General features: G+C 41.7%; 2 protein-coding genes and 2 long non-coding RNA genes across 8 annotated transcripts; 1 reads left to right on the top strand and 3 right to left on the bottom strand.

The window, feature by feature from the left end:
• Nucleotides 1-2,510: 2,510 nt before the first annotated feature.
• On the bottom strand, nucleotides 2,511-34,690 carry LOC100711546 (toll-like receptor 5). Of its 4 annotated transcripts, XM_025898783.1 has the most exons (7): nucleotides 23,424-23,632; nucleotides 23,138-23,266; nucleotides 22,413-22,523; nucleotides 21,712-21,771; nucleotides 7,372-9,646; nucleotides 4,149-4,237; nucleotides 2,511-3,458 (listed from the first exon to the last, which is right to left on the bottom strand). In XM_025898783.1, exons 4-7 carry the CDS (start codon nucleotides 21,757-21,759, stop codon nucleotides 3,213-3,215), a joined length of 2,658 nt encoding a protein of 885 aa, XP_025754568.1. In that variant the 5' UTR covers nucleotides 21,760-21,771; nucleotides 22,413-22,523; nucleotides 23,138-23,266; nucleotides 23,424-23,632; the 3' UTR covers nucleotides 2,511-3,212. The 4 variants fall into 4 exon arrangements, with proteins under 4 accessions (XP_025754568.1, XP_005449948.1, XP_025754569.1 ...); XM_005449891.4 differs by lacking the exon at nucleotides 22,413-22,523 and having other exon boundaries at nucleotides 23,424-23,630; XM_025898784.1 differs by lacking the exons at nucleotides 22,413-22,523; nucleotides 23,138-23,266; nucleotides 23,424-23,632 and adding an exon at nucleotides 34,586-34,690.
• A 1,479-nt stretch (nucleotides 34,691-36,169) lies between these two features.
• Nucleotides 36,170-43,792, bottom strand: thbd (thrombomodulin). Its single transcript, XM_025899039.1, has 2 exons — nucleotides 41,693-43,792; nucleotides 36,170-38,099 (listed from the first exon to the last, which is right to left on the bottom strand). Exons 1-2 carry the CDS (start codon nucleotides 43,243-43,245, stop codon nucleotides 36,419-36,421), a joined length of 3,234 nt encoding a protein of 1,077 aa, XP_025754824.1. The 5' UTR covers nucleotides 43,246-43,792; the 3' UTR covers nucleotides 36,170-36,418.
• Nucleotides 43,793-50,484: 6,692 nt separating this feature from the next.
• On the bottom strand, nucleotides 50,485-53,899 carry LOC102082002 (uncharacterized). Of its 2 annotated transcripts, none has more exons than XR_002058845.2 (3): nucleotides 53,837-53,899; nucleotides 50,749-50,896; nucleotides 50,485-50,665 (listed from the first exon to the last, which is right to left on the bottom strand). It is a non-coding gene; the product is annotated as an uncharacterized LOC102082002 (long non-coding RNA). The 2 variants fall into 2 exon arrangements; XR_265917.4 differs by lacking the exon at nucleotides 53,837-53,899 and adding an exon at nucleotides 51,001-51,262.
• Nucleotides 53,900-72,910: 19,011 nt separating this feature from the next.
• LOC112842368 (uncharacterized) lies at nucleotides 72,911-75,540 on the top strand. Its single transcript, XR_003214109.1, has 3 exons — nucleotides 72,911-75,111; nucleotides 75,187-75,338; nucleotides 75,418-75,540. It is a non-coding gene; the product is annotated as an uncharacterized LOC112842368 (long non-coding RNA).
• The last annotated feature ends 28,694 nt before the right edge of the window (nucleotides 75,541-104,234 follow it).

Below are 104,234 nucleotides of genomic sequence, written 5' to 3'. Positions count from 1 at the left end.
AGGAGGGACAACGAGAGAGGAAGAAAAATGGACTGAATGCAGCTTATGGGCATATGTGGGTATGTTGATTCTTACTGCCGTGCATCCAGTAGAGTCGCTACGGCCAGTTTATGACATCCTGAGTCTGGTAGAGAAGTTTTAAAGGTGACACAAGATTAATCATAGAAGCACAAAAAGGCTATAATTTCTTGATAAAGACACAATAGATGATCATCGTTCATGACACAAACGTGCTCCCATGAGGTGTATGGAACAAGTGGGTGTTTCTCCTGCTGTTGATGTAAGATCCTGGTACTGATGTGACTGTATGAGCACCTAGTCCCCTTCAGAGGACTCTGTCCATTCCAACAGAACATCCCAAGTAAACCGGGGAACTATGAGATAAAAACATGGGCAGTATGTGATGCCAGGTCCAGCTGTACATGGAACATGCTAGTGTACGATGGCAAATCGTCTGGCCTGCAGTCAGGACACGCGAGTTGTCCCTAAAATTGCAGAAGGTTTCCAAAAGACAACAATCACCTGTAACAACTTGTTTACTGATGACCCTTGGCCTGCAACTGCAGAAAAGAAAGCTGTCCATGATGGGACCAGTACAGAGGAATAAACCTGACCTTCCTCCTGCACTTGTGTCAAATATGGACACGCCTTTGTCCTCATGAAAGTTTGCCTTCACTCAGACCCATGCCCTGGTGTTCCTACCATGCCAAAATATATAAACTGTCAGGTAATGAGCTGGAATAAAGTTGAATAAAACCTTGAAACACAGAGATGGATGATATTTTATACTTATGGCTTTATAAACAGTCAAAGCAAACGGGGTCATTTTTGAGCCCAAAGGACAACAGATGTGATTATTCGCTGCCAGTAAAAAACTTGAAGTAGTTTAAAAACAGCTTTCTAAATTAGCTTTGATATATACCCGTCTGTGATAATCTGTTAAAGCAACCGACTCTGGTTGTGAAACGATAATCACAATAACTGATGATTTAATTTATTTTTTACCCAAAAACAAAGAAAAAAGATCATTTTTATGAGGTTTTTATCAGACTTAAATTTGAAATGGAATAAAAAAATTGTGTCAAAATGTTTGAATTAATTTTTAATTAAAAGTGGGGGAAAAATCCACTTCATAGTATCAATCAAACCAGATGGGGACATTTTTGACCCCTGAGGACCACAGATGTGATTATGTGCTGCCATTTAAAAATTATAAACGCTTCAAAAAAAACTTTCTCACTAAAGTTCAACATACAGCATTCTGTAGTTAGTCAGATAGTCAAAATAATCTGAACATTTAAATATTTTATTTTCTCATTTTGTTTTTGCTCAAAAACAAAGTATACTTTATGTAAACAAGGTCTGGTGGCCCTAAAATGTAAAATGTTGGGTAAATTTTGTGTTAATGTGTTGGTCTTAAGTAAAACTAAGATGTGTCGCTAGCGATCAACTAGCCCATCATTATATCCCAGCTAGTCCAACTTCAGTAACCCGACAAAAGTCACTGCTGTTTAGTTTTAGTTTTCTGTCTTCATTTATGTTGGAATGTAGGTGGAAACCAGCGAGCTAACTTCTAACTCAGCCACACTGATCATTTTATTAAAGATGAAAGAATTTAGACAGTTTGTAACTCTCAGTGATGCTGCAGAGTTCCTTTGACTTTGGGATCTGCAGAGTTTGGACCTGGAAACGGCTAATGACATCAGACTTAAAAGCCGGATAGCATTTCTATTGCTTAATACATAATTGTGTTGTGAATATTCATCCTTAATCTGTAAAAAAGCATAAGGTTCAGAAAAATTATAGTAATTACAAAATGGTACATTTCAGGTTAGAACAGCAAAGGGGAACCTGTCAGTAGGGGAACGAAAGAGAAGGAACAGGGAGGATCAAAAAAGGAGAGAAAAATTAACAGCCAGCCTGAGTTGAAGAAAGAGTTTCTCATAAAGGAAAGGGAAATATGGAGAAATAGAGTGAAAAAGAGAAAAATAAAGAACATCAGTGATCTGAAAGAAAGAGAAAAAAGGCAGAAGAGAAGGTTTTGGAAGAAAGCACAGAGAGACAAAAGGAGAGAAAGTACAGCAGGATCTAAACACACAATCACAGAGTACTTTAGGAATCAAGGAGGAGTAGGCAGCTACTTGCTGGTGAACTATTAAGATGTAGAACTTGACATGTGCAAAAACAGAATTGTTATGATGTGTCTTGTGATATTACAAAGGTTGTTAAGGTTTAATGGTCATTTTGAAAGAAATAATATCTTGTTTTCTATTAGAGTGTCACCACCGTCAGCACCTTGTCAACTCTATAATATGGAGTTTTTGTTTATTTTTCTCTTTTGGAGAACCATATATTTTCTTCCCTCATGATCTTCCAATAAAAATACGTAATTTTCTCAATAAATGTGTAATTTGCATTTTGCTTAATATGATTGTTTCTTATAGAGATTAAATACAAGCTTCTGAAAATATGTATGACTGTAACTCTAATAATAAAAAGCCAAAACAATCTTACTTTTAAACGTGGTATAATTAGTTTGAAAACATATGTGCATAAATAGTAGAACAGATAAGCTGCTAATAGTCAAAATAGCTGAAACAACTTAATTTAAAATATATATTTTTGCATTTCTTTGTGTCTGACAGTGTTGACAAAAACCTTGCACTTCTCCAGCAAAAACATAAATTATTAAAAAATATGTTACATCTGGGAGATTGTACCAAAACATGGTGAGACAGCCAAAACTTTGTGTAACAATTATATGTAAATATGTTTTTGAAAAATCAAAAAATATATTTTAGAAAATTAAAACCCGTTTTGTCCCTAATCTCAGGGATCACTGAAATACAAATTTATTTGTACAATCTGTAAAAGTTTTTCCATTACTTCAAGTCTTTTAGGCCTTTTATTAGCAGGAAAAGTTGTAAAACTTAGAGAAAAAGTTAAAGGTCTAAAGTCTATGCCTTCCTTAATATATTGCAAAGCAATCAAGTGGGTCAGCTTGGAGTCATTGCCGGGCTGATTCCAGCCCTGGCCTTTATGTTTGGTACAGATGCTCCTGCTCTAAACCCAAGAACTGTAGCATTGTTTAGGCATTCTTGGACTTCTCTTTGCATCACAGGGTCTGCTGAATCTGTTGCTGTGTTTTACGAAGCCACCAGTTTTCATTTTCACAGGACAGTAGGCTTCTTAAACAGCAGCAGAAACAAAGTTCACATGGAAGTCTCTTTTATGTTCTCGGCATTAATCCCGTTGTGGCTCTCCGGCTGAACTTCAGGCCCCCCGGGCTCAGGCTTGTTCTCTTTGAGCTTTTTCACCTTGCTGTCTTTGAGTATATCTGAGATGAGCCGTTCATAAAACCACTCCATATCCTGAGGGTCCTCTGGCCAAGTGAGGTACTCTTTCCTCTGGACAAAGGCTCTGACTGCATTGCACTTCATCAGCTGGTAGTGAGCCACCTTTGGATGCAATGTAGGAGTTTTAAGTCAAAAACTGAAACATGTTTGGGATGAATTCAGTAAGAATCAACATCACCAGTTTTCTGCTTTGTGGAAAGCAAAAAAAAAAAAAAAAAGGTAAATGGCCTGTATTTGTATAGCGCTTTACTTGGTCCCTAAGGACCCCAAAGCGCTTTACACGTTCAGTCATCCACACATTCACACACTGGTGATGGCAAGCTACATTGTAGCCACAGCCGCACTGGGGCGCACTGACAGAGGCGAGGTTAATTGAAATCTGCATGCAGTCTGACACCTACCAGGTTTGTACAGGACTTTTAGTTATCTGCTAACCTGTTGTCACACACAGTTCTCAGACCTAAAGCATGACTTTGGTTACCATTTAAATCTGCTGTAATTTATATTTTTACATTGAAAACTGGTCACATAACTTTTATATGTGAGAGTGGCAGCTCGCACTGATTTACTCATGCACTCAGTGATATCAATCATCATTTAGTTGCAAAAAATATATTGTATTTCACTCAGGAGTTGGAAATTAGAGCTACAGCTTAGTGAACACTGAATAGATTTTACAGGTGACCAAACTAACTCAGCTATTACAATAACGCTTTTTTACACGATAAAAACATACAAACACTTAGTGGATAATATATTATTGCTGCTGTTGTGTTAACAGCTCATACTCACCTTCCCTACCACCAACATAATTAAGACATTCGTCAGCTCCTCCAGCATCCGGCCTTGGGCTAAAGTAAACGCTTCCAAGCACCAGCCATCTGCAAAGAGAAACAACTGTGGTAATTTTGCTCATGTTTAAATGATCTAATGAACTTACCTTTTTTTACAAATAAGGAAGTATTTAACCCACATGCAGTCATTTTACTGTAATGAAGAAAGTGAAAATAAAAGCCTTATTAGGTCTGGCACTACTTAGCATGCTAGCAGTTTAAATTAAGAAATGCAACATGTCTGTTGTTTTATATACAGGAAGAAGAGCCAGCAGTGCTCCTTCCATTTCTATTTGTTTACAACATGAGTTACAATGACTAGGTGGTTAGCTTGCCATCAGTACAACGTCAGCCATGTATACATTAATTCAATTCAATTCAATTCAATTTTATTTATATAGCGCCAAATCACAACAAAAGTCGCCTCAAGGCGCTTTATATTGTACAGTAGATCGCACAATAATAAATACAGAGAAAAACCCAACAATCATATGACCCCCTATGAGCAAGCACTTTGGCGACAGTGGGAAGGAAAAACTCCCTTTTAACAGGAAGAAACCTCCGGCAGAACCAGGCTCAGGGAGGGGCGGGGCCATCTGCTGCGACCGGTTGGGGTGAAAGAAGGAAAACAGGATGAAAGACATGCTGTGGAAGAGAGACAGAGATTAATAACAGATATGATTTGATGCAGAGAGGTCTATTAACACATAGTGAGTGAGAAAGGTGACTGGAAGGGAAAAACTCAATGCATCATGGGAATCCCCGGCAGCCTACGTCTATTGCAGCATAACTAAGGGAGGATTCAGGGTCACCTGGTCCAGCCCTAACTATATGCTTTAGCAAAAAGGAAAGTTTTAAGCCTAATCTTGAAAGTAGAGATAGTGTCTGTCTCCCGAATCCAAACTGAAAACTGAAGGCTCTCCCTCCCATTCTACTTTTAAATACTCTAGGAACAGCAAGTAGGCCTGCAGAGCGAGAGCGAAGTGCTCTAATAGGGTGATATGGTACTACAAGGTCATTAAGATAAGATGGGGCCTGATTATTTAAGACCTTGTATGTGAGGAGCAGGATTTTGAATTCAATTCTGGATTTAACAGGAAGCCAATGAAGGGAAGCCAAAACAGGAGAAATCTGCTCTCTCTTTCTAGTCCCTGTCAGGACTCTTGCTGCAGCATTTTGGATCAGCTGAAGACTTTTCAGGGAGTTTTTAGGACATCCTGATAATAAAGAATTACAGTAGTCCAGCCTGGAAGTAATAAATGCATGAACTAGTTTTTCAGCATCACTCTGAGACAGGGTATTTCTAATTTTAGAGATGTTGCACAAATGGAAGAAAGCAGTCTTACATATTTGTTTAATATGTGCGTTGAAGGACATGTCCTGGTCAAAAATGACTCCAAGGTTCCTCACAGCATTACTGGAGGCCAAGGTAATGCCATCCAGAGTAAGAATCTGCTTAGATACCATATTTCTAAGATTTTCAGGGCCGAGTACAATAACCTCAGTTTGATCTGAATTAAGAAGCAGAAAGTTAGCGGCCATCCAGGTCTTTATGTCTTTAAGACATTCCTGCAGTTTAACTAATTGGTGTGTGTTACCTGGCTTCATGGATAGAGCTGCGTGTCATCTGCATAGCAGTGAAAATTTATGCTATGTCTTCTAATGATGCTGCCTAAGGGAATCATGTATAATGTAAATAGAATTGGTCCTTGCACTGAACCCTGTGGAACACCATAATTGACCTTAGCGTGTGAAGAGGACTCTCCATTTACTTGAACAAATTGGAGTCTATTAGATAGATATGATACAAACCACTGCAGCACAGTACCTGTAATACCTACAGCATGTTCTAATCGCTCTAATAGGATATTATGATCAACAGTATCAAACGCAGCACTGAGGTCTAGCAGGACAAGAGCATTACAATAGATGGTTAGCTTAGCATTAATAATCATTCTTTCTGCTGCTCCTTTCAGGGCTCGCTGTAGCAGATTGCCTACCTCCATCTTTCCCGAGCATCCTTCATGTTAAACCAGTATGGCTGGGCATCGTCACTGATTTCTATAACTGATTCGATTCAATCCCAGATTCTGTTTCATTCATTATTTCACTCATTTTTTGACTCAGACAGTCAAAAATACTATAATTATGATCATTTATCAATACACTGGAAGAAAAACGCAAAATAAGAGGGACTTCATGACAATGTTCTTCAAACGTAGCGTAGTTTTGATCTTCTTTTGCTGCTGGATCAGTGAATTTTGGACAGAGAGTGACAAAACCTGCAGCTTCAGAATCTGTGAGATGTGTCCACATATGGGTGGGTGGATGGCGGGTGAACGGGGGGGAATCTGCGCTTTGTGCTTTACACCTTTTCCCATTTACCTGCTCTTTAATCATCTGCTGTTTTAACTGTTTGGCAGATGCTTAAATTGTTTTGAGAAGCTTTAACTTGAGATTCTGGCGTTTCTGGCAAAATGCATTTATATTTAAAAATTGATTCAGGATTTAATGAATCGATATCGCTTTAGTCAAACTAAATTTGATTTGAATCGGGAAGTCCATTTAATTATTACACTTATGTTTTAGGTGACACATATTTTTATATAAGAGAAAGGTTAACTGAGCAAATACAGAAATGCAGTTTTTAAATAATTTCATTTATTAAAGGTAAAATCTTTTAAAAACCTATCCAAACCTGCCTGGCTCTATGCAGAAAAAGTGTCTGCCCCTAAATCTAATAATTGGTTGTACCACCTTTGGCTGCAGTCAAGCATTTGTGATAATTAGCAATGAGACTTTTTTTTTTTTTTTTTTACACGGCTGTGGAGGAATTTTGACCCACTCTTTTTTATAGAACTGTTTTAATTCAGCTACATTGTTGGGGGGTAGGGGTAGAGAACTCCAGGCCTCGAGAGCCGGTCTCCTGCAGGTTTTAGATGTGTCCTTGATCCAACACAGCTGATTTAAATGTTAAACTACCTCCTCAACATGTCTTGAAGTTCTCCAGAGGCCTGGTAATGAACTAATCATTTGATTCAGGTGTGGAGACCCAGGGTGAGATCTAAATCCTGCAGGACACCGGCCCTTGAGGACCAACGTTCCCTACCCCGTTGCAGGGTTTTCCTGCTGTAACGGCCTATTTAAGGGCATAGCAAAGCATCTTAATCAGAGTCCAGTACCTTTAAGGAACTCCTTAGAGACAATGCACAAAGTCTTCCTGCTGCTCCAGATGGCATCTCTGATGTTTGAAAGGTGATCCTCACCTGGCAGGAAGTCTCGGGCCTCGAAACAACAGTGAAAAAGATTCTCTTCTAAAAACTGGTTATCCAGCTTCTTTAGTAAAGCAGCCTCCACCCACCGGTAGTCCCTGTTGCTAAAACAGATAAACGCATCATACCTCATCTCATCCACAAGAGGCATCAGTTTGGGGCCCTTGAGAACCCTGCTGATGATCTTTTTGTAGATGATGAATATTTGTCCTCGGAGACGAGCGTAAATGATTCCAGTAAGAAGGACAGTAATGATGAGTGAGGCAGAGAAAAGGAAGACAGCAAACTTTAGACCTCGGACTGCCTGTTCCGGATCCATCTCACATGGTTCGATGATTGTGGAGTAATTCAGCAGAGGAAGGCCCTGGAAAGCAGCTGGAAACTCGCATCTTAAGTCTTCAATTGGGCTCAAAAACGTGACATTAGTCGTGTTCAGCCACTCCAGGAAGTTCCCCAGATTGCAGTCACAGTGAAAGTGAGTTGCTGACAGACTGAGAATGCTGAGAGACTGAAATGTCATAGGGTCTGGGGAGGCTAGGAAGTTGTTTGAAATATGGAGCCATTTCAGGCTGATGGGAAAAACATCTGGCTGCAAAAAGGTCAAGGCATTGTACGAAAGGTCCATCTCTGTGATTGAGCTGAGACCCCTGAAAATCCCATTTGGGAGGGTCGTGAGTGAATTAAGGCTTATATTTAAACCGATCAGATTTTCAAGATGGTCAAACAAGTCGAGGCACTGCCCCTGTGTCCAAATTATCTGCAGGGAACTATCATGAAGATCTAGCACTTTCAAACTGTTATTAAGAGGTTCAAACACATAGTTTAGTTTGCACCACTTGATGATGTTGTCACCATAGAATAAAACCTGAAGTCTCGGGAAATAAGTTAAAATGCGATATACATCCTCCAAATTTGTTAATCTATTTTCTGAAATATCGACATGGATACTGTTCATGGTCAAGTCATAAATTCCATTGAGAGATTTCAACTTATTATCTCTCAAAAACAGATATTCTAAATTTGGTAGTGATGTAGGAAAACCCAGTTCTCGCAGTGAGTTTGATGTCAGATCTAAATACTCTAAGTTAGGGAGACCGCTGAATGCTTTGTATCCCAAAACACCAATGTGGTTTTGGGACAAGTCCAATAGCTTAAGTTCTCTCAGATTGGTGAATGTGTGAGAATGTATCTCTCCTAAAAGGTTGGACGACAAGTTGAGTATTAGTAAATGATCCTGAAGACCATCAAAAGCATTTCTGTTAATCTGATTGATTCTGTTTAGGGAAATATCAATCATCTTTGCACCTCTTAGATGACTGAACACGGCACTCTGCAAAGCAAATATGCGGTTGTTAGAGACATCCAAAATTTCCACTGCACTGTTTTTCAGGCCTTCAAATGTGTTTCTATCTGGATCTGGGAGGTTCTCATGTGAAAACCCTTTGCCCAAGATTCCAGAGTATTTAAGATGAGAAATCGGAGTCCCTTCTATTGCTTTGAAAAACTGCCTTGTTTTGTGCACATGTAGTCCACTGGAGGTTAAATCGAGAACATTGAAGGCTAGCTCTTTGAAAGGGTTCCCGCAGTTTCCCCATTCATCATTGTGGTATAACTTGTTGGAGTCCAAGCTCAGGAGCTCAAACCTTTTACCCCTGAAACTTACAAGATCTTCTTCACATATGTTTTCGATCTTATTTAGTTTGAGTTTCAGCTGCGTGAACTTTTTGAATCTTGAAAAGAACAGACCTGGCCGCAGTCTCATTATGTTGTTGAACGAGAGATCAAGGACTTCCAAGGACAAAAGTGGTTCCAGATAGCTTTCTGATAGTATGGAGTCCGTCAGACTACAATAATACAAAGACAGGTTTTGTAAATTGGACAGTCCTGCAAATGCCCTCGGCTGCAGTTTGAGGCCCAGATTAGAGCCGAGCATCAATTCTGTTAACTTTGTCTGCCCGAGGAAAGCGCTGTTCCGTATGACGAGTGTTTGATCCTGACTTTCAAGATTTAATACTTGCAACTCCTTAAAGTCTCTGAGCGAGGTGCTGTTAATCTCAGTGATGTGGTTACTCTGCAGATAGAGGTGAGTGATGTTATGGGGCAGAGAAGGAACCCAGTAGTGGTTCTGAAAGCCACACCAGGCTCTTTGTCCCCTCAAACGGCATGTTTGGTAGGATACTGTTACCTGCAGATGGGAGGGTTACATAACAAAAATCAAGAGATGAAGTCAGCAAAATTACATGTGAAATTATTTAGTAAGAAAAAAAAAAATCCAAGTCAAAGCTTCATTTTCATGATTAGTAGCCCCCCCCACCCCAAATGTCTTTATGTTTAACTTCCATGTAGGGCTGCCACAAACGATTATTCTGATAGTCGACTAGTCACCGATTATTTTTGCGATTAGTCGACTAATCAGATCATGCATCCACTTGACGTAAAACGTACAGCTTATTGCACCAGCATGCATCTGCTCTTATATAACTATCATTAGCTTACAGCTTTAAGTGTTTAAGGTATGTGCTAACTAAAAATAAAGACAAGATGATAGTTTATTAAATTTTAATGAAATCTGCAGATTGTTTAGGTGAAGTTTAATAAACTCCTTGCTATCTAAAATATAACGGGACACCGGAGTATATTCTCGAGCATCACACACTTCTGATAATCAGTTGTCTGCTTGACGTTTATTCAGCTGTGTAAAAACTATAACTTTAATCTCAGCCAAACCGATTTACTCAGGAACAAATAAAATACTGAAAAAAGCCAAACAATAACATTTTAAGTTATCTAAGTGACTTATATATCATGTTTAACCTGAGTAGCGAAAGTCCGCGGTGATCTGAAAATGATGTGCCAGGAGTTGTGCCGTTCTCGGCGGCTTCAGTGACCCTCGAGCTCTCGGTTAGCTATCAAGCTGGTGGGTAACAGACGTCTCCGAAAACGTCGAAGCACTTTTGCAAATATGCGATACCTTGATAAACCGAGCAGATATTTGAAGTTTACACAGCTACATTCTCGCCTGAAAATATGTTAAAAGTTTATTTTGTGACCCAGACACATTAATAAGAGTAATTTTAAAACTTAGTAGCGGCCGCCATTGTTGGAAACTGGAGTTTGGCTGGGCCGCGCTATGAATTCTGGGATATGGTAGGCCACGAAGGACACACCTGACCCATCCTTCAAATTTGGGGAAAAGGAGGATGCATTTGTCGGCTGCATTCGGAGGAGTCTACGAATTTGGACAGCCTTCGGCGCGTCGCTGTGACGGAATTGGTCTACAAATGCGTCCTCAGGAGGATCCAGCCCATGAATTTGGACACGACCAATGGCTGTGTCCCAATTCAGCGTCTGCACGCTTGAAGTACGCGCACTACGCGTACTACGTACGGTGCGTACTATAAGTACGAGAAGTGCGGAAGTGCGAGGCTTGTGAAATGGGACGGTCTAGCCTTCGTCGTGCTGCTCAGGTTGTCTAGCAACCATGATACTAACCGCGAGAAACGTTTCATACAGCTTTGTGTGACATAAATGAAGGAGAAAAAAATGTTTTGTTGGTCATTCATTTTTGTCATGACATCACTTTGATTAGTTGAGTATCTGAGGCTGAGACCACAGGACTGTAAAACATGATAGTTGGGCTTCATTTCTGTACTGAACAGTCATTTCAAGATTAGTTAGTAAATAACAATTAGCTAATGTTGTTCATGAGACTAAAATCATCTCACTGTGGTAATGTAAATATAATATGGCCAATATTATAGTATTGTCAGATTATTATGATATATATACATATATATGTATAAGTATACACACACACGTATATACACATATATACACACACACACGTATATACACATATATACACACACACACGTATATACACATATATACACACACACACACACACACACACATATACACACACACACACATATATATACACACACACACACACACATATATATACACACACACATATATATACACACACACACACACATATATATACACACACACACACACACACATATATATACACACACACACACACACACATATATATACACACACACACACACACATATATATATATATATAGAGAGAGAGAGAGAGAACAGCACCACCAAGGCTGGAGACGGAGCAATACTGGAAGAGCATATGGGAGAAGGACGCAACCCATAACGGCAATGCTCAGTGGCTAGTGGATCTGAGGGCAGACCATAGCGACCTCCCTGAACAGGGTCCAGTAACCATCACAGTGGCAGATATCCAAGAAAGGGTCTCCAGTATGAAGAGTTGGACAGCACCAGGGCCCGACATGGTTCACCCCTACTGGCTGAAGAAGTTGACTGCACTCCACGAGCGTCTGGCAGCACAAATGAACCAGCTGCTAGTTAACGAGAGACACCCGGAATGGCTAACCGAAGGTCGGACGGTCCATATCCCCAAGGACCCCAAGAAGGGACCGGTCCCATCCAACTACCGACCAATTACCTGCCTCAGTACTACATGGAAGCTCCTGTCAGGCATCATATCGGCTAAGATGAACAGGCACATGGGTCAATACATGAGCAGGGCATATGTAACGTCTTGCCGTGGGAGTTTTTATCTTTGTAAAATGTAAAACATAACGTGAATAATTTGTGCATGGTGTTTATATTGTGTGTATTTGTAATTGTAAATTTTGATATTTAAATAAAGTATTAAAAAAAAAAAGAAGAAAGGGATTGGCAAGAATACCAGAGGCGCAAAACACCAGCTACTGGTAGACAGAGCAGTCAGCCGAGACTGCAAGACCAGACTGACCAACCTGTGCACTGCCTGGATTGATTACAAGAAGGCCTATGACTCAATGCCCCACAGCTGGATACTGGAATGCCTAGAATTGTACAAGATCAACAGGACCCTAAGAGCCTTCATCAGGAACTCAATGGGGATGTGGCGTACAACACTACAGGCCAACTCCAAGCCCATAGCACAAGTCACCATCAAGTGCGGGATCTACCAAGGAGATGCTCTGTCTCCACTGCTGTTCTGCATAGGCCTGAACCCCCTCAGTGAGATCATTAACAAGACTGGCTACGGATACCGACTACGAAACGGAGCAGTTGTCAGCCACCTCCTGTACATGGATGACATCAAGCTGTATGCCAAGAGTGAACGAGACATCGATTCACTGATCCACACTACCAGGATATACAGCAATGACATTGGAATGTCGTTCAGACTGGAGAAGTGTAGTCGGATGGTAACAAAGAGAGGGAAGGTAGTCAGAACTGAGGGGATTGAACTACCAGAAGGCAACAGTGCAGACATAGAGGACAGTTACAAGTACCTGGGGATCCCGCAGGCGAATGGGAACCATGAAGAGGCCGCTAGGAAAGCTGCAACCACCAAATACCTGCAGAGGGTCAGGCAAGTCCTGAGGAGTCAGCTGAACGGTAAGAACAAGATCCGGGCCATCAACACCTACGCCCTGCCCATGATCAGGTACCCTGCTGGGGTAATAGGCTGGCCAAAGGAGGAGCTAGAAGCCACTGACATCAAGACAAGAAAGCTCCTTACCATGCATGGAGGGTTTCACCCCAAGTCCAGCACCCTGAGGCTGTACGCTAAGCAGAAGGAAGGAGGCCGGGGACTGGTGAGTGTCAGCACCACAGTCCAGGATGAGACAACGAACATCCAAGAATACATTGGGATGATGGCCCCAACTGACCGAGTGCTCAGTGAATACCTCAGGCAGCAGAAACCCAAGAAAGAGGAGGGAGACGAGGAACCATCATGGAAGGACAGGCCCCTGCACGGTATGTACCACCGGCAGATAGAGGAGGTGGCTGATATCCAGAAATCCTACCAGTGGCTGGACAAAGCTGGACTGAAAAACAGCACAGAGGCACTAATCATGGCAGCACAAGAACAAGCTCTGAGTACAAGATCCATAGAGGCTGGGGTCTATCACACCAGGCAAGACCCCAGGTGCAGGCTGTGTAAAGATGCCCCAGAGACAATCCAGCACATAACAGCAGGGTGCAAGATGCTAGCAGGCAAGGCATACATGGAACGCCATAACCAAGTGGCCGGCGTAGTGTACAGGAACATCTGTGCCGAGTACAACCTGGAAGTCCCAAGGTCAAAATGGGAGATGCCCCCAAGGGTGGTGGAGAATGACCGAGCTAAGATCCTGTGGGACTTCCAGATGCAGACGGACAAAATGGTGGTGGCTAACCAACCGGACATAGTGGTGGTAGACAAACAGGAGAAGACGGCTGTAGTGATCGATGTAGCGGTTCCGAATGACAGCAATATCAGGAAGAAGGAACACGAGAAGCTGGAGAAATACCAAGGGCTCAGAGAAGAGCTCGAGAGGATGTGGAGGGTGAAGGTAACGGTGGTCCCCGTGGTAATCGGAGCACTAGGTGCGGTGACTCTCAAGCTAGGCGAGTGGCTCCAGCAGATCTCGGGAACAACATCGGAGATCTCTGTCCAGAAGAGGGCAGTCCTGGGAACAGCTAAGATACTGCGCAGGACCCTCAAGCTCCCAGGCCTCTGGTAGAGGACCCGAGCTTGAAGGATAGACCGCCCGCAGGGGCGTGCTGGGTGTTTTTTTTGTATATTACAGCAGTGAGCTTGAACTCTGGGTCAAAGATTCAAGTTGCAGTTATTTATATTTCCTATCACCTTAAATCTTCACTCAAAGACAAGTATCTTTGACAGTGTATATATAGGTGTATTATATATAAGAGACAAATATTGTTCGTTTAATATGTTGGCATTATTACATTTGGCTCAATGCTTACATATATGTGTAAAAAGCAAATGTACGAGCTGTGATAACTGTTTCCGATAGAATGAAGAGTAGACTGATATATGAAATATTCCTTTATTGGGTGAGAAAATCAGACCATGTCATAACTGCTTTAAGTCACACAGAATAGATATCAGAGCCTTAAACAGGCTGACTTCTGCTAAATGGGTCAAACTGGGCAGAAAGTCTACAAACACATAACATCCTTATAGAATATGATGTAACACTATAGATCAACTTAGCTCAGAATATATAAAGCATATAAACAATTACAGCAATAGGATGCAACAAACACAGCAGTGCTACTAATCCAAAATACTCAAAGCTTCATAGAACTGAAACAAACATTTATTTTTAGCTCCATTCTGCTGCTGATACATACTTTAGGTTTCTGAATATTAAACTTGTTGCTGCCTTTCATAGTGTGTAACTTGAAGGCCCTGAGTACTTTCTCCCACACTGAAAACACTGGAATGATCACATTATTTGAACATTACCTAATAAGACTGATTCAGGACAGACAATTAGTTATGTTAAACTTTCCTAGCAGTCCTTCACAAACAGGGAACAGTCTGTCTATTCTCTCCATCTGTCAGCTGCTGCTGGCTCTTCCTCCTCCTCTTCCTCACACACTGCTGAGTTTGTCCTGGTGGATCATCAGGGGTGCAAAGCCTCACAGATGATGTGCAGCAGTGGGTCCCTCAGTCTGTCCTCACTCTGGACGCTTGCAGTTGTCACACATGAAAATCAAATGTGTGATAAGCTGCAGGATTCAAACACAAGTGTAACTTATAAATACATGTTCATACTTTTATTCCACAATCAGAGAGAAAGAAATAGAGAGAGAGTGCAGGACAGACAGACAGGTGACAGTCTCAGGTGTACACACTGTTGTATTGTTTATAATGTTTGCACTCCGTGCTTATTGTCCTTTATGATTTGCCGTAGTGGCAACGGGGAGTGTTTCGTTTACGGAAGTGGGTGTGTGTTATGCTGGACTGCACGAGCGGCAATAAAGAAAATGGTGGCTCACGAAGCAGATTAAGAATACTTATTCATAAGTTTAGAACGGAACATTACATGGTGTCAGAGTTAATCGAACTAAACGCCCACTGACAGCGCGAAATGGATTCGTCGGGAGTTCCTGCACCACGAATGGACTGGGATTCAGCTAATCTTCCCGATGCCTGGCGGAGGTTCGTACAACATGTGCAGCTAATGTTTAGCGGCCCGCTAAGCGGCAAGCCCGAGGAGACCCAGTGCAGCTATCTTCTTCTGTGGGTAGGAGAAAGAGGCAGAGACATTTATAACACATGGCAGCTATCTGATGAAGAAGCTAAAAAGCTGACCACCTATCTCGACAGGTTTGAACAGTACCTCATGCCGAAAACGAACACCATTTTTGCCAGATACAAGTTTAATGAAAGACTCCAAGGTGAAGGGGAGTCATTTGAACACTTTGTGACAGAGTTAAAGTTACTCGTCAAGCAATGTGGCTATGTTAACAGTGATGAAATGGTCCGAGACAGGATTGTCTTTGCAACCAGTTTCCCACAAGTCAGAGAAAAGCTGCTGAGCCAGGGGTCAGATTTAACTCTAGAAAAAGCCATAGACATTGCACGCTCCTATGAGATCGCACAAAACCAATTGAAAGCCATGGTCGACCCACACACAAGCCTGCAGGGAGCAGCGCCTGCTCATGCAGTATCCGCTAAGCGCCAGAGTACGCAGCAAAAACATAGGAGGCCACCTCATCACAATAAGATGGGCAAATTGTGTGGAAGATGTGCACGAGCACACAGCCAGAAGGAGGAGTGCCCTGCAAAAGGGAAGAGGTGCAAAAAGTGCAATAAAATGAACCACTTTGCCAAAGCATGCCGTTCAGATGCACCACACCAACCCAACCCAGTGTACTCTATAAACCCTGACACTCCAAGCGACAAAGCGGAGCTATTCATAGATTCTATAACAAAGTGCAATGAAGGGGAGGCTGATGAACAGGCTTACGCAGATGTAGAAGTAGGCTCACTTCACCACATCGTGAGTTTCAAGCTTGACACAGGAGCCACTGCTAATGTCATCCCTGTCCGATTGTTTAAGAAGTGTTTCAAACAGGTCAGCTTGGCACCGCCCACACGCACACCATCTGGCTATGGAGGAGAAAAACTCAACATCAAAGGCACATGCCAGTTGAAGTGCAGGTGGAAAGATATTCACAAGATGCTGACCTTTGACATAGTAGAAACTGCAGCACCCCCCATTCTAGGGCTGAGAGCATGCCTGGATCTAAAACTAGTCAAGCTGGTCATGTCAGTACAGATCACAAACGTCATGGAGGAGTTCGCTGACGTGTTTAAAGGCATAGGGAAATTCCCTGGAGAATGCGACTTACACATTGACCCAGACGCCATGCCCGTCGTGTGCCCCCCACGGAGGATCCCTTTCACACTGCGGGAATGACTGAAACAGGAGTTGGATGACATGGAGAAAAACGGCATAATCGTCAAAGTAAAAGAACCCACAGAATGGGTAAACGGACTGGTGGTCGCAGAGAAACGTAATGGGAAGCTCAGAGTGTGCCTTGATCCTCGCGATCTAAACAAAGCCATCAAAAGACCCCATTACCCGCTTCCAACACTGGATGACATCACACCAAAGCTGGCAGGAGCACAGTACTTTAGTGTCATGGATGCTCGCTCAGGCTATTGGGCCATCCAATTAACCACCAAGTCATCGCTCCTCACCACCTTCAACACGACCTTTGGCAGATACCGCTTTCTGCGCCTTCCTTTTGGGATAATATCAGCACAGGACATTTTCCAAAGGGCTCAAGGGAGTGGCAGCCATTGTGGATGACATCCTCATGTTTGGCAGGACAAAGGAGGAACATGACGAGAACCTCCGTGCCATGCTGGAGCGCACAAGGGAGCGAGGAGTGCATCTCAATCCAGAGAAATGTGTCATCGGCGCCACAGAAGTGAGTTACTTTGGACACAAACTCACCCGCGAGGGCATCCAGCCAGACCCAAAGAAACTGCAGGCCATAAAGGACATGCCACCTCCTGAGAATAAGAACGAGCTCGAGACAATTCTTGGAATGGCGAACTACCTGTCCAGATTCGCACCACGACTATCAGAAGTAAATGCACCGCTGCGTCAGCTGCTCAAGCAGGACTCGGAGTTCATCTGGGATCAGAATCACGACAGAGTCTTCCAGCAAATGAAAGATCTCATAACCAGAGAACCAGGCCCCATACTGGGATACTACGACACGACCAAGGAGCTACGGCTACAAGTAGATGCATCGAAGTATGGTTTGGGAGCTGTGTTGATGCAGGACGGACACCCAATAGCATATGCTTCAAAGACACTGACCCCAACAGAGGTTAACTATGCACAGATCGAAAAAGAGCTCTTTGCAGTGCTGTTTGGATGCAAGCGTTTCCACACCTACATATACGGCAGAAGAGTCATCGTCGAGTCAGACCACAAGCCGTTGGAGCACATACTGAAGAAGCCGATCTCTGTAGCCCCCGCTCGTCTGCAGCGCATGCTGTTACAGCTGCAGAGATACGACATAGAGATCTTGCACCGGCCCGGAAAAGACATACCTGTGGCCGACACACTGTCCAGGAAGCCATTGCTCGACCAAGACAGCGCGCTGAGTGAAGGCATGGAGGACCAGATCCACTCAGTGATAAACAGCCTCCCAGTAAGTGACAAAAAGCTCTCAGAGATACAGGCTGCAACAAGATGCGACCCGCAGCTCACCCTGCTGAGGCAAACCGTGCATGATGGCTGGCCCGAGGACAGGAAAAAATGCCCCAAAACCCTTTTGGACTTCTGGAATTTCAGAGATGAAATTTCACACTTCCAGGGCATCATCTTCAAAGGTGACAAAATCATAGTGCCAACAGCCCTAAGACACAATATGCTGGAGAGAATCCATACAGGGCACATGGGGATTGAGAGGAGTAAGCAGAGAGCGAGGGACGCCCTCTTCTGGCCAGGCATGGGCAAGGACATAACGGCCACAGTAGAAAACTGTTCCATATGTCAGGAGAGGCGTGCAGCGAATCCCAAAGAACCTCTCATTCCACACCAGATTCCTGAGAGACCATGGCAGGCCGTGGCCTCAGATCTCTTCACATGGCGTGGACAGGACTACTTAGTAGTTGTGGACTATTACAGCCGCTATTTTGAGGTTGAAAGGCTGTTCTCTACCACTGCAGGGTCCGTCATCAAAAAGCTAAAGGCCATATTCGCCAGACATGGTATACCGGAGAAGCTTATCTCAGATAACGGCCCACAGTACAGCTCTCGAGAGTTCAAGGATTTTGCAGTCATATGGGACTTTGTCCACACGACCTCAAGCCCTTTGTACCCACAAAGCAACGGCCTTGCTGAACGAACAGTCAATACGGCCAAATCAGTTCTGGATAAAGCTCATGCTCAGGGAGTAGATCCCTACCTGTCTCTATTGGAGCAAAGGAACACGCCAGTCGACGGCTTCAGGTCACCCGCGCAGCTCCTCATGAGTCGGCGTCTGCGCTCAGTGATTCCCATCACTGGATACCAGCTGTCACCTCGCATCATAAGCCAGACAGCCGTGCAAAAAACACGGATGGAAAGACAAGAGCATCAGAGGCAATACTACAATCGCAGCGCCACACCACTACCGAGGCTGCAGCAGGGGGACCACATTCGCTTTCAGCACGAGTCCGGCAGCTGGAAACCGGCTGTCATCGTCCGACCTGCAGAGACTGCCCGCTCTTTCCTGATCTGCACTGGCGAGGGACAGACTATACGGCGCAACCGACGGCACCTGAGAGGCGCCAAGGCGTCACCGGCACCTTCAGCACCAACATCCGATCTGGTGACCCAGCCAGACAGCGCAGCTCGACAACAAGCAGAGCCCCTGTCGCCATCTAGAGACACTACAACGCCAACCATGGACACTAGCCCTGCACTGACCACCAGATCAGGACGAGTGGTCAAACCAAGGGTCATTCTTGACCTGTGATTGTAAAGGGTGTAGGCGGATCGCTGCCCTAAAGAAGAAAAAATAAATACACATGTCAAATATTGATGTACTAATGAGTGCATATCCCATGTTGTTTTGTTGTTGTTAGTCTTATGCCACAGTAATTTCGCACATGACAGTGTTGAACAAACTGTTCCTTACCCTCATGTTCAGGATGTCCTATTTTGAAATGCATACCAGCTGTGTCACTGGCGGACATTTAAAAAAAAAAGGGAGATGTTGTATTGTTTATAATGTTTGCACTCCGTGCTTATTGTCCTTTATGATTTGCCGTAGTGGCAACGGGGAGTGTTTCATTTACGGAAGTGGGTGTGTGTTATGCTGGACTGCACGAGCGGCAATAAAGAAAATGGTGGCTCACGAAGCAGATTAAGAATACTTATTCATAAGTTTAGAACGGAACATTACACACACTGCTACAAAACAGCACAAGAGAAGGAGGATTTAGTGTTTGTGTTATTACGAGTGCTAAACAAGAAGAGTTCCCAGATGGTCCAGTGGACACATGTGTGACTCCTGTGATTAAAGCATCTTTCTTTCAGCTTAACGAGTGAACCGTCAGCTCGTTCAAACACACGTTAAAGTCCGTTTGGCTCGACACCACCGAACAGAGGCAGCAATATAACATAGCTAACATTAACAGTGCAGTGAATCCTGCTTGTGCCGTGATATTCAGGACTGCAAACCGAGCAGCATCACTGACTTTCATCTTGTTGTGTTTGTGGATATATGACTGACTTTAATTACGCATAAAATCATCACATTCTCTGTAAGATTAAGGTCGACTATATATATATTTAGAAGGCTTTAAAACCAAGTAAACGCTGAAAGTACAAACATCAGTAATGTCACACAACTTTGCCGACATGTGGCCAACAGTAATGTTTTAATGTTCTTCGTTATTAAACATTCGCACATAAATAAGTGACATAATATTCAGTACTTACTTTTGACAGTTCACTCTTCGGCCGCTCCCTTCTGCCGTATTTTGCGGCAAAATTATCCACACCCACCGCCGCGCTATGGATTGCGGGATATATGGGACCATGAAGCGTGCACCGGACCACGCTTGATATTTGGGGAAATCGACGGCGCATTTGGAGTATGCATTTGAAGTACACTTCGAATTGGGACAGCCGTCGTCGCGTGGCGGTGACGTAATCGTACTTAAAATGCGTACTTCAAGCGTGCAGACCCTCCTGAATTGGGACACAGCCAATGGCCTATGAATTCTGGGACACAGCTTCTTCTTCTTCGGGGTATAATGGCAGCTGGCATCCTTGTACATGCAGTGCTGCCATCTTCTGTTTTAGTCCGTTATTACACTCTTAAATCCTACTACTTATTCCTGCGTCGTTTGGGATCTTACAAAGCTTCAAACGACGCGTCGATTATTAAATTCATCGTCAACGATTTTGATAGTCGACGTAATCGTGACTAGTCGACTAATCGTGGCAGCCCTACTTCCATGGAAGCAGACTTACCTGGTCTTCAGCAACAGTTATCCAGGCCCTCTGAAAGTCTGATAGTGTGTTTCGCTGGCTACTGTTTCACTCATTTTCAGTATGGTACTTACACCTTTACATGTTTATTTTTGTCATTTGTAACGCCACTTAACACTGGCCTAAAGACAAAAAGGTGCCTAACCCAAGGGCTGAACATGTGTCGTCTCTATTTAGCAAAGAACCCATTTGAAATTGTATTTTAGGCACTTTTATACCAGCAACCTGTAGCAAACACATTTGTTCCAATTTCTGAAGTTAAATGCATCAAAAATGCCAAAGTAACAGGTTTGACTGGCAAAAAAATATTTTCCCATCATGGTTGACAGGGTGTCCTGCACAAACTTGAAAAATGAAGGGGAAAAGAAGAAATCCCACTTCAAAAATCCCACAATAACCTGACAGAACCTGAGACATGCATCTGAGCCTTCAGTTGATCCATCTACTGTTCACTGAAGCCTCATCAGAAATGGTCTCAGTGGAAAGGTCAGATTTTAGACCCACCATGAATTTGGACAGTGAACGGTGTCCGTTTTCTGCATGACAGTTATCCCAAACACACTGCTAGTGCCAATGCAGTAAAAACATACATGGATAGAAAAACACAGCAGGACACCATCAGTCATGGTTGACCTCCCCAGAGCTCAGATCTCAACATTGTTGAATCAATGTGGGATGATCTTGTCAGAGAAGAGCACAAAAGAAGAAACATCCAAAGAAAAGTTTTGAATGTTGTTCAAGAAGCCTGGAGAACTGTTCCTGAAGACTGCTTAAAAAAAATCCAAAACGACTCTAACTTAATAGATGAATGGATTTGAGATTAGTCATTATATTCTGTGGTCCTCTGTTATGTTTGAACCCAATCAGCTGAAGTCACTGATGAAGTATTATAAACATACCTTTAGGCACAAACCAGTGCACATCAACTGAAGGACCAGCATCCACATTCTGTCCTCAATCTAAATACAAACAGCAAAGCTTTGATTAGGTAATTGTGTTTCATTGTTGTAGCTGAACAAATATGTGCAACATTCAATAAAGTGAGAACATAAACACGCAGGTTCATGGTTCACTCGCACAAGTGTTTAACACAGCAATTCATATCTGATGTCAACTCGGACTACAAAGCTCCTTTGACTAGCTGGTGTGTTTGCCTTGAGCTAATATGGACCGGACAGCAGAATGTGTCATATTGCAGTGACTGATCCTGGTGCTATGCCTGCCACTCCTGATATAAGTTTATTATATTAATGTTTGTGCCTGTCAAATGTTTAAACCTTTAGTTTTACAAAAAGCGTCGGATTACATTTCTGTCTCAATTCAGTCCAAAAGTTGCCTTTATCTATATATGGGAGTAGATTTTTGTTCAAGTCAAGTACAACAGAGCCTGTGAAACCTGGCTGAAACATTTGAGCCCTAAACAAAAAATGGGCCTGGTAGTTTCTGTACAGCCATTCCTGTAACTCTGAAAGTTCCCAGAAGCAAAGCACACAAAATGTCCCAGTGCAGTGTCCCACCAGAAGAGGAACCGAAGAAGGAAGAAGGTGCCAAAAGGCAGAGACAGCACAAAAACTGCTGTGGATCCAGTTTAGTTACTTAACTTAGTTGTGGTGAAACCCAGCTAACAGTTACTTCCTGCACCCGGTGCTAGTGCAGACTCAGCAACGTGTTTATTCCTATCTCCTCAGTCCTGCATTAGAATCTGCAAACCCTTCAGACACACAGGGGTTTACGACTTAACGAAAGCACAATAAATAATAAGAATCAACAACTCTTAATTTGTTCTGTCCATACGTTTGAAGTTCATTATACACTAAATAATTTCTGTACATGTAAGATAACCTTGCAGTTTGAACATCAGCGTAATCCTGTGCACAAATACCAAGTCTGGAAATATTTAACCACCTGGTGACGCCCCTGGGCTTAGCGAGGTAGCAAGCATGAACGAGATTTGACATTTTTTTTCTTGATAACAAAGCTGTAGTCTGTAGAATTTCAGTATCTTTATTTCAGCACAGCCTACTAAAGGTTTGAACCTTTTACGTTTCATTACTTGTTAGCCGTTTCCTGCCGTTTGCCTGCAGGCTTAGATCCGACCTGTCGGTTTGTTTTGTGTTTACAGTCAGAGCTCTCCTTTACACTGACGGGCTTATTGAACAGTACGACTATTTTTAACAACGCTGTCTGATTGATTCCGAGTCGGAAACGATAAACAACTTTCGGAAACACAAACACACTTTTTAACCTTTTCCTTAGACGGTCGGGGAGACAGGCCAGGCGGTACCGAGCTCACAAATTAGCGCGATAATAAAGTGAAAATCGTACCTGTACCAGACGAAGCGACAAACCCGTTCACAGTGTTGGTGTCGGTAGGGTGGGCAGAGCCGGTGAAGCCTCCTGCAGACCTGCACCACCTCGCTCTGTCTGGACAGAGTTGCACTGATCTTCTCCAGTCTGACAAAACGACAATTTCTCAATTTCCCAAGTGAACAAATCTCTACTTCCTTTGTGAACTTTGCCTTCTTTTATCCAACACTGTTATGCTCTGTTCTGGTTATATTAGTATGTAAGATGTATTTAAATATAAAAGGCTACTGATCCGCACACTTACTGTGAAAAATCTCAGCCACTTTATGTTAAAATTTATGTCATTTTGAATGCAGAAAAGTACTACTACAGTACCACCCCGAGCCCCATCAAAGGACCTGCTACCAAGCAGGCTAGTGTCTGCCATACTGTAATATTGTCTTTCCTTCTCCTTGTCTGCCCACTCATGATACAGCATGTATATGTAGTCAGTTATGGCCACAAACTCGCCTTTGATTACCAAATTGCATTTACTACATCAGTAACACTGTAGGGTCTTTACCTTACAGTATAAAGTGATGTGAGACAGGATTTCCTGACTGTAAAGCGGTGCTGTATGAATAAAACTACACAGATCCAGAGACGGTGTTCCTGAAATCTGGGTTTATTAGAACAAAACAGATGGATGACCAGAGCCCTCTCAGCACAAGGCTGACACGACTTTCCTCATATAAGAAATAAAACATAAAATAAAAACAGATTAAGACAGGTTACTATACCAAACAGATAAAAGTGCATTTACTGAATGTTTTTTCTGCTCTTGTTTTTCAAAGACAATGAGGAGCAAAGTACAACCTGTCCACACTTGTCCTTGCATTCATTTTCTATATACTGTTAATCCTCAGAACGTTGTTAGTCTGACAACACTCAAAATTCAAAATCATCCTCAGTGCACACCTTTTTCTCCTCTGTGCTCAAGGTGCTCTCAGTTGTTTAACTTTAAGTAGAGGAGAAAAGTTGGACATATTTCACAACCATTAAATGTTCGAGAAGCCTCTGAAAATGAGGTCACAGTTACATCCCGAGCAAAAACTTCTGCTTTTGCTCACAGACCCTAAATTTCAACAAATAACACAATAATATGACAAAACTGCAAAGTGACACAAGAAGCTAGGGAAAGAGCAAGCATGAAGTGCGATGCTGTGTGTGTAGGTGTGAGTGCCACATGTTCCATCTGAGCTTTGAGGAAAATAAACTCAGCTTTTCCTTGGATGTTTGTAGTTTTTCCAGTTGATACAGAACTTCAGCAGTCGGGTTTAACGTGCCGCCGTGTTGTTTCTCCATCTCATTGAGCCTGCTCAGGATTTATTCAGAGGAAATGAGGAACAAAAAGACATTTTAAAAGGTCAGGGGTTTGTGTTCCTCTTGTTGACTTTTAAGCTAAAAAAAAAAAAAATCAAATGAATAATATTTAAAAAAAAAAAAAAAAAAAAATGCATGTAACAGCCCTACACACCAGCACTGTGCTTATATTATATGTTAATCATAATATATTTATAATGGAATAACATGAGCTCAACAGTGTCAGAAAAGTACAGACATTTGGTACTTAAGTAGAAGTACAAATACTACTGTTAAAAGTTGAGGTACTGATTCAAATTCTTTACTCGGGTAAAAGTAAAAAAAAAAATACAGGCTCTGAAATGTACTCAAGAAAGTATAAAGTAGCTCTTTGGAGAACATGTCTATTTTTCTGCAAAGCTAACTGAACCTTGTGCTATATTAACATGATGATAAAATAATAACAGTAGATGGGAATACAAACTTTAGTCTAACTTTTTATTCTAATTATGCGCAGCTTGAATCAGAAGAAAAAGAAGGCAAAATAAAACTATAGCCCACATGGTAGAGAGTGACTTTATCTTAAACAGGAAAATGTGTACAGTCAGAGGTTAAAGTGGATTCAGCAGGTGTGGGGAACATTAAAATTGGCTGTAATGTCTCATTGTGGGGAAAAGACTCATAACTCAGAATAATTTCTATTGCTTATTGTTTATTGTGTACAGGCTGTGATCAGCTGACCTGCTGCTCTTGTGGATGTACAGAACTTCAACCAGATGTCCCACGAGTTGTCCAGCCGCTACACTGATACTACACTGTTTATGCTGTCTTTTTCCTAGATGGTATAAAGTTGGAATTTAGTCAGATGATCTCAGTATCATCACTGTGACAAAGTGGGTGAGAACAACATTTGTCCATATTCTTAGTTAACATTCTTGCTTTGATTTAGCCGTATTTAGTCTGCAATAGGCAAACATTTACTATCCCAGGTTTATGTTTTGCACTTTTACAGATTATATAACATAACATCTTGGTTTAAATCATATTCTGACAAGTTTAAGTTAACATGTTATTCATTTCAACTGTTAATTGGTTTAGTTTGAACTCACCTTACCTGTCTTCCAGGAACAAAAGTAGGAAATATAGGCTGTATCCCAATTCAGGGTCTGCAGCCTTAAAGGCCGCATTTTAAGGCCGATTACGTCACAGCGAAGCAACAAAGGCTGTCCAAAACCCAGAATTCATAGCGCGGCCCAGCCAATTTCAGTTTCCATCAATGGCGGCCGCTACTAAGTTTTAAAATTAGTCTTATTAATCTTTCTGGGTCACAAAATAAACTTAACATATTTTCAGGTGAGAAAATAACTGTAAATTTCAAATATCTGCTTGGTTTATCAAGACATCGCATATTTGCAACAGAAACAACCTGCTGCTTAACACTGAGAAGACCAAGGAGCTCATCGTGGACTACAGGAGGAATGCTGACGCACATCCACCCATCCACATTAAGGGGACGGCTGTGGAGCGTGTGAGCAGCTTCAAGTTCCTGGGAGTCCACATCTCCGAGGATCTCACCTGGACGACCAACTGCTCCAAGCTGGTCAAGAAGGCTCACCAGCGCCTCTTCTTCTTGAGGACTCTGAGGAAGAACCACCTGTCCTCAGACATCCTGGTGGACTTCTACCGCTGCACCATCGAGAGCATCCTGTTATCATCTTCAATGCCCTGTACCAACATAGAGCAGAGCAGCTATCTGAACGCTACTCCAACAGAGGTCGATTATCTTGTTAATAATTTTACCTCCTCACTACGTACGACTCTGGATACTGTAGCTCCTGTGAAAACTAAGGCCTCAAATCCAAAGTCCCTGACTCCGTGGTATAATTCTCAAACACGTAGCCTAAAGCAGATAACTCGTAAGCTGGAGAGGAAATGGCGTGTCACAAATTTAGAGGATCATCATTTAGCCTGGAGAAATAGTTTGCTGCTTTATAAGAAAGCCCTCCGCAAAGCCAGAACATCTTACTATTCGTCACTGATTGAAGAAAATAAGAACAACCCCAGGTTTCTCTTCAGCACTGTAGCCAGGCTGACAAAAAGTCAGAGCTCTACTGAGCCAACCATCCCTTTAACGTTAACTAGTAATGACTTCATGAACTTCTTCACAAATAAAATTTTTATCATTAGAGAAAAAATTACCAATAATCATCCCACAGATGTAATATTATCTACAGCTACTCTTAGTACCATCGATGTTAAGTTAGACTCTTTTTCTCCAATTGATCTTTCTGAGTTAACTTCAATAATTAATTCCTCCAAACCATCAACGTGTCTTTTAGACCCCATTCCTACAAAACTGCTCAAAGAAGTCCTGCCATTAATTAATTCTTCGATCTTAAATATGATCAACCTATCTCTAATAATCGGCTATGTACCACAGGCCTTCAAGCTGGCTGTAGTTAAACCTTTACTTAAAAAGCCATCTCTAGACCCAGCTGTCTTAGCTAATTATAGGCCAATCTCCAACCTTCCTTTCATATCAAAAATCCTTGAAAGAGTAGTTGTCAAACAGCTAACAGATCATCTGCAGAGGAATGGCTTATTTGAAGAGTTTCAGTCAGGTTTCAGAGCTCATCACAGCACAGAAACAGCTTTAGTGAAGGTTACAAATGATCTTCTTATGGCCTCTGACAGTGGACTCATCTCTGTGCTTGTCCTGCTAGACCTCAGTGCTGCGTTCGATACTGTTGACCATAATATCCTATTAGAGCGATTAGAACATGCTGTAGGTATTACAGGTACTGCACTGCAGTGGTTTGTATCATATCTATCTAATAGACTCCAGTTTGTACATGTAAATGGAGAGTCCTCTTCAGACACTAAGGTCAATTATGGTGTTCCACAGGGTTCAGTGCTAGGACCAATTCTATTTACATTATACATGCTTCCCCTAGGCAACATCATTAGAAGACATAGCATAAATTTTCACTGCTATGCAGATGACACGCAGCTCTATCTATCCATGAAGCCAGGTAACACACACCAATTAGTTAAACTGCAGGAATGTCTTAAAGACATAAAGACCTGGATGGCCGCTAACTTTCTGCTTCTTAATTCAGATAAAACTGAGGTTATTGTACTCGGCCCTGAAAATCTTAGAAATATGGTATCTAAGCAGATTCTTACTCTGGATGGCATTACCTTGGCCTCCAGTAACACTGTGAGAAACCTTGGAGTCATTTTTGACCAGGACATGTCCTTCAATGCACATATTAAACAAATATGTAAGACTGCTTTCTTCCATTTGCGCAACATCTCTAAAATTAGAAATATCCTGTCTCAGAGTGATGCTGAAAAACTAGTTCATGCATTTATTACTTCCAAGCTGGACTACTGTAATTCACTATTATCAGGAAGTCCTAAAAACTCGCTGAGAAGCCTTCAGCTAATCCAAAATGCTGCAGCAAGAGTACTGACAGGGACTAGAAAGAGAGAGCATATTTCTCCTGTTTTGGCTTCCCTTCATTGGCTTCCTGTTAAATCCAGAATTGATTTCAAAATCCTGCTCCTCACATACAAGGTCTTAAATAATCAGGCCCCATCTTATCTTAATGACCTTGTAGTACCATATCACCCTATTAGAGCACTTCGCTCTTGCACTGCAGGCCTACTTGTTGTTCCTAGAGTATTTAAAAGTAGAATGGGAGGCAGAGCCTTCAGTTTTCAGGCCCCTCTTCTGTGGAACCAACTTCCAGTTTGGATTCGGGAGACAGACACTATCTCTACTTTCAAGATTAGGCTTAAAACTTTCCTTTTTGCTAAAGCATATAGTTAGGGCTGGACCAGGTGACCCTGAATCCTCCCTTAGTTATGCTGCAATAGACGTAGGCTGCCGGGGATTCCCATGATGCATTGAGTTTTTCCCTTCCAGTCACCTTTCTCACTCACTATGTGTTAATAGACCTCTCTGCATCGAATCATATCTGTTATTAATCTCTGTCTCTCTTCCACAGCATGTCTTTCATCCTGTTTTCCTTCTTTCACCCCAACCGGTCGCAGCAGATGGCCGCCCCTCCCTGAGCCTGGTTCTGCCGGAGGTTTCTTCCTGTTAAAAGGGAGTTTTTCCTTCCCACTGTCGCCAAAGTGCTTGCTCATAGGGGGTCATATGATTGTTGGGTTTTTCTCTGTATTTATTATTGTGCTATCTACTGTACAATATAAAGCGCCTTGAGGCGACTTTTGTTGTGATTTGGCGCTATATAAATAAAATTGAATTGAATTGAATTGAATTGAATTCAACTGTATAACAGTCTGGTACGGGAACTGCTCTGCCTCGGACCGGAAGGCGTTGCAGAGGGTTGTGAAAACTGCCCAGCGCATCGCCGGAGCACCACTTCCTGGCATAAAGGACATCTACAGGAAGCGGTGTCTGAAAAGGGCTGGGAAAATCATCAAAGACCCCAGTCACCCATCACATGGACTCTTCACCCTCCTGCCCTCTGGGAGGCGCTACAGGAGCCTCCGGACTAAGACCACCAGGTACCGGAACAGCTTCTTCCCCACAGCTGTCAGACTCCTGAACTCTGCCTCCTGACATCTGACCCACGTTAAACTCGTTGGGCGTTTATCAATATGCGTACTTGTGCGTACTTGCGTTCTCGTGTACTCGTGATACGTCATCAGTCGGAGACCAAGTACTGTTCCAATTCGAAGTACGCATCACGCCGAGAACGCGAAAAAGTCCCGGATGTGTTCTCGATCCGCCCATTTTATCGAGCATGCATCGGTGTAGACTTGGGACAGCTATATATCCCAGAATGCATTTCGTCCAAAACTCAACAGCGGACTCCCGGCACATCGTCCCCCCCCCCCTCCCCTCCCCGCCCGCTCGCTCGCGGTCTTCTCACTACTCAGGTTAAAGAAACCCCAGCAGCTGTCTATAGTATTGAGTGTCCACTACAATAGAAATAAAAGCGTTCTAACATCTCACCTGCTTGTTTTTATTAAGGTATGTACACGTATGTACATGTACACTATTTTTATTAATAGAGGTTTCACTACTGAGGTTAAAAATGATATATAAGTCACTTAGATCACTTCTAAATGTTAATGTTTGGTTTATTTCAGTGTTTTATTTGTTCCTGAGTAAACCGGTTTGGCTGTGATTAAAGTTAAGCTTCATAACATGTTACTCACAGTTAACTTAAGAGGGGACGGCAGTAAAAACTCCGGACCTGTGACATCATCACGTACGCTGGTACAAATCACGAGTCCGTGCTCGCGTACTTGAGAATTGAGAGACGGCCCACGAGTCCGTGCTCGCGTTCTCGGCGGGTACGTACTCCCGTGCGTTCTCAGCGAGTACGTACTCACCGAGAACGCGAGTACGTACTCGCGTACTTGGGCATTGATAAACGGCCCTGGACTGAACATACACACACACACACACACACACAGGACAACCGTACCCTCAAACACACAATAATAACATGGACTGAACCACCACTCACAACCACTAGCACTTTATATAGCCTCTGTAGAAATTATCCACATATCTCACTTATCTTAACTGCACTACTGTATAGTTCTGTGTAAATAATCATTCTGTACATACGATAATTTTTAATCCTACAACCGTTTATAACTTGCATAGTTCCCATTTCTGTATAACTTGTATCTCATATTTCTGTATAGTTTTTTATTTCATATTTATATCCTGTTCATAGCTTGTACTCACTACAGCCTGTACATACTTATAGTTATAGAATATTCATAACATACTTCATACCGTGTACATTATAACATACCGTAATAGACCCATTTCTGTAATATACTTACATATCTATATTATTGCTAATATATATTGTAATACAGCTATATCACGGCTAAAGCACTTCTGGATGGATGCAAACTGCATTTCGTTGCCCTTTACCTGTGACATGTGCAATGACAATAAAGTTGAATTCTATTCTATTTGCAAAAGTGCGCCGACGTTTTCGGAGACGTCTGTTACCCACCCGCTCGATAGCAAGCCGGGGGGTTCAATTGGTCGCTCGAGCCGGCGAGAGCAGCGGACTACCGGCTTCATCGTTTTCAGACCCCCGCTCTTTCGCTACTCAGGTTAAACATGATATACAAGTCACTCGGATAACTTAAAAATGTAATTGTTTGCCTTTTTTCGGTGTTTTATTTGTTCCGGAGTAAATCGGGTTGGCTGAGATAAAAGTTATTAGATTAAATAAAACTTTATTAATCCATCGGGTGGGTTCCTCCGGGATTTAACGTCAAACAGAAAAACTGATTAAACAGAAGTGTGAGACGGTCGAAAATTTACGCCGGTGTCCTGTTATATTTTAGATAGCAAGGAGCAGACGGCCGACTTTATTGAACTCCACCGACACAGCGGTGACGCAAATCTGAAGGCTAGACCGTCCCATTTCACAGCCTCGCACTTCCGGCCTTCTCGGTCTTCGAAGGACCCGGCCCACGTCGGCTGCATCCTCCTGAGGACCCGGCCTTCGCGGTCGTCTCCGAAAGCGTCGGAGCACTTTTGCAAATATGCGATGTCTTGATAAACCAAGCAGATATTTGAACTTTACACGGCTATTTTCTCGCCTGAAAATATGTTAAAAGTTTATTTTGTGACCCAGAAAGCGTAATATTAAAACTTAGTAGCGACCACCATTGTTGGAAACTGAAATTGGCTGGGCCGCGCTCTGAATTTTGGGATATGGTGGGCCACGAAGGACACACCCGACCCATCCTTCAAATTCGGGGAAATTAAGGACACATTTGTCGGCCGCATTTGAAGGAGTCGACGATTTGGGACAGCCTTCGTCGCCTGGCTGTGACGTAATCGGCCTTCAAATGCGGCCTCAGGAGGATGCAGCCCATGAATTTGGACGACACGACCGTTTTGGAACACAGCTACAGTTTTACTTCCTGTATTTATTGCTTCCTGGTTAATCTGAGGTCACAGGAAGAGACCAGGTGAAGAAGGGGGAGAATCTTTGTAATTTAATAAAGTTGATTTTAGAGTGTTTATAGAGAAATGGATTTGTTGTAAAATGTATTGATTATACCTTAGAATTTTATTGCTAGGAAAGAATAGCAGTACAGGTTTGAGTATAGAAGTGTTTGCCTTACGTACTTAATGGAGTAGTCCAGGGGTGAATGGACTATTTAAGCAGATGAACACAGGTGTTCAAAGAGCAAGGACCAGGTCAGTGTAGCTGAGTGCATTTTGACCTTAATTTCTGTTGATTTAAGTTCAGTTATGTTTATTTGTACTGAGTTAACTATGGAGTTGAGTTTCTTATTTTTGTAAATATTGTTTGGTCACAAAATGGGGAATAAATCACTCGGTACACTGAACAGCATCTGTCTCCTGCCATTCTTTAGCTGCTTAGGTCAAGTTCTACCACGATCAGCTAAAGCCATATGAATCTCTGCTACATTTGATGTAAGCCAACTGCGAGCATGAAACCACGGCCACTGTGCACCACTCACACTGTTCTTTACTTTAGATCCATCACAGCACATTAATCCAACCCGTTTATCCTGCACTAACCTGCAGAGGATTTTCTTGCACTCTTTAAATGCCTCAGTTTGATTTGCAGCAGGTTTCACAATATGAAAAACATAATGTCACATATACAGACCCAATATCTGATTTAAAAACATGAGGACAGGCAAGCTTTAAATTTCCAGTTTATTAAATCCATTGAGCAGTCCTTACATTTAAATCTAACCTCTTCCTCCTCTCCCGTCCTCTTGCTTACATCTTTCTTCATCTCTGATTGAAGTTAACTCTTTTCTCTCGCTGGGAAAAACAGCAGCTGGAACTTTAGCAACACACTGACAAAAAAACAAAACAAAAAACAAACAAACAAACAAACAAACCAAACAAAAAACTGTCCAACCTTTAACCACTGACTTTGGCATCTGTTTTCATGTGACATTAAGCAATGAGCCTGTTTTGAAATGCAAGTACAGATATTAGTTTAAAAACGTGGTGGCGGGAAGGAGTATAACCAGTAAAGGTGACTAAAGGACGTTGACAACGCCACCTGGGGAGAGAGTTGCACCCCAGGAGAGATTTCTATAGCCAGTGGAAATGTTGTACTAGTTACGAAAGCAAGCAGAGGTGAGGAGGGTCAAGTTTACAAATCAAAATTTATTAGGAAAAAAACAAACAAACAAACAAACACACACACACACTACTAAAAACAGAGCTGTAGAACCAGAGAACTTAGGTAGCAGGGCTGACAATGCAAGACCGTTAAAACACTATTAACAAACAATGGTTAAAAAGACAAGGCTCCCTGCCCCGATGCTACCCTAATAAAACAGCAGCTTGATAAAATAAGTAAACAAAATGGTGGAGACTGGCCACTTGAGGAGGCAACCTAAAGGGAGGAGTGCCCAAGGGTTCCACCAATTACTCACCCATGCAGTTTCACTGCAAACCTCAATGCAATCTGAGTGGTGCAATCTACCCATTTCGCAGTGTGTACTTTCTCATGCATCAGGGAGGATTCCACCTCACGTGCCTAGCCCCACAACAAGCGGCCGTAGCTCCATTAAAGCAAAATGCAACAAAACATATAAAATGTCAAACAACTTAGTAAAAGGTCTTGATGCATGTTCAATCATCCAGGTAAGTAAATCTCCAAAAGTTGATTCTGTTCATCTGGACGTAGCGTTTTGTGGGAGAAACGTTTCGTCACTCATCCAAGTGACTTCTTCAGTCTCAGCTGACTCCAATCTTATAAACAGTACATTTGCATAATGACTGAAACCAGCCCACTGAAGGAACAATGTGCTGGGAGCTCAGTTCCTTAATCATAATTATGCAAATTATCATGACTATTGATCAACAATCACTGACCAAAACCCACTTACTTTTGTCAAAGCTGGGAAGGCGCCTAAAGAAAGCTCCAGTCGATCCAGGAGAGAAGGACAACCGCTGCCCAGGCGAAAACCTGTAGTGATCCCATATGTGTCAGGAGTATCGGAACAGTTGAGACGCATTTTTTTTTTTAAACACTGGGTCTCTGTGGCTTTTAAACCCCAAAATACGCTGCGCCAAAAACTGGTCCACCCCAAGGATCGGGTCCCCCGACACAAACAGAGTAACATAGTGTACGCTGTTAAGTGCCAGGATTTATACATCGGGGAAACCAAACAACCTCTAGTGAAGTGGATGGCACAACACAGAAGAGCCACCTCATCAGGCCAGGACTCTGCAGTCTATTTACACCTACAGGCCAGTGGACACTCTTTCAATGATGAGGATGTACACATCCTGGACAGGGAGGAACGCTGGTATGAGCGCGGAGTCAAGGAGGCCATTTACGTGAAAAGGGAAAGACCATCTCTGAATCGAGGAGGGGGCCTAAGGGTACATCTTTTGCCATCTTACAATGCTGTGATTGCAGCCATTCCCCAACTCTCTGTGAATGGTACTCATAATAATAATGGATTGGATTTCATATAGCGCTTTTCAAGGCACCCAAAGCGCTTTACAATGCCACTATTCATTCACTCTCACATTCACACACTGGTGGAGGCAAGCTACTGTTGTAGCCACAGCTGCCCTCATGGCCATTGATCAGTGGGCTTTGGTCAGTGATTGTTGATCAATGGTCATGAGAATTTGCATAATTATGATTAAGGAACTGAGCTCCCAGCCCATTGTTCCTTCAGTGGGCTGGTTTCAGTCATTATGTAAATGTACTGTTTATAAGGTTGGGGAAACCTGCAGTCAGCTGAGACTGAAAAAGTCACTTGGATGAGTGACGAAACGTTTCTCCCACAAAACGCTAGGTCCAGATGAACAGAATCAACTTTTGGAAACTTAGTAAAAGCGATATAAACGAGACAAGAACAAATACGCTCTCTTGCATGCAATTCTTTGTAAAAGCATGATTAAAATATAACAAACAAGAGTAAAAAGACCATAAAACAAGGAGCCAGTTAAGGCCAGTACATGAATAATTGTAAAATAACAAGGCTACAACAACACAGCAGCAGTGTGTAGGCCTGTAACAAATGAGGGTCAGTCATCCAGGGTCCACCCTACTAAATGCCAAATGGTAGATAACCCATAAAGATCCTACTTACCACCCTTTAACAGTTATACAGAGTAACAAATTGCCAGGAGAAATGAATACAGGCTGGGATCTTTGCCACCTTGAACAGGAATGAGTACAAGTTGCCAGAGATACAGAGTAGACCCCAGCTGTTCCTTATAACAACCTCTGATTAACAGCTAAGGGAGGGGTGAATGTTCATGATGCATTCACAGACACAATGTATGGGCCAACCTCCACCAAATATTACCCCTCTACAGACACCCCCCCCCACACACACACATTCAAGTAAAGTACAGATACCTGAAAATTGTACTTAAGTACAGTAATGAAGTATTCGTACTTCATTACCCCCAACTCTAAAAGCAACACGCTCAGCATGTCCCTGTCAGTCAGTCCTTAGAATCGTCATCTCTCCATCCTCCTATGCAGCCTCACTGTGTGTGAGTCATCACGGGAAACACTATGCTGGGTCCTTCCTGAGGCTGTAAGTCACCATTTTCTCCACATGATGGCGCAGTCAGCTGTGCGTGAAAACAAGGAAAGCCATTGCCCTTCTTTTCACCACTGCCAAGACAAAAGTCTTAAATCAACCAATCAATAAGGTATTCCGGTAATTTTTGTCCTTTCATTTTTGTATTTTTGGTAAAACCCAACAGTAAATGTTTATGTATTATATCATTTACTTATAAGGTGGCGAGTTTCAAACTTTTCTCCCTCCACATCATGTAGATGTTGTTCATATAAATAATCACACTTCTCTGTATGATTAAAGGACCGTGTCAATCATTCATTCTCTAAGAAATAAGCGCACAGACACCACACATCAGCACTGAGTTTATTACATTATGAAGAACTGCTTTGGGAGATTTCGCTAAATAAAATATTCACCGCTTGCTTTTCATCATGGTGGCATAATTACAAATGTGATATACTGCTTATTCAGTTATTTATCTGACGTTAAACTCTTAATGTAGTCTCTCAAAACACTAAGCTTGATTTCACAAGTTAATCCTTCAGATGTTATAATACTGATACTGGAAACATGAATATGTTGAGTGGTTGCTAGATCTAGAGTTCTTGTTGTGAAACTAACTGATTAATGCTTTTGTAAAGTTAATTGGGAAAATATGACAATGAGCGCTTTCATCAGTGAGTTCATTTAAATAAGCCAAACACGTATTTCAGGAAAGAATGGTGAAATTCTTTTCATTTGTACACTTCCTTAAAAAATTTAATGTGGGGTTGCATTCAATTGCAGCAAAAAATTTTCTGGCACAACTTCACTTGCTTGCAAGGTGCATAGAGAGGATGAAAGAATTCACAAAGCAGGAACTCCAGCGACACTTGAGGGAAGATGAACAACTTTAATAATTGACCAACGCCTTTCGGCTTGTGGCCTTCATCAGGGTCATGATCAGGGTATGACCCTGATGAAGGCCACAAAAAATGCAAACTATGTCCAACAAGGCAAAAAGTGTTTAAGGTTTTGCCAACAGAGTGAGCGATTTAGTGGTGGGTTTAGGGTGCTGTGCATTCGGTTCAAAGGATGTCATGCTGTTTTCTATCGATTCAGGGGAAAAAAAGGTGGAAAGGGAAAAAGCAGCCCTAGACATTTGCATTTTCAAAAATATTTATTAACATCTTATAATTTGAAGTCCTTTGTCATCACATGGCATCTGTCGCTGAATGGTAAATAAAACGGAGGGCACGCCCTTCCTCAGAGAAAACTTTGTAACATGTAATATTTCTGCAGTGCTGTGGACACTTTCCCTTTTCCTTCTACCGTTAGTGCAAGCTGTAAAGTTCCGGTAAAACTCTCACTGTACATTCACGTGTGATGCTTAAACCGTCTCTGCTTGGCTCAGCTTTCACCTTTCACTTGATGGAAGCCGTGATCCTCACTCTCCTCAGCTTTGAGGGCAATGCTGTTCGTGGTCTCTGCCCTGCGTCTGATGGCGCGATCCGCCAGAAAGACCACGAGAACGATAAAAACCGCAGTGAAAATTATTATTCCCACCAGACACCCCGGTGGCACCCCCGAGGGCTGCCTGGTTGGATCTGGGTATGGTACCGATACGGTAGTGGGAGTGTCTGGTGCTGATGTCCCTTCAAAGCTGTCGTCATCGCTTTCTACGCACTTGTATCCGTCGACTAGCACATATCCCAAAGAGCAGAAGCACACGTAGCTCCCGAACGTGTTCTTACATCTCTGCTCGCAGTAACCGTCACTGCACTCGTCCATGTCTATGCACACCATACTGCCCCCTCTCTCCTCGGCTACGTAGCCGTCGGGACAGTAACACTGGAACTTATTGTTCGGGTCACACTCTGCGGGGCATTCCTCCTTCCCGCAGAACAGTTTGCACTTATTCGCTGACTCCGGGTCCACTCGGTATCCATCATAACACGAGCATTTGTAGCTACCGTGGGTGTTGTGACACTCATGCTCACACGGACCAGACGTGCACTCGTTCACGTCGACGCACTGGCCATTGCGCGTAGAGTATCCCGCCTTGCAGACGCATTCGAACCCGCCGGGTTTGTTGACGCACACGGAGTTCTCCCCGGGACACTGCCGCGGGTCGTTGCAGTCATTGAAGTCCACGCACGACCTGCCGTCTTCCGCCAGCTGAAAGCCGCGATCACACGTGCACGAGTAGGAGTCTCCTTTCATGTAGCAGATCTGCTCGCAGCTCAGCGCCAGGCACGGGTCTCCCACGAGCTGCTGCTCGCAAGTCACTTTATTCGCAGGATTAAGGGTTTTTCCCGGTGGGCAGTAGCACGAAGGCGTCTTGTTAGGACTCTCCGTGCATTTATACTCACACCCGCCTTCCTCTATCTCGCAGTTCCAGGGCGCCGGCTGCCACATCTCTGCGTAGCACAGATATTTGGTCTCAGATGGCATCCGGAGAGCGGTGCTTCCAGGAGGCGCAGACAGCAAGTCTCTGACCACGAACCCATACGGAGTGGTGTACATGACAGTCTCTCCCGGTGACTCTTCTTGACTTTGGCACATGCCAACGCTGGTGTACTCACAGAGAAACCCAGCGGCCTGATCTTGGCACGGTTTCTGGCTCCATCTGAAGTCCAATTCTGGGGAAACTGAGACGCAGCGCAGAGAAGAGCAGTTCATGTTAAAGTCTGGCAGCCAGTTGGAGAAGTCACTCTCGTCGTCTTTAGTCACCCATTCGTAGCCCCTCAGCCTGGCAGCGGAGTCTGGGCAGCGGAGTGGTCGATGTAAACCGATCCAGAAGCTCCCCTTAAAATTCCCCAGCAGAACAGAAAGAACATCGTGTGCTACAGATGAGCGCACTGTCATTAGGTGCCCCTCTTGATCTCTACATTCATTTCGCGCTCTGCTGAAATCGCTCGGGTCTCTGAACACAGCGAAACACTGGTTATTGATGCAGTACCCCCCACTCGGGGCTATACCGCCGACTCTGTTCACCAGCGAGAGCAGCAGCAGGACCGCCAACTGCAGGACAGGATTCATGTTTGACCCTCGGCTGTCTTCCTTTATGTTTATGTGCGTCCCGGCAGTTTATGGGCCTGTTTGTGTGAAGAACCGTTTAGCTGGCATTTATAGCCCATCAATTCCATGTCAGTGTCCCGACAGAGGAAGGAAGTCGCTCTTAATCAGCCGGCTGCTCCTCACTTTGTCCCTCAGCTCTCTGTGCGGGGTAGACCACATCCCCACAATTACGCACGGCTTTTACGCACGTACGCAGCGAAGCCGAGTGCACGTAAGGGGGGCGGAGGTCATCAAACGGACCCCTCCCCTCTGTTTGCAATAAGCCCCTCCCATCCCTCTCTGTGTAGCATGTCTGTTATGGAGCAGCAGTTCTGGGGTCAGATGTTGTAACCACGCTTCCCTCAGATTTTACAGTTTTTACTTGTTTTTTGGGCATTAAAGTATTAATATCTCACAACAAGGTAGAATAAGAACGAAATTAACTGCTGTAAACTGTTAACTTTCATGTAAGACAAGAGATAAAGCTTTTAAAAGCAGAATTCCATACATTTTTTCTTGCCTCTGTTGTTGTGTGCTCTATGATGCCCTCAGAGCAGGCCCAAGTTGTTATGGGGCCCTGCGCATAGTTTGATTTGAAGCTTTTCTGTCAGCTTGACCAAAGAGGATACTTCAAATGCAATTTAACATAAGCCTAAAAATCTTTTTTTTTTTAATAAAAAGGATAGAAAAGACAAACTGAAAGACAAACCGTTTGTAGGGAAAGGAGCTCTTCACTTTTCAGAGATGGAATAAAAACAACAAATAGGTCATATTAAAAGCAAATGCATTTGTTAGTGATAAAAATATCTCACAGGCTAGTCCATATTAATCTGTAGGAAACACTCACCTGTTGTTCTGTCATCATGGGGAAGCATCACGGGCTGCTTTGTTGTTGTTTGCTGCTTCCAAATATTCTGGCAGTGCTCCTGGGGACACGTGATGGAATGAGCTGAGTTTATTTTAATAACTTACAGCAAACTGTAACTTTTGCAAGGGAACAAGACCCAAAGCAGGTCTTACTAAATGAAACGGCTAACTGAAGTGTAATAATTTTGGCCTATAACTGCAAAGACGTCAGAAGTTCTGTTTCATAAAGACACGATGCAGATCACATAGCACATCAGTGGGATATGCTGAAGATCAGAGGACATCCCTTTGAGTATGTGACTAGCACAGTCCCTCGGGTCAGGAGTCTATGGTTACGTTTCATTCCAGAAAAAGCAGCCAAATCAGTAACAACTTATCCTTACAGTGTAACTTTAGCTAATACAGCATTTTACATTACAGTATGAAAGCATCAGGGCTATGTAGGAACATGATTCAAACACGAACATCACATATGTTCTCTGGTCTGCTTGTTTGAGTCTTCTGTTTAATGATGTCATAAAATAATAATTGCTGATGGAAACATACCTTTATCTCCCTGCATTTGTTCCCTTTGTGTTATCTTTTGCTTTTCACACCCAGAGGCGTACATCTTTTTTTTCTCTTTGACTTTTGTTTCACTGCTAACACTGACAACGTGTTTGAACGTGACCCCAGCTCTGACACAGACAGCAGAAATGGTAAAACCAGAGAAATGATAACACATTTATCAAAATACTTCACTTTGGTTAGCATGATCACTGCTGATTTATCACATGCAAAACAAGTACACATTTATCAGCCTCTCTTGTGTGACTTTAAAGGACTCTTGAGTTCCCTAAACAGCTGTTTAGTCTCCTCATGCCTGTCACTACGAAGGACATATGAGAATGAATATTGCTTTGCCACTTTGCAATTTCTGTTCTAGATCTCACATCCCAAAGTGGAATCACTGGAGCAGAGTTAGCTGAATGCCTTAATACAAAGAATCATGTAAATACTGTTGAAATAACCAAAGTTAACAATTTAATAGCAATTTAAACAGTGTTACACCAGGTTTTTCTAAAAAAATAAAATATAAGGAAAGAAAAAAGGGTAATATTGACTCCAACAATAGCAAAGACAGCAACAAGTGAAAGCTAACAGTTCCACAGAGTGGTACTTTTACATACAAAACCATAGCAGCACAGATTTACATTCATGATCAGTCCAGATCGCTCTGTTACACAGCAAAGACCATAACATTCAACCTCGTATGATGCAAGCGTTAGGAGTACACAGACATGACAAAATGTTTGCTCTGATATACAGAGTCTTCATTAGGATGCTATTTCTTCCCTCTTTTATTCAAGGGAATAATTTCTTTTTGCCACCCATCATGTTTGCTGATCTCAGTCCACAAGTCCAGAATCATCAGATAAAGACATTCAGCTGATAGTTTGATGCACCCTTAACATTCCTCATCTCCATAAAAAAATAAACATAAAAATCAAAGTTTTACATCCAGTGAAATCATACATAAAGAGAATTTGGCGATTCACTCCAAAATGTCCACCCAGAGAAATCAGTATCTACAGCATTAAACCACGAGCTGTCAGTCGGTTATTATGGATACACATTGTTTAAATAAGTTTTAAGAAAATGCCGTTGGTAAGTTCTGCCGTGACTTCTTTTTTTTTTGGAGCCAGAGTACAGATGTTGCTGGGGGTTAAAGGTTGTCCACTTCAAAGCGTCATGACTCATATGTTTGGGGCTGATTTTGTGAGCAAACGTCAGTCACAGTAAGTTGTTAACAGAATATAAAGAGCAACTGTAGCTCCTTCAAAACTGGAGAGTGACCGCAAGGTTTAACTTCACAAATACAAAAGCATTTTCTTGAGGACCAATAAGATGGATCGCCTTGTAACAGCATGCCTGTTATGAGCTTGTTTGGAATGGGACACTAGCTATAGATAAACTTTTCAGTACCATTACTGTTAGATTTCTTCCATCGTAGTATCATTTATACATTACTGCAAACTGTCGGTAATTTATGGAGTTCCACCTGTGCCAAAATGATATCTTAATGCATGCAATGAAGCATTTTTTCTGCTTTTCAATTTTGAATCGAATCCCGAATGAATCTGTGGCCAAACTATTTTAACAAACAGACTGTGCATGATGATTTTTCACGTGACATCTTCTGCCATTTTTTGCAGTTCCATCTGTCTGGCTGTGCTGCACTAACCATCACTTGAATATTTAATTAAAAACATTTTTTTTGTATATTTTTCTGGATTATGTTTGAGCAGTTTTTGAAAAATTAATTCTTATTCTGGATATTATTACATACAATTCAAAAATATGTTTTCTTTACAAATAACTAGAAGAAAGACAATACTCAAGCAGCACATCGGGCCCACATGCTGGACAATGCAGGAGAGCAGAAGTAAAGGTGCTGTAAGGGTTAACACAAACAGCCTGCATGTGAAAACAATGTTGCTCAAAGTAGACAAGAAATAAATGACTCCATGCGCTGGTCAGCACAATTTGGCACAAATGACACCCCACAAACTGAGCAGAACGTGTTCTAGTGGAATACAAACCATAGGCCAGTAACTGTGCTCCCATGTAGAAAACATTTAGATGAATATCTTAATGTACAGCGTCTATACTCTAAATTTACAGTGTGCCATTTATTGCAGTGCTGGGCTATGAAGGCTCTCCGAGGAGAAACCAGTGCGTTTGACTTGAAATGAAGGTTCAGCTGTGCGACTTCACAGGTTCAGTTCAAGTTTCTGGGTGTCATTTTTAAACTGCTTGTCGAAGGACAGCCTCTTGTAGGTCTCCGTTGTCACCTGCTGCAGGTAGAAGATATCTATATCTGGTCGTTTGAGGGGTGGGAGTTCAAGACTGCCGCAACGTTTAAAGATGTTCCGGAGCAGGAAAACCAGCAGCCCGCCAACCAGCACGATGAACACGGCGATGCCCAGGACGCTGCCGGTTTTGATGTAGGGGGGCAGTGAAGCCGGGTGAGCGCTGGTCGGCTCGCCCGTTGATGTGACGCTCGGAGAGCGAGAGCCGGAGCCATCATCTTTTTCCTCCTGCTCCTCGGACAAGCTCACGCACTTACCATTGTCCTGCAGGTGGAAGCCTTCGCGGCAGCGACACCTGTAGCCACCGAAGAAGTTTTCACACACGTGGTCACACATACGCTGAGCTTCGCATTCGTCTATGTCTGTGCAAAAGTCTGTGCCGTTCACGTTGTCTTTAACGTAGCCATCGAGGCATTCGCAGCTGCCTCCGCCCGATGAGATGCATCTGCAGTCCCTCTCGGTGCAGTTGAGCTTACACCTGGTGGGGTCTGACGGTGACACCATGAAGTCGCGCCGGCACACACACCTGTACTCCCCGTTGACTTTCGCGCAGTCGTGCTCGCAGGATTTACAGATCGTTAGATTTAGGCACACTCCCGCGTCCAAAACGAAGCCTTGAAATCTGCATCTGCACTCATGGCCCTCGCGCGTGCTCACACACACCTGATCAGCTGTGCATACCTTACATTCATCCGCCTCCAAGGAGCTCTTCCCCCCCTTGCCCAGGTCGTGGCCTTTGTTGCACTTGCACTGGAAGCTGTCACCCTCCCGCTGGGATCCTTGCGCGCACTCTGTACACGGGCCCGTGGAACAGGAGACGTTATTGCGATGGAGGACAAGCCCGGTGGGGCAGACGCAGCCGGCTACTAAAGAATCGACGCATTCGTGCTCACAGCCTCCACGCATCACCTCACATGTCCACGGAGCTTTCAGCCACTTGGAGAAGCACAAGTGCTTCGAGTCTGGATATTTACCACCGACCTTTCGTTCTTCAGCCGTGGTTCCTGGTGGAAAAACCTCCGAATCGCCGAACTTAAAGGTCTCTAACGTGTAGGTCACAGCTGTGCCTGGCGACGCATTCAAGGGACTGCAATACTCGGTCACCTGGCAGAAAAATCCGTCCAGTTTTTGGTCTTGACACGGAACCCTCACCACTGTGGCGCCCTGTCCCTCCATCATGGAGACCACGGGGCAGTTCGGACCCGTCTCGTCGCTGCTCTGGAGCCAGTATTTACCGCTGAGTCTGGTTAGACTCGTTAAATTACTAAATTCGTCCTTGGAGTTAAAGTGATATAACCTTCCAGAATATTTCTCACAGGTTTCTTTGGCGCCTCGAAGATCCACGGGAACTTCGAAAATACAAAATGCATTCTTGAAACAACGTACGAGCGGAGAGGGGAGAGCTTCCTGCAGCCCGCAGAGGAGAAGCAGAGAGAAAAAAAGCATTCTTGGAATCATGGTGCCGAGCTTAAAAAGGCCTCCGATTGTGACCCCGGTGGCGTGAACGTCTGTGTTTGACGATCTGAAGCTGATACAGCGACTGAAAGCTGAGCATAGTCCCCATTTATAAAAGCGTCGACCTTTTTTTTTTTTTCTCTTCTCCTTCTTTTTTTCCCCTCTCAGGTCCAGGCGAGGAAGGAAGTTCAGTTGAGTCCGTCTGATTGCTCAGCCCCCACGCTCTCCAAAAAGCTTATCTTAAAAAAACCCAAAAAAACCCAAACCCAAACAAAACAAAACAAAACAAAAAAACACGCGCTCACGAACTTTGGATAAGATGAATTAAACCCCGCACTCCTCCCTCACCGGTGACTCTTCTCTCTCTCGATTTGTAATAAAGTAGTTTAAATCTCTGAGACGACTCGAAAATCTGCCCCTCAAAAACGGACATCACGTGTTGTATTTGCGATTACGCGCTGTTGGATCAGCATGTTGAATTTAACGTAAAATGTTTGTATTTTAAATGATTGTGTGATATTTAAATAAGAATTCTTTAGGTGGAGGCATTTAAAGTAAGTACCAAGGCAAAACAAGAGAAAAGCTCGAAATAGAGAGGTCCTGGGCTCAGTACCAGCCTTTACAAATCAATAAAATAAAATAAAATAATAAAATCAAATAAGATAAAATAAATAAGCGTCTTGGAAAAGCTGATTGCAAATTGTTCTTTAATATTTTAACACGATATATTTGAAGAACTCTAAACGAACCGATGGAATTAAGGATTATAATCAACATGAGTCATTCAAACGCTATTTACTCAGGATAAATAGAGATTTATTTACTTTACTTTTCTGCTTCTGCGTCATCGCAGACCCCATCAGCAGCTGTCCTTCCAACACAGAAGGATCATACAGTGTGGCACAGAAAAAACAGTGACTGGCTGGTTGTACATGTAGCTGTTAAAGAAGCGGATATTTCCTACAGGAACAGGGCCAGAGCTAAAGGTGGCCGTGACCACCTCAGACTGAAACGTAGCCACCCCCACATTATCTGATTTTTTTCAGTCACAGACGTTCAGCTGTTAGAATTTGGTTTGTTTGAGAAAAAGATCGATCAATCAATCAAATCTGTATTTCCAACATATACACATAAAAAACAAATGAATATGAATTCAAAGAAGGCCATCACATTCACATGAAAAAAATGTTGACAGTTGACAGTTTCCCAATGAAAAAGCAGTAGCCTTATCTACCTCCATCTGCTTTGAGTATACTGTCGATTTAATACATATTTATAAATATGTGAAAAAAAAGCCCACATACACATAATTAATATTTCTTTATAAACTGATCTTTAATTATTTAATGGTAAATATCCAAACTTACAGCTTTTTATAAGATGTTATTATATACAATAACCCAATAACCCAATTTAATGTACAGCAAGACCCTACCTCATCATGATAGTTTTTATTTATATAATTTTTATAAACTGATTTACATTTGTACATCACGACCATGTTTTTGGTTCAGATACACCCTTTCGCTAACACTAACTGCATCAGTGTGCCTTTTAAACTGGTTCTGGGCTCTGAAAGCTCCTTTCCACTGCTCCCTTATTTGCAGGCGGTTGCCACAGCAGATGTACCCACATGCTGGCGCAGATTTTTAAACCGGATGGCCTTCCTGACACAACTCTTCCAGGGATTTGTGTCTCATGCAATATTCGAACCAGGGATCTTTTGTGTGATAGGCACATGTTTTAACCACTGCATTAAAAAACAGTCTTTTTCTAGCCTGATTCTGTGAAGTCTCTGTTTTGGAAAGGGGAAGGACTTTAAAAAAATACTTGACAGGTGATTGGATGGATGAAAAAAGTGGTTATCATCATCTACCACAGGCTAACCAGTCAGATCAATGACCCATGAGGAGAGAAGAAGAAAAAACAGTTAAGATGTGAGGAGCTTTAAAGGGCGAGGTGTCAGTGTAGCTGGCTGTGCAGTCAAACATGTCATTACAAAGTTCTTGCTCCCTGTAAGGAAAGAGTGCACACAAGTAAGATACTGATTGGTCCAAACCCGATGTCCCAGGCTGAAGTTTGGAGAAATCGATTCTCTCATAACTGAGATCTCAGGAAGCTTGTGATAAGCTCCTCCAGTAAATTGTCTCATAGTGGAATTTGCAAAGTACCTTAGAAATGTTAGATACTCTTAAAAAAGAAAACCTTCCAGGAGAGACACTGACTCATGCACCTTGAAGCCAGGAGAACACCCTTAGGTTCAAGAATAGCCACACAGGCTGAGACGCAATTGTCTTATTTATGGTCCGAATAAATCAGTCATCAGTCGTAAGCTGGTATTCCCTCAGATCAACAGGCTTTTCCTTAGAGTGGATGGTGCCTGCAGAGGAAATAGGAACAAGAGGGTTGAATACAATACAATACAATACAATACAGTTTTATTTATATAGCACATTTAAAACCCGAAGGCACACCAAAGTGCTTCACAGTAATATGGAGAGTCAACATAAGTCAATAACAGGGTACAAATCGGGCACTAGCACAGACAGGATAGAGGCACTAACAGACCAGAAGAGTTAGATAAATACAAAATCCGCTAAGAAGACAAAAACAGCAGTAAAATTAATAATAAGATAATAGATTTAATAAAATTTAATAAAAGATTTAAAAGTTTAAAATTTAAAAAGCTTAAAAGGGTATTAACTGGTCAGGAAAGCCAAGTCAAATAGATATGCTTTCAATCTTGATTTAAAGGATTGGATAGAGTCCGAGGCTCGAATAGAAGCAGGGAGGCTGTTCCAAAGGTTGGGTGCAGTTGAAGCAAAGGCACGATCGCCTCTGGTCTTCAGTCTAAACTTAGGTTGGGCCAGAAGTAATTGACCTGATGATCTTAATGCACGACAAGGAGTGTACAGATTGAGGAGGTCAGTGAGGTAGCTGGGCGCAATGTTATTCAGGATTTTAAAAGTGAGTAGCAAGATTTTAAACTCAATGCGATATTTGATTGGTAACCAGTGTAGATCAACAAGAGCCGGAGTAATAGGGTCAAATTTTCTAGCTCCAGTAAGAAGGCGAGCCGCAGCATTCTGAACGAGCTGCAGCCTTCGAAGAGAGAAGGCTCGGAGACCACAGTAGAGAGAATTACAATAATCTAACCTGGAGGTCACAAAAGCGTGGATAAGTTTTTCCAGGTCCCTGTGTGGTATACAATGCTTAGCTTTAGAAATCAGGCGCAGTTGAAAAAAAACAGATTTAACTACAGATGACACTTGCTTATTGAGCTTAAAGGAGCTGTCCAAATAGACACCCAGGTTATGTATAGAATCAGAGAGAGAGTTAGCTAGGGGCCCCAGCAGGGCAACAAGCTGGTCTCGAGGAATATGGCTGTCAAACACCATAACTTCAGTTTTTTTCTGATTTAAAATGAGAGAATTATCTGACAGCCAATCTTTAACCTCTCTCAGGCAATCGTACAGGGAGTTCAATGATGCTGACAAATCATCAGTCAGTTGACAATAGATTTGAATGAATAAACTTCCCATGCTGCGACAGGATGCAGAAACAAAACGTGACTGCATTACATAAACGCGCTATGTTGTTGGTTGAGCTGCTTGGTTTCTAGGTGGATTATCAGTCACAGGGATTAGAAGCACATCTGAATGATGCCTCCACTGAAGCGATGCAGAGTGATTCAGCTGATGCAAATATGGATGATATATATATTTCAGTGCAGGACAGTTTAGAATTATGAGGAAATCGATGCGGAAACATGAGATCTGACTTATTGTTCTGACAGCAGGAGTATATGACACATTATGAAACTATGTGCAATCCACAGAGGTTACAAGCATAATTTCAGCGGCTCCTTATTTCCCCCTGTGAAAGGGGTGTGGTGGGATGGGTGGAGGGGATGTGACCAAACCTTTGTTCACATCACAGAAAAAAAAAACAGTGGAGTATTTTCATTGAAGTTCCAGACATTTAATTCACAGATGCTGACCTTTGCCAGCAGTGGGCAGCAGGCATTTAGTCCAACAAGAGGTAGGCACTCTGTCAGCTTGGAAAAACCAGGGAACTCGGCCCTGTTGATAGCTGATATGGCCCGAAACCTGTTTTGTTTCATCTCAATCAAAGGCAGCTCTTGGCTTTGATTCTGTTTTCTTAGTCAGACCATCTCAGTTTGTTGACCAATGTCCTGCTCACGGGTCGGTGTTTTCCATATTCTATGTAATTCCCATATAATTACAATCATGATACAGCTCCATCTCAATATGTCTTCCATAATAACGATGTTATCAGGATGATCCTGTGATGCACTGGAAGAAAATCATCGACAGATCACGATGACCAAGTGAAAACCCCCCCCAAACCCCCAATGTATTCACCGTGTTTTGGTGTCAGCGTGTGTGTCTGCACGTGTGTGTGTCCATCAGAGTGATCCTATTAAAATTTGAGGTCATTTCTGATCAGCGTTCAGCTGCTGTTCACCATTTGCTCACTTTTGCAAATAGAATAGAATTCAACTTTATTGTCATTGCACATGTCACAGGTACAAGGCAACGAAATGCAGTTTGCATCCATCCAGAAGTGCTTTAGCCATGATATAGATATATTACAATATATATTAGCAATAATATAGATATGTAAGTATATTACAGAAATGGGTCTATTATGGTATAATGTACACGTATGAAGGTATGTTATGAATATGCTATAACTATAAGTATGTACAGGCTGTAGTGAGTACAGGCTATGAACAGGATATAAATATGAAAAATATACAGAATATGAAATAAAAAAACTATACAGAAATATGGAATATACAGCTATACAGAAATGGGAACTATGCAAGTTATAAACAGTTGTAGAATTATAAATTATCGTATTGTACAGAATGATTATTTACACAGAATTATACAGTAGTGCAGTTAAGATAAGTGAGATATGTGGATAATTTCTACAGAGGCTATATAAAGTGCTAGTGGTTGTGAGTGGTGGTTCAGTCCATGTTATTATTGTGTGTTTGAGGGTACGGTTGTCCATTGTGTGTGTGTGTAGGTGGTTGTGGGTGTGTGTATGTTCAGTCCATGAGTTTAATGTGGGTCAGATGTCAGGAGGCAGAGTTCAGGAGTCTGACAGCTGTGGGGAAGAAGCTGTTCCGGTACCTGGTGGTCTTAGTCCGGAGGCTCCTGTAGCGCCTCCCAGAGGGCAGGAGGGTGAAGAGTCCATGTGATGGGTGACTGGGGTCTCTGATGATTTTCCCAGCCCTTTTCAGACACCGCTTCATGTAGATGTCCTTTATGCCAGGAAGTGGTGCTCCGGCGATGCGCTGGGCAGTTTTCACGACCCTCTGCAACGCCTTCCGGTCCGAGGCAGAGCAGTTCCCGTACCAGACTGTTATACAGTTGGTCAGGATGCTCTCGATGGTGCAGCGATAGAAGTTCACCAGGATGTCTGAGGACAGGTGGTTCTTCCTCAGAGTCCTCAAGAAGGAGAGGCGCTGGTAAGCCTTCTTGACCAGCTTGGAGCAGTTGGTCGTCCAGATGAGATCCTCAGAGATGTGGACTCCCAGGAACTTGAAGCTGCTCACACGCTCCACAGCCGTCCCCTTAATGTGGATGGGTGGATGTGGGTCAGCATTCCTCCTGTAGTCCACGATGACTTCTAGCTCTGTTCACTCGACCCTCACTCTAACATTTATTTTAATGGTGTTGATAAAGTGCATCAGTATACTGTTCTACTATGGATGAGCATACGAGTGCTACACCAGGGGCTGATCTACAGGGGGACAAGGGGGGGTAGGACTGCCCCCCAGCTACCCAGACCAACTTTTCTGTCCTTCTGTGAAAACAAATTGCTTGTTTGTCCAAAAACCTCTTATAGCCTTTGTTTTCTCAGAAGAGATAATGATACAATAAATCATTTTAAAGTATTTTTGTCGATATTTTGTTGACTCCATTTACATATAGGGGATTTTCACATACTTCTCTGAAGAGGTATGTGCCGCCGTGCCTAGACCTCTTGCCCCTCCTTTGCCCCCCATGTAAAGTTTCCTAGATCCGCCACAGCGCTACACAGTATTGAGTCAATACTTTAGCTCCACCTTTACCAGCTGCAACATTAAAGGTGTATTCATCAGTGTATCCAGGGTCTAATAAATTCAATTCAATTCAATTCAGTTTTATTTATATAGCGCCAAATCACAACAACAGTCGCCTCAAGGCGCTTTATATTGTACAGTAGATCGTACAATAATACATACAGAGAAAAACCCAACAATCATATGACCCCCTATGAGCAAGCACTTTGGCAACAGTGGGAAGGAAAAACTCCCTTTTAACAGGAAGAAACCTCCGGCAGAACCAGGCTCAGGGAGGGGCGGGGCCATCTGCTGCGCCCGGTTGGGGTGAGAGAAGGAAGACAGGATAAAGACATGCTGTGGAAGAGAGACAGAGATTAATAACAGGTATGATTCAATGCAGAGAGGTCTGTTAACACATAGTGAGTGAGAAAGGTGACTGGAAAGGAAAAACTCAATGCATCATGGGAATCCCCGGCAGCCTACGTCTATTGCAGCATAACTAAGGGAGGATTCAGGGTCACCTGGTCCAGCCCTAACTATATGCTTTAGCAAAAAGGAAAGTTTGAAGCCTAATCTTGAAAGTACAGATAGTGTCTGTCTCCCGAATCCAAACTGGAAGCTGGTTCCACAGAAGAGGGGCCTGAAAACTGAAGGCTCTGCCTCCCATTCTACTTTTAAATACTCTAGGAACAACAAGTAGGCCTGCAGTGTGAGAGCGACGTGCTCTAATAGGGTGATATGGTACTACAAGGTCATTAAGATAAGATGGGGCCTGATTATTTAAGACCTTGTATGTGAGGAGCAGGATTTTGAATTCAATTCTGGATTTAACAGGAAGCCAATGAAGGGAAGCCAAAACAGGAGAAATCTGCTCTCTCTTTCTAGTCCCTGTCAGGACTCTTGCTGCAGCATTTTGGATCAGCTGAAGGCTTTTCAGGGAGTTTTTAGGACATCCTGATAATAATGAATTACAGTAGTCCAGCCTGGAAGTAATAAATGCATGAAATAAAACTTGTGATTCTCTCATTGCTAAAGTTCAAGACATTTATGTCTGAAATTGTTGCAGATTAGCATTCATGCACTTCTTGTCATGGCACAGTGGCCCATGGGAATGGAATGGACTCAAGTGCGGATGCAAAACCGGAGGCTTGAAGTGCGGTGCAACAAAAGAACTTTATTCACAACGCTTGTTAGCAACGGAAAACTCATTCTGTTATTAAGAAGAAACATAAACTAGACATCTGAGGTAGAGGAGACTATAACTATAACTAAAGTAAGACAAAATCACTGTGACGACTGGGTGCAGAGACTGGGCGGGGGAAGCTATGGCTGGCCAGGGCACTGAAACAGAGGAGAGGACAATCAGCGGGATCCAAAAGAGAGTTGTGAGTTAATCCAAGAGTAATTTAATTGAGCTCCCTTACATGTTTGCAGGTGGTCCAGGTCTGCGTGTAATACAGGGAGGCAGGCAGGAGACACTGGCAGTTTGGAAGGGAAGTTACCCGCAGGTGCGAACCAGAATCCAGGAGAGGTTAGGCTGGTGAGGCTTGGTAGGTGGATTCCAGATGCCAACTAGAAGACAGAGGAATGGGGTAAGCAACACACACACACACACACACACACAGATACACAGATACACAGATACACCAAGAAAGGACGTGAAGCCGAGAACTGACTGAGGTTAGCAGCTAATCTGGCGAGGACTAGTTGTGTGCTGGTCTTAAATACTGCTGGTGCGATTGCCATCAGGTGAGGAACAACAAGGACTCCACCCAGAGGAGGGGAGCCGATGCAGTGGAAAAGTACTAAGACCTGCCCAGGCCACGACACTTCTAGATGCATCCATCCAGTAATATAAGAAACTGTACTGCTGAATGGTGTGTGGAACTAAGGTTTTCATTAAGTAATTGAGTATTTCTGCACTGTCTGATTATTACTTTTCTGTTATGTAAAGTAAAGTAGTCTATTTAAAACTAGCTAGAGCAGTTTGGCCTTAACTGCACAGTGAAGGCCTTGTTTGTTTCCTGATGGCAGCGACAGACTTTCTACTCCCCACTGCCGGTCAAATGTCCAGGTCAGCTTCTTCATCCTGTCGGAGGACTGCAGGAAAACACGGCATAATGTGATGGAATATTACAAAGTGTATGGGAAAGCAATATGCAGTACAGTTAATATTCATCATTGTGCTGCTTTCTGGCCTCTACCCTTGTGTTGTTTTATAGCAGGCAGCCTGTTACAACAAGAAAAATCCCATTAGTTTTCAGCAACAAGAAGCACTCAGGAGCGCAGGCCTCCACCGAGGCAGCTCAGGGAATAATATAGAGGAAGTGTCTCAAAGGGGTACACAGCAAGCTCTCCTCCCACACGCTCCTTTATGATGAAAAACTCATCTGTGTACGTTTGTTTGTGCCCCTTTCTAAAAACCCAGCACAGTTTTGATATTTGCACTGTATCCCCCATGTTAAATTTAAAAGTCACCTTCTTCTGCAGTTTTGCCTTGTACAGAGTGTTAAACACATCTTTCTCATTATCTTTGTTCACCTCAACGGGTCCATTATGACAGACCTGTGATACGAGTTATATGTGTGTACAAGATCCTGGATGACATCAACATATATGACACATATGACCCTTAAGGCTTCAGTTAAAACATCCATCCATCCATCCATCGGTGCAGTGGCTGCAGTGATGTGGACGCTGCACTGGTCTGTTGTGGTGAACAGATAGCTGAGTGTAAAAGTGAAGCTCTCAATTTACCGGTCGATCTACATCCCTACCCTCGCCTATGGTCACGAGCTGTGGGTAAACAGGCGTCACAGTGGTCTCCAGTACCCCCACTGTATTAAAGAACAAGTCCTTAAACCACAGCATACTTTCTTCGGCGTTGATAGGGTATGGGTTTAATGTCCAATTTTCAAGACCTCCGGTTGCTGTTAAACTTTCCCTGTCTTTAGAGACACTGAGAGAAATAAAGTCATCCCACAGCCTGTTGAAACCATCTGCTTCAACACGACACAGCTCGGGACCGGTGGGGCTAACCCATAAACAGCATCTCTTGGAATCCGGGCTGATCCAAGTCTGGGCAGACAACTGTGCGGAACAGTTTCCAGTTTTTTGTAGACAGAGAATGTGTTCCATGAGGGCACGATCTGATATCCTCGTGTTGTTGTTGTTCCCACATCATCATAATAAATGTTGTTCCAGGTTCAACATTGCAAGTGACCAGTCACATTGTTGTGATGTCATACTTTTGCGACTTCGGAAAAAACCGCCTTAAACAAAAAATCTACTTAACTTGCGAGAAACCGCCTCTGTCCGCCGATCCAGCAATGTGAATTCTTTGCATTTCAGGATACTGTTCTTTAATAAACGGTAAGCATTATAGATATTGTCCTTGCAACATTGGAATTTAATAAATTCATGAATCACTTGGCTTGCAAAAGTATTATGTCACAACAATGTGATTAGTCAGTTGCAATGTTGAACCTGGAACAACATTTATTATGATGATGCGGGAACAACACCAATACGAGGATATCAGATCATCCAAATGGAAAAGTGAGGTTAGAGATCGAATATGCTCATGATATTTGGATCCAAACTATAATGTGATATTTAAAATCCACATACATCATTCCTCCATAAGTCTGCGTGCTGTCAGTGCAAATAACGGGAACAAGAAACATAGTTTTAAATAACTCTATCAAGATATTATATTATCTTAAGGTCAAAGTGATAATATCTAAGGTATTAGGATTAATCTGCTGAGACTGAACGAGAGGTCACAGGTGAAATATGATATGATATTTTAAATCTTGATTCAGTGCTTTCTATGTGACAGTACACACCACACGTGTAAAACACCAGTCAGTCATCAAACTGGCCTTAAAGACCTCAGTGGGTGTGAAGCAAATCTTAATGGATTTTATCAAAACTCATTCTTTGAGTTCTTCTGGAATTCTTTATCAAACCAGATGAACCTATTATACCTTAGGAAGAACTAAATCTAATTTTTCTGTAATTCTCAAGGTGCAAAATAATCTGCTAAAAATGCCTGACGTGATGATATCACTGCAGCACTGACGCAGCTCAGTTTGGGAGGCCTGGTTTCAGTAACTGACAGAAAACTGAGGGAGTGGTAGAAAACTATGGATGACATCACAGATTTGATGGTTTCTGCAGTCAGATGAGATGAACTTGTTTTCAAAGCCCTGAAATTTAGTGAGACATTACAACAAAAACCCACATGACTGGCATAATTAGTGTATTTAGTCATGACGTTAGAGTTCATATTCGCTTTGCTGAAATTTGATCTGCCAAAATATAAAGTATAGTGTCACGGCTTGCGGGGCGAGCCATGTAGAATTTAACAAAGGACCCAAGGTGCAGATATTGCAGTTAAGTGAGAGGGCTTTATTGAGACTGAGTGCTTAACAAACAAAAGGTGAATGTGGCGAGAAACAGAACTTAGAAATAATCTATACTGGGAAAACTAAAACCTAAACAACAAACCTGAACACAAGTGGCGACAATGAGCTGGGAGAACAGCGCAGGATGACAGAGGGAAATTACGCAGACAAGCCAGCAACTAACAGAGGCAGACACAAGGCTAAAATACACAGAGGGATAACGAGGGAATGAGACACAGAAGGAGGGCACCGCTGGGAGTAATCAGACCTGACGAGACAGAGGAAAGGCAAACTAAACACACTGACATGAGACAGAGACCATCACAACAAAACAGGAAACTCAAAACACACATGAAGACACAGACTCAAAGACGCGGGCTTTACACAGAGACCTGACTACACTAGAGGGGATACACAGGCAGGGATAACACAGAACAGAGGAAGCACAGAATAAACACTGGGAAACCAAAACACAAACAGTCATAATTCATAATAAAATCAAAAGTAAAAGTACAAAAACCAAAAACACTGGGTCACCGACCCAGGACCGTGACACATAGTCCAGACTGTAAGGATTTTGAAGTGCCAAATAATACAGAGTTCATTACCATTTTACACCCACCAGGTCTCTGAGGAGCCCTTTAGGGTTAGTCTTAGGATCTGGTTGTGCTTTAGGCCAGCGGTCCACAACCCCAGCGACACGGACCGGTAGTTTGGTACCGGGCCGTGAGAGTTGAGGCTCGGGTGTGAAATTTATGGTTTTTGGGGTTGTTATGGTTAAATCGGTTTCCCTGGGTCTTTCCCGTGTTGTAGTTGTGTGTCTTATTTTGAAAGAAATATTTACGCGTTACCATAGCGCCCAGAGAGCATTAAGGGGCATAGAGGAGGATGTTACTCTTAATGTTGTTAGTGGATTTCAGGAGGACGCTGCTAATAAAGTTACACAGTGAATTCGTGTTTATCATGTCTCGGTCGTATCATTTTATTTTGTTGTATTTATCTGCGACACCTTAAAGGCCAGTCCGTGAAAATACTGTCTGACATTAAACTGTCCGTGGAGCAAAACAGGTTGGGGACCACTGCTTTAGATCCATATTTTCAGAAATTGCAAGGACTTAAAAAAATACATTTCTTAAGATATTTCTTACATGCATTTTGAGTTTGCAGTTTTTCTTTCATAAGCTTTTCCATTTGGGTTCAATTTGTTATACATTTCATATAAACTCTATAGCCCTCTATGGTTTCACCTTTGTTTTGAATAAGTCTGCATGAATCATGAAGTCTCTTGATGGCATTTAGATCACTGAGAGATTTTAAACATTTTTTTTCATGTGCTTGGTCCTATTATACTTTTCTGCTGGCCTGAAGAAAGGCTGACTGCCAAGTTTGTAGGAGTGGTCATGGAGTAGTGTTGATGGCATGAGCCAAACATAGCTTGTTTCCTGTTGTAAAATTCAGTCTTTGGTTAGATTTCAGTAAGAGAACAAAAAGTCTCAAAAACGTTTAAAAAAGCATATTTTAAAAATATAATTAAAAATTAAAACCTCAAACCTTTATTCGGCTGAACCGTGTCCTAAGCGTTCACCTCATCACAGTTTTACTGCCTGTATTTTTTGAAAACTTATTGCATATGCCATTATGGGATGTTTCTTCTTTGTAGATTGACAGGAATACAAGAGCCCATCATAAGATGAGTCTAACATAAGTAAATGTAGAAAGACACAGAAGGTCAGAAAACCCAGGAATACACATTCAATCAATGAATTGGACTTTAATTATACGGAATAAATAAAGGTTTACAGTCCTAACAATATATTCAATTCAATTCAATTTTATTTATATAGCGCCAAATCACAACAAAAGTTGCCTCAAGGTGCTTCATAGGTACAGAGAAAAACCCAACAATCATATGACCCCCTATGAGCAAGCACTTTGGCGACAGTGGGAAGGAAAAACTCCCTTTTAACAGGAAGAAACCTCTGGCAGAACCAGGCTCAGGGAGGGGCGGGGCCATCTGCTGCGACCGGTTGGGGTGAGTGAAGGAAAACAGGATGAAAGACATGCTGTGGAAGAGAGACAGAGATTAATAACAGGTATTATTCAATGCAGAGAGGTCTATTAACACATAGTGAGAAAGTTGAAAAGGAAAAACTCAATGCATCATGTCTATTGCAGCATAACTAAGGGAGGATTCAGGGTCACCTGGTCCAGCCCTAACTATATGCTTTAGCAAAAAGGAAAGTTTGAAGCCTAATCTTGAAAGTAGAGATAGTGTCTGTCTCCTGAATCCAAACTGGAAGCTGGTTCCACAGAAGAGGGGCCTGAAAACTGAAGGCTCTGCCTCCCATTCTACTTTTAAATACTCTAGGAACAACAAGTAGGCCTGCAGTGTGAGAGCGACGTGCTCTAATAGGGTGATATGGTACTACAAGGTCATTAAGATAAGATGGGGCCTGATTATTAAGACCTTGTATGTGAGGAGCAGGATTTTGAATTCAATTCTGGATTTAACAGGAAGCCAATGAAGGGAAGCCAAAACAGGAGAAATCTGCTCTCTCTTTCTAGTCCCTGTCAGGACTCTTGCTGCAGCATTTTGGATCAGCTGAAGGCTTTTCAGGGAGTTTTTAGGACGTCCTGATAATAATGAATTACAATAGTCCAGTAATAAATACATGAAATAAAACTTGTGATTCTCTCATTGCTAAAGTTCAAGACATTTATGAATAAATAAATGCATGAACTAGCTTTTCAGCGTCACTCTGAGACAGGATATTTCTAATTTTAGAGATGTTGCGCAAATGGAAGAAAGCAGTCTTACATATTTGTTTAATATGTGCGTTGAAGGACATGTCCTGGTCAAAAATGACTCCAAAGTTCCTCACAGCATTACTGGAGGCCAAGGTAATGCCATCCAGAGTAAGAATCTGGTTAGATACCATATTTCTAAGATTTTCAGGGCCGAGTACAATAACCTCAGTTTGATCTGAATTAAGAAGCAGAAAGTTAGCGGCCATCCAGGTCTTTATGTCTTTAAGACATTCCTGCAGTTTAACTAATTGGTGTGTGTTACCTGGCTTCATGGACAGATAGAGTTGGGTGTCATCTGTATAGCACTGAAAATGTATGATATGTCTTCTAATGATGCTGCCTAAGGGAAGCATGTATAATGTAAACAGAATTGGTCCTTGCACTGAACCCTGTGGAACACCATAAATAACCTCAGTGTGTGAGGAAGACTCACCATTTATATGCACACATTGGAGTCTATTAGATAGATATGATACAAACCACTGCAGTACAGTACCTGTAATACCTACAGCATGTTCTAATCGCTCTAATAGGATATTATGGTCAACAGTATCGAACGCTGCACTAAGGTCTAGCAGGACAAGCACAGAGATGAGTCCACTGTCAGAGGACATAAGAAGATCATTTGTAACCTTCACTAAAGCTGTTTCTGTGCTGTGATGAGCTCTGAAACCTGACTGAAACTCTTCAAATAAGCCATTCCTCTGCAGATGATCTTTCAAGGATTTTTGATATGAAAGGAAGGTTGGAGATTGGCCTATAATTAGCTAAGACTGCTGGGTCTAGAGATGCTTTTTAAGTAAAGGTTTAACTACAGCCAGCTTGAAGGCCTGTGGTACATAGCCGATTATTAGAGATAGGTTGATCATATTTAAGATCGAAGAATTAATTAATGCCAGGACTTCTTTGAGCAGTTTTGTAGGAATGGGGTCTAAAAGACACGTTGATGGTTTGGAGGAAGTAATTATTGAAGTTACCTCAGAAAGATCAATTGGAAAAAAAGAGTCTAAATGAATATCAATGGTACTAAAGATAGCTGTAGATAATATTACATCTGTGAGATTGTTATGGGTATTTTTTTCTCTAATGATTAAAATTTTATTTGTGAAGAAGTTCAAGAGTTCATTACTATCACCGGCCCATTGCTACCATCATAAAACCTACTTTTTCTCTCCGACTTTGGATCAGAGTACACACTAAAAGCAGCTTTAATAAAGTTTTTCGTCCTGCACTTTTATCACACCTGAGTGGTGGTGGATGTAAACTCTTCTTAACATCAACACACTGCTTCCCTGACTTTCAGCCCCAAGTCAGTAGATATGAGCGGGCAGTGCGTGGCTGATCGCTCATATCGCAGAGGAAAAGGAAACTGTTTCCATATCCTGGATGAAGATGAAAGGAAGGAGTGCTGAGGTTAGTTCACCCACACCTACATGCATGTAATCTTATCTAAACATAAGGACATAGTCACTTACTCTGTGTGTGTGTGAGACAGTGAATGTGTATATTTGTGTACACACACATGCCACTTTCATTTATCTGTCGTCCTGTTCCAACCACACCCAGAGCTTAGTCAGTACCCTGAGGAACTGACTAAGCTCTGCTATGTGATGGTCTGCCCCACGGAGCACACATGCAGATATGGTGCCCATGACCACCCAGAGGACTTTTCCTGTTCTCCAGGGAGTGGCTAGACTTTCTGTAAACACCACACACACTGAGAGGTCAAACTGATCGTTTATAATTAAAAACTGAAATATTTTAGTGTACATCTGATGTTTAAGTAGAAGTAAAGTCTGTCTGTCAGGAACTGGGTGGAGAGGCGGACAGAAGAAGTCATTCAGTGTTAACAGAGCCTCGATCAAAGCAGTGCTGTTACACTGTTAAAAAAAAAAAAATCCTAGAAAAACAGTAATATTCTGGCAGCTGGGGCGCCAAAGTAATACCATAAAATAACAGAAAATAACTTTCTCATAAAAATACGGTTATTTTCAGTAATGACAATACAGTTTGTTGCCCTAATTTTACATGGGATTTTGCCTTTTTCAAGTGCTTTTAAACATTAAATTAGGAACATGTTAATGTGATTAAACAATGAAATTACCTATAAACAAGGTCAATGAATATGACAATATGAATAATAATGCTTAAATGTACAGAAATATACAGTTAACAGTTGGTTTAAATAATAATGGATTGCATGCCCTGGGACAGACTGACAGAGGCGAGGCTGCCATATCACACCATCGGCCCCTCTGGCCATCACCAGTAGGCGGTAGGTGAAGTGTCTTGACCAAGGACACAACGACCGAGAGTGTCCGAGCCGGGGCTCGAACCGGCAACTTCCTGATTACAAGGTGAACTGCCAACTCTTGAGCCACGATCGCCCTAAATAGCAATAATAATAATAATTATTTGATGTAAAAAAAGTTTATGAGAATCATTTTATATATTTTTCCATAGCATTACATTTGAATTTAACAGTTCAATCTTTCAAATAACGGACACATATTTGTGATACATTTGTGAATGTATTTTAACAATCTAAATATGCATATGTACAGACAAATACATTTAAAAAACAAGAAAATTATGTTTTATTACATTACAGTGATTTTACATTAATTTACATTTGAAATGTGAAATCACAGTCTATTTATGTAAATTTAATGATATTCTAGAAGAACAGAACAAAACTGTAAAATACACAGTAAAATACTTTTATATTACAGTGTAGGCTGATGTTCACCTACTTGCATTTTTCTTGGCTACACCAGAGTAGTTCACATTTATTTCTCTCTTTTATTTCTTATTGGACAGTTTGTCCTGTGTGAAAAAAGCTTTTGGGTTTACCCTATATTTATACATCTCAGCCTGATCGTTTTTGCTCCCAAGCCTCAAAAGTAAAAACAGTTTTTTCATGAATATTTTGCTATAATAATTTAGGAGCAGTGACTGCATTTTAAAAATGCTCTTTAAGTAGGTAAAGCTGAATTATGTAGCTCTTTTCACAGACACAAAGTCAGTAAAGTAAAAACCAATAATTACAATAAGATATAAAACAAAAATTAAACCACAATTGTTGCAATACAAAACCTCTTTAAAACAGAATAAAGAGTAGATAACATAAAAATACATAAATAAAGAAGGTCAACAGAAGACCTGGTTGAGCACAAACGTTTTGAACTGCTTTTTGAAGAAGTCGACTGAAAGGAAAACAGACTGAAAGGCTTCAATCTTGTCCAAAGGACATCATGAGCCTGTGAAGGAAGACTGCAGGTAGGAGTGTATTAAACAAGAAGTTGAGATGTATGTTCTGGATCTTGAAAATCTAGTGCACTAGTTGAGTGGTTTGTCAGGGAGTCAGCAGGTTAGCCAGATTACTGGTTGTAAAGATTTTGTTTAGAGAAAATGAATGCAGGCTTTAAAGCACTTTGAGTGCTCAGGTATAAAAGCACTATACACAAAGCAGCCAGCTTACCATTTACTCAGAGCATCAGTAAAGCTCTGTGGCAAACTAAGGCCAGTTGTGGACATCTGGCTCCACAGGAAAGACAACAGGCTTCTCATTTGTTTTCTCCTGAACTAAAGCAACCTTTGGACCTCTGCAGGGGTGTATTTTTAAGTGTGCAACTGTTTGTTTACCATATGCATGTAAATAATGAGCCCCAGGTATGCTTGTGCACAATATGGCACACATTCCTGCCAATAGTTTTATAGTTCTTGAGATATTCAGCAACAGATAAACAGGCACAGAACTCTATAGAAGCACATGTTCAAAACATTAGCAAATGTTTTTTCTTTTTCATTTTTAATATAAAAAAATCAATAAGTAAATCAGGCCCCATCTTATCTTAATGACCTTGTAGTACCATATCACCCTATTAGAGCACTTCGCTCTCACACTGCAGGCCTACTTGTTGTTCCTAGAGTATTTAAAAGTAGAATGGGAGGCAGAGCCTTCAGTTTTCAGGCCCCTCTTCTGTGGAACCAGCTTCCAGTTTGGATTCAGGAGACAGACACTATCTCTACTTTCAAGATTAGGCTTCAAACTTTCCTTTTTGCTAAAGCATATAGTTAGGGCTGGACCAGGTGACCCTGAATCCTCCCTTAGTTATGCTGCAATAGGTGTAGGCTGCTGGGGGACTCCCATGATGCATTGGATGTTTCTCCTTCAGTCACTATGTGTTAATAGACCTCTCTGCACTGAATCATACCTGTTATTAACCTCTGTCTCTCTTCCACAGCATGTCTTTATCCTGTCTTCCTTCTCTCACCCCAACCAATCACAGCAGATGGCCCCGCCCCTCCCTGAGCCTGGTTCTGCCGGAGGTTTCTTCCTGTTAAAAGGGAGTTTTTCCTTCTCACTGTCACCAAATGGCTTGCTCATAGGGGGTCATATGATTGTTGGGTTTTTCTCTGTATGTATTATTTTAGGGTCTACTTTACAATATAAAGCGCCTTGAGGCGACTGTTGTTGTGATTTGGTGCTGCATAAATAAAACAGAATTGAATTGAATATACTGATATGCATAATGTGTTTTGCTGGGTAACAGTAACCGCAAACAAAAACTGTATTAGGTCAAAAGCTGGACTTTGACATTTTGGTTAAAGTCAGTTGTTGTGTTTCAAAAACTGGAAATCTCCTTGAACATCACTGTTGCCCTCACAGGAAATGACTTCATTAAAAAAGAGGAAAACACATTTCCACTGCTGTCACAGTCTGAGGTATATTGTTGGCATTATTGTGACATAATATGACAAATAATGAGGCTTTTGTCACCGCTTGTACGCTGCTGTGACAACAAATACAAACAAATTTTTTTTAAATAAGATGGAACAGACCAGAAAACCACAAAGTGGGAAACAGCCCACTTAAAAATATTGGGAAAAAAATGATTTAACATCCCCAGCGGTAGACTACATCATGAAAATGTTCACATAAAGCAGTAGAACACGATGATCCTGTCCTGATCTTCAAGCATTTGGACCAAATTTCAAACCAGCCAGTCTCAGCTGGTAAGGATGCATCCTGCTTTGCTTCTCGCGCCCTCGCTGACCTGTGAGGAACTTGCAGAGAGGATATTGTGTTTCACCATCTGAGCTACACAGATAAATATGCACAGCGTAAATCATGTCCTGTGCTGTGGTGCAAGGAGGGGAAAGGTAGATTCACTGCCTCAATGGTAGGAAATGCCGGCCCAGCACTCTTGGATAATCTCACATGCTTTTAGGTTAAACAAGCAAAAAATATTTCAGCAGCATCATCATGGACATCATCTTTGTTTTAATTCCAGATTGGCTTTCCCCCCCCACTTTGTTGGAGAAAGTCTCTGGTTCTTGTAATACTGACTCTACCAAAAGTTAGGCAAGACAGTTACATATTGTATCTAGCTTGAGAGTTTCTGAATTAATCACGCTGGAGATTTTTGTGATGAGCTTTAGAGAAAACGAAAATGATCGTCGCTATAAAGCATCTTCCAGTGTAGCTCAGATCAGCTTTACTACCTCACACAAGTCTCATATGGTTTTACACCATAGACTAACTATAACTAGACTATACCAGTAATTCCCAGAACCTTGTATACACACATGCTGCCTAACGAATCAATTAAAATCAAACATTTTACATTTATTTAACGGGCTTTAATTTCTTGATTTGGTCCTTTGCTCATACTGCCACTGCTGATTTAGCTTGTTAGCTTCTTTAAAAAGTCTCTGATTAGGTTTGTTGTTGCAGTCACTTTCCTGATGGTCCCCCTGCAGTTTGCTATGGCAGCAAACTCACACACTATCAAATAGTTGTGCCTCAGAGTGTGCATACAACTATTTGCCTGTGAAGCTGTGCACACGTTGTTCATGAAGGAAACAGACTGGCTCGCGAGCAGTCATGCTGTAGGCTGACTGACTGCTGACCAGTTCAAACCAAGAGCTGGGAAAGTCAGCTGATTCAGTGCATCTCTAGTTCAAATTCATTTCCAGTAATAATATCAAATAATGACTTGAGAACGTGGACAGAGATACACTTTTACTTAACTTTGCACTCTTTTTTTAAAGATGAATTGCAAAATGAGGTGCACAATTCTCACAACAGGTAATTAGGTGCAAATTCAAGACCAGAAATAAAAATAAGTTTTTTAATACAGGCTATAAACTGTATATAAGGGCTGGAAGTAGCCACTATGACCCACTGGTTAGGAAAATGCTGTCTTTGAGCCTCCAGCTGAGAGAGCTGAACAAGGGTACGTACTCAGTAGACCTACATGGGGTGTGTAGGTCTGCTACCTTGTTTCATCGTGCCTTTTGACTCTAATAGGAACCACATGTTATGAAGAGAACATCGTGTTATATTCAATAAGACCAGAGCCACAGATTGAAATAATAAACTCATCAGGAACTTCATTAGTCAGCTCATAGATCGGGGGGCTGAGGGGCCATTTTTCCAGAGATTTCTATACGATCTGACATTTTTTTCAACTAAAGGAGTCACCCTGCTGCTGTACATTACAGATTTAAGGCACTTCAGCACTGGGCCCACTTTTCAAACCTGGAAGCTACATCCATGTGTTACATCTATAAAAAAAACCTTTCACATGCTGGAGGGTCGACAGCGAGTTCTCTGTGTTTTTATCCCTGGTAACACTGGTTATATAACACACAATCCTTTGGCCCATTGTCAACACAAGAATAATGAAGAACCCTCAATATCCACCCCCCCTTTCTTTTTCCAAACTAAAAAAAGATTAAAAAATGGAGTGTGCTTGGTTTTCTGTAATGTTTACTGGACAGTGAAACTGTGCAGCACCGTGTTTCTACAACAGCTGACAGAAAATATATGAAAGCAGCTTTTAGAAGGAAACTCGCCATTGATGCTGTTGTTGCTACTTTACTGTTATCTCAAAACAGTTCAAATTGCTGGAATCCTGCAACTTTCTGCTTTCAAAAAATGAAAGATGATTTGTTTATGGTTAAAATATAATGAAGAATAGATCTAGATGCCTATAACAAACTAAACTAAAAGCATAGTCTCTCTTTTGTGGAAACCAGCAACTGCTCTCTATTTTCCTCAATTGGTGGAATTGATTGGCTTAAAAAGGGCTCTCGCTTGTATGAAGCCTGGTTATTTTGTCTTTTTTGAGGAAAGCAGGGGAAGCGTTAAATACAGCAACGTGTTCTCGCAGAGACACCAAAGCTGCCGTCTAGGTCCCATCATCGCCTCCTTCCAGCAGGAAATCAAGCGAGGCATTACATTTTATGATCGGTTTTCATTTATGGGTTGGGAAACAGTGGAGCGGTGTGTTCAGACACAATGCTGATTTATTTGCACACATGACTTGTCACTATTTCCTGCTATTGTGTTTTGTGTCAGAAAGAAGCAAAGTAAAAACGCGATTAAACACATGCTCTGTCCAAGATAAAGAAACATGCACTGTAAATTCTTCCTCTTCTCATACGATGACAGAAACATATCACCATTCAAAATAAAGAGTTGTCAAGCATGCATTGGTCAAGAGTTGTCAATCATATTGCATGTGATGCAAGCAGCAGTTGCTATAGGGAAAAATATGTATTTTCCAACTGGTTGGCAGTGGTTCCTGGGGATAGCTGGCTGTCCCGCATGAAATAATTTGCAAAGAATGTGCAGAATAAAAAACCATTGTTGTTTAGTTGTTAGCACATTGCCAAGATGTCCTGTAGTTCATGTTTCTATGCAAATAATTGCCAACTGGCTGAGCAGTTGTATAACTCGTCGCAAAAATGTGTCGCAAGTAAAAGGTATTAGCTTAACCTCTAGTGCCCGGACCGTGTGCTCAATAGTGCAACTGCGTTGTTTTTATCATAAGTGAGCTTTTGTACACAGTCAACAGCCTTTTCAGCACTAACTTACAGTCATGGCTAAAAGATTTGACAATGACACAAATATTGGTTTTCAGAGTGATCAGATGAATTGCAAAGTCCCTCTTTGCCATGAAAATTAACTTAATCCCAAACAACCCATTTCTACTGCATTTCATGATCAGTATATCATACCATAAAACCACCTCCTGAGATCATTTCAATAATCTTCTTGTTAACACAGGTGAGAATGTTGACGAGCACAAGGCTGGAGATCATTGTGTCATGCTAATTGAATGAGAATAGCAGACTGGAATCGGCTTGAAATCATTGTTCTTCCTGTTAACCATGGTTACCTGCAAGAAGACATCACTGCGTTGCATAAAAAGGGCTTCACAGGCAAGGATGTTGTTGCTACTAAGATTGCAGGTAAATCAACCATTTATTGGATCATCAAGAACTTCAAGGAAAGAGGTTTAGCTGTTGCTAAGACAGCTTCAGGGCGCACAAGAAAGTCCAGCAAGGGCCAGGACCGTCTCCTAAACATGATTCAGCTGCGGGAACGGAGTGCCACCAGTGCAGCGCTTGCTCAGGAATGGCAGCAGGCAGGTGTGAGTGCATCTGCGAATACAGGGAGGCAAATACTTTTGACGCCCCTTTCCCATTGTTTGGGGCATCTGGAAAAAGGATTGTCTGGTGAAGAAAAGGTGAGCGCTACCATCAGTCCTGTCTCATGCCAACAGTAAAACATCCTGAGACCATTAATGTGTGGGCCTGCTTCTCAGAACCCAGCCATGAATAAAGAATGGCACCAAAACAGCAACTTCTTCCAACCATCCAGTTTGGTGAAGACCAACGCCTTTTCCAGCATGATGGAGCACTGTGCCATAAGGTCAGAGTGATAACTAAGTAGCTTGGGGAACAAAACATTGAAATTTTGGGTCCATGGCCAGGGAACTCTCCAGACCTTAATCCAATTGAGAACTTGTGGTCAATCCTCAAGGGGCAGGTGGACAAACAAAAATCCACTAATTGTGACAAACTCCAAGCACTGATTATGAAAGAATGGGCCGCCATCAGTCAGGATTTGGCTCAGTAGTTGATTGACAGCACGTCAGGGCAAATTGCAGAGGTCTTAAAAAAGAAGGGCCAACACTGCAAATACAGACTCTTTGCATAAACTTGATGAAATTAGAAGAAAAACCATTGAAAGTTATGAAGTGCTTGTAATTATACTTCAATCCATCACAGAAACAACTGACAAAGATCTAAAAACACCGAAGCAGCAAACTTTTGACATTAATGAGCAGTGTTGGATAACGTTATTTTAAAAGTACACTACAACATAGTTGGTATTAAAATGTAACATGTGTAACATGTTCAGGTACTTTAGTGTCATCCGAAATAAACACTGCTGCACAGTTAGGTTGCCCATCTTTTACTGCACTGGATAGTGAGTCAATATTATTATCTCCTTTTCTGCATGACCAACAAAAAGCTTCTAAATTTTCTTCAAAGTAAAAGCTTTAGCTGAACTCAAAGCTAGCTGCTGTAGTTTTGAAAGTGCAGCACAGATTAATGGGCCAAGACACCAGTGCCATGTAGCTGATCCTCCATTTTCATTCTTTGTGTTGCACCACAGACATTTCAGTGGGTTTGCCACAGAGAGAAAATGTATCCACCGGGCTACAATGTTTCATATAAATAGCTTTGTTTTTTGTTTTAAAGACTGAATTGTCATAAATCGTCACAGACATTATTCAAAGGTTTCTGGCCAGGTCACCACCAATATAGCTCAGGTTCAGAGTCAGTTCTGTCCAGGTGAACCATGTGGAAATTTCATGCTTTTATACATCTTGATGCATGCTCAATCCAGGTAAGTAAATCCCAAAAAGTTGATTCTGTTCATCTGGACGTTTTCAGTCAGAGAAACGTTTCGTCACTCATCCAAGTGACTTCTTCAGTCTCAGCTGACTGCAGGTTTCCCCAAACCTTATAAACAGTACGTTTGCACAATGACTGAAACTAGCACCACTGAAGGAACAATGGGCTGGGAGGTCAGTTCCTTCATCATTAATATGCAAATTCCCATGACCATTGATCAATGGCCATGAGTACTATTCACAGAGAGTTGGGGAATGGCTGGAATCACAGCACTGTAAGATGGCTAAAGATGTACCCTGTCCAGGATGTACACATTCTGGACAGGGAGGAACACTGGTTTGAGTGGGGAGTCAAGGAGGCCATTTACGTGAAAAGTGAAAGTCACGAAACGAAGTGGTGAAACGTTTCTCCCACTGAAAATGTCCAGATGAACAGAATCAACTTTTGGGGATTCATGCTTTTATAATCTGTGACTTCATCTGCTAATCACTGATGAATTTCTTGTGGTATCCCCTCCCACAGCCACTGACAACAGTGGTTACAACTTTGAGCCCAGACATTTTGTGTGATTGTGCTGGTCAAAGGTTTTTGATCTTATTGCCAGTCCAATTTGTTTTGGTGGAACCAGTTCTAGATGCAGCACTGGCACAGGCCCTGTGCTGTGGAAAAGGAGTAATACTACTTTGATTACACTACTTTCCTTTTTTTCTCTAAAAACGTTTGTGTCAATTCAGTGTGTATGGGAACATCACGTCAGAATATCCTTCTTGTGCATTATTTAGCATTCAGGTCCATAAGAGCTTATAAATGTCATCTCCCATTCATCTTTTGCACTCCAGTGAGCATGCACTTATTTTGTATTCACTCTGGTAATCCCAGCCAAAACCTCACATGTTGCATCACATTTTTTGGGTCACATCTGCCCAAACAATGTGCTGCCAGTACTCATCAGACTATTTTGACAATCAAGAATTTCCTGCAAAATTTTGATGCGGAAAACTGAAGCACTTAGATGCCCTTTTAATAAGTCCCTGCTGAAAAATAATACTACTGAATTATTTTGACAAAATACTTCTTTGAAAACAGGACAGCCATTCTGTGTCTTTTGTATCTGTTCCCAAAAACCTTGATCTTGACAGATTGACTACAGGGAAAATTGTATTGTGTTCTCAGCTCCACAAACCTAGCTTCCCCTGTGGCTCATTAAAGCACACAAACACCAGCATTTCCCCTTTAGCTTTCCTCTTTGCTGTCCCTGCTCCCACTTAGACTGCTGCTGCCCACTTACAGATGGGATACATGGAGGAATGCACAGGAACGCCTCTATTCTGTTCTCACTGCTTCTGCAGTAAATAAGATTGCCCCCCAAGGAGGCCATCTTGGAGCTCTGACAGAAATATTCTGAACTTCCTGTGAACCCAGAAACAAGAACAAACTCCCTGGATGCTAAAAAGGTAGGTCTCCCTTTCTCAGTCTCTTTCTCTTAGTCTTACCACACACACACACACACACACACACACACACACACACACACACACACACACATTGTTCATTTTCTACATGTTTGGCTCTTTGTACTTTCCGTGTTCTACATGCAGTTGTGCAAACACAAACTGGTCTGCTGGCTGCCTTACACACCTTTTGTTCTGCAGACAGCAGCACACTTTGTTTTTATTCTGCTTGCTCGAGCAAGATAAGAGCGAATGGAAGAAAGTGGAGGTCTGCAAACCAAAAATATTACAGACTCAGAGAATTTAAAAAAAAAAGAAAGATCACCTCTTGTTTCTTTACAAAGAGCAGCCAGTATCTTATTTTTGCAGGACTGCCCTGCAGTCAGGGTCAGGTGATGTTGGTTTTGGGATAGTATAATGCTGAACTTGACTTGTGTGTTGATTCCAAATATAAAATATGATCCACAATGTGAAATTTTTTTTTTTTTTAAGCCTCACACTGATTCAAGGAAAATGCACTGATTTCCATCCCTCTTTTGAAAATAAATATGCTCTTCCTATGTAGCCAAACTTGACCATATAGTTTTAGGTCCCATGCTAACATTTATACATATGTGCAAAGACACATGTAAGAAAACTCAGAGGGCAGGAGTGCAGCTGCACAGAGTTACTGCTGAGAATCTCCATCGTTCGCATTTCAGGACAGCAGGCTACACTGGAAACCCTGCGTTTGGCTTCAGATGTGCCTGTTACTGCTCTGGAGGGACCTATGTTTGTGTGGGTGTGTGTATGTGGTGGAGTTGGTGGATAAGAAGGTCTTGAACTAATTCATGTTTTCCCATAAATGCAGTGCATCTAGAGTTCATATCCATGGAGCAGGTTGTTTCACGAGGATTCCCACGGATCCTGTGCTCACCACAGCTTTGTATGTATATATTACATATAAATATTACAGTCAAATGGGAAACATGCAGAACTCTTTTCATTTCATCTTGTCATCTTGTATTTAACCACATCCCCAGCCATGTTGTCTACCAAGTATCCCATAATGACAAAAGACATTGCCATAACTATTTTTTCAGCACTTAGACAAACACCTTTGACAGCCATTAAAGAGATTCTCTCCCATTCTGCTGTGGATGAAAAGTCATTCCAGAGAGGTTCAAGAGTCTCCTGTGTTTCTTTGTTGTGTGTTTACAGTTAGCTTTATGGTTATTGGAAGGTCAAGATTAGGTCCTAAGTTCTGGTACATTATGAATATTTCTGCATTTTTATTTGTTTGTTTATGTTTCTTTCAGCTGACCTGCACATCTACAGCAAATGCTGCATTGTTAGCTTAGATCCAAAGTGCTGAAGAAAGAGAGATCATATTTGTCTTACTCATGATATATTTCTGAGTGTGAGCTGGTCTTCCCACTAAGCGCACTTCATTCATGGAATGAAGTCTGGATAAATACGAGTAATGAGGATGCAGCCTCGTAATCGCTCCCTGTTTGGGAACTTTCTTCTTCCACTGAAAAACAGAATGATGTATTTGACCTGTCTATGATATCATTACGGTTCCAAACTACTGTTTTCCTTTTAAACAGTTGAAGCACTCGCACAAAACGTGGTGCAAACTCATTTTACTTTGTCATCCATGTAAAAACTAATTTGATCTTAAGTGGGTCTGACCAGTTAAACTATTGCCTTTTAACCTACAGACAAAGAGAAATAAATGAAAATGTAAATTGCTTCTCTATCTTTTAGTGTAAAGAAAATACACCAAGATTAATAAGCCATGCATTTATAAAACCGATACAGTGGGGCAAAAAAAGTAAAAAAAAAAAAGGTATACTTCAACTATGAGAGACAAAATGAGAATCCCCCCTAGAAAATCACATATTCTGATTTTTAAGAATTTATTTGCAAATTATGGTAGAAAATAAGTATTTGGTCAATATCAATCAATCACCTTTATTTATAAAGCACTTTAAAACAACCACAGCTGACACAAAGCGCTGTACATGGGAACCATAAAATAAAATTACATAAGATATAAATAAAAGCCAAATATAAGAAAAAAAAATTAATTAAATAACTAATTTCATTTGAATGGAAAACTAAGTCTCACTGAGGTTAAAAGCCAAAGAATAAAAGTGGGTTTTAAGACTCAATTTAAAAGTAGACGGTGAAGGGGCCTCTCTAATGTGCAAGGGCAAATTATTCCATAATTTTGGAGCCACGATAGAGAAGGCCCTGTCCCCTCTGAGCTTCCTCCTGGATCTCGGTACCTCCAGGAGCAGCTAGTCAGCTGACCTGAGAGACCGACAGGGTGTGTAGAGATGAAGAAGCTCAGACAGGTAAGGCGGGGCAAGACTGTGAAAGCATTTAAAAACAAACATAAGAATTTTAAAATGAACTCTAAAAGACACCGGCAGCCAGTGCAGTGAGGCTAGGACAGGGGTTATATGCTCTCTTTTACGAGTTCCTGTTAGGAGTCTGTGGTGAGAATAAGGCATGGCGGGACCACGGAGTACCATGTAGAGCCATCTTTATTCACATCTCACCACAACACAACACACACACCTGAGTCCCCGTGTTTTAACCCGGCGGGCGTGATTACGAATGCCGTGCAGGTGCGTCCGCCCTCCCTGCACGGCACTGCAGACCACGCCCGCCCTCCCTGCACGGCACCGCAGACCACGCCCCACCACAGAGTCGTGAAGAAGCATTTTCAACCAGCTGCAGACGTGAGAGCAACGACTGACTGACCCCCACATAAAGTGCGTTACAGTAGTCCAGGCGGGAAGAAATAAAAGCATGGATCACTATTTCAAGGTGCTGACTCGAAAGGAAAGACTTTACTCTTGCCAGTCGCCTTAAATGATAAAAACTGGACTTCACCACTGCTCTGATTTGGTTGTCCAATTTTAAATCACTGTCCAACTTAAAACCAAGATCAGTAACAACAGGTTTAAAATAAACTTCCAGGGTCCCAAATCTACAGATGAGGACTCACAGGGACCACTGGATCTAAACACCAACAACTCTGTTCTTTTCATTAAAATTTAAAAAGTTTAGAGCCAACCAAGCTTTAATGTCATCTAGGCATGTCATGAGAGATTTTATGGAGATGCCACCCTTCTGCTTCAGTGGGAAATAAATTTGGCAGTCATCGGCATAACAATGAAATTCGATCCCATGCCTTCTAAGGATGGAAGCCAGAGGAAATAAAAGTAAAAACAATAGTGGCCCTAAAATTGAGCCCTGTGGGACGCTGCATGACAGAGGAGCAGAAGATTCGGAACCGAGAAGGCTGACAGAGAAAGTTCTATCTAACAAATAAGACTTAAACCAATTGAGTGCAGTGCCACCAATACCTACTACATCACTTAATCAAGAAATTAGAATATTGTGGTCTACTGTGTCAAAGGCAGCAGTTAGGTCAAGCAAGACAAGAACAACATAGTTACCAGAATCACATGCCAGAAGGATGTCATTAAAAACCCTTAATAATGCAGAGTCTGTGCTATCAAGGGTTTTAAAACCTGACTGAAAAACCTCAAAGATGCCATTATCATCTAGAAAATCTTTCAGTTGACTAAAAACAATTTTCTCTAAAACCTTGGAAAGTGAAGGCAGCTTGGAAATAGGCCTATAGTTCGCTAAACCTGTGTGATCAAGGCTAGGTTTCTAAAGCAGTGGCTGCACTACTGCATGTTTGAAATTTGCAGGAACCACACCAGAAGACAGACTGCTGTTAATAATGTCAAGGACATACTGCCCTATACTAGGAAAAATGTCTTTAAAAAATTGTGGAGGAAAAGGATCCCGAGGGGAACCTGTGGGCTTAATATGGTGAACCACATCCTCTAAAGTGGAGAGGGTCACAAGTTCAAACTGAGTAAAAACAGCAGCGTAAGGGACAGAGACAGAGGGGTCAGAGTCAGGAGCTGTGATAAGAGCCCTGGTGGTGACAACCTTTTCAATAAAAAAGTTCAGAAAATTATTGCAAATATCAGGAGAAACTTCCAAACAGACAATCAATGGAGTATTAAGAACAGTGTCAATGGTCCTAAATAACACACGTGGGTTATGACTGTTGGAAGAAATAATATTTGCAAAATATTCCCTTTTTGCCTCTTTAACAGTGTTCTTGTAGCGATGCCAGCAGTCTTTGAGAATTTGAAATGATACATGCAGTTTATCCTTCTTCCATCTCCGTTCTGCTCGACGACATTCCCTCTTAACTCCACGAGTGCTCTCATTAAACCAAGGCTCAGGTTTAGCCTTGGGCTTTCTGGTTTTTAAAGGAGCCACAGAGTCCATGATTGTTTGACAGCAAGAATAAAACCAGGAATTAAGCTCTACTGTGTCAGAGGAGACCAAGTCAGAAGGGCCACCGAGCTGATTAAAGGCAGCAGAAAACTGCCTGGCAGTAGAGGAGTTAATAAGCCGACAGCACCGAGCAGGAGCGCCAGATTTAACTGCATTATGTTTAAAACCAACGCTGAATAACACAGGCATATGATCTGAGAGTGCACAGTCACAAAACTCCAAGTTAGTGACAGGCAGACCATATGACAGAACGAGGTCCAGTGTGTGTCCGTGCTCATGTGTAGGGCCAGGCACGGACTGTACCAGGCTAAAAGAGTCAATAAGGCTTAAAAAGTCCTTTACCAGTGGCTTATCAGGATAACATACATGTATATTAAACTCACCAACAATAAGAACACTATCATAGTTGGGCATAATCCCAGCTATAAAATCAGAAAAGTCGTTTGTGAAGTTCTTATTGTATTTCGGGGGGTGATAGATGACAGCGCAGAAAACCGGGTTTGTGCGACTCACCTCAAACGAGGTGAGTTCAAAGCTGGAGAACAAAGGCTGTAGAAAACACTGCTTACATTTAAAATCCTTTTTGTAAACAGTTGCTGTGCCTCCACCTCTGCCTGACGTCTGTGGCGAATTAAAATAGCAACAATCCACAGGTAAAAGTTCAGATAGAACACTGGACTCACCAATACTCAGCCACGTCTCAGTCACACACAGAAAATCCAGATCACGGAAACTGAAGAAGTCCTGAAGAATAAAAGTTTTGTTTAAAAGTGATCTGGTGTTCACCAGGCCAATCCTGGCAGGAGCTGGAGCACCTGGTTTCAATAAGTCGAGAAACCCGACGCAGCGATCTCAGGTTTCGATAATGTTGACAGCAGGGGTTTAGCCTGGGAGGGCATGGCAGCGAGGCTGAGGAGCATCATCAAAGCTGACCACAGGCACCAAGCAGGCATCAACAGGATCCAGGAAACGCCGAGACACAAAAAAATCTTGGAAATAATCCATGCGCTGGTGGGAAACCAGCAGAGCAACTCCTGGATAATCCTTTAGCTTCACCAGCTGACTGCTTCATTTACACCGGTGACGGTGACGCCTTCGCCAGGAAGGTAGCGTGGGAACCCGGAACGGGTAACCCGGGATTGCCGATACAACTGGGGGCAGGGGTTGCTGCCCACTAGCTCCAAACGACACAATATTTTGGACCACAGGTTGGAGGTCCAGTAGTGTCTGGCGATCATACCTCAGCAGAGACTTTGTTTCGTGGATGACACCAGTTAGAAATAATATAAGCAGGAACAAACTTGGAAATGACAGACGAGCAGCCACACACACCGGCGCCATCTTGGTCAACAACAAAAGTTCATCTCAGTACTTTGTTATATAGCCTTTGTTGGCAATGACAGAGGTCAGACGTTTTCTGTAAGTCTTGTATTTCGGCCCATTGTTCCATGCAGATCTCCTCTAGAGCAGTGATGTTTTAGGGCTGTCGATTGGCAACACTTTCAGCTCCCTCCAAAGATTTTCTGTGGGATTGGGATCTGGGGACTGGCTGGGCCACTCCAGGACCTTGAAATGCTTCTTACAAAGCCACTCCTTCATCACCTGGGTGCTGTGTTTGGGGTCATTGTCATGCTGAAAGACCCAGCCAGTCTTTCAGCATGACCCAGCATCTTCAATGCCTTTGCTCATGAAAGGAGGTTGTCACTCAAATTCTCATGATACATGGCCCCATTCATTCTTTCCTTTACAGGACTCCCTGCAGAAACAGAAACAGCCCCAAAGCATGATGTTTCCTCCCCCATGCCTCACAGTAGGTATGCTGTTCTTTGGATGCAACTCAGCACATGACAAGTAGAGTTTGTAATAGAAAGTTCTATTTTGGTTTCATCTGACCAAATGACATCCTCCCAATGCTCTTCTGGATCATCCAAATGCTCTCTAGCAAACTTCAGATGGGGCTGGACATGGACTGGCTTAAGCAGGGGGACACGTCTGGCACTGCAGGATTTGAGTGTGTTACTGATGGTGACCTTTGCTACTTTGGTCCCAGCTGTCTGCAGGTCATTCACAAGGTCCCACCTGTGTGGTTCTTGTGATCATTTTGACCCCACGGGGTGAGATCTTGCGTGGAGCCCCAGATCAAGGGGGATTGTCAGTGGTCTTGTATGTCTTCCATTTTCTAATGATTGATCTCTAAGTTGATTTCTTCACACCAAGCTGCTTACCTAATGCAGATGCAGTCTTCCCTGCCTGGTGCAGGTCTACAATTTTGTTTCTGGTGTCCTTTGACAGCTCTTTGGTCTTCTTGGCCATAGTGGAGTTTGGAGTGTGACTGTTTATGGTTGTGGACAGGTGTCTTTTATACTGATAATGAGTTCAAACAGGTGCCATTAATACAGGTAACGAGTGGAGGACAGAGGAGCCTCTTACAGAAGAAGTTACAGGTCTGTGAGAGCCGGAAATCTTGCTTGTTTGTAGGTGACCAAATACTTATTTTCCAACATAATTTGCAAATAAATTCTTTTTAAATCAGACAATTCTGAATTTTTTTTCTCATTTTGTCTCTCATAGTTGAGGTATACCTATGATGAAAATTACAGGCCTCTCTCATATTTTTAAGTGGGAGAACTTGCACAATTGGTGGCTGACTAAATACTTTTTTGCCCCACTGTATAAGTGCAATTTCAACAATATATCTTTTCTATATTATATTATATGCTACTGTAGTGAATCAAAGAAACCCTAACCCCTAACCCAAAGTTGAACTTACATGGAATCGTAACAATAAAAAAGCACCTCAACTTCTGCGATGACTGGTTTCGCAGGACTGCCAACAGAAATGAAATAGCCTATAAGAAAATGCACACTGCCTATTTTGGCAAACTTCAAAAGAACAATGATCATTTGTCATGGTCTGTGGTCCTGTGTCTGTGGAGTTTGTGTGTGATGCTCGGGTAGCCACACCCCCGGGCTGGGCCATCACCGGCACACCTGCTTTCCATCGGGGTGATTACCTGGAGGACTACTTAACCCCGCGCTGACGGATGCTCCATGCCAGTCTGTTTATCACCTCTCTGTGGTAACTAGACTCCCACGAAAGCGTTGCGCTAGTGTTTTATTTAAACTGCGTTAAATCTGCCTTCTTGTGTTTAAGATTTCGATCCGGCGTCCAGTGTCTGCCACCTGCCTGTCCTCCTGCTCGATTGGATCACCCGGTGCATCATCTGGCCTCGTCACTAACTCCACGGATTCCCTTCTCACGGACTTTCCCACTTCCCTCCCGAGCCCCACGGTCCCACTCCGATTGTAAGCCTACTACTCTAATCCTGTCTTGTGTTCCCCTGCTTCCTGGCTCACTAGTAATTTTCTCCCCTTTCTGTTGCAGCCTCCCACGGTCCCGATTCCGGCTTCCCCGCGTCATTTGTTTCCCCGGGTTTTTCAGTTCCTTGTTTGCTCCTCTGGTTTTCCCGGGTCGCCTTTTGTTATTTATAATAAAGTGTCTTTTCCTGCTAGCACGAGTCTGCTTCTGGATCCTTTTGTGCACGCGCGCCTCGGCGCATGACATCATTATGTTGTTTGTGATAGTTGACCTTTTCCTATTCTATTTGCAGTTATGACATCATAATTAAAAACACTGTTTCAGTTTCAAAATACTAGTTAGAAGATTTCCCTGCATTTCCCTAACATTCGAGTCAAGTTTGAAAAACACAAAATACACAAACCTCCAAACTGATTACAGAAAAACAATCAAACTCCAATATTCAGTCGGAGAAGGCTCTTGTCGTTGTGCTTCCAGACTGAAATTGCTATTGGGTTCAAATTTATTTATGCAGTGCATAATATATGAATATACATGATCCGCTTCAAAACTGCTTGCTGATACTTGCCCAAAGTGTTTTTTTTATGACACACATACTCTAGCATAAACATTTTGACGTCTACTGTGAGGACAAAAAAGAAAAGATAACAGGAATAAGACAGAAGAACAGCATGACTAAGACACTGAATGGCATTCGTATTATGGTTGTGTTTGTGTTAATGGCTGATAACAGGGGTGGACTGTTAAATAAACATTCTGCCAGGATCGAGGGTGGCAGGAGAAACATTGACTCTGGATAATGGAATGGAAATCTTGTGCAAGAGCTTTGGCTTTGGTGCAGCAGTGTGAAATGAAGCAGAATCAAAGCTGTACCTAAATTTCCCACTAGAGTGATATGTTGGGAGAGGCATGGTGAAACATTCGGATGACGAAAGGCCAAGAGGGCCATTGTTTGGTGTAAAAAAAAAATACAAGAAAGATGAAAAAAAAAACAGATTTGGTATGAAGCACCTGGCGATGTGATAGAGTTAATGAAATATGGTTTTCAACAAAGGTAAATATGTTTAAATTTAAATTAGTGAGTTTCAAAAGCAAATAACAGTGTCTGTGTCTAGTTAAAGAATGGTAGGTGTGGACCACACCACTGCGAGGTGGGTGAGGGGAAGTCCACCTTTCCATTTGTAAGTAATCAGACATCTTTCAGAGTATGTAATATTATTTAAGATTACACCATTATGTACAGTTTTTACAGTGGTTCAGTGCAGTACCTAAAAACAGGTCTCTTTGCATTATCCTGAGGCAGCAGCCTTGTTCCCTAGAGTCATTTAGAAAGTGCTCTAATATGCACTTTACCTTTCTCTTTTGCATTTTAATTTCTATTCAAATTAATTTCAGTGCTTTTTATATATAGAAGACGTTTGAAAAGCGTCTTTTTCTTTGCCCACAATCACTCAAGTAAACTTTAGCCTTTCCTCCTGTGCTGATGTTGTACAAATAACCAACCTCATTCAGACGCTAGGCAAAATGTGACTCCCATTTTTTCCCTGTAGCAGATAGGGCGCAACATGATGACCAACTGCTGAACATCAAGTCAAATATTTTTTCTCATACTGGTCGAAAAACTGTCTAAATTCTTTCATCTGTAATAAAATGATCAGTGTTGCTGATTTACCAGGTGTAACAATTAGTTTAGCATCCAGGCATCCTTGAAAACAGAATTTATTACATTTAACGGAGTTAGAAGTTAGCAGGAAGTTAGCTCGCTAGTTTCCACCTAAACATGATATAGCATGTTCTGACTGAGAGATTTCTGAAACAAATTAAAACGTACAGCTCTGCTATCACTTCCAACATAAATGAAGACAGAAAACTAAACAGCAGTGACGTTTGTAGGGTTACTGAAGTTGGGCTAGCTGCTATATAATGATGTGCTACATGATCACTAGCGACACAGCTATGTTAGCATAGCATAAACACAGTGAAGCTTGAGGATGAATGCTAACTTTTTTCCACTGGATAAAAGTTAACGTGAGGGTTCCCGATGGTTAGGGACAAATGCAATTGCATGGCAGGATGATGTAAACGGACCAAACTTCAGTCAGGAGAACAACTGAGATAATCCATCCACAATACGAGGTTAGTCATTAATATACTGCTGCATGGGCTGGGCTGGAGTTACATCGTAAGGGTTTAAAAAATGAGCTTTAAAATTAACAGTGGTGATAAAAACCGAGAGAGGCCAACAGTGATCACTGACTGTTTTTAGGGGCTTGTTCAGATTAAATAGAACAAGATACAAAACATTAAAACACGTTAAAAAAAAACAACACAAAAGCCTTAATAAACTCAGAGTAGTTTGGATGGACCCGGAAGCAGGTTTAATCACGTCATCACTTAAAGACTGGATTGCCACATACCTAAGGGAGGATTCAGGGTCACCTGATCCAGCCCTAACTACATGTCTTAGCAAAAGGGAAAGTTTGAAGCTTAATCTTAAAAGTAGAGATTGTTTGGGGTTACACAAAGAAAACCCTAAACAATGTACTGGAAAACACTGAAACTCTTGTACAGCAAGTTGAAAACACACATTGGGTTATAAATGTATGTAGACTCTAAAATCACACAATAAAAAATTATAAGACACGCTGCCAACTCACGACCTCTCAGCAATTACACTTCTGCATAAGCTAAACCTTTTGCTTGGGCTTAACTTGAATATGAATGTATGATTTGATAAGTAGGCTGGTTCCTGATAGTATTTCCTCCTATTGATGTCTTCCAGTGGGTTACCGGAGGCTCAGATCATGTGAGTTTCCAAGTAGCTGTCTGCTTATACTGGGATTGAGGAAGTGTTAAAGAAGCATGCTTAGTGAGATAATTAACAACATAATATTATAACTTTTATTCATTGGCATAAGGAAGGAATTAATATGTAGTCAAAATATTGACCAGAACTGGGAAAAGTCAGAAATAAGAAATAAGAAAGTGCAAATAGGATTTGGGATAAGAGCTATCAGTATGGCAGTTACAGATCTTTTTTGTTTTTATTTTTCAGAGTGTTTACCTTACAACACATAAAAACTTAAACACCTTCAGCCATTCATCTTTTGTGAATGGATGAAGGTTATTGCTGGCAACAAACAAAGTATGAACTGAACTGAACTGAACTGAACTGAACAATGACACTGAACACAGAAACACACAGGCAAATCTGAGGGTACAACACGACACTGAGCAAAAGCAAACAGAGCTTATATACACAGAGAGTAATCAGGGAATGGAAAACAGGAGGGAGACACAGCTGAGAGAGATTAGGGCTAACAAGACAGGGGGAGCAAAGTTAGACACACTGACATAAGACATAACCCTTCAAAATAAAACAGGAAACAATTCATAAAGACGCAGACTAAGAAACGCAGACTTACACAGAACTAAAGCTGTACTAAACACGAGGGTACCAGAACAAAACCCTTAACTGAACCATAGACTAAGAATAATGATGATAATAATAATCATCATCAACAAGACACAACCAGAGATTAAGAATAACCCATAATACAAAATCAAATCAAAACATAAGAAACTCAAAATGCTGGGTTGAAACAACCCAGAACCGTGACATATACATTTACGAGCTGTCCAGCCAGAAAGCATCACTATTCAAACAACACACACTGGTAAAACTGAAATGATCTTATTTAAATAATGGAAGCTCAGGTCACAGGTTCTTCCTTGTGCCTGTGTCATCATTTTGACTTGAAGTGCTGAAACAGTGACACTTTCAAGGTCGTAAAACTGTAGATGTGAATTACTTCTGAGACTTACTGTTTACATTTGAAAATAGCACAGTGTAAAAAAAGATTTGAACGAAACAAAATAGATCAGCATTTTCATTACAGCACAGAAAAATCATCCATCCACTTATTAGATTTAATGTTTGGCGGTGAGCTGTCACCAGTCGGGCAAACATTATAGAGAAACATTATACTATATATTGTACTATATATTGTAGTACTCTCTCTCTCTCTCTCTCTCTCTATGTATATATATATATATATATGTAGTGTGTGTATTTAATTTGGTATGAAGCAAGAGCCCTGTAATGATTTGCTACTGATGATACTAATAGTAGAAATTCAGCTGTGGTAAATCTAACAGTGACAAGTAAAAAAGCCTTAAAGAATCTAAAAGCATTGAAAAAAAATATGTCATCAGTGCAAGAAAATCTATCAACAAGTTCAAGTTTCATTCTCTCACAGCATAACAATGGGTGAATTTCAGGTCGTAAAGAAGCTTCAAAGAACCTGGTCTCCTCTGGTGGAAGCTGTTGTTTAGCTCGAGCCAGAGGTTAATGTTGGATGAGTATTGCCGGGGGATATCAGTTGGATCAGTTTGTGTGTTCCAGCTGAGCTGGAGGTCATGCTTGAAACATCTTCTCTGTCTTTGCTCATGATGTGATGATAATTAATAACTCTACTAACAGACCTCTGCAGTTGTGTCAGACACAAAAACTAGGAAACTTGTAATAAAACTGCAAATCCTGTGTGACGTGACCAACAGATGACTAGAACAAAGCAGACGTACGCAGTCACCACTCAGACGAATCAGTCAGCTGCAGGGAGAGTCATAAGGGTGGATGCTCTACTCCACCTTACTGTTGCATGCTAGTGAAAGCAGTGACGTCAAAAAGGAATTCAGTTTTAACTGTAAATTTAATTATAGTTAACGTCAGTTAAAATATGACAAATACACTCAGTATTACCAGAGAAAACCTCTCTGCCTTCTGCTCTTTATTGGTCACAATGTAATTATGAAAGAATACTCAGAATATGTAAAATGTTCACATTTAGCAAAAGTTACCGAAAGCGTATGATCTGCGCTCGTTTACTTGTTCTGGAAAGGATGAGCTGGTCTTCTTCTAGTGTGGCTTCCTGCTTGATGACTGAGCTCACCTGTTCCAGAGTGATCATTAGCGTGGGGACCCAGATAGTCAGCTCTTATGGAGTGTGGTAAACTGGCTCCTGAGCAGAGTTAAAAGTCTTCTGACCTAACTGTTTTGACAAACCGAAAATGTTAAAAAAATAAGAAAAGCTGAAATGTTAGCATACTGTAGCACAGCACATCACAACAGGCTTTTTTAATACAACCATTTCTATGTTCACATTTGTGCTTTCCTAAAAAGGAAGCACACTGAACAACCCTCTTATTCACTCTGTCCTGCAATGTTGGAGTTATAAGATCTTACATCAGAACAAGCGTTATGGTGGTGTTTGGGGTTTTCATGGTAGTTAAATGCATGTCTTATCGTCATCATCTTCAGACTGCTCATGATTATTATGTCAGTATTTGGTATTACAATGTTGTGCAATCTCCATCACTGTTGCGTCAGTGTAAATACAAGGCGCCATGGATTGTGACTGTTCTGTCACAGTAATCCCCAAATATAGTCATAAAGTTAATATAGTCGTGTCCATCCAGTCTTTTAAATTGCGTCTTAAAACTTATTTTAGTCTGGCTTTTGATTCAAACTAGTTATGTTATTTTGTGGCTAGTTATGTTTTTTTACCCATATTTTTCATATTGTTTACTGCCCTCCTTTTAACTGTTTCTTTTTTACTCTGTCTTATGCTATTGCTTTGAGCGACTGTGATGCACTTTGGTCAACTTAGTTGTATTATTATGTGCTATAGAAATACATTTTGATTTGATTTGATTTGATCAAGTACTGCACAAGTTTTGAAAGCATGCAGACATTAAGATTGTTAGTATGTGGATAACTTGCGGCTTAAAGGTTTATGTATAATATCCTGAGGCTAACCAGATATTGTCTTTGAAAAGTAAGGAAAGTTTGGATCAGTCTCAAAGTACTTTCCACAGTTTCACAGTGATGCAGTTTGTAATCATTTGGCACTGTCACGTTTTTACTTGTATGGCCTAAAAAGTTCCATGTGTGTTGTGTCCTGCTCGTGAAGTCCTGGAAAGTCATCGGTGTTTGAGTTGGCAACCACGTCAGCCCCCTTTTCATAACACTAGTAGAAACGCAGAGAGCAGAAAGTGTAACGGGTAGATACGCTGCGTCATCTGTGATTCGCTGCTTTGGTCTGACCAGAAGCTCAACGTGTGTCACTGAACGCTGGTTTAGTCTACAGGCTGAGTGTGCGTCTGCGAGGGAAAAGACTAGAAATTCATTAGTAAGTGTCTCAGTCGTATGCTTTGACGTCACAATAAGCATCATCAGTTTTAGGGACACATTTCTTTTTTACTCACAGAAACAAACTTCCTCATAAAAGGACATAATCTCAAGTACAGTGTCTTACTTTGACAGTTAAAGATTAATTTTTTTCTCAAAATATAAAGACAAAAAGCACATTTTGTCTCAGAGGATTCCGCTTACCAGAAAGCTTAGCCAAAGCATGTGGTGCCCCGTCCTTCTTGGAAGATTTTCCTGGGAAACTAGTCTACTGGCAACCAACACAATACGGTTCAATATAGGGTCAGCCAGTCAAACTGAGTTTTTTCCTGTGATCATTACCATCACAATAAATGTGTGTTGGAAAAATTAACAGAAATGAGCCCAAGTATTTAATAAATCACTCATATTTATAGTCATAGTCACCACCAAATGACACAATACAAGGTAATAAAACACAAAATAGAAAAATTTCATTAAAAAAGAATAAAAGGAGGAAAAACCTTGAAGTGAAAATTGCAGGTCTGCACTCTCCCAAGCTTGTGTCAAACCTCCCTATTTACCAGGATTGGACCACATTCACATGTGTTGGTTAAACCTGTTAATGCTTTGGCCCCATAGTAACTTAACTCTGGCAGAACACATCTTGGCCTAAAAAACTTCCAACACTCTGGCCAAACTCAATACGAGTGGCGCCTAGAATCCGTCGGCTGATCCAGGTTTGGGGCATTGGAGCATTCTCCTGCATCACATCCAGTGACATTCATCAGGATGTAGATGCAGTTTCTGAAGGGTGAACTCTACAAAAGCCAGATTGGAAATGATCCAGAATGCTGTATTCATCTAGAACAGCTATAAGCTGCTTAGCAACAACCTTTTCTAAAATCTTAGCAATGAATGGTGGTTTTGAAATTTGTCTGTAGCTACTAAGAAGAGAAGCCTTGTTTTTTTTTTAAACATGTTATTATTAAATGTATCATTAACTACCTTCTATGGAACGTTCTCTGAAGATTACCTTGATGTTACACGGGGGTTCCTCACACCTACTGATGATCAGTTAATCAGGCGTATTTGATTACCTGGCTGTTACGTACCCTCTGAATCCCTACTGAAGCAGTAAAGCTGTACAATTATTCAAAGGACTTCATCGAGTCCAGTAAAACTCTCTTTTTGCACACACTAGACCAGGGGTGTCAAACTTAAATGAGCCCAAAACCACCCAAGGAATGAGGGCAAATAATTTAAAAAACAAACAAATTAAAATTAACATTAAACCTATATAGGTCCACTATCCTAGCACATCTTATTCCACTAACTTTGCTTGAAAAATGAAAACAAATAATTATTTATTCTCAACTGGGGAAGTTTCTTAAAGCATTTCTCCCAGGTCCAATGATTTCTGAAACAATGGAAGGGCTCACAGTGCGACTGCTGCCCATACCAATTGTAATGGATGGTGATGAAATCTCACAGTGAAGCTTCCACACAATTTTCCAGAACTGTTCCCTCCCTGATAAATAATGAATACCTAAATTAACAGGAACATTGTTTTGTGCATAATTACACACTGTCATTCAGTTAAGATAACAAAATGTGTTAAAGTCTCAGTTTACCCTCAAGAGGCCAAACCTTTAACGGATGACTTTAACTAATATAATGTTCATCCTGTGGTCTGCCGATAGTTCCCTGGAGTTGGAGTGAAAAACAATTGTGTCACCACACTCTTTGTTATTTGTGTTTCTTTGGCACTTTAAGTGGAGAATTGCAACCTCTGTAGTATTTTTAGTGCCTGTCAGCTATTGGCTCTCCTAAGTGGCCTTCATCCTTCATCGGAATAGTGTCAGTGCTTGTTAAACAAAAAGCGACAAGTATTTTCAGTGTTTGATAAGGTACACAATTTTCACGCTCATACAAACATACAATGCTTCGATATGACTTTAATTAGCTGCTGATTTGAAAGGAAAATGTGTCATTGCCCACTCATCCGTTTTGGCAACACTGTTGTTTGTGTCACCATGGAGGTCACCGCAGCAGCAGCAATGATGGTATAATAAAATCACTTACAATGCAGCTCATAAATCTTAGTTACGATGGTAGCTTGCTGCTGTGCCAATTTTATTTTGGTCTATGTATGGATCTTGCCCTGCACTAGAAAGGTCATTTAATTTTTCTCAAGGCTACAGGCCATGAGAAGAAAAACCTCTGTTTTCCTCTCTCTTGTTTAAACAGGGTTCTGAAGGGATTCAATTCAATTTAATTCAATTCAATTTTATTTATATAGCGCCAAATCACAACAGAAGTCGCCTCAAGGCACTTCATAGGTACAGAGAAAAACCCAACAATCATATGAGGCCATAATTGCTCCACACAGCAATAAGGCAAACCGCAAAAGAGTCATAACTGCAAAGTAAAGAAGGCTCAAAGAAGGCTGATCAGTGTAATAATCCTCAGTAAGTGCTGTGTTGATTTGCTAAAAAACCAACAAGCAGAAAAAAAAACTTCCTGATGAGGAGGTTTTGGTTATTTGCCATGTTGAGCCTTCTTATGAAACCTCCCACAACACCACAGCTTTGGAAAATATTTTGCATGGACCTGCATGGATGAAAAACTGGATTGGCATTGATTATTTCTGCAACTATCCATGAACACAAAACCAGTCAGCGGCCAATTTTAAAATGTATAACTCAAGCCAGAGGTTAGTAGCATCACACAGTCCTCAATACAAATGGAAGCCTTTGATTCAAATAAATCTTTTCAGCAACCTGCGTTAAATTTAGGTTATATACATTTATATATAATCATAAATGGACCAAAAAAAAAAGAAAAAGAAAAAAGAATTCTTCCCAGTAAAACCTTTGAATAAATATCATGCTTATTTAGTACCTCAACATGTACGTGACACAAAACCAAAGCCAAGCATCTTTGCAAAATCCATTATTTACTCGATTTGCACAACAGGTGAAAAAAAAAAATAGACCACCAATCCATAGACTGTATATGAAAGATGGGGATAGCAATCATAATGTCAACTTTTGGTTTTTGAGTCCACATTCTTAAGGTTCAATGTTTTGGCGCTGGCAGTTTGCTTGGAGCTTGAAATGACTGTTTTTAGAAGAGAGGGTGGAGAGATGTTCAGCATGTTTCACTTCATACTTTAGTTACAAGGAGTGGTTAACTACGTTACTGTTGCTCTGCTATCAGCTGGCCATTATCTCCTGTCCTCTGGCATCAACAAGGCATTTTTGCCCAGAGCAACGCTACTCACGGGATATTTTCTCTCCTTGGCCCATTCTCTGCAAACCCTAGAGATGGCTGTGTGGGAAAATCTCAGTAGATCAGCAGTTTCTGAAACACTTAGACCAGCCCTTCTAGCCTCAACAACCATGTTCAAAATCACCTTTTGTCCCCATTGTGATGCTGGGTTTGAACTTCAGCAGGTTGTCCTGACCATGACTACATGACAAAAAAAACCAAAACATTGTTTAGAGTTGTTAGCTGGCCAAAAGTTGCCCAACCTGTGGACAAGTGGTCGCTGTCGTTAAATGTTTAGACTTAGATGAAAAAGAATAAATAGTCACATTTGCATGTGCTCAGGATGATTCAACTCAACAGGTCCTCACAAGTTCATGTAAACAACCTAACTCAAATAAGACCTTGACTGGACCGAGGCCAGCACGGGTCACTGTGTGTGTGTGAACACATCCCTTATGGAAATAAATAAAAATAACTTCCAGTAGATAAATTCCAATTATCTTTAATTTTTCCAGCTGGTGCTCTTTTCCCCCAAATTCATTTGTAATGATTAATTGTTTTTTCTAAATACTGAACATTCAGTGCTAGCGTGGCATTAACAACAGCTGTGGCTCTCACATGAGGTCCAGAGATTAAAAAAAAAAAAAAAAAGAGGGAAAAAGCAATTACGCGTTATGCTGCAGTAAACACCCTTCTGAAAAATCCAGCCTGTTGTTTCATCTTAATTCTCTCTTCATTTTTTCCAATTTTCAGTAGCATATTTTGTTTTCCGTTTCCTGGGAGACGGCGAACTGCTCAGACTGAAGGAAAGTAAAATTCTTTGTGATTCAACATTACTCAGTTTTAAACCTGTGCACACTGAAAACATATGGGCGGTCTAACATGGGCTTGTAGTATAAGATCTAGCCAGTGGAAATAATCAGAGGAGCAGATTCATAACAGCATAACAGACACAATGCATGTGCAAAAGCCCTCACTGACCTGTAATCCATGGTTATGCAACAAGCAAAGGACCGTTCAGAGATTGTTTTGTTTTTCTAGAGGCCTCTGCAGCAGGGTGCCTCGTAAAATAACATTAGAAGATGGTAGACTCTGGCTTTGAATATGCTGGATGATTCAGGGCAGGAGGGAGTATTCTTAGGACCATCCTTAGAGTTCAAAGACAGGATGATGTTTAGCTTTCAAATACCTCCCTTTGTTTAGTTTTTATTGCTGCAAAGACAGATCACACATTTAAGCAGATTCTTAAACTTGTTGGAGGGAGGCTGCTTTTTGTTATTTATTTCAGAATATCTATATCTCAATAAGACTGCTGGTAAACCATAATTACATAAATCACATCCAACCCCGGAGCCAACAATTTTCATTTCTGGCTTGGGGTCACTGCATTCACTGGAGTTATTCATGGGGCGATAATTAATCCCCGACCAAGGCCTGTAATCACACTGAGCATTCCTTCATTTTGGCACCGCCTGCATGACCAGAAATGAGTCTCCAGAGCTCATCCAGCCCACAGAGAGCCATGTTCTAGTTCACAGTTAGTAACTTCCCTGTTTTCCCTGAACATCTATCACGAGTGAGGTTCTGTTCCTTTTAACAGTACAGAGACAGGATCAACATACTGTACGTTATATACAGCTTCCCTGCTTCCCAGTCGGTGTTTTGGGGGTTTCATTTTTATGTGGTTTATGTTTCGCTCAGATTCAGGTGACAAAATGAAAAAAACAAAATGTAAAAGATTTTAGTTTGGATTCAAATGTACTGTACATGAACACCACTTCAAAATGTATTAATTAAGCATGGCCAGTGTTTCAAATAATGAGGGTAACTATCCTATGAACAAAAAGCACTCAGTTGGAGCTGAGTATCACGCAAAACTGCAGTCCAAGAATACAAATATAGTGCTGGAAGCATAACGGGTCTCCTGGACAAGAGGACAAAGCAGTTTTCAGAAATATATTTTAAAAATGGCACGTTAATTTTCACCGTTGGCGTTCTCATGGCAGTTTTCAACTGCTTATTAATGGTGGTAGTTTGGTAGTTGGTAGTTTGTTTATGTGTTGTATTCAACATGAACAGTAAATGGACAGTGGTTGGTAGACTTTATTATCAGCTAAGTCTTCATGTTTCTGTCAGTGTGGAGAGTAAGGCAGCTGTCAGGTTGTCAGCCAGTTTCCCTGCAGTGAAGTGCTTATGTTGAGACACTATTACAGTCAAACAAATAAAAAAACTGTATGAAGCATTGATCAGTAATTTGTCTCGTTGTAACTGTTCACACTTAACTGTCACAGCTGCCAGCAGCCGATGATAAAACGATGGATCCATTATGGATTAAAAGGTCCATTACCGACTATGACATTAGCCTCTAAAATAGATTTTGTAGAAACAATGCTGAAGTTCAAACCTTGTAGTGTAAATTTCAAAGGGTCAAAATTTAATGACTGAGTTTTAATATGACGACATTTTCTATATTTCATGAGGAAGAGCTACTGTTTTGGCCATTCCTCATTCCCTTCCGTATGCATTTATAGTGTGTGTATACGTGTGCTCACCTGTCGGTTCGTCTGTGTATCTCCGTGTCTCTCTGCCCTACATTCTCCGTGCCATTTTCCCGTGTTCGTATGATTTCAGGTTTGTTCACTAGTTTTCCCCAGTTTAGGTTATGATGTAGTTTTGTCCTTACTTCTGTTCATTCTCACTCACTGTAAATAAACTCACTCGCATCACTGCTGTTGTCTACAACTTGTGTCCTCCTTCACAACACCACACAAATGCTGCCCCAGCCGTAACATGCATAATACCTTGAGGGAGGTTGTTCCACAAAGATGGGGCACAAAAAGAAAAAGTATGCTCCCCAACAGTCTGTCTTCTGGCATTAGGAACTTTTAGAAGGCCAGTATCCTGAGATCAGTGAGCACGGGATGGAACATAGAGGTGCAAAAGGTCAGAGAGATATGAAGGCGCCAAACCATTTAAAGACTTGTAGGTGAGCAACAGGACATCAAAATCAGCTTGAACCTGTCAAAGCAACCAGTTAAGACATTTCAATACTGGGGTAATGTGCTCAAATTTCCCAGTTTTGGTTAGTATGCAAGCAGCTGCATTTTGTACCATCTGTAAACCTATAAAACTCTTCTCTGGTAACCCAGAAAGAAGAGCATTAAAATTATCAATGTGTGAAGACACAAATAGATGAACAAGAACCTCTGCAGTCTGATTTGTCTGATTGTAGCTTTATTCCTAAGGTGATAAAAGGCAGTCCTTGGTGTCTCTTTTATGTAAGACTCAAAAGAGAGCACCATGTCAAACCACACACCTAAGTTCTTTACCTTGTCCCTGCAATTTATGAAATAGTCATCAATTTTCAGGGCGAAATTTTGGGACAAGTACTGAAATTTTTGTGGTACAATGACAATCAAATCTTTCTTGTCAGTAAGAAATTATCAGATAACCAGATCCTAACGACAGATAGACAAGCTTCTAATTTTGACAGTCAGCACAGTTTCCAATGGTTAAAAAACATAAAGCTGCAGGTCATCAGCATAACAATGAAAGGTTACATTAAAAGCGCGTAGAAGAACACCAACAGGCAGCAAATACAGAGAAAACAGCAATGGGCCAAGTACAGAGCCCTGAGGGAACTCGTGGCTCACAGCACAGGTCATTGACCTGTTGACCACCACATCCTCCTCGAAAGGCTTAAACATTGGGTTGGTGTATCGGGTACTGCCTTGGAGTGGTTCTCCTCATATCTACATAACCGATCTTTTTCTGTGGTGGTCCCCGATTTTAGGTCATCTGTCCCTCAGGGTTCGGTTTTGGGGCCTTTATTGTTCTTAATATATCTTCTCCTCCTCCAGCATATAATGGGCGCTTTTGAGGACATTTCTTATCACTGTTATGCTGATGATATTCAGTTGTACATCTCTTTTAAGCCCCAGGATTTATCTAAGCTTCAGCTTTTAAATGACTGCTTAGATTCTATCAAACGTTGGATGGCTGTGAATTTCCTCCAACTCAACGAGGGGAAAACTGAAGTCCTCATATGTGCTCCGGACAGATTTGTATCCCAGATAGTGAAAGCCCTTGGTCCTCTTTCTGTGTATGTTAAATTCTCTATCAGGAATTTAGGTGTCACTTTTGACTCGACTTTTACATTGGATGGGAATGTGAAATCTCTGGTTCAGTCTTGTTTTTAATCATTTAAGAAATGTGGCTAAGTTAAGCCCTATTTTACCTCGCCCTGAACTGGAGATAGCTATACATGCATTTATTTCCTCACGCTTGGACTATTGTAACTCTTTGTTTATGTGTCTAAGCAAAGGTTCTCTGGATCATCTGCAGGTTGTGCAAAACGCTGCAGCTAGGCTTTTGACAAAATCCTCCAAGTATTCTCATGTGACACCATTGCTATTTCAGCTACACTGGCTTCCTGTTGAATTTAGAGTACATTTTAAGATCCTGATCTTGACATTCAGAGCCTTGCATGGACTGGCACCTCCCTACATCTCCGATCTGCTACAGCCCTATGTCCCTAGCAGGTCCCTGAGGTCATCTGATCAGGGCTTACTTGCTATAAAACAGACTAAAATGAGAACTAAGGGTGACAGAGCTTTTGCCACCGTGGCCCCGAGACTGTGGAACTCTCTCCTTCATACATTAAGTACTGTGGACTCGGTAGTTGTTTTTAAAAAACAACTCAAAACTCACCTTTTTAAAACTGTTTTTGGTTAAATTTCTGCCTGTTTTATATTGTCTGTTTTTTCCACTTCTTTTGTGCAGCACTTTGTGATTCTGTCTAGAAAGGTGCTATATAAATAAAATTTTATTTATTTATTTATTGCAAGAGATCATTTTTAAAACTAACAGTTTGAGATCTCCCCGACAGGTAGAAAATCATCCATGATAAAACATTTCCTGTAACTCTGGTAAAATGTTATGGTAAATGGTCTGTATTTATATAGCGCTTTCTAGTCCCTAAGGACCCCAAAGCGCTTTACATATCCAGACATCCACCCATTCACACACACTGGTGATGGCAAACTACATAGTAGCCACAGCCACCCTGGGGCACACTGACAGAGGCGAGGCTGCCGAACACTGGCGCCACCGGGCCCTCTGACCACCACCAGTAGGCAACGGGTGAAGTGTCTTGCCCAAGGACACAACGACCGAGACTGTCCAAGCCGGGGCTCGAACCGGCAACCTTCCGATTACAAGGCGAACTCCCAACTCTTGAGCCACGATCGCCTATCCAATAAAGTACAGTGATCCACAGTGTCAAATCCAGCACTTAGATCTAGCAGTAGTAAAGCTGAGGTGCGGTTGTTGTCAGCATTTATAAACAGATAATTTGCCACTTTGATTAAAGCTGTTTCTGTGGAGTGGATTAGTCTAAAAGCACACTGAAATGTCTCAAACAGACTGTTGACAGATGGTTGGTGAGCTTCTTAAAAACAATGTTTTCAAAGACCTTAGACAAAGAAGGTAGATGTGATATGTGTCTGTAGTTTGTAACTGTCAACATCCAGTCCAGGCTTTGATTGTAGCAATGCTACATTAAGAAGCAGGATGTAGGCATTTCACTGTAGATGTTTGCTACTGAGTGCTTTTGCAATCTGAGACTTATCACTGGACATTTAAATACATTGGCCTGTAGCTCTCAGTAACAAACATTTTCTAGAGTGAATAGAGGTTTTATTAATCAATTGGCCATGAAGAAATATCAAAAAACTTCAGAACCAATATCCATAAAAAGATTTATAGATTTTAAAAAAGTCCATGTAAAGTCTGTTTCCCTGGAACTCGTGAGTACGCTTCACTGTTTTCCTTATTTGCTTAGTTGTCTACAATAGAAAAACCCACACAAATACAAAGCAAATATGCACGGTGCCACACACAGCTGCTGTGGGGTGAGGTCGGTGGCATTTCCTCTGTGATCAGGCTGTGAAAAAGACCCTTCTCTTAAGATTCAAACACAGTAAAGTCCCAGAGAGTTTTTTTTTTAAATTTGAAAATAAAGCAGATGTAACAGGTGTAGCATTTTAGGATTGCATACCAATACTGTAAAATGCCTGTAAAACCAAAAGTATAACAGCAAATATTTATTAGAACATTCAAAGTCTCATATACAGTCTTGGATTGAAATCACAACAACAAAAAAGATCTGCATATGTGCTATTTTTTAAAAAGATTTTGTATGTTCACTTTTCACAATTACTAAAACTACCCTTCCTTGTCCTGCTCTCACATGGTTTGAAAAACCTTTAGCAGCACTAACTAATTGTTTTCTGTACAACTTATTTCTCTCTCTTAAATTGGAAATGAAACACAAAATGTACTAAGGCTAATTTACATCACTGAGCCCTGCTCTCAAAAACTGGCATAGATGTAACACTGTCTGTAAAGCTGGATTTAAGAAACAAGTACCTAAAGCTTTGAAAACATGTTTAGTGCCATTAGTCAGTACATTGCGTCACTGGGTTGGTTGTTTGGTTGGTTACAGCCAAACCTGAGGCCCTGAGCCTTGGAACACGTTTTCAATCAGGATATCGCCGTTCCTTTCTCCATTCAGGTTTCCTTCAACCCCAACCAGAAAAATACCCCCACAGCATGATGCCGCCACTACTGTGCTTCACTGTAGGGTTAGGTTTAGTTATTTTACTCATTGTACAGGTCAGCTGTTCTGCAGATTCCAGGTTGATATGGTGAAATAGTTTGTAATAACACAGCTTTCATCTGGATAAATCCTGTGCTCTACTCAAGTCTCAGTCCTCAGGACTAGAAGCACAGTCCCAGCAAACTGGGGTACCTTTGCTTTCACTTATTTTTTAGGATATGAGTCACTCCCTCACACTCCTTCATTCTGTGATGGTTTCTTCCAAACATGGTGCTGTGCATTATGACCAAACATTTCCATGTTGGTTTCATCTAGCCAAAAATGTTTTGTGGTGTCACTGCGGCCATGTTCTTTCTGAGAAAAAGACACTTTCTCCTCTTGCAACACTGTTCTGTCTTTCTCTAATGGTACTGTCATGAGCTTTAACACATGCTGCGGCCTGTAGAGTCTGAATTTTAGCTGTTTCTTTGTTTGTTTTTTCAGTTTCTCTTATCTTCTCTCATTGCATGGTCTGATCTTAGGGGGCATTTGCTGGGATGACCACTCCACACCTGAATGCTCCAGATCTGCAAATGACCAAAATTTCTGCCTTCATAGAGTTGGTCATGCTTGATGATAACTTAATGCATTTGCTTATTGCTACTAACTCTCTTAATTTGTATGGAAGCAGGAAGCAGGAATTATGGTTGTGTTGTAGTTTTCTTGAACTTCTACCTCTAGCAGTTGGGGTTATGGATCACGGTGCAGAACGTGTTTTCCTGTGAAAGAAGGGACTTAGAGTTTTGGAAAAAGGTTAACTGAGATCTCCACATTTGGTTTAGACAAATGGGAGTTAGTGATTAAGGTGTTCGAGAAAACTGTAAGACACTGCAGTTATCTGATGAAGCGTCTCTTTATTCAAAGTGGCAGACACATGGCATGATTTGCCAGCTCGTTGAATGGTGTGCTTGTACAGAGTGACAGTTTAATGATTATCTGGGGAAACTGATGTATCAGATTATGTTCTTGCCCTTCTATAGAAGATAAATTGCAATTAAAATGGGTTTAATGATGTATATGTGCTGACATCATATTGTGGTGCTCTTTCATATTTTGGATCTTGAATCATTTTTCTTCTGGACTAAACCATTCATTTTTTTTACATGAATGTGAAGCCATTATTCATTCTATGAAAATGATTTATTGAATGTAAGGGGAGCACAACTGCACCCTGTTGGATTTTCCTAACCAGCAACATCTTGTCAGTTGTATGGTTTTGTCACCACTTTGGTCTGGATGAAAATGTCTAAATTGATGGATTGCTATGAATGTTTATACAGGAAATCATGGTCCCCTGAGCATGTATCCAACAGGCATTCATGATACTGACTCTTACTCTAGACCACTATGACATATTTGTGGCTTTTAGTGTGATATCTTGACGACTGTTGCATGGATTACCGCCATAAAATATTGATTCAGACAAAACGTGTTTTTGTTTAGTTCTTATTAGATAATGTCAGCGTCATGTGTTAGCTGCAAAGCTCTCTAGCATGCTTAGACCATTGTAGTTTGGTTTTATAGTCAAATATTCTTTGGTTTTTCCATCCACCCATCAATTTTCTTCAGCTTATCCGGGGCCGGGTCACGGGGGCAGCAGCCCAAGCAGAGAAGCCCAGACCTCCCTCTCCCCAGCCACCTCCTCCAGTTTGTCTGGGGGAACACCCAGGCATTCCCAGGCCAGCCGAAAGATATAATGTCTCCAGCGTGTCCTGGGTCTGCCCCAGGGCCTCCTCCCGGTGGGACATGCCCGGAAAACCTCATCCAGGAAGCGCCCAGGAGGCATCCTTGTCAGATGCCCGAACCACCTCAACTAGCTCCTTTCGATGTGGAGGAGCAGCGGCTCTACTCTGAGCCCCTCCCGAATGGCCGAACTTCTCACCCTATTTCTAAGGGAGAGGCCAGCCACCCTTCGGAGGAAGCCCATTTCCGCCGCTTGTATCTGCGATCTCGTTCTTTTTGGTCACTACCCACAGCTCGTGACCATAGGTGAGGGTAGGGGCATAGAGCGACCGGTAAATTGAGAGCTTCGCTTTTACACTCAGCTCCCTCTTCACCACAACAGACCGGTACAGCGTCCGCATCACTCTGGCCACTGCACCAATCCGTCTGTCGATCTCCCGCTCCCTTCTCCCATCACTCGTGAACAAGACCCCGAGATATTTAAACTCCTCCACTTGGGGCAGGAACTCGTCCCTGACCTGGAGTGGGCACTCCACCCTTTTCCGGCTGAGGACCATGGCCTCAGATTTGGAGGTGCTGATTCTCATTCCCACCGCTTCACACTTGGCTGCGAACCATTCCAAGGCGAGCTGGAGGCCATCACCCGGTGAAGCCAACAGAACCACATCATCTGAAAAAAGCAGAGATAAGATCCTGAGACCACCCAAGTGAAAGCCTTCCACCAGAAATTCTGTCCATAAAAATTATTAACAGAATCAGTGACAAAGGGCAGCCCTGGCGGAGCCCATCACCCACCAGGAATGAGTTCGACTTTTTGCCGGCTATGCAGACCAAGCTCTTGCAACGGTTGTACAAGGACTGAATGGCCCGTTGCAATGGGCCAGACACCCCATACTCCCGAAGCACCCCACACAGGACCCCCCGAGGGACACAGTTGAATGCCTTCTCCAAGTCCACAAAACACATGTAGACTGGTTGGACAAACTCCCATGCAGCCTCAAGTATCCTTGAGAGGATAAAGAGCTGATCCAGTGTTTCACGACCAGCACGAAAACCACATTGTTCCTCCTGTATCCAAGGTTCGACTAATGGGCGGACTCTCCTCTCCAGCACTCTGGCATAGACTTTCCCAGGGAGGCTGAGGAGTTTGATTCCCCTGTAGTTGGAACACACCCTCCGGTCCCCTTTCTTAAAGATGGGGACCACCACCCTGGTCTGCCAGTCCAGGGGTACTGCCACTGATCTCCACGCAACATTGTAGAGACGTGTCAACCAAGACAGCCCTACAACATCCAGAGCCTCCAGGAACTCGGGGGACCTCGTCCACCCCAGGGGCTCTGCCACCAAGGAGTCATTTAACTGCCTCAGTGACCTCGCCCCCAGAGATTGGCGGGTCATCCCCTTCATGCCCAGGAAGACGTGCCAGTGGGATTGAGGTCCTTGAAGTATTCCTTCCACCGCCCGACAATTTTTCTCAGTCGAAGTCAGCAGCACTCCACCTGCACTATACACAGTGCAGGTAGAACACCGCTTTCCCCTCCTGAGTCGCCTGACGGTTTGCCAGAATCTCTTCGAGGGAGTCCGAAAGCCTTTTTCCATGGCCTCTCCGAACTCCTCCCACACCCGATTTTTTGCTTCAGCCACCACCCGTTTGGCCTGTCAGTACCTATCAGCTGTCTCCAGTTTGGTTTTTATTAAAAAACAAAACAAAACACTTAAGCATCATAAATTGCCAAACTACATGACTAGTACAGCCTAGCTAATTCTGTAAGTGAAACTCAAACAAGTTAAGGCCTCAGTCACACAGGTCTAAGGACTACACTCAACCTTTGTGCCAAGTAGTCAAAAATACTGTATCCTCTTGTGCTTTGGTTTCTAGCAGATTCCCATGGTTGCTCATAGTTTGCATGAAAGTCGCCAACTTGTCAGCAAAGACTCTGCACTTTACACCTTCAAAGTAAAAGTTGTGTCTTACCACTGCCAACAAAATGCCAATAGGGTGCAGTGTTTTACTTTGAAGGTAAACTATTTCTGTTTCCACAGAAATGGTTTATAGTTTCACTGCCACCTGCGATGAAAGTAATCCAAAGGTTCTTGGTGCACCAGTGTATACTTCTTTGTGACCAGTTTCACACTAGTGACTGCCAGCAAACTCCTGTAACCAGTTTCCAGCTGGTTGGAAACCTTTTTGCCTTGTGAAAGCTGTTTGCCAGCTGGTCACCAAGTGATCTCTACGTTTGTGAGTGGAGTTTAAAGTAGGAAGCTAAGATGATTAACTTCTTCAGTTTGCTTTTAATTTCAAATGACTTCATTGTTCCATTGGCCATTTAACTTTTCCAAATATATCAATAATACATTTTCCTTAGATAAGATGAAAAATATACCTGCTGATAAAGAAAAACTCACGACTGTTGTACTAAGTTAATTACTGCCTTAAAAATGCTGGAAACTGGAAACTATGGTAACTGTGACTAAAAACAAACAGCCCCATTTCCCCCTTGTTTCCATTAATGTTGATTGCCGTCACTCAAGTACTCTGAACTTCCATCACTGCTTCCAAAGACTTCCCAGTTTCTCCTTCACCCCCATCAATCATACTCCCCGGTGACTCTTCGCACTGGTTTACAGCTTAACATCTCTCTCCCTTACAGCTCTCTGTGTAGCACTTGTTGCTTCAGCCCATGGAAATCAACAAAAGCTATCTCGACACTGAGCCCATATCCACTTGGTGTGATCCAAAAAGCCCGAAACCAGATGTGGAGCTTCCATTTCATGGCGTCCTCTCTCATCATTGTGCCCTTGAGCTTAGCTTAGCCAACAAATACAAATCTTCAAAACCCAAATGTTTAATTTGCTGCTGATGCAACAATTGACTGATAGCTGCACATTTAAACTCCTTCAATGACACGCATTCATAAAGGCTCGATTTGTTTCATGAAATTTCTGAGCAGCTTAGCAGAGTTTGATTAGAGTCTTACTTAGTTTTGAACAAGCGTGTTTAGCAGGGTGGATCAAGAGCATGCTTTGTGAATTAGATGAATAAAACCCACAAGTTTGTTTGTTACACCATGTTATTCAATTCTGCTGTCACGGGAGCAGACAGGAGTCACAGAGAGCCTGTGTGTTTTAATGTAGTCTTCCCTCAGACGAGTGAAACTTCACTTTCTGGCAGTGACTGACGTTTAACTGCACATCTAATCCTGAGAGATGTTAATAGAAGATGAAGAGGTGCAATTACAATAGCATATTTCAGTGTTTCTACATAAGTGTGTCAAATTGCAGAAAGAGTTCATGGGCCACACTGTCCCATATTTATAAAGCATAACGTTTTTATCGGTTTATTTTCCAAAGCCATCCAGATTGACGCACTGTACAGATTACACAGATTGTTTTTCTCAGTAGATAGAATTTGGTCATCACATCAGTCTTTAATCCTAGAACTTAAAGTTGTTCAGTTAAAAAAAAATCAGATTAGGAGTGGTTACATTATGCGGAATTTGAAGGGAAGGCCAACATTTAATTTAATTTAAATGAGATATTTGGCTTTGCCTTTGACTCTTGATCCTTCATGTGCCGGCGCAGCAATGAGTTTTACAAAAATATTCTTGGCAGTAGTATTAGGAATCCTCAGATTCAATAAAATGTGTGTTTTTTCTGACTTGGACTGGTTTCGAAATAACCCCCAAATACGCAACATCTTGGAGGAAGATATGTGAGGATGTTTTCAAAGCAGAAAACGACTGCGCTACAGAGGCATAAATATCAGTGCTGAAAGACTTAACTGGAAACATCTTACCTACAACATATAATACTGTTTTTGCTAAAATATGAGATCCCTCCTAAGCACGTAAGCCTACACACAAACACAAATATGAACACACATTTTCTCATTTCCTGGCATGAGAGATATGCTGGGGTGTCAGGCGAACTCATGTTTGCATGAGTAGCACACCCTCATCTGCTTTCACTTATTCTCACCGGCTGCATGTCTTGACCCTGGCACCCAACACAGCTTGCAACGTGGCTAGAGGAGAGATCCACACTTAGATCCAAGTCTTTGCAGAATGAGTGGAACTGGATTGTTTTTAATCATCTTTTTCTTAGTCATTTTGTGCCACATTCATCCTTTGGCCTGTGTCGTTTCTGTTAGGATGCCTGGGTCGTTGACCCAGGGCTTTTGAGTTTATTATATTATTTATCATTTCTAGTCTTTGGGTTTCTTAGAGTTCTGTCTTATGGTTTATGTCTCTGTGTTCTATAGTTGCTCTGTCTCCCCTGTCGGCTGTATCCCCTTGTTAAGTTTGCATCTCTGTGTTATGTTTCCTGTTTTACTTTGAAAGTCCGTGTTTCATGTTAGTGTATCTGGTTTTGCTTTCCTTGTCTCGTTAGTCCTGATTTGCCCCAGCTGTGTTTCCCTCCTGTTGCCCATTCCCTGATTGCTCCCTCTATGTATTTAAGCCCTGTGTTTCAGTTTGTCATTGTCGCGATCTACTCTTATCTACCCTCACTCATGCTGTGTGTTTTGTTTTCCGGCCTGTGTTAATGTTTGTACTTTGGAAGTTTCGTTACCCTTTTTGAGTTCAGCATTAAAGCTGTTTAAGTTCACGTTTGTCTCCGGAGTCTGCACTTTGGGTCCTTTTCCTGCCTGCACACAGCCTTAACCTAACAGTTTCACAGCCTTTATTTAGCTTCAGTTGACACTAGCAACCCATGAAACATCCAGTATTGTATATTTTACTCTTTACGTCATTAACAGCACAATAATTGTTTCATTCAGACTGAAAATACATATAATTGTCAGAGTTCTGGCAAGGACCTTGTCAGGGTGTTTAGTCATACTGCTGCAGTTGCTGTGTTTGGATGGGAAGTGTTAACGTATCATATCATCTTGATGCATTCTCAATCATCCAGGTAAGTGAATCTCCAAAGGTTGATTCTCCTTTGGAGATATACCTTTGAATCAACCTTTGGAGATTAACGTTTTTTTCTTCCTTTCAATTTAATTCAATTCAATTTTATTTATATAGCGCCAAATCACAACAAAAGTCGCCTCAAGGCGCTTTATATTGTACAATAGATGGCACAATAATAAATACAGAGAAAACCCCAACAATCATATCATATGATGATGACTTTGAGATGTGATCTATATATTTGTTGCTTGAAACTGATGGAAAACTGATGGAAAATTGTCAGGCCTGCGCTGCAGCTCTAGTTTTGGCTCTGCGGCAGAAGCGTGACTTACGAACGTGAAAAGTGAATCATAAACAGGGTGTGGGTTTTGCTAGCATTCCCTGACTGAACAATTGTAAATGATGCAATCAATTTAATTCATTTTTATTAATATCATGCCAAATCACAACAACAGTTGCTTTTTTTTTTTTTTTTTTTTTAATTTGTTCATTTCAGGCACAACAATAAAGTTGAACATAAAGTGCACAAAAAACAAAAACAAACAACAAAATGTACCTGAAAAGGAGTGGGATGAAGAAAACTTATTAAATCCCACCCCTATATTCACTTATCAACAGAAACAATAAACTTCCCGCAGCTACGCCCAAGCAAAACAAATAGAACCTTCATAACTGAATACAGAATATATTAATTATAAATTGCGTTACCACAGGTAACAGGCAATAATAATTACAAGTAACAAACACACATACATATACATACATACATATATATCTACACACACATGTACATATATATACATACATACACACAAACTTTTTTTTTTTTTTTTTTTTTTTTTTCCCCCTTGGAATCCATACCAGCAATGGTAAGAGAACAGACATTTCAGAGCACACTAACACCATCATTGATTATACTGTGACCAGACCAACTGTTTGTAGAGAAATTTAAATCTATGAATATTTTTGCATTGTTTCAGTTGTAAACTCAGACTGTTCCAGATTTTCACACCACATACAGACACACAAAAACCTTTACGGGTTGTTCGAGTTCTGGGTAATTTGAATTGTCCAAAGCCTCTCACATTATAAGCCCTTTCTCGAATTTCAAATATAGATTGTAAATTTGCAGGTAGAAGTTTATTAAAGGCTTTGTATAAGATTATGGATGTATTGTAATTAACCAGATCCTGGAATTTAAGTAACTTTGCCTGAAGAAAGAGTTTGTGAGTATGATCTAGATAACCAGCCTTGTGAATAATACGCAGTGCTCGTTTCTGTACTGTGACTAATGGATTAGTTGTGTTTTTATATGTGTTTCCCCACACTTCCACACAATATGTAAAATATGGAAGAACCAGAGTACAGTACAGAGTACGAAGTGCATCTTTATCAAGGTATGGTTTCACTTTATTCAAAACTGCGAGGCTTCTGGAAATTTTGGTTTTTATGTGTCTGACGTGGGGTTTCCATGAAATTTTGTTATCAATTATGACTCCCAAAAATTTGTTTTCACTCACATTATCAATGGGTACACCTTCTATAGTAATTGGTAATTCTATATTATATTTTAAATTACCAAAAAACATTGCCTTAGTTTTATTTATATTTAATGATAATTTATTTATATCCATCCATTTTTTAATTAATTTTAGCTCCCTGTTTACGGTCATTACAAGATCGGTATAATCATCGCTACTGAAAAATATGTTAGTATCATCTGCGAACAGTATGAGTTTAAGTACTTGAGAAACATCAAAAATATCATTTATGTAAACATTGAAAAGTTTTGGTCCCAACACTGACCCTTGGGGAACACCACATGTAATACCAAGTTTCTCTGAATGGTAATGCCCTATACTAACATATTGTTCCCGACCCGTTAGGTAACTTTTTAACCAGTTTCCAGCTTTCCCTCGAACACCATATCTTTCCAATTTATCCAATAAAATTGAGTGATTGATTGTGTCGAAGGCCTTCTTGAGATCAACAAAAATACCGACTGCATATTTATTTTTATCCAGTGCATTGGTAATTTCTTCTACTGCCTCAATTATCGCCATAGAAGTGGTTCTTTGCGTTCTGAAACCATACTGACCAACATTTATTATTTTATGTTTTTCAAGGAATTGAAAAAATTAAAGTGCTTTATATTGTAAGGTAAAGACCCTACAACAATACAGAGAAAAACCCAGACAATCAGACGACCCCCTATGAGCAAGCAAACACTTGGTGACAGTGGGAAGGAAAAACTCCCTTTTAACAGGAAGAAACCTCCAGTAGGACCAGGCTCAGGGAGGTGTAGCCATGTGCTGCAACCGGTTGCAGGTGAGTGGGTGAGAAACTTTTTGAAATGGCCACACCATTGCATGAAAATGTTGACAACTGTGTAACCGCAGCAACTTCTGCAGATGTCGCTCCTTATTTTGGGTCTGAGTCAATTTGAATGAGATTTTCAGACCTTTAGCAGTGTTGTTTCGCCTTGTTTTCACCACGGCCACAGAGACAGGCTAGAACAAGTGGCACCAGATGAACTTCAGTTTGGGGCGTTAATTAAAGTATGCATACCTGGTACCACTGGGAAGTCCAGTTGTATCCAGTGATCAGGAAAAACTTTACACAAAAACAACTGTGAAAATATCTCCAAAAGCTTGGCTTTATGTTGTGTTATGCCGTTAACTATTCAAACAAATGATAAACACCCTTAGATTTTTTAAGAAAAACAGTTTTTCCATATTCACTCAGTGTACTGACATTACAGAAACATTACTGTCTAAAGAAATGCCCCAGCATGGCTCCTAAGTATTAACATGTTACTTTGTTGTGGTAGGGCAGGCCATTGGTAATGTCTTTGTCAGTAAAAAGGCTGTAAAAGTCACAATGATTCAGACCTCTAGCTAGGAGTAATTTAAGGCAGCCGCTTTTATGATCTCTTTCATTTTCAGTTTTTGTAAAGTTGTGAAATGGAACCTTTTTTGGTTTGTTTAACATGTACACTGTAACCACAAGCCCACAAAAACACTTATTTAACTTTGTACTGAGCAGTAATATGCAATCACAGGATCCTTGTAAGTTTGGAAATTCATGCATGCACATATTTTCTGTGTGTTAGGAATTAGTTCATGGTTTCTCTCTGACCTGAACCAGTTTCCTTTAAGCCCAGCAGGAATGAGATGCACTGTTGTGGTTTTGAGCACAATGAGGTCATTTATTTTATCATCAAGCCTTCATGCAAAGAATGTTTTCATGATTGTAACAATGGGACATTTCAACCAATGAGAATCTGAAAACATGTTACAGCCGTTTTTTATTCCCCTGGTTGTTATGTCAACTCCCAGTGTATCTGCAGAACTGTCTTCAGTCTCTACTTTTATGCAGTTTCTACGGTAACAAAATCCTCTTAAACACCAGAACCAGGTGTTTATAATTAATTCAACCACAAAAACTTAAAAAGGTAATCTTCCATATTTTTCTAAGTGACTCATCATAAAATCTATTTTAACTTTTAAAAAAACACCCCAAAAAAGTGAGAAGTCAAGTCAAAGTCAAAGTCAAAGTCAGTTTTATTTGTCAATTTCTTCAAATGTACTTGCCATACAAAGGAATTGAAATTAAGTTTCACACTGTCCCATGCGTAGACATTGACAACAATAAAGTGCAGATGCACAACATTTAGGTAACATACAGGATATAACAAGACAAGACCTAACATATAATAAAGTGTTCCAACAGTGTGCCCTGGAAAGTAGTAGTCCCAGTAGTACTTGAGGTAGTCCCAGGTTGTGGTTGGTAAGGGTTTTTGTTTTAATGCAGCATAAGACTGTAGCAGCAGTAATAGTAATATAAATAATATAAATAGTGCTAAAAAAAATACTAAAAATATATAGCAGTGCTAAAAAAAAATACTAAAAATATATAGCAGCAGGTGTGTGCAATTGCAATGCAGAGGTAGTTGTTTCCAGTCAGGAGTGTTCTCCAGTTCTTGGATCAGAGAGTGTTTCCTTGTTGGGGAGTGTGCGTGGGTGAGGGGTGGGGTGGGGGTGGGGGGGTAGAGTCCAGTCTGTCTTCCTATACTTCTGCCAATCTGGTGGTTCTGCTGGCTGGGAGCCGGGAGGGGAGAGAGTTCAGCAGTCTCACAGCCTGGTGGATGAAGCTGTTGGTGAGCCTGGTAGTGCGGGAGCGGAGACTTCTGTATCTCTTTCCAGAGGGCAGGAGGCTGAACAGACAGTGCGCGGGGTGGGTTGCATCGTTGACAATTGTGATGGCTTTGCGGGTGAGGCGGGTGGTGTAGATGTCTTGCAGGGAGGGGAGTGGTACACCAACTATCCTCTCAGCTCTTCTCACAATGCGTTGTAGAGCTTTCCTGTTATAGTCAGTGCAGCTACCGCCCCACACAGTGATGCAGCTGGAAAGGATGCTTTCAATGGTTCCTCTGTAGAATGTGGTCAGGATGGGTGGTGGAGCACTTGCCCGCTTGAGTTTGCGCAGGAAGTAGAGGCGCTGTTGTGCTTTCTTGGCCAGTGATGCTGTGTTGGTGGTCCAGGAGAGGTCCTCACTGATGTGCACCCCCAGGAACTTGGTGCTGCTCACCCTCTCCACCGCAGCGCCGTCGATGGTCAATGGGGGGTGACAGGTGTGGCCTCTCTGGAAGTTGACAATAACCTCCTTGGTCTTGCTAACATTTAGCAGGAGGTTGTTGTCTCTGCACCACGTGGTCAGGAGCTCAACCTCTTTCCTGTAGTGGGTCTCATCGCCCTTGGTGATGAGCCCCACCAGCGTTGTGTCGTCCGCAAACTTCACAAGGTGGTTGGAGCTGTAGGTTGGTGTGCAGTCATGTGTCAGCAGGGTGAAGAGCAGAGGACTGAGCACACAGCCTTGTGGAGCCCCTGTGCTCAGGGTGATGCTGTTTGAGACCTTGTTGCCCACACGCACCGCTTGAGGCCTCTGGCTGAGGAAATCCAGCAGCCAGTTGCAGAGGGAGGTGCTGAGGCCCAGTCTGTCCAGTTTACAGATGAGTTGTTGTGGTATTATGGTGTTGAATGCTGAGCTGAAGTCTATGAACAGCATTCTCACATATGAGTCTTTCTTGTCCAGATGAGTTAGGGCCGGGTGGAGGGCAGAGCAGATTGCATCCTCTGTTGATCGTTTCGCTCTGTATGCGAACTGGTATGGGTCCAGGGTGGGAGGCAGGGTGGATTTGATGTGTGACATGACTAGTCGCTCAAAGCACTTCATAATAATGGGTGTCAGTGCCACGGGGCGGTAGTCGTTGAAACAGGCTGGGGATGGTTTCTTTGGCACAGGTATGATGGTGGCAGTCTTGAAGCATGATGGGACAGTGGCTTGCCTCAGGGAGATGTTAAAGATGTCTGTGAAGACATCCTCCAGCTCCTCTGCGCAGTCTTTCAGCACACTACCAGGGATGTTATCTGGACCCGCTGCTTTCCGGGCATTGATGGTGATGAGTGTCCTCTTCACGCTGGCAGCAGACAGGCACAGAGGCTGGTCGTGTGGAGGTGGTGGTGTTTTCTGTGGGCGTGTGTTGTTCTGTGCTTCAAATCGTGCAAAGAAGCTGTTCAGGTTGTTGAGCAGAGTGGTGTCGCTCTCACAGCTACGCGCTGCAGGCTTGTAGTCTGTAATAGCAATTGAACTATTAAGAGAGCTATTAAGAGTAAACCATAAACTAGTGTTTGGAAGTATTTAGTAGCAGGTTTAAAGATCACAAACTGCTTTAAACCATTAGTTTTATCAGTGGCCTGTGGCGATTTACAAAAAGTCTAACAGAGCTGCTGAAACAGTTAAGCTGACTGATCAGCAGTTTTATACCAGGCTGTCCTTATAGCACTTTGACAAAAGGTCACCAGAAATTAATTTTCTGTGCAATTTTTTCATGTGGATGGGCACAAATGATCACCTTTGATTGTTGTGTTACTATGACAACCATCAAAACAATAAAGACAAATCAAGAATCTTGAACAAAGTTTTAAAAGAAGTGGCAAAACTGATCCATCCATCCATCTTCTTCCACTTATCCAGGGCTGGGCCACCTCCTCCAGTTTGTCCAGGGCAGGGGTCGGCAACCTGCGGCTCCGGAGCCGCATGCGACTCTTTAGTCCTTATACTGCGGCTCCGCGTGGTTTGGGCAAATAAATTTGAAGTATTTAGCTGAAGTGTATTTTATTTATGT

The sequence above is a fragment of the Oreochromis niloticus genome, linkage group LG15 (genome assembly GCF_001858045.2).
Source record: "Oreochromis niloticus isolate F11D_XX linkage group LG15, O_niloticus_UMD_NMBU, whole genome shotgun sequence".
Classification (NCBI taxonomy): Eukaryota; Metazoa; Chordata; class Actinopteri; order Cichliformes; family Cichlidae; genus Oreochromis; species Oreochromis niloticus.
The sequence above is the reverse complement of the archived record's forward strand: the minus strand, read 5'-3'. Positions and strand labels throughout refer to the sequence as shown.

Excerpts from the sequence above, each read along its gene's own strand:
- LOC100711546 (XM_025898784.1), bottom strand. The coding sequence starts at position 21,759 with ATGTGGATGCTGGTCCTTCAGTTGATGTGCACTGGTTTGTGCCTAAAG. Across the intron at positions 4,238-7,371 it reads CTCTAAGGAGTTCCTTAAAG|ATGGCTGGTGCTTGGAAGCG; the intron begins GTACTGGACTCT and ends TTCTCTTTGCAG. Across the intron at positions 3,459-4,148 it reads TTATGTTGGTGGTAGGGAAG|GTGGCTCACTACCAGCTGAT; the intron begins GTGAGTATGAGC and ends TTGCATCCAAAG.
- thbd (XM_025899039.1), bottom strand. The coding sequence starts at position 43,245 with ATGATTCCAAGAATGCTTTTTTTCTCTCTGCTTCTCCTCTGCGGGCTG. Across the intron at positions 38,100-41,692 it reads CAGAAACTTGAACTGAACCT|AACTGCCGGGACGCACATAA; the intron begins GTGAAGTCGCAC and ends AACAGGCCCATA.